At 53.1% G+C, this 138,976-nt stretch overlaps 6 protein-coding genes and 4 long non-coding RNA genes across 12 annotated transcripts in view; 5 read left to right on the plus strand and 5 right to left on the minus strand.

Moving 5' to 3' along the window:
- The window catches only part of LOC139829488 (uncharacterized), a 1,880-nt gene extending 1,366 nt beyond the window's left edge, over positions 1-514 (minus strand). Inside the window, exon 1 of the long non-coding RNA XR_011741977.1 lies at positions 248-514. This is a non-coding gene — a long non-coding RNA (uncharacterized lncRNA). The remainder of the gene's footprint in view (positions 1-247) is intronic.
- Positions 515-1,521: 1,007 nt separating this feature from the next.
- Positions 1,522-7,672, minus strand: LOC139829478 (uncharacterized). Its single transcript, XR_011741954.1, has 3 exons — positions 7,621-7,672; positions 6,063-6,202; positions 1,522-1,670 (listed from the first exon to the last, which is right to left on the minus strand). It is a non-coding gene; the product is annotated as an uncharacterized lncRNA (long non-coding RNA).
- A 10,444-nt stretch (positions 7,673-18,116) lies between these two features.
- LOC139829418 (coiled-coil domain-containing protein 81-like) lies at positions 18,117-22,874 on the plus strand. The gene is made up of 5 exons (XM_071816907.1): positions 18,117-18,231; positions 20,727-20,951; positions 21,509-21,765; positions 22,170-22,255; positions 22,720-22,874. The coding sequence occupies exons 1-5, from the start codon at positions 18,117-18,119 to the stop codon at positions 22,871-22,873; spliced, it is 837 nt and encodes a 278-aa protein (XP_071673008.1). The 3' UTR covers position 22,874.
- A 12-nt stretch (positions 22,875-22,886) lies between these two features.
- On the plus strand, positions 22,887-27,227 carry LOC139829395 (uncharacterized). Of its 2 annotated transcripts, XR_011741872.1 has the most exons (6): positions 22,887-23,346; positions 24,083-24,203; positions 24,666-24,875; positions 25,198-25,361; positions 25,660-26,519; positions 26,820-27,227. XR_011741872.1 is itself a non-coding variant. In XM_071816813.1 (5 exons), exons 1-5 carry the CDS (start codon positions 23,063-23,065, stop codon positions 25,784-25,786), a joined length of 906 nt encoding a protein of 301 aa, XP_071672914.1. In that variant the 5' UTR covers positions 22,887-23,062; the 3' UTR covers positions 25,787-27,227. The 2 variants fall into 2 exon arrangements, 1 of the variants encoding a protein (XP_071672914.1); XM_071816813.1 differs by having other exon boundaries at positions 25,660-27,227.
- Positions 27,228-38,084: 10,857 nt separating this feature from the next.
- LOC139829456 (F-box/WD repeat-containing protein 10-like) lies at positions 38,085-49,668 on the minus strand. The gene is made up of 12 exons (XM_071817009.1): positions 49,470-49,668; positions 49,251-49,378; positions 48,164-48,280; positions 47,528-47,655; positions 46,422-46,622; positions 45,351-45,472; positions 44,856-45,004; positions 43,787-43,929; positions 42,931-43,089; positions 41,762-41,955; positions 40,141-40,332; positions 38,085-39,168 (listed from the first exon to the last, which is right to left on the minus strand). Exons 1-12 carry the CDS (start codon positions 49,612-49,614, stop codon positions 38,309-38,311), a joined length of 2,538 nt encoding a protein of 845 aa, XP_071673110.1. The 5' UTR covers positions 49,615-49,668; the 3' UTR covers positions 38,085-38,308.
- Positions 49,669-66,978: 17,310 nt separating this feature from the next.
- Positions 66,979-68,344, plus strand: LOC139829463 (uncharacterized). The gene is made up of 3 exons (XR_011741934.1): positions 66,979-67,102; positions 67,329-67,425; positions 68,074-68,344. It is a non-coding gene; the product is annotated as an uncharacterized lncRNA (long non-coding RNA).
- A 7,948-nt stretch (positions 68,345-76,292) lies between these two features.
- On the minus strand, positions 76,293-90,349 carry LOC139829462 (S-adenosyl-L-methionine-dependent tRNA 4-demethylwyosine synthase TYW1-like). Its single transcript, XM_071817027.1, has 5 exons — positions 90,110-90,349; positions 88,931-89,052; positions 88,294-88,378; positions 87,312-87,506; positions 76,293-77,463 (listed from the first exon to the last, which is right to left on the minus strand). Exons 2-5 carry the CDS (start codon positions 88,954-88,956, stop codon positions 77,308-77,310), a joined length of 462 nt encoding a protein of 153 aa, XP_071673128.1. The 5' UTR covers positions 88,957-89,052; positions 90,110-90,349; the 3' UTR covers positions 76,293-77,307.
- Positions 78,545-80,906, minus strand: LOC139829455 (uncharacterized). The gene is made up of 2 exons (XR_011741922.1): positions 79,235-80,906; positions 78,545-79,091 (listed from the first exon to the last, which is right to left on the minus strand). It is a non-coding gene; the product is annotated as an uncharacterized lncRNA (long non-coding RNA).
- Positions 90,350-106,966: 16,617 nt separating the features above from the next.
- LOC139829419 (coiled-coil domain-containing protein 81-like) lies at positions 106,967-111,749 on the plus strand. Its single transcript, XM_071816908.1, has 5 exons — positions 106,967-107,081; positions 109,603-109,827; positions 110,385-110,641; positions 111,046-111,131; positions 111,596-111,749. Exons 1-5 carry the CDS (start codon positions 106,967-106,969, stop codon positions 111,747-111,749), a joined length of 837 nt encoding a protein of 278 aa, XP_071673009.1.
- Positions 111,750-111,936: 187 nt separating this feature from the next.
- LOC139829410 (uncharacterized) lies at positions 111,937-116,103 on the plus strand. Of its 2 annotated transcripts, XR_011741895.1 has the most exons (7): positions 111,937-112,222; positions 112,959-113,079; positions 113,542-113,751; positions 114,074-114,237; positions 114,536-114,658; positions 114,862-115,395; positions 115,696-116,103. XR_011741895.1 is itself a non-coding variant. In XM_071816897.1 (6 exons), exons 1-6 carry the CDS (start codon positions 111,939-111,941, stop codon positions 115,016-115,018), a joined length of 1,059 nt encoding a protein of 352 aa, XP_071672998.1. In that variant the 5' UTR covers positions 111,937-111,938; the 3' UTR covers positions 115,019-116,103. The 2 variants fall into 2 exon arrangements, 1 of the variants encoding a protein (XP_071672998.1); XM_071816897.1 differs by having other exon boundaries at positions 114,862-116,103.
- Positions 116,104-138,976: the final 22,873 nt, after the last annotated feature.

Raw genomic sequence — 138,976 nt, forward strand, 5'->3', positions numbered from 1 at the left:
TACGGCAAGAGTAAACTTTAAACTTCATCATCAATGTCTCTACTGCATGCGCCATTTAAAGCAAGTAGAAAAAAATGTTATTTTTACATAATTTTACGTTATCTTTCATGTTGGGCAATGACTTCTCATGAGCTAATGAACTTTCTGATGTTTACACTGTGCAATACTTCTAAGGCAAGCAACAGACTTGAGTCTCAATATTTCAAATTACTTCATGTAGGTGGGGAAAAAAAAAAGTAACTGATACCTTTGCTGTGCCAGTCTGAGACCCATAGAAAATCTTTACTTTGCCTCCAGGGTGGCTGATCCATTTACGAGTTTGTCTTCTATTCCTTCAGAAGAAGCTGGATTCCCATTGGATTTTTCACCCTAAGAAACAAGCACCACTTCTCATTCAATCCCTTTTCAAAGTGATGTTAACCCCATTCTCCCAAAACCACTTAAAACACCTATCCTGTGAACAGACTCTCAGCACTAATTAAATGAGGCTATCAAAGCATTTTAGCTTCTCACACCCAGAGAAAGACACAACCACGTCTCTGAACTAGGCCACGCTCCAATAAACTCAGGTCACACGCAGCCGGATCCAGCTGAACGCAGGAACCTCCCAACTCGCGCAGCAGAACTTTGCTCACCTGCGCAAGGAGCTTTTACCATCCTGAACAGCCTAATCCCACTCCCGTCCTAAAACCAGCCCAACCTCATCAGTAACATCAATGGAAAGAGGAACCCGAGAACTCCAGCACAAGTAGAGTGATTGATTTGCAGTGACAGAGCAACCCAGGCTGACACGATCTCTCAGTAACGACGGGAGAAGCGTTCAGCAGAGAGCTGCTCCAACATCAGAGCAACGAGGGCACCGAGTCACCCACAAACATGAGACCGTCCAGGCTGCGGATTATAACCCTCAGGTGCACTGAACTGTAAGGAACGTTCAAGGAAGAAACGTTGTTTTCACAAAACTGGGGAGCTGGCACCTGACCCCCGCGAGGGAAGGGACCGAGACACATCAGACTGTGAATCCTGAATGTAAAACAAAATCTCTTCAAACTAATCCCAGAATGCAAACTGACACCTGTATTTACAAGTTAATCTAGAGGGAAGGACGGCCAAAGAGCCAGGAACCCATTTTTAAATAGATCAATAAGGGAAAGGGTGTTGTTCGGATTAGATGAATGAAATACGTAAACTGAGGCAGGTGTCGGGTGCTCTGTAAACCCTGAAGAACCGACCAGTGGGCAACAGGGGAGGGAAATTGCACCCAGGGTTTGGGGGGATATAAACGGGGGCTTTTTGCCCTATTATGCGTGCCTGCCTTTAGGGAGAACACCCGGTCTTGCAAAATCATTAACAAAATGTGCTTTGCTGAGAGATCCTGCCTGGGCCTGTTCTATTGGCAAGGTGATCGTTTCCTACACGACCACACCTGGGCTCCGCAGTGACCCACGGGGGGGCCCACAGTGGGGCAGCACGTGTCACTGCACCAGTGGGGACCGTCACCCGGCAGCCACTCGCCTCCACACGCAGATTTCGGGGCCTTCTTGGACAAAAGCACTTCCATCTTCCCTTGCCTTCTTTCTGGTTTTGGTGGTGAGGAACTGAACGATGATCCAAATGCTGATCCCAACGATACAGGGAATTGACCTTCTCCCCTGGAGAAGTTGTAGAAACTGAGGGCAACAGAAAGTAGAAATTTGGAAAGGTTGTTAGATGAAGCTTGGAGAGTATTCAGTAACAGGGACAAGGAAGATTCTTGAAAGGATAAGTAAGTATGGAACTGAAGAGGTTGGAAGGCTTTGAAAGCCTTTAGAGAGAGGTCAGTATATATGTTGGGAAAATGAACGTTGGGGAAGGTACAGAGGAAGTAGGCAGAGAGAGAAACAGACAGTAGCAAGTTTTGAAAAAGACTGATGGGAACCTGGAATGAACAGAAACAAGTGGAATTTTTGGTGGATTGACAACAAGTAACAATTACATAGTAGGTAAAGGGAGTCACTGGCCAAAGTGAACGGGCATATTTTTGTGAACCTTTGAAATACAAATTGGGTAAACAAGTAGGTATTGATAAATTTCTATATATGTCCAATTCCTTCCAACCTTTTTGGGAGAAGGAATTTGGCCAGTAATAGAGAAATTAATACAAGTCAGGTTATAAACAGAATAATAAAGGACCTCTACCCAGTGGTAGCAAACACCTTTCTGACTGTATTAACTCTAATTTGATTTGGCTTACTGTTTTAGATTTGAAAGATGCCTTTTTGCCTCTCTCTCCGTGAAGCCAGCCAGACAATATTTATGTAAAACCCAGCTCACCTGGATGGTGTTGCCACAAGGATTTAAAAACAGCCCAACAGTACTAGGAAATCAGCTCGCTAAAGATCTTGAATCTTGGGAAGCCCCATCTGATGAAGGACAGATGCAACAATATGTGGATGATCGCTACCAGGACACAGAAGACATGCATAACCTGAACTGTAAGCTTATTGAACTTTGGGGGCTCCAAGGATACCAGGTATCACAGAAGACAGCCCAGATGATACAGCAACTCATGAGTAACTCATTTGGGCTATGAAATCAGCGTAGGGCAGAGGACCCTGGGCCAGGCTCGAAAGGAGGCCGTATGCCAAACATCAAAGCCTCAAACTGTAAAAGAATTACGGACCCTTCTTGGGCATGACAGAGTGGTGCCGGTTGTGGATTTATAATTATGGATTGTTTGTCAAGCCACTGTATGTGCCAGCAGCCACAGATCAGGAACACCTGCAATGGAATAAAGGAGCTACACGAGCCTTTGAAGAACTTGGTAAGGCTTTGACAGCGCCTGCTCTAGGACTCCCAGGTGTGAGTAAACCATTTTTTCTATTCTCTCACGAGAAGCAGGGAATAGCCTTGGGTACACTGGCACAGGATCTTGGCCCGTACCGACGAGCAGCGGCCTATTTCTCCAGACAATCAGATGCAACTGCAAAAGGGTGGCCGGGATGCCCGCGGGCAGTTGCTGCAGCGGTACTGAACATACAGGAGGCCCGGAAATTTACCACGGGTCAGAAAATGGCTGTGCTGGTATCCCACACGGTGCCTACAGTTCTAAAAGAAAAAGGGGGACGTTGGCTTTCCCCACAAAGATTTCTCAAATATCAAGCTAAATCATCCTCACTAACACTGTCAAGCCAGCTTCTTTCCTCAGTGACAACACTGGAAAAACAGTTCATCATAATTGCCTGGAAACCATTGAAACAACATAATCCAGCCAAGCAGATCTAAAGGACATAGGATTATGGAGAACACTGAGAACTGCCTTACGGACGAAAGCAGCAATATCCTGAACGGTGAAAGGCACGCTGGTTATGCTATAGCTACTAGCCATGAAGTGATGGAATCTGGACCTCTGTCTGAAAGTACTTCAGCACAAAAGGCAGAAATAATCGCCCTTACCTGTGCTCTGGAACTAGCCGAAGGTAAAACTGTGAACGTTTATATGGACTCTAAGTATGCTTTCAGGGTTGTGCACGGAACAATTTGGAAAGAAGAAGGACTCTTGAACTCTCAAGGCACACATATCAAACGTGCAGGAGAAATATCGGCAGCTCAACTTCCTAAGAAGGTGGCAATCATGCATATCCAGGCGCACCAGAAAGCGAGCTCGGAATTGGAAAAAAGGAAATGAGCTGGTGGACAGGGAGGCAAAACTGGTGCCTAAGCAAAAGGTAAAAGTGGAAAGTGCCCTAGTCCCCGACGGGCAGGTTATTTCAGAAGGTAAGCCAGAATATACTAAGGAAGACCAGAAACTTAGTATAGATTTAGAGGAATCATATCATGAGGAAGGGTGGGCTCACGCCCCACAAGAGAAAACTTATTGTTACCTCCTATTTAGTTTGCCCTTTAGTAGCAGAAACATTATACGAACATTTGATCAAAAATAGTAACTACAAATTGGTACACTACTGTAAGACAGGTGACACAGCAACGCGCTCTTTGCCTCCAGACTAATCCTAAGAATATACCTAAGCTAGAAATGGGTCAAATTGGGAAAGGAAACGGACCTGGGCAATAATGGTAAATTGATTTTTCGGAACTCCCAAGAAAAGGGGGGTGCTGATATTGGTTGGTACTAACTGATACCTTTTCAGGTTGGCCAGAAGCACTCCCTACCAGAACAGCAAAAGCTCGGGAGGTAACTAAAACATGAGCACAGGAAACAATACCAAGGCTTGGTGTTCCAGCTGATATATCCTCTGATAAAGGGCCACATTTTAAATCAAAAATTGTACAGCAAATCAGTCAGCACTTGAGAATAGACTGGCAACTACATACACCTTATCATTCTTCCTCCAGTGGCCAGGTAGAAAGAAAAAAAAAAAGATGAAGTGAGTCATCTAATTGAACAACAAATTGTAAATCTGGGGCAGGAGGCAAATTTGGCTTGGTCTCAATCTTCACCTTTGTCCCTCTTGCATATGAACAAGGCCAAGGGCAAAGAAGGGTTAAATCCTTTTGAAATCCTGGATGGGAGACCCTATAGTGTACAGAAGGGGATGTCTGCACAAGAAGGGGATGAAATTATGACTTTTTATATGGTTATATTGCGTAAACAACTTAACAAAATTGGGAAGAGTGTTTGGAACTTGGAGTAGGGGTCTGGATGGGCCAGTACATAACATCCAATTGGGCAATTATGTGTCTGTGAAGTCTCTTGCAGAAAAGGACTTTGGAATCACAACAGGAAGCCCATTTCAAGTCCTCCTGGCATCCTTCACTGCTACCAAGATTAAAGAACGGAATGCCCGAATCCATCATTCTAGAGTGAAGAAAGTCTGCAAAGCACCACGAAGGGTAACCCAGGCGCAACCTGGAAAATGCCGTTTCTTACGGTCATAACCCTAGCACACGGATGGGACGAAAATTGCCATGAGCAAGATCTGAATAAAACCATGGGGGAACGCTTTAAATTGGTGCTTTGGAATCAAAACCATCAGAGTGTATATATTACATTGCCCACTTCCGCAGAAGAAAGCTTTACATTTGTAGTAATTAACCAAAACCTTTCTGAAATTCTATCAAAGAAATTAGGTTATGTCCACCCTGACATGTTTTGGTCCTTCTGGACCTTCTGGGTAACCTTTTGGTCCCTTTGGTCCTTCTGGGTGACCAACCCAAACGGCACTTCCTACCTCAGCAAGAAGAAACCCAAAAGAGAAGACAAATGCTACAGCTGCAGTGAGCGGGGTCACCACGCCAAAGAACGCAAGCTCCCGTCGCAGCCCAGAAGATGCCATTCCTGCCGGAGCACCAGCCACATGGCTGTCAGCTGCCCCCAAAGAGCTCAGCAGCGCAGAAGACAAACACCAGGAGCCTGACTTTTGCATTAACATTAAAAATCTGTTGAAGGATAGAGATGGGTTTTCTCAGGTAGAAGTAGCCTTCTTACCTGCGGCCAGAGAAAACATAGACAATCATCACATTAGTAAAAGAATTTACTAACCTCTTAGCAAAGGGGGGAATGATACAGGGAACTGACAATTAACTAATTAACACTTGACACTTAAGGAACTAACCCTACCCCACATCACTAAAGACACTTAGAGAGCTAACCCTTTAACCCACATCACTATTGCCTAGCCTTGCTTAACTCTGTGTAACTTATTGTACGAAAAACAGGACTTCACTGACGCCTTGCAAAGATCACAATCCTCGGGTGCATCCTTGGGTGAACTAGATTACAGAAACTTGGACACAGTTTTAACCAACTCAGCAGTCTGAGACCCAACCAACTCATCACACTGGACCAAAGGTGATCGGGTACAGAGAAGAGGACCCGGGGTCACGATCACTGCGCAGCTGCAACCAGGAGGAGCCGGAGACTCTGGAAATGGTCTCCTGAACTCATTGCAATAAGAACCGCCTTCTCGGGGACAGGTTATGAATATGTACAGGTGTTCCTAAAACTTCCGTGAATATGTAACGCTTTACTGCATTTAACCAAGCTCACAGCTACTGTAATTTTACACACGTATTAGGTGAAATGATTCCCCGTGTGTCCGGCATCGTACCTAAATACATACCTTCCTTATAACCTCAAGGGTTGTAAGGTCATTCCACGCCTCACCAACAGCAACAACAGAATCAACGTAAAGTCTGTGCAGCCATAAGGACACCAGGGAAGTATAGAAGAAGTTCCACGTATCCATTGAGACATCTAGATCTGGAATAAATAACAGATTTAGCGAAAGCAGATTCCTACAGGATGAATTCAGTGTAAGCACACAAGAAAAATAATCATACAGGTTCTGTTCTAAGGAAAGGCAGAAAATACTTTTGTGCTGTGCAAGTGCCTGAAAGTAAAGAGTCCTTGCAAAACGTTCGCTGGCCTTAGTTTTGCGCGGACCTGACACAGGCAGATCTCTGGAGCTAAAAAGCTCCATGTCAGGGGAGAAATCACTGCCACAGAGGCTGCTGCCAAACACAGCCCTTGCTTGTGTACATGAGACACCACACTGGTTACAACAACAGCTTCGACCCAGAGTTTCAAGGCCAGACTAAAACCTGGAAACCTTCAAAGTACTTTTTCAGAATTCTATCATGTGGGTGACGGTTGGTTCAGAACAACCCACACTGTTCTGAACCAACTTAAAAATTCAGGGTACATAACGCTGCAGCCAGGAGTGCACCTGTGCAGTCACCGACACTACCTAGCTCAGAAAAAAAAAAAGCATTTAAGAGTTTAAATAAGGTTTGTTTGCAACACTGATGGACTGAGGAACGCAGATGACACCCTCCTGCTCTTATCCACAGTCCTCTTGGATCTTGTTTCTGCAGACGTGAGACGAGCTCAGAAACCGAGCATTTCCAAGAGGCTGGAAGCTTTGCTAACTTATTTTTCCCCTGGGCTGTTACTAATGCTAAAAAAGCTTCTTTCCCCCTCACCCCTCCACAATTAATACTGAACCCCAAAAAAGAAAAGAGCCGAGGGGCTCCCAGGCCCGTTCAGCAGCTCATCCTGTGCCTCCAGCACGACTGGTTTATGTGGGCAGCCCACAGGGGTGGGTTTTACCCCTCCAGGGGGCTCCAGAAACCTGCAGCAGCCCAAGTACCCCACACCCTGTGCCCACCCCAGCACGCGCCATCCTGCACCCCCAGCCCATCCCTCCCGTGTTCACCCACCCCTCTAACCCCCCATACAAACCCCTCACACTGACCCCCACATCCCACACCCCAGTAACTGCCTCAGAACCACCCCCCCCAGTTATTACCCCTTCACATACCCCCAGATATCACCCCCCCACACACACACACACACATTTTCCCGCCCCGTGGTTATTACCCTTCCCCCCTCACACACACACACTCCCAGTTATTACCCCCACACACACACACTCTCCCCACCTCAACATCATTACACCCCCAGTTATCACCCCCCACCCTACAGCTATCACCCACCCCCCCATGGCTATTATTCACACACACAGTTATTGCCCCCTCCATAGTTATTACCCACACCCACCCCTCACAGCCCCCCCAGTTATTACCCCCACACACTTCTCCCCTCCCCACAATTATTGCCCCCAAGGGTTATTACTCTTCCCTCCCTCACACCCCCCGCCCCCCCAGCCCAGTTATTACCTTCACACACAGTTATTACCCCACACACACCCCTCCGGGGTTATCACTCACCCCGCCGCTATCAACCCCCCACACCCACCCTCCTCTCATGGTCATTACTCCGCCCCTCACACACACCCCTTCCCCCGCCCCGTTATTACCACTGGCCCTCAGAGTTATTTAGCCCAAACCCTACGGTCACCCCCCCCACAGTCCTCACAGGTTCACGCCCCTCACGGTTATTCCTCCCCCCATACACCGCAAGCTCCCCAGACCCCCGCCCCTTCCGGCCACCGTTTCCCGCCGGACGGTTCTTGCTGGCGCTCCTGGGGGCGGCGGCCACCAATGGGAAGGCAGCGTGAGGCGGCCCCTCGGCCGTGGCGCAGCGGCGGCCGCCGCCGTGTCCGTCTTCACCCCCACTAACCAGGGGGAAAGCGCCGGGAAGCGCTTCGGGATCGCCTGTTACCGCAACAAGGCCATGGGATGGCGCAGCGGAGCGTGAGTGCCGGCCCGGGGCCTGCCCGAGGGCGGGAGGGAGGCCGGCCGGCCGGCCCGTGTGGGGCGCAGGCCCGTGTGGGGCGCAGGCCCGTGTGGGGCGCAGGCCCGTGTGGGGCGCAGGCCCGTGTGGGGCGCAGGCCCGTGTGGGGCCCGGCTGGGGGGGGCTTGTGTGGACCTCCCTTGGACACTCTGAAGAGCAGAGGGGCCCTGCAGAGGGACCGGGACAAATTGCAGAGCTGGGCAATCACCAAGCACATGAAGTTCAACAAGAGCAAGTGCCGGATCCTGCACCTGAGCCAACCCCGGCTGTACAGACAGACTGGGGGACAAGGTGCTGGAGAGCAGCTCCATGGAGAGGGATCGGGGGTTCTGGTGGACGGCAAGTTGAACGTGAGCCACCGGTGTCCCTGGAGCCAAGAGGGCCCCGTGTCCTGGTGCACCCAGCACAGCACGGCCAGGCGGGCAGGGGGTGATTGTCCCGCTCTACTCTGCGCTGGGGCGGCCTCACCTGGAGCATCCACTGTGTGCAAGGCTGGGGACACAGGAGAAAAGGAGACAAAGCTACTGCAGCGTGTCCAGAGGAGGCTGCGAAGCTGGTGAAGGTTTGGAGGGGAAGCCGGATGAGCAGCGGCTGAAGTCCCTGGGTTTGTTCAGCTGGAGCAGAGCAGACTGAGGGCAGAGCTCATGGGCTGCAGGTTCCTCAGCAGGAGCAGGAGGGGCAGGGCTGAGCTCTTCTCTGTGACAGTGACAGAGCCCGGGGAATGGCAGAAGATGTGCCAGGGAGGGTCAGTGGGACATGAGGAAAAGGTTCTTCACCCAGAGGTGCTGGACACTGAACAGGCTCCCAGGGATGTGTCACGGCCCCAAGCCTGGCAGTGTTCAAGGAGAGACTGGACAATGTCCTCAGGCACACGAGGTGACCTGTGGGGTTTCCTGTGCAGGGACGGGAGTTGGACTCCGTGATCCTGGTGGCATTGGGGGAGCTGGAAAGGCCCCTTTCAAGCCAAACTATTCTGTGATCCGTGTAGGTGCCTTCCAAGTCAGCACATTCTGTGATTCTATGACCCAGTTTTGTGGGGCAGCCCCGTGTGGGCACCCAGCTGTGGCAGGGGAGAGGCCCAGGTGGGGCCTGGCTGTGGAGCCGGGGAGCTTTTGTGGTACGCGGCTCTCCAGCCCAGGAAGGTGGTGGGATCTGTGTGAATCCGGGTACGCGGAGCGCCCTTGGGCACAGGGCAGTGCCCTGCGCTTTCCTGGGGAGTTACATCTCAGGAGTAGAAGTTTCCAGGCTCGTTGGCAGCACAGGTTGTTCCTCCTTGCTAAAAACTCATGTTCTTTTTTATATTGTTGACTTCACAAATTTTCTAACCGTGCCCTAATCTCTTAGAGAAAGATTTTGATGAGGTCCTGCAGACACACAGAGTGTTTGTCAACATTTTCAAAGGCCAGGTGGCAAAGAAAGATGATCTTGTTAAAGCATTTGTGACGGATGACCAAACAGAAATCTGTAAGATGGTAGGTTTCAACCACTTCGCGGTTAGCAGCTTTATAAAAGCTTGGAGAAGACGTTCCCCTCCAGGGCTGGTGACTCCAGCACTGCCCTGGGCAGCCTGCTCCAATGCCCCACAGCCCTTTGGGGAAGAAATTGTTCCAAGATCCAACCTCAGCCTCCCCTGGGGCAACTTGAGGCCGTTTCCTCTGCTCCTGGCGCTTGTTCCTGGGGAGCAGAGCCCGACCCCCCCTGGCTCCAAGCTCCTTTCAGGCAGTTCAGAGATCAGAAGGTCTCCCCTCAGCTCCTGTTCTCCAGCTGAACCCCCCAGGTCCCTCAGCTGCTCCCATCGCACTTGTGCTCCAAGTCTTGAATATTTTATATGTATTTAGCTGAAAAGAGTTCTGAATACTCTGTAGAATATACAGCTTTTATACACTGATGTCTGTGGACACAGAAAAAAAAAGAATTACCAGTGCTGAAGAGTTTCTCACCTAAGGTATATTTTTAAGGATGCAGGGGATGCAAAGGGGACAGTTGCTCACTTGGGGAAGTCCAATGAAATGTTAAGAACAGATCTAATTTCTTAGTCCTTCTTGGTAGGATATGAACTGTGGGCTTGTTGTGAATTCAAGGAAATCTGTGCATCTTTTTTTGTAGTTTTTCTGTGGTGAGTTTTTTCTTTGAAATCTCTCCGTGCTGTCTGTCATAATGACATACATTATTAATACTGTTATTTTTTTTATCCACTTCACATCTGACCAAACCATTCAAGCAATTGTTAAATTTAACAGAGTTACTAGATTTTTCACTCTGTAGTCAAACCCATGACATTTATTAACTGGGTTTTTTTAGTTATTTACTGTCCAGATTTTAACAGAAGGAGAGCTGCAGGTATCGGACAAAGAACGGCACACGCAGCTGGAGTAGATGTTTAGAGACATCGCGACCATTGTCGCTGACAAATGCGTGAATCCCAAAACAAAGAGGCCGTACACAGTGATCGTCATAGAAAGAGCCGTGAAGGACATTCACTACTCCGTCAAACCAAACAAGAGCACGAAGCAGCAGGTCTGTTTTCTTGCAAAATCGGTTTCAGGTCAGAGGTGGTGGCTTCAAGTGTAATTTCTCTGTTTGCAGCCACAGAGGGATCAGCAAAGCCCTGGGGGCTGAATTCTGCAGAGTGATTCTTCATCCAGCCGGTGGTTGAATGCTGGATGCAAACAGCTGCTGAAACTCGTGCAGTTTGTTTTCTAACAATTCAGGGAAGGGAGAAAGAAAGAAAGAAACTAATTAAAGCAGCAACAGTGATACGCCTGGAACAGAAAGAAAAGTTTTGTCCTTTAGTTTGATTGAGGTAATAGATCGGGCCTTGCATCTGAGCCACATGTTGGTTTGCAGTATAAGTGCTATTTAAGATTTCAGAGGGGTTTTTTAAGCGTTGGAGGGATCACGAATAACAAGAACTCTGCCTTTCCTTGTTAATCTACCAAAGCATTGTTCGAGCAAACTCCCTGCAGCGCTGACAAAAGTGTCAGAAGCTGATGCGAAGGATTTGAGGTTTTGGTCTGTGTGATGGTTTTCAAGCAGGTGTGTAAATGCTCTTTGTTTTTAACACCTTTGTAGGCACTGGAAGTGATCAGACAGTTAAAGGAGACCATGCAAATCAAACGTGCTCACATGAGGCTGCGATTTATTCTTCCAGCAAGGGAGGGGAAGAAACTGAAAGAGAAGCTCAAGGTGCTGATTAAAGTGATTGAGAATGAAGATTTCCACCAACAGTTAGAAATTGTAAGCGATAAATCCTGGCAACTGTGTGGGAGTGTTATTTTTCTCTGCTAAAGTGGCTGAAGCATTTCAAAGGGTTTCCCCAGCTGTGCTTGGCAGAGAGCTAAAGCCAGATGCCTTTCTCTGATGTCTGCATCACCCAAGACACTTCACTTTTGGTTTTCCACCAAGCTGAGTGGTGCAGTCGATGCACTGGAGGGAAGGGGTGACATCCAGAGGGACCTGGACAGGCTGGGGGGTCCATGTGAATCTTGTGAAATTCATCCAGGCCAAGTGCGAGGTCCTGCACCTGGGTCAGGGCAATACCCAGTACCAGCACAGACTGGGGGAGGGAGGGAGGGTCAGACGGATGGGCAGCAACCCTGTGGAGAAGGGCTGGTGGGTAACAAAAGGGCCATAAGCTGGCAGTGTGCTCTTGCAGCCCAGAAAGCCAAGTGTGTCCTGGGCCACATCACCAGCAGGTGGAGGGAGGGGATGCTTCCCCCTCTGCTCTGCTCTCCTGGGGCCCCCCAGAGAACTGAGTCCAGCTCTGGGGTCCCCAGCGCAAGACAGACATGGACCCCAGGGGGTCTGTCCCTCTGTCACCAGTGCTGCCTCAGGCCCTCCAGCATTTTAGAACGATGCTAAAACCCAACCTGTGGCTGGCAATGCCAACGCAGGCGATGTGATGGTGAGTTTTGACCCACACATATATTAACCCTCCTAAAACCAACCTGGAAATGGCAGATGTTTGTGCCTCCTTGTGTGGAAGCAGCTCTGGCTGCCTCGTCCCACATCCCACCCTTGCAGCTCCAGGACAGACCCCACACTGGTGGCCCTGCCTGCATCTCCCGTCCCAGAACAGCCAAAGGAGCTGCTTGTTTTGGCCTCCAGCTGGCTGATTTAGCCTGGTTCCCTTTCTCCATGAGCGATAAAACCTGATGCTGAGGCTCCAGTGTCAGTCCCAGCCTGTGCCTATCCTTCGTTGTGTGTCATTTCATGTGATTTTGATCACATCCTTGAAAACAAAAACAAACCTCCAACGCACTCAACCTCAGCCCTCCCAGGGCAGAGATATTTCCGCGTGGTGAACGCTCCCGTGCAAATTCTCCCATGTCCTATTTTAGGTTTCTCACCGGCAGCGGCTGCAGACAACTGCGCTGGAGCTCCTGTCAAGCCTTTGGCAGTGGTTGTTGTGGAAGGAATAAGGGTCTCTCAGGGCAGAAGAGGAAATCTCTCCTTTCCTTCCCTGGGCTGTGTCACCCCCCCACCTGCCACCTAATGAAACCCCAATGGCATCAGCCCTTTCCCTCCCCTGCATTTCTTAATTTATTCCTTACATTATTAATTTTCCTATATTGGAGGGCACCGTGCAACCTTTCTTTTTCCAGTGTTTGGGAATGTGTGTGCTCCCCTGCGCACTGGTGGCGTCACCATCATTGGAGGGGTTGGACAGATGCAGAGATGAGGTTCTCAGGGACATGGGTTAGTGCTAGGGGTGGGTTATGGTTGGATTCCATGATCTTGAGGGTCTCTTCCAGCCAAAATAATTCAATGATTTTATGACCTCCATCTTGGGGACGCCCCGACATGGGCTCTACTGCCCCATGGCCCCCATGGGGTGGGGACAGTGCCCTACTGTGCCCCATGCAGCTCCCCTGCCCAGTGCAGGCAGGCTGTCCCAGGCAGGGCTGTCCTGTGTGGCCCAGGGGTCACTTTGGCAGAGGGATGCTCCTGACCCTGCCACTGCCTTCCTGGTTGGTTGTATTTTGGTGTTTTCTTACTCTAGAAACCCAGGCATTGCCTCTGGTGTCTTCCCACTCGCTCCTGTACCTTTTTGCCACTTGTCACATCCATTTCCACGGCCGCCTCTCCTGGGCCAGGCTAAGACAGCGGCAGTCAGTCCGATTGCACCCAGTGTTGTCTCCTGGGCAGGAGCTCGCTGGTGGGGTGACGTCTTCTCCTCGCCTCACAGACATGGTGAGGAGTTGGGATGCGGTGTCTGAACACATTCAGGGAATGCTCATGATAAAGCAGTGGGCCTTTATCTTCTGCTCACAACTTAACAGTTTCAGGAGACCTGAAATTCCTGTGTTGCTGCGTGTCGTTGCTCTTCCCCTCCTTTCAAGGCAGCTAAAGCATCTCAGTGTTCCCTTGCATCTGGCAAACAGGCCACAGACCGGATTCTCCAAAAACTGAGATGGAAAAATGGAGTCCAGCTTTGTCAGAGAGAAGTCTTCAACACGTTTTGTGGCTTCTCTGTTGGCCAGAGTGCAAAGACCAGACCAAGACCCTGAAACAACTGGCACCAGGGGAGGTTTTAGGTGGGATATAGGGGACAATTTCTTCCTGAAAAGGGCTGTCGGGCATTGGAACAGGCTGCCCATGGCAGTGGTGGAGTCACCATCCCTGTATGTCCCTTGGGACAGCCGTGTCATAGAATCACAGACTCATTTTGGTTGGGAAAGACCCTCAAGATCATTGAGTCCAACCGTTAACCCAGCCCTGGCACTAACCCACGTCCCTGAGAACCTCATCTCCGTCTGTCCAACCCTCCAGGGATGGTGACCCCACCACTGCCCTGGGCAGCCTGTTCCAATGCCTGACAGCCCTTTGGGGAAGAAATTGTTCCCCAGATCCAACCTCAACTTCCCCCGGCGCAACTTGAGGCCATTTCTGTTTGTCTTATCGCTTGTTACGCTTAGGGTGGTGAGAGCCTGGCCCAGGTTGGCCAGAGAGGTGGTGGATGCCCCGTCCCTGGAGACATCCCAGGCCAGGCTGGACGGGGCTCTGAGCAACCTGAGCTGGTGACAATGTCCCTACTCAGGGCAGGGGGTGTGGTGGGTTGCAACTTGGGCAGCTTTTGCAACGGATTTGTGGTGTCTCTGCACCCCTGTGCAGTTGTATGGATGTGACTGTGCTTGGCTGCAGGATGCTGGAGGAGGAGCTGAGGGCAAAACTGCAGTCCGAAGAGGCCCGGCGAGACCGGTCGCGAGCCCAGCTGCTGAAGAACGAGGAGCTTCTCCTTGAATTTGAAAACAGAATCGACCACCTCCTATTCCATCTGCACGGCATCACCGTGCCTGGCCAGGTATTCACCCAGCGCTGGGTGGCGCAGTGACACAGCGCGGTGACACTTGGCGCAGCCACCGTCACCCCAAGTGGCTCATTTTGCCCACCAAGGTGGTTCTCTCCGTCTCCAGGATGACTCTCTCCTGTCCCGGGGGGTGGAGGAGAAGCTCCAGTACCTGGGCCAGAAGCTGCAGTACCTGGCACAGCGGGCGGCCCACCTGCCCCCTGAGTGCAAGATCCTGGATAAGAGCAACGAGATACGTGGGATGTCCATCCCTGCTGGGGTCTTCGGGGACCCGCAGCAGGCTCCTCCTGATGGCCCGTCCCAAGTGTCCCCCAGGGGGACATCAAGGGCACCTCTTGGGTTGTAACACCCACCTCCCCTTCAACAATTAACCCAGGGTGTCTTTCACAGATTTTTGTGAAGGCCAGGGATTTTCTGGAGAAAAAAATGTCGAGTGATCCTCAGAACGTGGTGGTTTCCTTTGAGGAGAGAGACAGCAGCGATGATGGTAGGAGAGCTTAGCGGGGACGTGTCCCACGGCGACTGTCCCTGCCCCTGCCTGTTGGGATTTGTGACCATCCTCGCCTGTCTCTCCTGTCCCAGCAGAGCCCAGCCCATGAGTTCTCTCCAGACCTTGGGGCTGTCTCCAAGGCTTTGAGCATGGGTGGTGCTTTTAGGTGGGGATGTGGGAGCATGAAGGCAGCTGGCGGGGTGGTGAGCATCGAACCACAGAAGGAACAAGAAAAGATGCTGTGGGGCAAGGAGGGAGAGCCTTGTCTTCAAAATCACCTGGTTGTGAAGAACAACCAGTGCTGGGGTCTGTCTGTGGCCTCTTCCTATTGGATGCTCTTGGAGGAGCCACTGAGTTTCTGAGCTTGCCACCTGTTTTGAATGAAGCTGGAGCTGCGTCCAGCACCGCGTGGCTCCAGACCTTTCTGGGAAGCCCCAGCAGCTGGGGATGGGCCACAGCAGCGGCACTGCCAGGCCCTGCAGGTCAGCCTGGGATGCTGGGCAGGAAGAGCCAGGGCTTGGCAGGAAAGCTCCCTGTGATGTCACCAGCCCTCCAAAACGTGCTGGCTCTCCCTGGTGACATGGGCACAGCAGAAGTGGCCCTGCAGACCCTCCCCAGCCCGTTTCTCTCTGTTCCCTCCTCCAGAATCCTCTAAATCTGATGACGAAGATGACGAGCACGTCCCCACCTGGGAAGACATCAAGAGGGAGGGGCAGCTGCTGATCCAAAGCAAGAAGAAAGCCAGCGTGTCACGGAATGCACCCCGAGATTAGTTTAAGGGACAAGAGGGTCCAAAACAACTTTTATTAAACCGGTGAGAAACAGGGTTTTAGCCCTCCAAAAGTGACTTAAATATAGGTTCGGGTATCAGTTGAGGAAAATTATGAAGGGGCAGCAACTAGTACAACAGGAGGTCCACAGTGTGCATGCACGTGGCTTCACCCAAAACAATGCCGGAACCGCCCCTGAGGCCCAGAGGAGTACACGCTTGCCTGAACACGGTGCGGGATTATTCTTAAAGGGATATAGGTACTCGTAGTGAGTACGGAAAGTGTACGCTCGCGATTCCGTGAGGGTAAATTTATAATACACTCGCAATCCTGCGAGAGTTAATTTACTTACACGTGCAAATGTGCACGGAATACTACACGTGCTTATATGGAAGCACGGGAGGAAAATACACTCGCGATTATGCGAGGAAATAATTTTATACGTGTGCAAATGTGCACAGAAGGTTACTCGTGCATATGTGCACGGAAAGTATAAATACACTCGCGATTATGCGAGCAAATAATTTTATACATGCTTATATTAAGCACGGGAAGTTACAGGTGCAAATGTGCACGGAAAGTGTAAATATACTCGCAATCCTGCGAGCCGTTTTACTCACACCCGTGGCGGCAAGGCAAGCGGAGTCTCCATCCCGGGGAGGAGGGCTCTCGGCGGCAGCATCTCGCTCGTGCTCCGAGAGACCCGCGACAATGGGCGGAGTCTCGACGAGAGTCCCGTTTTTTATAGGCTGATCAGACCTGACTCTAGGCATTCTAGAAGCTTCTCTGCACCCCCACACCGGTTGTGGGGTGCCCCTGAAGCCTCCAAACATCCCCCACACTGGCCGCGGGCACCCAGCGGCTCACTGGCGCCTCGGCACTCCCGTCTCCTAATGACCCTGAGCCCTTCTCTCTGTCAGCCTCTTCCCGAATGTTCTGCAGGGTACGCTAAATTAGGCTTTTAGACATATCTGTGGAACAGGTTTTTTTCTACAAAGACTACATACAGGTTGCATTGTTTAATGGCAGCATGTACTAATATTATATGCTCAGGTTTCACAGCCACTGATAACATATCCATTTAGACCAGTTTGATTAACAAATATATCGTTAAGTCTATTACAGTCTCTAACCCCAGGAAAAATACACCCACGTGTTTAGTGAGAAATTATATTACGGATATACGCTTGCCTGAATCTGGCAAGGAATTATTCAAGAAAATCCACGGGTTTATAATGAGGAAAACACCCGCCCAAGCGGCGAGGAATTATTTAATACACTCGCTGATCTGGTGAGGAAATAGCTCAGTTCTACCTAGTAAGTTATCGCTCACCCCAGCGAGGCGACGAGGCTGACCCAATCCCGGGAGGCTACTTTAGGTGGCGATCCTGCCTAAGGGGAGGCTTCAGGCAGACAGACCCGCAGCTCCGAGAAGACCACAAACGGCCATTCAACGGGACCCCGTTTATATCCGTGTCAGATCTGACTGTAGGCGGTCTAGAAGCTTCACGGCTTCTCTGCACACCCCTACTGTGGCTACGTGCGCCCCCTCCTCCCTACTAATGACCCTGGCCTGGGTCTCACAATAAGAACCATTAGCTTGCCCCATTGCAGGAGAGGGGGGTGGTGCTGGAGAAGGGGATGTGGGGGGTGCACACATGCAGCTGCCACATCAGTTCTCAGCGGAGGCGGGGCAGGGGGTAGGGGGAGAGTGTACTGCCACACTCCCCATGTACACCTGGATCCTCTCTGGACCCGTCTCCAAGACCCTCCCTGGGTTTCCATGCCCCCTGCTCTGCTCCAAGTTCCTCCGGGGCCACCCAGACCCCTCTGCCCCTTCCTCTGCTGCCCGTGCAGCAGAGCTGCCTGCGAGCTCGGGCAGAATGTGCCCCTCATATCTCTCATGGATGGGACCCTGCCCCACAGTCTCACAGCGTAGAGAGCCTGGAAAGAGGCTTTGCTTTCAGCCGCTCTGGGTCGCCCATGGCATGGCTGGGCTGGGACAAGCACCAGCCGCCTCCTTCCCCAGGGGAGCTGGAGTTGGTCACATCGTTGTGCAGGTTTTGGCAGTTGTTCTCCTGCTGGTGTTCTTCAGATGACCTGAATCCCAGAGCACAAAATCTTTCCCATTGATATTTGTCCCAAACAGGCACGGGTGTCAGAGCCAGCGAGCTCCAGAGTGAGAGCTGTGCTGTCCCCGTGCTGTCCTTTGTCCCTGCGTGAGCAGTGAAAGGCTGGCAACTGTGTGGGGGTGTTATTTTTCTCCGCTAAAGTGGCCGAAGCATTTCAAGGGGTTTCCTCAGAATTCTTTCCCAGGGCAGTCAGGGTGACTGAGAGCTTCTGTAAACAGTGAGACTGCTGCCAGCAGATCGAGGGAGGTCATCGTTCCCCCATCCTCAGCACTGGTGAATGAAGCCACTCCTGAAGCACTGCGGCCAGTTCTGGGCTACCCCGTACAAGAGAGACATTGACACACTAGAGAGAGTTCACCAAACGGTCACAACGAAGATGAAGGGCCTGGAGCGTCTGTCCAACGGGGACGGGCTGGGAGAGATGGGGCTGCTCAGCCTGGAGAAGAGAAGGCTCCCGGGGGATCTCATCAATGTGCATCAATATCTGAAGGGAAGGTGCCAAGAGGATGGAGCCAGGCTCTTTCCAGAGGCGCCCAGTGACAGGACCAGAGGCAATGAGCACAAACTGCAACACAGGAGGTTCCCTCAGAGCATCAGGACACAGTTTGTTATTACTGCCTGGGTGACTGAGCCCTGGCAGAGGTTGCCCAGGGAGGTTGGGGAGTCGTCAGCTCTGGAGATACTCAAGAGCCGTCTGGACATGGTCCTGGGCAACCAGCTCCGGGAGTCCCTGACTGAGCAGGGGGCTGGACCAGACAACCTCCAGAGGCCCCTCCCAACCTCAACCATTCTGCGACTCTGTTATCTGTGAGTGCAGACATCATCAAGTAGTGTTTGTCCCCTCTGCTGCTCAGCTTAGAAATCTCTGGAAACCTCTAAAGGGAGCTGCAGCGGGACCCGTGTGGGAGCAGGTCCGGTGCTGCCGGAGCCAGTGGGAGACGGTTGCAGCCAGCTCCAAAGCCGGTGTGAGCAGCCATCGCCTGCCAAAGCTGCGCCAGGCAGGGCAGCCGCGCTCCCCGCTGCAGACACGTTGGGTGAGAGAGGCAGGAAGAAGCGGGGAAGGGTGGAAGGAAGCCCATCGGCGCTTGCAGCCCTGTGTCCCCATGTGGGGACATGGCAGGGGCGGCCTGGGGAAACCCCTCCCGCTCAGGAGACAGTGGGGTGGGGGCAGCTCCCAGAAACCCCTGCCCACTGCAGAGCCCCTGGCAGGGCCTGGGGGGCAGGTGTGTGCAGCCCCTCTGTGACACGGTCCGAGGTCACAGTGGGACAGCCAGACGTCACAGTGGTGACAGCCCCCCTTTCCCTGTCGTGACCAGCATCTGCCCCACTCACCCCGGTGAGGCCGAGTCGACTCCAAGTGCTGAGAGCTGCTCTCGCCACCGCTCTGCTCTGGAGTAGCTGCTCTGCAGTGAGGAGGAGAAGGCGGAGAGAGGGAGCACGACAGCACCAAGGAGTGTGAAAGGTGGAGAAGGAGAAGGAGGAGGAGGAGGAGGAGAAGGAGAAGGAGAAGGAGAAGGAGAAGGAGGAGGAGGAGGAGAAGAGAAAAAGAAGGAGGAGGAGGAGGAGAAGAGAAAAAGAAGGAGGAGGACAAGGAGAAGCAGTAAAGCCATTGTCCAGCCACTTGCTGCAGTTGTTGACTTGAAGCAGCAGTGGAACTAAGATGGCAAGACAGCTCTTCTTGCAGCCTCACCTGAGCCCAACTATTGAGAAGCTCGAGCGTTATGGTAAGGCCTTCAGGCCCAATTTCACATGTGTGTCTGGGTCAAGGACATCTCTGAAATCAGGATGGAAACCCGAGGACTGTGGGGGGTGGTTGCTGAGGAGTGGTGACTGCAAGGAGGGACCTGCTTGACCATCCCAAAGGGCTGAGGGGCTGATGTGGCAGCCAGGGCTCCTGGTTCCCTTCCTGACGTGGCCCCTGCCTTCCTGGGGCAGCCCAGGCAGAAACCCCTGACCCCAAAGGGCTGCCCTTGCCTGGCGCTGGGCATTGCCCACGCTGAGCTCATGTCTGAATGGAAGAGCTGAAGGTGCTCGTGGGCCACGTGGGCTCTGTGTGTTCAGAGATGTGACCCGGCAAAACTGGCCCCTGCTGGGGAGACACCAGGGCCTGCCCTGAGCCTCCGAGAGCCGCGTGGAGCACAGCCCCGTGCCCCCGCGGGCATGGCAAAGCACTGCCGGCTTCCCGTGGGAGTGGGTCACACCCTGGAGAGCTGCACCTGCAAGGAAAGGAGCCCCTTGGAGGCAGCATGAGGTGTCCTTTGGTTCTTGCCGGGCTGGAGAGAGACCACCTGAAATGCCTGAGTGAAAGATGCATCGCTCCTTGGACAGGAGTGGGCCGAATGGTCTTGAGCTTGCTGCCTCAGAGCATGACAGGTCTTTCCCTTGTTTTTCCAGAGTTCGCTAAGATTTGGGCCAGCATATCGTATCACCTCAGCCTGCAGCTGGCTCTCCACCAGGTGGGCCTTACCTCCTTCTCCCCTCACACCCTGATGAACGCTGATCAAGTCCTGACAGCCCTTTGCCATGGGGTGCAGCTGTTCTTCCCCTGCGTTGAAAGCAGGAGCAACGCCCCAGCACGACACTGCAATGCACACAGTGACATGGACACCTTCTCTGTCCATTCAGATGTACAAGAAGGTCCCCCCGTCAGAGTTGCATGTGAAAACCTGGAAGCCTGGGACACATCTGGATTTATTCCAAGCGTGGGAACCCCCTGCCTTCTATCTGATTGAGCCAGAGGGTGTTTGTCAGCTTTCCCTCACCTATTTGGTTCTTCGTAGCTGAAGGGGGGTGAGAGGGAAAAGCGCAGCCCCTGTTTGTGTTCTCCCAAGGAGCCCATCTTGCTCCTTTGTGCCTCAGGCCAGGGCAGGGCACTAAACGCCATCAGCCTCCTCTGACAAGTCACCCGTCTGCCCCTCCAAGACTTCTTCCCATCCGCCATCTCCTCTGTTCCAGGCTGTCCGCATTCCCGGAATCGGGACTTTTGCGGTTGTCAGAAAGCGAGTAGCCCTCAGCGAGCAGGATCTGGTGATCGTGGAGAGACCCGTGTTTCGACCTGAAAAGGCTGTTGTGCAGGACCATGAGCTCCGCTATGGTTGCAAAGACTTCCCTGGTAAGCAGCGTGAAAGCGGCGCTGGCCCTTGAGCAGGGTGGGGAGGGGTGCTCTGCTCTCCAGAGGTGACTGAGGGGAGTACCAACCACCCACCGCGGTCCTGCCAAGAGCTTCACTCGACAAAACCAGCCGGCTGTGAAAGGACCCTGCCTAGCTGTTTGTTTTAAAGAATCACCAGAGGACAATACAGCTAAGAGCGCACTCTCTTTGTCCTGCTTCAACAACAGGTTCCCTCACAGCTTCCTTGGTGTGGTGTCTTCTGGTTCCGTGATGCTTCAACTCTTGCTCCCCCTTTCCGCTGCACTAGACCTCCTCCAGGCAAATGCCTAAGACTCTTTGTTTCCCTTTCTGTATCAGAGAAGCCACAGCTGTCTGCTCCGCACCTCACTGTCCACTTTAAGAGGAAGGGACAAGCCGAGCGTCTCCTCAGAGGCGCTGGCCCAGCCAGACAGCCCAGTACCAAAGTGTTGCCCGAGGGCCTGGAGGCTGCAGACCTTTGATTGTAGCCTGCCCAGCAGGTCTGCAAGCTCATGTGTTCCTCTTCTCTTGTCTTTCAGGCCATCAAGATTTCGAACAACTGCCGTATGCTGAGATAGCCTCAGAGAACGCTGTCTCTGAGGGCACCGTGCAGCTCTACATGGAAAGGACCACGCACCTTTTCCATGCCTGCGTAGAGAACGGGCAGAACGTTGCCATCATCTGGAGGGACGTGGGCATGCTGATTGTCCAGGGAAAAGACATGAAAATGAGATTTTACTTACACTTTTTGGAAAGGCTGAATGGCACTGGCAAGATGCTGCAAGCTCTTCTCGAGGTAGGATTTTCACTTTCCCAGCCCCACTCCTGCTGCTTCTGAAATGCTTTCTGGGGGCTGCTTTCCCCTGGCCGACCATGCCTTGTTCAGTCACCTGGGCTCCTGGAGCTCTAGAGCACAGCAGGCTCTCTGCAGAGCACCTCCCTGGCGTGCAATGGCCTGGCTTTGCAAGAGCCACCCCCAGAGGAGCTGCACTTTGCGAGAAAAGGCCGGCGTTGATGGCGGGGAGCGCTGCGTGCCCCACTCTGGGGGCCGGGAGCAGAGGCACAGGCAGAGCAAGGCTTGCTGAGCCCAGAGCCCTTGGGCGGCTCTGGCTCTTTGCTGGCGCTGGGCTGAGGCGGAGCGAGCAGCCGGCCCTTCCCAGTGTCCGCTCCTCCCGTCATCCGTCTCTGTCCTCGTTGCAGATGCCGGAGATGAGGGAATCAGTCATCTCACGCCATGACACCGCTGCTTCCCAGACCTCTTCTGGACGTGTTATCGTCCTGCCATGGTATGTTTGACTTCACTTGGAGGAACGTGGGACAGTGGCACGGCTTATGCATCTGTCCTACTGTGGAGCTAGAGATGCATTTAGGCAACATTTCCCACTACGTTTCTCCTGCTCCTTTTCTTTCCTCTGTGGGAGAGACTGCTCTTAGGTCCGGAAACGTTAATCTGCAAGGCTCTACAAGGAACTTGGAGGGCAAGATCAGAATTCGAAAGGGTGTTAGAAAATCAGAGCACTAGATAACATTCTGCTCTCCATGTGCACTATCAGCAGAATCATTTCCCCAGAAGCAGCAAGGGGGTTTTGTGGGAGGACGGCCATTCTCACGGGAAGGATGGAAAAACACGGGCACAGGCTGACGGGGCCTCTCCAGGCACTGGAGCTTCTACTGCGTCCCTCTGGGTTGGGCTGCCTTGGTAAACAACGTGGTGTCCTTTCTTCAGCCTGCTGCCTTCTTCCTCTTCCAGGTACCAACTTGAGACCGTGCCGAAAATGCCAGCGCTGATAGACCTGAAAGGATGTGTGAAGGGAAAAGGTGATGGCCTGTGGTGTGAACCTGCCCCAGCAGCAAATCTGTGTGCACGGGACCAATGCAGAAACCCCAGAGCCGGATTCCCTTGAGATAAATGATTCCCCTCCCCAGAATGACTCCTGGACAGCACGAGTATCTCCCATGGAACCCCCCGTTTCAGCACACGGATGAGAGAAAGCCATGCAAACAGTCTTCCCCAGGGAATAACGGTGCACTGTAGGCATGGGGCGTTGGATGTTAAAACAGTGTCAGAAAAGGCCTAAGACCTCCCAGGAAACATGGCTTTCCCCCAAAGGGATGAAAAGGACCACCTTCCCCAGTGTTACCACAGCCCTGAGCAGACCCGCACGTCACTCTCCTTGGAACTGGCACACAAGTGGCACCCGGTTCCCAGAACAACACCGAGATGCTGTTCTGAAGAACCGTCTCCTTTCCCGTTTCTAGAGGATGCTGCCGAGAAGCGCCTCCTCCGTCGAGCAAGGCTTCCTCCAAATCGGTTACCTGCCCTGACTGTGAAGCCGGAGCAGGGTCAGAAAGCTGAGGGGAGTGAGCCTCGCGCCAGGTGAGACACTCGCATAAATGGGTGAGCGTGACCCCCTGCTCCGGGCTCTGTGGGAGCGAGACGTTTCTCCTGGAAACACCCCAAGTGCGCTTTTCCCACGTCCCACTAACTCATGGTTTCTTGCTCATGGCAGTGTCTTGTAGCTTCTTGGCAGACTCTGCTGGCACCACTATTTCTTTCTTCCCTTCCGATGTGCAGATCTCTTGAGTAGCCAAGTGCAAAGGCTCGCTCCAGGAGCAGAAGGTCATTTTGGCTTTCCCTTCAGGTTGAAATGAGCCTGGCCTTTCTGTTTGCTGAGAACAGAGTTCTGCAGTTAGTTACTGCAGAGGATTGCCCTGAGCAACCAGGAGCCTCTTCTACGCTGACGCCTGTCTTACGGAGAGCCCAGTGGCAGGATGGCCCTTCTCGTGGGGTCGTGTCCTCCCCCCTTTGACACTGTGTCCCCAGCGCCCAACCTGCCCATACAGGGCATAGCGCTATCTCCGGGCACAGGACCCTGTTCCTCTGGTTGCTCCAGCAAGAGAGGGCCGAGACCTGGGCATCCTGGGTTGCAGGGGGGGCTGTTGGGCCCATCCGAGGCTGACAGCTTGGGGTCTTCTCTGTGTCTGGGGACTTGATCACAAGGATGCGAGCAGAGCACGTTCTGCTGCAGAAGCAGGTGCGCCACCTGGAAGCACAGGATGCAGAACCAGCTCCTCCTGCGCTCCTGCCAACACGCCCTGTTGTGTCTTTGCAGGCAGCTACCGGTCATCCAGAGGAGCTGCTTGAAGGAAAAGGAGGAGAAAGGAAAGCTACCGCCTCTGGTTGCACCCAGAGAAGTGGACTTCATAGCCAGAGCCATTGAGAGGAGAGAAAAGGTACCCGACACCGGATGCTGCCGGAGCACATCCTACTGGACTGTAGAGCAGCGTTGCTCCACACGTGCCAGTGCTCACAAGATTCTTCACTGGGTGTTCACGGGACCACTGACCAGTTGCTTTGGTGTTTGCTTGAAGGGAGGCGGGTCACTGTCAGTTGAGAATATACTTGTCACTTCCAGTAGCCTGGAAACACCCCCAGAGCCCTCACTTGAGGCCGTTTCTGTCGGCCAGGTGACTGCAGGGCTTGTCTGGGCTCGCCAGCTGCCGGCTGGTTTGTAGCCCAGTGGTGGCTTATCTCCCTGGTCATTCCAGACGGGCTCCTCGGTGGAGCCTGCAGGAACCTGGGAGCAAACCAGCGTGGACAGCAAGGCAGAAGAGAAGGGAGGGAGGGAGGAAAACAGCTCAGCCGTGGCAGGACAGACTAATGCTGCCTGCTATTGCATTTCATTCGGCCTCCAGAATAAACGGGAGAAGAAGAAAGAGGAGCAGCTTCCAAAGCATATCCGGAAATTCCTGGAAGGAGAGGAAAAGAAGGAAAAAGAGGCGGCGGTACGGGAAAAAAGTAAACGGCAGTCAGCCAGAGCAATGAAAGCAAAGTCCAAGGCAGAAAAGGAGACACCCGGTGTGAAAGGAAAGGGAGAAAATCCAAAGGAGATGCAGAGGAGCCAGGTACTTGGGATTCCTGCAGAAAAAGAGCACTTTCTCCCGTGGGGCGGCTGAGACTGCAAAGTACCCTGGCACCCAAGCCGTCATAGCAGCCTTGCTGCAGCAGAACCGGGCGGGTGATGCTGCCCTTCCTGAGCAAGAAGGGGGACGCAAAGTTGCAGTGAAACCCTGGTGACACTCAGAGGTCACCCCAGGGCCTGCTGAGCTCCTTCTCCCAGCTCTCCCCGTCCCGTGTGGTCCAGCCAGAAGTGTTCTGGGGTCTGCGTGCTGGGAAGCAGCACCCTCCGGGTGCAGGGCTGTTGTATGAGAGTCTCCTCCTGTGCAGGAATCCAGCTCCCCCGAGTGCTCCTCAGACAGTTCCTCGAGCAGCGTGGAGTCAGACGAGTCCAGCTGTGACCTGCTGGAGATTAGGACGATTATGGAGGACTGGGAAGAGGCCGGAGAAGAGCCCCCCACAGTCCCTGAGGACAACAGCGTCCCCCCGAAGCGGTACGAGTGTGCCCGCTCCAGCCGAGCCCTGGGGCGGTGGGGCGTGAGCCGGTGGTGGTGGGTACAGGGAGCCAACCCCCGAGCCACGGGGCTGCACAGGGCGCCCAGGGATTTCTGCAGCCGTGGGAGCGGGCTGGGTTAGACCCCACGGCAGGGGCCAGAGCAGGGGCTTGAAACCCCTCCTGCCTCCGGGGCGTTGTGGGGCAGAATGGGGCCACATAGCTGTGGGGCTGAGTGTGGGAAGAGGCAGGACGGTCCCAGCTGCAGAGTCAGGGAGACTTTGTCCTTGCTGTTGCAGGAGCCTTTCCCCACGGACAGACCGGGCCCTGCGGGAGGTGGTGACCTGCATCCTGGGGCAGGTGGCCCGCAAGAGAAGAGGGGAGAGGGATGAGCAGCTGGATCTGCAGGACAAGCTCCAGTGGTAAATCTCTCCGGACACGGGCAGTGCTTCCTCTCCCGCAGTCCCTTCCTCCTGCTCCCCGCAGCCCCGCGGGAGAGAGCCGCTTCTCCTGGCACCGGCCTCTCGGCAGAGCCGCTCCTGCGGCCGCGGCTGGCGCCCAGCTGGGAGCCCGGCTGGAGCGCTCTCCTGTGCTCACACCACCTCTTCCCGCTGTGTGTCTGCAGCGAGCTGGCAGTGCTGCGGTGGGAACGGTCGGGGAAAGAGGCAGGCAGCAGCCAACACCTGCGGGAAGCTGCACCCCAGGCTGCACCCCCTGCCAAGGCGGGGGAGAGGAGGGCAGGACCGGTACGTCCCCAAGGCTTGATGTGGTGGCGTTTGTAATGGCGACGGCGCAACGGTGTGGCCAGGCTGGTCTGGGACAGCAAGCAGCCGGGTTGCTTTCAGCCCCGCGATCCCTTGGCTCAGGGGTTGTTGCAGAAAGGCTCTGCAGTCAGGACCGTGAGCAAAGCAGGGCTGATGGAGAGGCTGAAAAGAAGGGGCAGGAGGGAGGGGGGGCGCTGAAATCCCCCCAGCCTTTGCCAGGGACACTAACACTGCCTGCTGCTGCATTGCCGTGGTCCTGCAGGCGCAGCCCCGCGTGTGCACGGAGGAGGAAACACGCAAGCTCTGGGAGTCCTTGTGCAGCAAGATAGAGCAGAAGCGCAGCAGTGGCACCGCCAAAGGCCTGGAAAAAAGAGCCAGAGCAATGGGAGGCCCAGGTACTGCAGGCAGTGAAAAACAACTGGGGAAAGAGCATTCCCAGTTGAGTGTTTGCCTTTTGGAGTGCTCGCCTCTGAAAAAGGGGGTGTGGGCCAGCTTCAGGCCAGAGCTGGGCAAAGAGGGTGTTTTCCTGACAGCCCTGGGGGCACGGAGAGCAGCAGGGTGGGACTGCATCCCAGGGACCTGGACCTGCTCTCTCCAGACAGCAGCAGATCCCACCACATGTGTCCTGACCAGACTTGTTGCTCTGCACCTCTCTGTGCATACAAGACTACAGAGCTTTGTATTCAACTCCTCAGTTCTGGAGAACAGATCTACTCCACGTCGGCCAGTGCCAGGAGACCGTCTCAGGCACTGAGGCTCGCGGGAGAGACATCCAGCAAGAGCCTCCTCCGGCGTGACGAGCGCCAGTGCCGGCCAGCCAGGCTGCTGACACCAGCTCTCCCTTCTGTTCAGTAAAGACCCACCTGCAAACCGCTGGGTCTGACAGCTGCTGATCCAAAGCCAGAAAAAAGCCATCAAAAAGTAGCAGTTGCTCCACAAGAGCTTTGGACGCCCCAGACCACCCCTTGTTCTTTGGGTGCCCCCGCTACCCCATGTGTTTTGGATGGCCCAGACCATCCATTTGACTGTGTATTCCCCTGCCACCCCTTGTACTCTTTCTCCAGTGGGTTTAATAAAGCAGATCTTTTTTGGTTCCTCCCAAACCTGTGGTCAAGCTGCAATGGGGGCCTGGTGAGGTGTGTCCTGGCCCTGAGCAGGCACCACTGCTCAAAACTTGGCAACGCTGGCTTCCTGCTGGATGGGGCTTCGTTTCCCTCTTAGCCCTCAACGGTTCTGCACGTGAGTAGCTGGGGGTTGTGACCGAAATACGTCTTTAACGGTAAAATTGGCTTTGCTTATGGGCCTTCTTGAATACCAGAACTGGACAAGGAAACCATCATGGGTCATCTAATGCCATCTCCTGTGAACGTGCAGTTATCCTCAGTGTCTTTTTTGAGTCCTTTGGATCAGACTGGCTTTGAACATCATGAGCCATTTGGTTCATTTTAATGGAAAACAGCACCTCCTGGTGTGCAGGAGCTGCCAGTTTTCCTCCCCGCACCTCCAAGTCCACTGTCAAATTCCAAAACCCTGGGGCCCCGTCACCTCCTGGGGCTCCCGGCTCAGGAGCGGTGGTGCTGGCCCAGCCGCCGGTGCCCGCGGGGGGCTGGTGGCCATGACAGGCTGGTGGGGTAGGCCTTAGCCCCAGGCCCAGCCGAGCCCAAGCCCACTGTTCAGGCCCAGGGGCCCCGGGTCAGGGTCTTTGTGTGTGGATGACAGCGGGGGGTGTCTCCCCACAGGCCCTGGGGCCTTGTCACCCTTGTCACAGTGCAGGGCTTTACACAGACACGCTGCAGGGCTGGACACAGACACGCTGCAGGGCTGCACACAGACACGCTGCAGGGCTGAACACAGGGTTCAGGGCTGGACGCAGAAACACTGCAGGGCTGCATGCAGACACGCTGCAGGGCTGGAGACAGACAGTCTGCAGGGCTGGACTAAGAGTACAGGGCTTTACACAGACAGGCTGCAAGGCTGGACATTCATGCTGCAGGGCTGCACGCAGACTGGGTGCAGGGCTTGACACAGACACACCACACGGCACAGGCAGACACGCCGCAGGGATGCAGAAAGACAGGTTGCAGGGCTGGAGGCAGACACACCACAGGGCTGGAGACAGACACGCTGCAGGACACCACGCGGACAGGTTGCAGGGCTGGACACGGACACGCCACAGGGCTGCACGCAGACACGCTGCAGGGATGCACACAGACACGCCGCAGGGATGCACACAGACACGCCGCAGGGCTGCAGGCAGACACGCTGCAGGGCTCAATGCAGACAGGCCACAGGGCTGGATACAGATGCTGCAGGGCGATACGCAGACATGCTGCACAGCTGCACGCAGTCACTCTGCAGGGCTGGACGCAGACAGTGTGCGGGGCTGCAGGCAGACACGCTGCAAGGCTGCAGGCAGACACGCCGCAGGGTGGCACACAGACACCCCGCAGGGCTGGAGGCAGACACGCCACAGGGCTGGAGGCAGATGCTGCAGGGCTGCACGCAGACACGCCTCAAAGCTGCACGCAGACACTCTGCAGGGCTGGACACAGACAGGGTACATGGCTGGATGCAGATGCACTGCAGGGCTGTACGCAGAAACGCCGCAGGGCTGGAGAGAGACACACTGCAGGGCTGCACGCAGACACTCTGCAGGGCTGTAGGCAGACACGCTGCAGGGCTGTGTGCAGACGCGGTGCAGCGCTGGACGCAGACACAGTACAGGGCTGGACGCAGAAACCCCACAGAGCTGGAGACAGACACGCTGCAGGGCTGTACGCAGAGACGCTGCAGAGCTGGAGAAAGAAACGCCGCAGGGCTGCAGGCAGACACGCCGCAGGGATTGATAGAGACACGCTGCAGGGCTGCACGCAGATACACTGCGTTGCCCCATGCAGATAAGCTGCAGGGCTGCACGCAGACACGCTGCAGGGCTGGACGTAGACACGCCGCAGGGCTAGACTCAAACACAGTGCAGGGCTTTACACAGACAGGGTGCAGGGCTGGACACAGACACGCTGCAGGTCTGGAGACAGACACGTTGCAAGGCTCCAGACGGACTGGTTGCAGGGCTGGACACAGAGACACCACAGGACTGCACGCAGACAGGCTGCAGGCCTGGATGCAGACACGCTGCAGGGCTCTAAACAGACACGTTGCAGGGCTGCAGGCAGACATGCTGCAGGACACCACGCAGACACACAGCATGGCTGCTGCCAGACACGCAGCAGGGCTGCAGGCAGACACGCTGCACGGTTGCAGACAGACACGTTGCAGGGCTGCAGGCAGACACGCTGCATGGTTGCAAACAGACATGTTGCAGGGCTGCAGGCAGACACGCTGCATGGTTGCAAACAGACATGTTGCAGGGCTGCAGGCAGACACGCTGCACGGTTGCAAACAGACATGTTGCAGGGCTACAGGCAGACACGCTGCACGGTTGCAAACAGACATGTTGCAGGGCTCCACGCAGACACGCTGCATGGCTATACGCAGACACGCTGCAGGGCTGGACGCAGACACGCCGCAGGGTTGCAGGCAGACACGCCGCTGGGCTCCACACAGACATGCTGCAAGGCTCCACGCAGATACATTCGAGCACTCCACGCAGGCACGCTGCAGGGCTGCAGGCAGACACGCTGCAGGGCTGCAAACACATATGCTGCAGGGCTTCAGGCAGACACAATCCATGGCTGCAGGCAGACACGGTGCAAGGCTGGACACAGACACGCCGCAGGGCTGCAGGCACACATGCTGCAGGGCTGCACGCAGACACGCTGCAGGATGACATGCCGCAGGTCTGCACAGAGACACACTGCAGGGCTCCATGCAGACACGCTGCAGGGCTCCACACAGACATGTTGCAGGGCTGCAGGCAGACACACCACGGGGCTGCACGCAGACACGCCGCAGGGCTGGACCCAGACGCGCTGCAGGGCTGGACTAGATGCACTACAGGAGTGTACGCAGAAAAGCCACAGGGCTGGAGGCAGAAACGCTACAGGGCTGCACGCAGACGCACTGCAGGGCTGGACTCAGACACGCTGCAGGGCTGCAGGCACACACGCCACAGGGCTCAATGCAGACACGCCACAGGGCTGGATACAGATGCTGCAGGGCTATATGCAGACACGCTGCAGGGCTGCACACAGACACACTGCAGGGCTATATGCTGGCACGCTGCAGGGCTGCACGCAGACACTCTGCAGGGCTGGAGAGAGACATGCTGCAGGGCTTCACGCAGATATTCTGCAGGGCTGTTCACAAACACGCTGCAGGGCTGCATGCAGACACACTGCAGGGCTCCACACAGATGCGCTGCAGGGCTACAGGCAGATACACTGCAGGGCTGGAGACAGACACACTGCAGGGCTGGAGACAGACACACTGCAGGGCTGCAAGCAGACACGCTGCAGGGCTGGAGACAGACACACTGCAGGGCTGCAAGCAGACACGCTGCAGGGCTGCACGCAGACACGCTGCAGGGCTGGACTGAGACACAGCGCAGGGCTTGACACACACAGGCTGCAGAGCTGGACACAGACACGCTGCAGGGATGGAGACAGACGCGCTGCAGGACTGCACGCAGAAACGCCGCAGGGCTGAAGACAGACACGCTGCAGGACTGCACACAGACACTCTGCAGGGCTGGAGACAGACACGCTGTAGGGCTGAACACAGACACGCTGCAGGGCTGGAGACAGACACTCCACAGGGCTCCATGCAGACACGCTGCAGGGCTTCATGCAGACATGGAGCAGGGCTGCACGCAGACACGCTGCAGGGCTCCAAGCGGACACACTGCAGGGCTGGACGCAGACACGCCAGAGGGCTGGACGCAGACACGCTGCAGGGTTGCGGGCAGACATGCTGCAGGGCTCAACACAGACACGCTGCAAAGCTCCACGCAGATACACTGGAAAGCTCCACGCAGACACGCCTCAGGGCTTCACGCGGACAAACTGCAAGGCTCCACGCAGATACACTGGAGGGCTCCACGCAGACACGCTGCAGGGCTGCACGCAGACACGCCATGCCCGACTACTCTCCCTAGCCCCCTCGCAAATCCTGCTGTGAACCAGCAGGTCCCAGTACAGCCCAGCACCGCTGTGCCTGCCCAGGGGGTGGCAGCCAGTGGGGGGTGCCCAAGAGTGGGTGCTGGCAGTTTGGGGGAGCACCCACCCGGCCCCAGCGCAGGGCAGCGTGTTGGGGTGATCCTGGGTCCCCACACCATGACACCCAGCAACAGCCACTACGTGTGTGTCACAGGGCTGTGCTTGTCCCCCTGTCCCCTGCAGGGCTGGACACACACACACACACACACACACACACACAGACACACAGACACACAGACACACAGACACACAGACACACAGACACACACACAGGCACAGGCACAGGCACAGACACAGACACACACACAGACACACACACAGACACACAGACACACACACAGACACACACACACACACACAGACACACACACAGACACACACACACACGCACACACACACGCACACACACACATCGCCAGGCACCTCAAAGTCCCCACCACCCTCTCCCACGGGCATCCCCACCCTGATGCTTTCATCACCCTCAGCATCCTCACCTGTATCCCCCTGCTCCTGGACACCAATTTAAGCCCAGCAGCCCCAGTGCTGGGATGTGTTGTGCTCAGTCCTGTTCTCTGTGCCCACTGTGGGGGTTTCTTGCTTTACCTGCCCCCACTCAGGTGTTTTATTTCCCCCAATGGGTGCTGGATGTGTGGTGAGACCTGCTGCTGCCATGGTTCCCCCTTTGCTGTCTGGGGTGGGGGTGATGGGACCACCTGCAGCCCCAGCTTGTTTGCTGTGCTGAGCACCCCCCAGATAGGAAGCCTGTGTGTTGGGGGGGTGATGACTGGCAAACCAGCCTTCCCCCCACCCACCACGGGGACACCCATTCTGCCCCCCTCTCTGTGCACTGTAGGTTCTCCCCATCCCTCTTCCCCTCTGCATCCTCTCTCCAGTTCCTCTGATCCCAAATATCACAGCTCCTGTGCTTCCCCCTGCTGGTACTCACACCCCCCACCCCCCAGATTCTTTCCCGGTTCTCCCCCATTCCTCTTTACCCCTCCAAATCCCCTCCAGCTCCGTTGCCCTCTGCAGGACTTTGCTCCTGTCCCCTGCTCAATCACCGCTATCCCCACCGAGCACCTTCAGCTCGGCTCTGGTCCCCTGCATGCTCACTCCCACCCTGTGTGACACTCCCTGCACCCTCCCATCCCTTTCCCCCTCCCCATGTACACCTGGATCCTCTCTGGACCCATCTCCAAGACCCTCCCTGGGTTTCTGTGCCCCCTGCTCTGCTCCAGGCTCCTCTGGGGCCACCCAGAACCCTCTGTCCCTTCCTCTACTGCCCGTGAGCTTGAGCAGGATGTTCCCCCCATGTACCCCCTGGATGGGACCCTGCCCCACAGTCTCACAGCGTAGAGAGCCTGGAAAGAGGCTTTGCTCTCAGCCGCTCTGGGTCGCCCATGGCATGGCTGGGCTGGGACAAGCACCAGCCGCCTCCTTCCCCAGGGGAGCTGGAGTTGGTCACATCGTTGTGCAGGTTTTGGCAGTCGTTCTCCTTGCTGGTGTTCTCCAGATGACCTGAATCCCAGAGCACAAAATCTTTCCCATTGATATTTGTCCCAAACAGGCACGGGTGTCAGAGCCAGCGAGCTCCGGAGTGAGAGCTGTGCTGTCCCCGTGCTGTCCTTTGTCCTGCGTGAGCAGTGAAAGCCTGGCAACTGTGTGGGGGTGTTATTTTTCTCTGCTAAAGTGGCTGAAGCATTTCAAAGGGTTTCCCCAGATGTGCTTGGCAGAGAGCTAAAGCCAGGTGTGTTTCCCTGGTCTCTGCATCTCCCAAGACACTCCCAAGGCAGTTTTGGTTTTCCACCAAGCTGAATGGTGCAGCTGATGCGCTGGAGGGAAGGGGTGACATCCAGAGGGACCTGGACAGGATGGGGGGTCCATGTGAACCTCATGAAATTCAACCAGGCCAAGTGCGAGGTCCTGCACCTGGGTCAGGGCAATACCCAGTACCAGCACAGACTAGGGGAGGGAGGAAGAAGTGGATGGATGGATGGATGGATGGATGGATGGATGGATGGATGGATGGATGGATAGCAACCCTGTGGAGAAGGTTCTCAGCGGGTTCTCAGCTCTCCTGTGGGCCTGGAGCCCCCCAGAGCCCCTCTTGTGTGGGCAAGGATGGAGCTGTGTTTCTCCACGCCTTGAGCCTGCGGTGGTCCCTGGTGCAGAAACCCCCCTGAGGCCACGGGCCAGCTCCTGCACCCTGCATGAGCACTGTGGGCTGAGTTCTCGTGCTGTCCCCTGGTTAGGACATCCCCAGCAAGATCCTGGCACAGGAGTCATCCTTGGAGGCCCTGGAGAACTACATCAAGGAGCAGGAAGAGCTGCAGGAGGAGCTGGAGAAAAAACTGAGGGATCTGGAGCTGAAGAAGGCTTTGCTCCTGTTTCACCAGGCCCCCAACAAAACCAGGTGCTGCTGGCCTCGGGACAGCCGTGTCATAGAATCACAGACTCGCTTTGGTTGGAAAAGACTCTCAAGATCATTGAGTCCAACCATCAACCCACCCCTGACACTGCCCCATGTCCCTGACAACCTCATCTCTGTCTGTCCAACCCTCCAGGGATGGTGACTCCAGCACTGCCCTGGGCAGCCTGTTCCAATGCCCCACAGCCCTTTGGGGAAGAAACTGTGCCCCAGATCCAACCTCAACGTCCCTTGGCGCAACTTGAGGCCATTTCTGTTCGTCCTATCACTTGTTACGATTCGGGTGGTGAGAGCCTGTCCCATGTTGGCCAGAGAGGTGGTGGATGAACCATCCCTGGAGACATCCCAGGCCAGGCTGGATGGGGCTCTGAGCAACCTGAGCTGGTGAAGATGTCCCTACTCATGGCAGGGGGGGGTGGGTTGCAACCTGAGCAGCTTTTGCAACGGATTTGTGGTGTCTCTGCACCCCTGTGCAGTTGTATGCATGTGGCTGTGGTTGGCTGCAGGATGCTGGAGAAGGAGCTGAGGGCGAAACTGCAGGAGCAAGAGGCCCGGCGGGACCGGTCGCGAGCCCAGATGCTGAAGAACGAGGAGCTCCTCTTTGAGATTGAGAACAGAATCGACCACCTCCTCTTCCGTGTGCGCGGCATCACCGTGCCCGGCCAGGTAGCCCCCCAGCGCTGGGTGGCGCAGTGACACAGCGCGGTGACACTTGGTGCAGCCACCGTCACCCCAGGTGGCTCATTTTGCCCACCAAGGTGGTTCTCTCTGTCTCCAGGATGATTCTCTCCTGTCCCGGGGGCTGGAGGGGAAGCTCCAGTACCTGGCCCAGAAGTGGCAGTACCTGGAGCAGCGGGCGGCCCACCTGCCCCCTGAGTGCAAGATCCTGGACGAGAGCAGCGAGGTACGTGGGGTGTCCATCCCTGCTGGGGTCTTCGGGGACCCGCGCCAGGAGGCTCCTCCTGATGGCCCGTCCCAAGTGAGGAGAATGGCGGTGGCCCCATGGAGCAGCTCAGCTCCAGGTGGCAGTGGGCACTGCAGGGTGCTGTTCCCAGGGGATCATCAAGGGCATCCCTTGGTTTGTAACACCCTCCTCCCCTTCAACAATTAACCCAGGGTGTCTTTCACAGATTTTCGTGAAGGCCAGGGATTTTCTGGAGAAGAAAATGTCAAGCGATCCTCGGAACGTGATGGTTTCCTTTGAGGAGAGAGACAGCAGCGATGACGGTAGGAGAGCTTAGCGGGGACGTGTCCCACGGCGACTGGAGTCAGCTGATCGGACCCAGCGCAGCGAGAGCCAGAGCCGGCGAGGTTCAGTCGACTACGAGGTTTAGCCGAGATTAGAAAGCCCAGAGGGAAACGTACAGGGACAGCGCGACTCCGGGCGGTCCCGATCCCCCCGAAGCCCCGGTAGCCATTGCGAGAGAGCGGCTGTCGTGGCGGGGGGCGTTCCCACGGTGACGGCGACCACACCTCCTCCCCTTGCCTTGAAAAAACCTTTGGGAGGGCAGCGACTAGCCGCTGACCACCAGGTGCAGAGAGGAGCAACCAGCTGGCGCAGCGGGTGTGGCAGCTGGCGCAGCGGGTGTGGCAGCTGGCGCAGCGGGGTGCAGAGAGCACTTGTTGTTTGTCATTCCCACCGACTTATTGCCAGCGTCCCAGACCGCTGATGACCATGGTCGCCTCCAGAAGGAGAGCATGTCTCAAAAAGACTGTGGCAACGCAGACTGAAGTTCTGTCCCAAACGGTGGCTGTTCAGGTCTCCGGCTGCAAGGAGTGCCAGAGCCTGCTGCTGCCGGAGGAGGGAGGCCAGCACTCTGCTTGTGTGAGGTGTGAGCAGGTGCAAGATCTGCTCGACATGGTTGTGAAGCTTAAGGAGGAGGTTGAGACGCTGAGGTCCATCAGCGAGTGCGAAAGGGACATCGACTGGTGGAGTAACACCCTTACGTGCCGGTCGGAAAGGCCCCAGGGAGGTACCCCCGAAAAGGAGATGGACCTCCTGCCCTCCCGGACAGAGGCGGAGGTCCTGAGACAGCCCCACCCTTGTCGCTGTCGGGCAGAGGTAAATGACCTAAAAGAAGATGAGGGTTGGAAGCTTATTCCAGTTCGGCATCACAGGCAGCCCCCCTCCCTGCCTGATTTGCCTCCCCAGGTGCCCCTCCGTAATAGGTTTGAGGCCCTGGATCTTGAAGAAGAGGTAGGTGAGGAGGTGGTGCCAAACCTGCCTACAAGATCACATAGGAAGAGGCGGTTGACTACACAACTGAAGACTACCTCTGATAAGAAAGATAGAAGGGTGATTGTAATAGGAAATTCCGTTCTGAAAGGAACAGAGGGCCCAATATGCAGGGTTGACCCTCATCTTAGGGAAGTCTGTAGTCTACCTGGAGCCCGGATCAAGGACGTTGCTAGAGAGCTCCCCAGACTGGTGCACCCGACAGACTACTACCCGCTGCTGGTCTTCCAGACAGATGGGGAGGAAGTTGCTTCCCGTAGTCTGAGGGGAATGAAGAATGACTTCAAGGTCTTGGGAAGGATGGTGAAAGATTCAGGGGCTCAAGTGATCTTCTCTTCACTCCTTCCCTCTTCAAGTGACGATGTGGGGTGGAATGGGAAAATTCAATCTCTAAATGGTTGGCTCCAAGACTGGTGCTACAGGCAGGGCTTTGGTTTTTTTGATAATGGCTGGTTTTATAAGACTCCAGTCCGGACAGTGTTATGCAGGAAAGGCTTATCTCGCAGAGGCAAAAGGATGCTGGGGCAGGAATTAGCTGGGCTCATTTGGAGAGCTTTAAACTAGGCTCGAAGGGGGATGGGGTTGTAGTTGGGCTTGCCCCAGTGGGGCAGCATTCTAAAACAGATGAGGACCGGGTGGCCTCCTGTGCCCCTAGGGAGAAATTGGTGTGCTCTGCTCGCTCCCTGAAATGCCTGTACACCAATGCGCGCAGCATGGGGAATAAGCAGGAGGAGTTAGAATCCTATGTTCGGTCGGGAGATTATGATCTGGTGGCAATTACAGAAACGTGGTGGGACAGTTCACATGACTGGAATGTGGTCATGGATGGCTACGCCCTTTTCAGGGGTTTGAATGATGCAGAGATGAGGTTCTCAGGACATGTGGCAGTGCCAGGGGTGGGTTATGGTTGGACTCAATCTTGAAATGATTCTATCATTATTGAATCAGGGTTATATTACCTGCACTTTATGGATGACACAAGTACAACACAAGTGGCACCTGTTTACAGCAGAACTCCACCAAAACTCTCTTGCCAGCTCTCCGGTTTCATCTCCGTGTGTGTGGTCGCATCATGCCCTGCACACACCAGTGTCCCTCTGTCACCTCTGCTCACCCACGGACTGGGTGCACGGAAAGGTCAATTGAATTCAGAAATTAATTGCAAAGATAGTAAAACAAGCTCCTTATAGTTACCTTCATAAGTGATTTCACATACCATGTATGACATCTTCCCATATGTTAACTCCCTTCCAAGGCATCTCAGATGCCCAGGTCCCAGCTTTGTATTGTGTGCTGAGCTACAGCCGAGGGCAGGACTGGCTCCAGCGCTGCCTTGTCGCTCATTTCTTGCTGTTTCTGTTGGCTGCAGCATCTTAGAAGCGCCCGAGCATCCACACCCGCGGGGAGATGCTGATTTGTTGGCTCCAAATACGAAGACAACACTAATCCTTCTCACTTCAGCACAACTGAAAAGTCATCAGTCTTTCTGTGATGTTTTTCCACCAGTCTCCCTTGATTAGATTTTTCCCCAGGGGCTGTGCCAAAGGCTGTGCTGGGATTGAGCCCGATTGCTTTTCAGAAAGTGCCATCCTGTGGCCAAGTGTAAAATCCTTGCTGCTTCCTGTTCTAAAACTAAAGTCAGCAAAGCCACCTCAGACACCATAATCCCTGTAGCACACCACGGATGTGCTGCAGTGAGGCAAATACCCAACCTCTCAGCCTTGCTCATCCCCAGATCTACAACAGTCCTGCTCCCACACCTTCACGGTTCTACATGGACCCTTAGTTTTAATTACCTGTTCATTTTTTTCTTTGAGGGACAACTATCATTATTTTTCACTGTGAGGCCTGACTTAATCACAGGGTTTGGAAGTTGAAGATGACACTAAAATAAATGAAGCAAAAATCACCACCACTCTACTGTAAGGAGAGTTTCCCAGAGTGAAACTGCTGCTTACAGCACCCCCTCATCCACATCGTTATAACAAACATGTCAGACAAAATCAGAGCCAGGACTGCCCTGTGTGCTACACCACTAGTTACCGGCCTCCACGTAGACTTTGCGACACTGATCACCACCCCCTAGGCTCAGTCCACACTTCTTCAGCTTATAAACTCTAATCAATCCACACAATCTCCAATAAGATTTATTATTATCATTGAGACACCTTGGAGACACATGTCGAGCTTTATTAGTGTCTGTATTACCAGCAGGTCTAGCAGGATAAATCCAGGACAGGACTCAGTCCACTCACTGCCTTGAGAAACAGCTGAATATACCAAGAATATCTCTTCAGAAAAAAACATACAGGGGAGACGTCTTTTATACTTAGAAACTACAGGGGTCGTGGCAGCTGGACGCCAGAACCCTCAGATAACGGTTGGTTGTTGGACTGAGGGATCAGCTCAGATAAATGTATTAAAGCCCAGCTCAGGAGCGGGTATCTTCCCCTCCCCAGTGAAAGAGTCCACCGGCAGGCCTTTCGCTTTCCGTAGCCAGGCTCTCCTGCGCGCTCGCTCCTGTTCTTCCGTGAGCTGCTGCTCTGCCTTACACTGAGCTGCAATAGCTGCCTCGTACCGCTCCTTCCATTTTTCCGTCAGAAGCCTGAACCCACCGTTGGGCTGGGAAGGGTCTGCAGCACTCGTGCAAAAAGAGATTTTTCTCCTGGAAACCACTTTGTTTTCCGTTTGTGCAATGGGCACATGCGTTGGTTTGGTCCTCTCAGCAGCAGCTGTAACGGGATCAACAACCTGAACCCCATCTCCAGGGGGAGGAATGACTTCACCAGGAGCTTTCTTTTCCTTCAGCAACCCAGAGCAAGTCTTGAGCCGCACAACAGAGGGAGCAGGGATGGAGGACTTCACAGTGGGGCCATGCAAAGAGTTTTTCAGCTTGAGCTGCAGCATTTTGGTTTCAAAGGGCACAGAGATTATCCTTGGGGTCAGAGAATCACTGTGCAATTTCGCACGTTGGAGCTGGGCTGCCTGATCGTTTTTGCGTTGCAGGGAGGGTTTGTGTATTTGTACCTTTTCAGGGTGGTGTTGCTCACTTTCCCAGGCTTCCTTGACTTCTGCGTGGCGATGAACGGGGTACCGATGAACGGCGGCTGCCTTGCGGGCATTCTGCAGCGTGCTGAGTGTTAAGAGGAACTTGTCAAAGGACATGGGACTACTTTCACCTCTTCTCTTTCCAAATTGCCAAGTGGATTCTGCCTTGTCAAGATGTGCAGGCACATTGATAGAAGTGCCATGTTCGAGTCTGCTACCTGTTCCCAAAAATACAACACAGCAGGAGTCAAAAATAATTTTTCTGATCACCATTGGCAGGTTGTGCGATTATGGCCTTGACTAAGAACTGGACGGGGATTGTGTAAAATGCTCAGCCCCACGGACTTTGCCATAGTGATACGTTTGTCACTTTGTTCTGCCATGTCATTCCCATGTCAGTGCTTTGCAACAACAATTCTCCTTTTCCAGTCTGGCCAGCTGGAACTTCTGCCCCCTGGGAATATATTTCAGAGAACATTAAGTTCAGTGCAGAAAGGCAGAGCACAGCAAAGCAAACTAACGAAAGTTACTGCTTGTTCCTCATTTACGGAATTTAGAACTGATTAATCTGCACATACACATGACCCCGCTTCTTAGTTACAAACATGGGAATGTGGGGTTAGAGATTTTTTGATGGGCACAGCTCTCTGAAGTTCTCTTTCAGAGCCTGCCTTCAACTTCAAGGGCCCAAAACATTCTGAATGTAAGACTTTAGAAAAATTAACTTGGGACAAATGCCGTATGGTCACAGGCCACATTTGCGGTCTCAGTGGTCTCTCATTCTCATGTCTCAGGCTGCCGTGTCACTGTTGGCTGAGACAATTCACATGTAATTTTTTTAAACAATTTTCTGAGTTGCTGCTATTGATTAAATACCAGCTCCTCAAATTTTGTGCATGGTTCTGCTACACCTGTTAAAGAAATAAAACACAGAACAAGGATATAACGAAGCCCCCTAGACAGCAGAGAAGTAGAGCCGTACAGCTAGAGCTGAGCACTTGTCCTGTGTCTTCAACGCACAGCAGGTTCTGCAGCCATCACAGGCTCTGCCAGTGATGCGTGTGAGCACTGCAAACCTTCCATCCAGAGCAGGCCTGGCTTCCGGAGATCCTCGTGTTTCACTCTTTAGTTTATCTGAGGTGCACTCGTTTGAGGAATCGCTGTCCTGCCTACCCGCCAAGGGTCCTCACCAGGAATATCTGCCGGGAATCCTCTAGAACGTGCTCTCGCCAGTTTTCCCGAGGTGAGGGCGCAGGGTTGTGTGGTGTCAGGACCACACAGTTTATTGCGCTGCTCTGCCTGAACGTGAGAACTCTGCTTCATCTTGAGCAAATGCGGGTGCTGCTGGCGAGCTGCTGATGTCAGCAGTTTCTTGCCGAGAGCTAGAAAACAACACAAAAGTAATCTCAACTTCACTGGTGTCCAACCTTTAAAATTTAAATAAAACGTTCATAACCGTCGGGCTTTAAGTCTTTGGTTACTGTTTCGCCTCTTATCACAGCTTCTGAAGGTCTAGGGATTAGAAACAATCCAAACACGTTTGTTTAGCAGAAAACTTCACAGCATTCAAAGATGACAGCAAATGTAGATCTTTTAAAATATGAAGTATGTACACACAGCCCGTACTTTTTTGCCACTAGAATTACAATACACTGCACTCCTATTTGTTTCCTGTTTCTACAAACTGTGCGTCCCTTACCAAGTAGAGCCACATCAGTGAGGTCAACACCTGGTGGCCTTAAAAGCATGAAAACTTTCTCAGTTTCCCTGCAATACACAGTTTGACTGTGGAGCTGGAAGATCTGTGATACGTCCTGCATTAAATAACTGCTGATTAAAAAAAAATCACTGTGTTACGATTTAAAAGGTGCCTGCTCATGTCCAATTGCATTTCCCACGGATGGCAGATCTCAAACGCAGGTGTCCTGTGGCTTTCTGGAGTATTTTCTAATAAATAAGAACTGAACCAGCAGCCTGTTTCCCTGCACACCAGCTGTAATAATGTGAATAATACTGATTTCTCTGTTACTGAGCTGGAAAAACGACAGCGCCTGTCTGTACGGGGATATAGCGGAAGATTTGGCGAGGAGGTTAGTTAAATGTAAATACGCTCAAGTGACTTGCACCTGTCTGTAAAAAAGCACACACATCACACTCATTGTTTTACTGACCTTGTGTGCTTGACGAGCAGAACCTCTGTGTTAGATACCATAGGCCTGTGAGGAACTCCAGGCACCTCATCACTATGGCTGAGATTCCTGCTCTGTTGTGAGAAAGAGCAGGAGGCTGCGCCTGCCTGAAGCCTTGAAACACAGGTGAGCTCAGCAGCTCAGAGCTCCCAGCAGGGCTGAACTGACCAGCGCCTGCGTCCCTGCCGGTGTCACCTCTGCTGGGAGCTCCCGTGAGGCTCCGGAGATCCCCCGGTAGAGAGGGAACTAAAATGAAGCTCGCTCTTTGCAGCACACCCGTGCCCTCTGGCTCTTCTTGCGACGTGCCTGCGGATGTGCACACACTGTCTGGACAAATGTCTCGAATTTATACCAAACCTTTCTAAAAAGGCACAAAAGTTTTACAAAAGCCTACAAGTGACGGAACCATTGAAACCAACAGCACACCTCCCAGACTGCGCTTTTGAAAAGCAGAGAGTCTGTATATTGATTAAGACGAAGGCAGCCATATACTTGCAATTATTTCAAATTCATTTTAGGAAACGCCAGCGTGTTGCAGAGGCCGTTTGTAATATTTTGAGGTGTTCCCCAGCCTTTCAGTGGCCGGCAGCGGACCCAGGTTGAGAACGTGAGCTGTCAGCACCTTCTGGTTCCAGAGCCAGGCGGCGCATCCGGTCGTGGTACAGCCTTCGCCAGCAGGGAACCGCGGTTCTGCTCCAAGTCGCCTGCTGCTGGTTGGTCTTCCCCGCCACCTCTCGGGCAGCATCCAAGGTGTAGTCCCAGCTGACGTCCCCAAACTGGAACACCAGCACTAGGGCTGGAGAATTTATCACCATCCTGAAGGAGGGAAGGAAAAGCTGTGAAAGCACCAATACCATTAACCCAGGGCTTAGTGCCTGCAGGCACTTCAACAGCTCTGAGATGACCTGCACTTGTTTAAGGGAGCAGGAACAATTAACCCCATCGGTGGTGCTGCACATTGTAACCCAACCTCTGTGTGAGCTCTGTGGGGCTCTTTTCATTCAGCTCTATAATAAATTTAGTTGTAAGATGATTAGGATGAAAACTTGCAGCAGTAGAGTGAGCTAGATCAGTGCAATGCCAAAAGAAACTGGAGACACCACATTATTAGGGACGTTCAATGTAAATTGGAGGGGTGGAGCGGGCCTGGCTGGGATGGAGTTTACTTCATAGCAGCCCATATTTTGCTGTGGTTCAGAGCTGTGACCAAAACACCAGCATTTTAGCCATTGCTTATGCAGAAGCTGGGAACCACCTTCACTTCAGAGGTGCAGATGTGAGGACACCTGGGAGAACTTTCCACTGTTGGCTTTTACAAAGAGGCAGTAAGGCAGGGAACAGGTAGAGGCTTTGTCAGGCCTTGGCTCGAGTCCCCAACCTGCTAAGAAATTTGGGTGCTCAATTCAACTTGGTCCATAGAATCTTTCAAGCTGGAAAAAACCATTAAGATCATGAAATCGACCATAAACTCGGCACTGCCGACTCCACCGCTGAGCCACAACCTGAGGTGCCACATCTTTAAAATACCTTCGGGGATGGGGACTCCACCGCTTGCCCGGGCAGCCAGTTCCTCTGTGTGTCTTAAGTTGGATAGAAACGGGAAATTGTCAATTGCTGGATGGAGTAAGCAAATCTATTTTTAGCCACTGCTAACAAAACCAAGTTATTAAAGCAGTCAACAAGCAGTAGAGCCTTTTAAAGCTTATTTGTGAGAAGGAAAAATGCTTAATTCCTTAAATTACCAAGTTATCTACCTAGTTTAGTTCAGAGACGACAGCTGCCCTCACCAACCTGTTTTCTGACACGTGGACAGAAGAGATGGGGCCCCCGCTGGTTTCGGCCGTCAGCACTTTCAGGCAGGTCCCAGTCAGGTAGTTAAATATACGGATGTTCCCGTCAGCGCAGCCACTGATGACTCGGAGATAGAGGAGCTGCAGAGACACGACTTCCCTGGAAACACAACACGGCAGCGCTGGGACATCCATCGTGCTTTCCCGAGGAGACGCGATCAGCTCCCTCTTTTGTCCTGGAGGAGATGCAGAGCTCTGCCTCCATCAACAGCCTGAATAAAGAAGCTCATGGAGATATTTCGAAGGCCTGGTAGCGAAGTCCTTCATAATCCCTCCCTGCCCAAACCAACCAACCCAGCGCATCCTCAGAGCAGCCACTGTGGCTGTGGCCATCTGCCGTGTTTTAAATTGCATTTTTATGTCTAGGAAAGTAATAGAAAATAGTATGATGGTACAGTTCTAATGAGTATTAGAAAATAACATAGTACACAGTTGGCAGGGTTCAGCATATAACTTGGCCACCTCTGACATAGACCATGTCTTCTCTTGACCAGGTAGCATGACACCCTCTTACATACAGGTTATGATCCTTGAATTATTAGACTATGCCCTGCCATCCCTGTTCATGAACGAGTGGTTGCAATATGTGCATTTGAGGTTGTTATAGGTCTTAACTGACAAACACTGGTTATGATCACATAGTGCCTGACACTTTTAAAGATGAAGATCGTTGAATGTGGGGATATTTCAGATACTAAGCTTGATAATTAAGGCATTCTGTGTTTCTATAAGGAAGATGTGTTCTTTACAGACTTAGTAGATTGCTGAATACAACTCGAAACGCATCCGATTCCTACTTTGGGTGGTGGAAAGCTACGAGGCATCTGCTCAGCTTTCCCAACATGCTCCATCCCAGGGCGCTCCCATCGGTGCTGCCTGTGACAAGGTGCCACTGGTCAAAGGACAAGCACTTCACTGGGCCTTGGTGCTCCTCTAATGTCTGCAAAATAAAAGAAATAGGTGTAACCCTCAGTAATCTAGATGTAAATACGCCAAGGTATCTCATGGCATTCACAATACCAGCCTCACGTACTATGTTGTAGTTTTATCAGGTGTTATTCTAATGTACCAATATACTCTGTGGATAACTGTTAGTTTTACAGTCACCAGAAATATTTCAGGCTTGCTGCTGATAATGAGCTGCTGGTGTGGAATTAACATTAATTTTCCATCTTTATTTATGTGCTCAATAGATGCCACCACACCAAGGCCTTTATCATCCATTGAATACTCACCCAGGAGAGAAGAGACCCAATGGCCCTGACTGTAATGAAAGGGACAATCGCAAATGTAGCTCAGCTGGAGCTGGGAAATCCTGCATCTGAGATTGCTCTCAATTTGCAGCTAGATTGCTCTCAATTTGCAGATAGCAAGAGCTTCACTCCTCTCAGATGTGGACTAACACTGATTCTGGACACCTGCTAAGGTAATTAGCAGTCTCCAGCCTCAACCTTTAAAATGGAGAGCAGCCATCCAGCTACTTCAGCTGCATCAGCTGTTACCAGTTGTGAAGGTTTCATATTTTAGGCTGACAGGTGAGACCCAACCCCAAGAGCTGTTGGTCAGACCCCAACCTCTTCCCAGGGTCTGAATGTTCCTGCAGGAGCGGGGGTGAACGTTTCTACAGGAATGATGGGGTCAGGCACAGCAAATCAAACCCTGCATTAAAATTGACAGTTGTTTGCAAACAAGTTTTGTATCATTTGCTTACAAATAAATCTGTGGTTTCTTTTACCAGTTTAGGCTGCCTTTGGTTTGGGGCTTTTTTTTTTTTAGGACATCTTTGGCAAGAACCAAAGGCTGTGATAAACTAGCACAGATTTTTAAACATTTAGCACAAAACGATCCACCTAAGAAGAAACTCACTTTGATCAGAGCGCCCGTATCCGCAGCCCAGACTCTGACCAGCCCTCGCTCGCACCCGCTGACAACGCGGGCACCGTCGGTTCTGACCACCCAGACAGCGCTGCTGTGCTGCAGGGTCTGGAGACATCGCCCACTCCTCAGATTCCACACTGTTGGGAGCAAGGGGGAGAAATGTCACAAATTAATAGTAAAGAAACCTCTGGCAAAGCTGCAAGCTGATACCATTTTCCCCGAGAGCTGGTGTGGCCTTATAGCCACAAAACCTTTAAAAGTGAATAAAAGCAGAAGTAACAAGAATTTATGCAGTGACACAGAGACCTTGCATGTGCACGTGGCCACAGCTTCGGCTGCTCTGGAATCGAAATGAGACGCTAAACTCCACCCTCCAGTTGATGCCCTTGCTCTATTCAGACGCTGCCCGTGTCACCCGTCACACCTCCAGCACTCTGCCCATCTCGCTGCTCCCGGCCTTTGGCTGGAAGCTCCTGGTCTCACCTTTTACCATCCCATCCCTGGCTCCCGACACGAGCTGCTCTTCGTGTAAATCCAAGCAGGTGACTGTCCCATAGTGACCATTGAAGACTTTCACACAAGCACCACTGTAGATATTCCAGCACCTACAAAGGACCAACCAAAACAGGAATACAACGATTAACTTGATTGATGGCTTATTCATTTAATTATTTCCGACTTAACAGGCCCAGCGTTTGTCCTCTACAGATTAGGCTAAAGCCAGGAGTCATTCCACTAAGGTGTCAGAGTATTTGGAATGATCAAGTCAGGATTAGTATTAATTTTTTACCAATATAATTTGTTCTACCTGCAGACTAGCTGGAAACACATGTCTAGATTCCACCTTAGGCACAGCTACCTCCAATTAACCTTAAAATGTAGAGCTTTGCAGATAAAATTGTTTCTTTAGTGGCTGCTGTCAATGTGATTCCTGTTGGCCTCGGAGAACACCAGCACCTGTTCAAACAAACATTTTGGAGCAGGGAAGAGCAGGGGGGTCAGAGCCTGAGTCACTGTAAACTCTTTCCCTTTTTAAGTGCTGCCTTTCATGAATTTCTGGTATTGCTGTGCCAGAGCCAGACAACCTGCTGTTCAGCTTTTACCCCTCCTTGTGATACTCTTGAGATGTAGAGATAAATAAGACGGAAGAGCTGAGCATCTCCTTGTCTGAGGGGGCAGTGTCTGCAAAGGAGCAGCTGTGCAGCGGGTACCAGGCTGTTAAACCTGCTCAGCCAAACTGTCACAGATAGACCCAGCCTTGCTGAACTCAGTGCTGACCTTAGCAAGGCCAGAATCTCACAGCAAGTGCCTATGGGAAACATCTGGTGTTTTGAGGCACTTTAGGAAGACCTGTGCGTCACCAGGCGAAACTGGAAAAGAGAAGCTGTCCTGTGTGAGTGGGGGTTGTTTCCTTATCTACTGTCCTTTCCTCGTTACTATAGCGAAAGTGAGGGAAGGAAGATTCCGAAGATGGGCTGGAAGGACTAAAGATGAATGTTTTCCTGGATATTCCAAGAGGCTGGTATCCCGTGGCACGGTCCCTGTGCTGCTCACCTGATGCTGAGATCAAAGCCTGTGCTGAAGACGAAGCCTTTGTTCTCATCGAGGAGCAGAGCTTTGCTCCCAGCACTACCAGAGAGCAGAGGCGGCACTTCTTTCGTCCCCGGCATGCCAAGGAACCGCACTTTTCGGTTCGCAGAGCCAACGGCTACCAGGTCACCACCACTGTAGTGGATTATTCTGCTCTGGTCTGATCTGGATAAGAAACAGCGACTGAGATGAGCTTTAGCCGGGTGACAAGGTACAACATGTCTAAGGTTGTGACAGGGATTTCTCTGATGCTTAATGGTCTTCACTGAGCAACCTGACACACAACACACTTAAATGGGTGAATCCTTTGCAGGGCACCACAGCCAAGGTCCCTAATTCTGCATATTCAAGATTGTATCTGGAGAATAAGCTCAATAGGTGCTGGAGCGAGTTGGGAGAAGGGAACAGAGCTGGTGAGGGGCTGGAGCACAAGGGTGATGGGAGCAGCTGAGGGACCTGGGGGGTTCAGCTGGAGAACAGGAGCTGAGGGGAGACCTTCTGATCTCTGAACTGCCTGAAAGGAGCTTGGAGCCAGGGGGGTCGGGCTCTGCTCCCCAGGAACAAGCGCCAGGAGCAGAGGAAACGGCCTCAAGTTGCACCAGGGGAGGTTGAGGTTGGATGTGGGGAACAATTCCTTCCCCAAAGGGCTGTGGGGCATTGGAACAGGCTGCCCAGGGCAGTGCTGGAGTCACCAGCCCTGGAGGGCTGGACAGAGGGAGATGAGGTTGTCAGGGACATGGGGCAGTGCTAGGGGTGGGTTAATGTTTGGACTCCGTGATCCTGAGGGTCTTTTCCAATCAAAACAATTCTGTAATTCTAAAACAGGGAGAGTGCTCTGCATCCTTTGTGATACACTGGGGATCACCAACCCTTAAGTCTTTAAAAATTCCCCTGCTATCTTTATTAAAAACTGGATTTGACACTGAGGATTTTTCAACACTGATGCTGAGGGACTCTCCCCTCCAGCCACACATTCCCACAGAAGGACCGCAGGGAACAGAACGGGTTTGCAGAAGCTGCTGTTGGGCCCTACAGGGTTAGTGCAGAGAGCAGCCAGGCAATCTACTCACTGGTCCATGAGGACACGAACACTGTAGGAGCCACAGAAGACATTTCTCTCTTCTAGTTGGATTGTGTCGGTTTTCAGATCACGATAGGCTTCCTGCAGATTGTCTTTCTCCTCCCGTCTTTTTCCTCTCTGTCCAAAGAGAAATAGGGAAAAGTAGCTCATGGAGGGAGGAATGTAGCATTATTCCACAGTATTACACATAAAGGCTTGGTCCCTACTATAGTGATGAGACCAGAGACAGAATGTGTTGGTAAGGAACACCCAGAGTGCAGGAGCTTCCTGCTTGGTGCAGAAACAAGGGTTGTTCCTTGGCAAAAATGCAAGGCCTGACACCTGCACCCTTGATTTCTGGGGAAAGTGCTGTGCCCTTGGGATGCTGCCCGGCCCTGCTCGCAGCCCTGGCCCCAAGGCTACGCCTGCGAGATGCATTAGGACAAGGCAGGATTTAGGGATGCAGGCTCCTGCTCGTGACAGAAGGTGCTGAGCAAGCTCTGGTCCTTAGGAGTTGCTCACGATGGTACAAACCAGAAGAACAAAGCAACTCCAAATTCACTGTCACATCTTCCAAGATGTGTCCTCCTTCTTCCTCAAATGCTGAAATGCGGGATCCATGGAAGGCAAACACCTTCCAACATACCTGCGGTTTACTTTCACAGTCATGGCCTTCAATGACATCCCCCTCTTCGTTTAACACTGGAACTGCCACATCGACTCTTTTGGCATAGGTTGGAACTGCTCTTCTGGGGCACAACCCCTGGAATGAACCGGCAGAGGCACCACAGTCACCGCAGAGCCCGAGCACACAGAGGACGCTGCTCACGGGTGGTGCTCCAGCATCTCCATGGGACGCTGAAGCCACACGCAAATCTGAACTGCACACACTGGTTTACTGTTCCTTAAGAGACCTGACTTGCATTTACCACCTTGTTGGTATATGACTTAACTTCTTGTGAAAAATCATTGCTCTTTCTTTTTTCCTCCAAAATCCAGTCTTGAGCTTCTAAGAACCTCCAAGACTTTTCCATTTCAACAGAAAAAAGTTTGAAAGTGCATCTCATCTCTGGTGAGCGCTCAGTTGGTTCAGAATCCAAACCCACTGAGATGAGAGGCTCTCGAAACATCTTCAGCAATACTTAAGTCTCATTTGTAATGCGCAAAACCTTACACGAAGCAGCCTTTAAATGCTGGCCCAGAGCTGAGATTTCAATGCTCTCTTCACAAATCAAAGCACACAAAGATCTCCTACTTTCTCTCTTTGGGGATTTACCTTTACACTTAGCTTGGTCTATGGCAAGTCTGTCCTAAGCATGACAGGCATTTCCTAGCAGTTCTGCTTTACTGTGTCCCAACCGCCAGCTGTGACTTCTCACAAAGTAATCTCATCTTTCCATCTTCCTTGGTGGAGCAAATAAAGCTCAGGGAGCTGTCACCAGCTCCTGGAAATACAGGATTTGCATTCCTGACCAAACCCTGTTTTCTTTGTTACAAGAGTGTTTCGATCCATTTTTAGAGTCGCAGGCTCTCTGAAGGTCAGTAAAGGCTCTTGCGTTGTGCTTACTGGTGACAGTATGAACATCTAACCTGGCTTAACTCTGCAGATGGAAGAACAGGACAAAGGTGGGAGGTGGCCTCTAGTAAAAGCATTTCCATCTAAGGGTTTGGGCAGTAGCAGAAAAACCCTCTTTTTAAAGCACATCATAATGGCAGAAGCCCAGGCATCATACCTGCAAATATAGGATCCCCTCCTGGACTATTTTATGACATGCACGTTCCTTCTTGACTTCTTTGGCCAGATAAGCCCAGAATTTATTCACAGATGCACATGCTTTGAGGGATTTTCGATCCAAAAGTCCTGAGGAATTAAAAGGACAGAATGGTCCACACTCGAGGCCATCCATGGCCCTTGGGGGAAACCACCCTTGGAAAAATGAGGGCAGCTTTACCAAAGATGTACAGGGACAGGTGAGGTGGCAGGCAGCTAATTAAGTTCTTGGACCCAAAGACATTAGAGGGTGACTGGTGGGCGGCAGGACCCACAGCCTCATCTCGACCAGTTAAGGGGCACAGCAGGCGAGTTCTCCTCTGCATCAGGACCCTCCCGGGGGAGGCACTCGGTGCTGTGGGGCCAGCAGCTCACTGCTGGTGGGTGACCACCTAGGAAACAGAGGAAATGACAGTTTTGTAAGCACTTGAGCTTCAGTGGCTATTAATGGTGCTGTTGTTAGCAGCGCACCGCAAGAGCTGGCTGATTTTCCTTAAACCCTTCACTATTGTACTGTTGAAAGGCAAACACTGGACACTCAGTGTCTTGCAGGACAATTCAAGCCAGCAAGGCTGGGGGGCAGAGGTGTGTGGGATGACAACTCTTCCCACTCCCCTTTGTCCCGAGGAGCAGGCAGGGGCTCCCGAACAGCCCGGAATCCCAGTTCTAGTCTGCAAACAAAAGCTCCCTCCCCAGAGGAGGGAGGGCTGTGTGCTGCTCCTCCCCACCGCCGGCCCTGCAGGGAAGGGCTCTGCTGACAGCCACCCAGGCTGCTGACAGGCGACATCTTCCTGCCTGGGCACAGTTGCTTGCAGTTTGTGTTAAATTCAGCCACTTTAAGTCTCAGCTGGGAGAAATCAAGAGGATTTTCGCAGCTCAGGGGAATCCAGCACAAGCCCCAGCAAAGCAGCATTTGTTTTTCCTACACCCTTAACCCTCAAAAACACTACAGGGAAAACCAGCACGGCATCCGCACCCAGAACACCGAACCGCGCCGGCCTGGTTGCCCTCGGTGCGAGGTTTCGGTCCCCTCCAAGCAGCACATGAAGCACCAAGCGGTGCCCCCAGGCCCAGGTTCAGACAAACCCCTTTGTCCCCGGGTCCCACCGGCGCCCACCGGCCCCGGGCCCGCTCACCCGCCCCGATGCCCTCGCCGCGTCCCGTTGCCAGGAGGCAACCGCTGAACGGAAACCTCCGAGCGCCGCCCGTGTTCTGCCGACAGCCGCGCCCGCCCGCCAGCGCCCGGCGTTCCGTGCCGAGCACGGGAACCCGCGGCGGGGCAGGGGGCACAGAGGCCCCGGAGCACAAGGCAGCTGGAAAGTGAAGCAGAGGGGCTGTAAAAAGACCTCAGAGAAGCGGGAGAGAAGAGAGGGGTAAAACAGCCAAACACCACACACACTCCAAAACAACCACCAACAAACCACACTTCCTTAGCCATCTAATGATGCAAAAATGCATGTAGATTAAGATTAAAGACCTGTTCATCTATCATTTGGGAGAAGGTAGGGGGATTAATTAGATTACTAGAAAAAACCTTTTGAAAAGAAGATCAAGTTCTGCAGAACAGCCTGCAAAGGCCAGGATGAACTCGTACCTCCCCAGGGACTCCCCTCAGCCTTGCAGGGACAGGCCCAGATGCATCAGGACAGCAGTGGCACGTATCTGGGCCATGCTCTGTTCACAGCAAGTTCGGAGTTATCGCTGTGCCTGTTAGGCAGGAGTGGAAACGATGGTGCTGGATGGGAGCACAACAGTCTCTGCCCTGCGGAGATCTCAGCGCTGTGCAAAGCACTCGAGGCACCATCCCATGCACATCCCCATGGTCACATTCGCCGTGCAGGATTTTAACACGGCCCTCGGGCTAAGCAAGCAGAGAAATGCAATGCTCCAGCCTCAGCTATTTCTCCAGCGCTGGGTTGTTTTCCTGCCCCAAAGAGCTACTTACAACAAATCCACCCCTTTTCACCAGTACCAAGCACTGCTACGGGGTCTCTCTGGGTGCTTGCTCAACTAGATCAAAGCTTGGAGCTCTGCCCAGATCACGAACCCCTCCAGAAATGCGTTTTACTCCCTATGCACAAAAACGCTTCTCTTACCTACCTTCCTGCATATCTAATGGTATCTCATAAATAATATTTTCTAGCAAAACAGTCCATTTGGGATTACAGCACCCAGACACTGCTGTCCCAGGTGAGAGAAGCTCTCAGACCCCAGACCTCCAGGAGGGCTCTGGAGGGAGCAGCCACCTCTCCCTGGGCCAGATTCCATTCTGTCCCCTTCTTCATGTTCACAAGAAGGTGCAAGCACCCTGATAGGGCAGCTCCTACTAAAACCAGCCCTGAGACCCTCATACAACCGCCCATGGCCTCCTGGCTTTCACAGAGACCCCCAGCCCCAGCGCTGAGATGTCACTCTCCACACCAAACCCGAGCCCTGCCAGGGGGACCAGGAGCACATCCCACCCTGCCAGCTCTGTTCAGAAAACCCAGAGTTACCTTCCCAGCTGCACATGGCTTCCTACCTGAGGGGGGCTCAGCAGAGCAAACGAACTAGGGCTGCGGGTGGTCCCAGCACCCCCACCCCAGGCAGCAAAGGAGAACCATGGCAGCAGCAGATCCCACAACACATCCAGCACCCATGGGGGGGGGGGGGGGGGGGGCAAGTAAAGCAAGAAACCCCCACAGTGGGCACAGAGAACAGGACTGAGCACAACACATGCCAGCACTGGGGCTGCTGGGCTTAAATTGGTGTCCAGGAGCAGGGGGGTGCAGGTGAGGATGCTCAGGGTGATGAAGGCATCAGGGTGGGGATGCCCGTGGGAGAGGGTGTTGGGGCTCTGAGGTGCCTGGGGATGTGTGTGTGTGTCCAGCACTGCAGGGGACAGGGGGACAAGCACAGCCCTGTGACACACACATAGTGGCTGCTGTTGGGTGTCGTGGTGTGGGACCCAGGATCACCCCAAGATGCTGCCCTGCGCTGGGGCCAGGTGGGTGCTCCCCCAAACTGCCAGCACCCACCCCCGGGCACCCCCCTCACTGGCTGCCACCCCTGGGCAGGCACAGCGGTGCTGGGCTGTACTGGGACCTGCTGGTTCACAGCAGGATTTGGGGGGGGGGCTCAGGAAGAGTAGTCGGGCACCCCACCCTGTGCTGAGCTGGATCCATCCACCAGCAGCATGTGGAGGACATTGGGGTGCAGGGGGGCTGGGAAGAGACTTGCAAGGTGAAGGGGCAGGATATAGGGGCATGGGACAGGGTAGTGGGGTGCAGGGAGAAATAACAGGGTGCAGATGGATGACGCCCACTGGAGGGCAGGTAGAAACACAGTCCATGGATCCCAGCACCACCCCACCAGCTCCTGGTGAAGCCAAACTGGGGTAACTGGGCATTGATGCTCATGGCGAGCGCCCACGGTGTATCCCAGCAGGGCTCACCCCATCATGGAGGGGCACAAGGATGTTGGGGGGCAACTCATGAAGAGCAATTGCATCCCCAGCCCAGGATCCCTGCTCTGCTCCCCCAGTTCCCAACACGATCCCCACACCAGCGGGACCCCAGGGCAGTGCATGGGGGGACCCTCACCCTTGGCTGCTGCCCCAGCCCCCAGGCGGGGTCCCACAGGGCTCTCCCACCCCCCTCCAAGCTGGGTGCCCCCGTGGGTGCAGCAGAAACGCCTCCAATATCCATTTTAAGCCTTTTTTTCCAGGAAATAGGAGCCAGGAGCCGCTGAGCGGTCACTGTCAGCCCCTGCCCGCACGGAAGCCACTCGGGGTTGCAGACAAGCCAGGTCAGCCGTGTTCATTGAGAATGGTTGTGGAGGGATTAAAAATATTTCCACTAGCTCTGTAAGAATGTATAAACCTATACTCTGCTTCTCCCTGAATAAATGCCTCTCTGACCGTCATGCAAAGGGAGGTACTTCTGTAAGAAAATAGCAACGTTAAAAAAAGGAAAGCGCTAATACATCCTGCAGGGCCCTGCCATGCCAGGGGGGTCCCTGCCCGTGGGGGCCAAGGGACCCTCTGGCTGGCACGGGGACATGGGTGACGCACATGGACGCTGGCCCAGCACCCTGCAGCACCCACCCCCAGTACAGCCCCCGTCAGCAGAGCCCTTGGTGTGCAAACCCCTCGCCCAGGGGTGAACCCCCCGGGGACCATGGCTCAGGTGGCCCTGCTAGGGAGGGGACACGTCCCCACGCTAGGGAGCTCCTAGTGATCCCATTGCTCCCAGTTCTGCCTCCACCCTGCAGCTTTGCTGTCCCATCATCTCTCCCCGTACCCAGGGACACCCCTGCGGGGGACACGGCACCAGTGTTCTGCAGGGCAGCAACACTGATGGGGACATCCTGGGGGGACACAGGGACACAAAATAGTACATTGTGGGAATGCCATACAGATGAGGACATCCCTGGGGGACATGGGGACACACAGTGCTGCTGTGTCAGGGCGCAGTGGGGACATCCTGGGGACACACAGGGACAGCACAGGCAAGCGAGTGACAGCAGAGGCTGACACACCAGCGAGGGACGATGCTGTCACCGCAGGCCGGGCAGCGCCGCGGGCACGTGATGGTTGTTATTGCTTTGCAGGGCCAGCGTTCCGGGGGCCAGGCTGGGGAGCCAACCTCTGATTTGGGCTTCAAGGGGCTTTCTCCAGGGACTGTCCCCCTGTGCCAGCCAAGGCCTGGGGGGGAGCAACTCTGTCCCCAACAGCAGGGCAGATGGAGGGGCTGGGATCGCTCGCCCACTTAAGCCAGGGCCAAGCTGAGCGTAACAGCGGAAAGCAGGCAGCCCGAGGTGACACGGGGACAAGGGACACGACTGGCGAGCAGATTGGCCAGTGGCCCTGCCCCGAGCGGCAGGGGGCACAGGAAAGCCAAAGCTTGGGGGGCAGAGCTGTCCCCAGCCCGCCGGGGGTGGCTGGGGCAGCATCTGGCCGAGACAAGGGACCCCCGGGCTGGGTGGCCTGTCCCCTCGCTGTCCCCGCGGGCTGGGCGCTGGCCGGTTGGCTAAGGCGATACCGCAGCAGCGTAGGGTGGCGGGTGCGGTGTTGGTACCGGGGCAGGATGGAGCGCGATGTAAACATTTCTGATCTGGGGCGGTGGCAAGGAGCAGGAGGAGGAGGAGGGGGCTAGTGCGAGTCCTTCATCTGCTTCTGGATCTTCTGCAGCATCTCCTGCATCCGCCGCAGCTGGAGGGGAGCAGAGCAGGGAGCGTGGCGGGGGCTGGCACCCCCCAGCCCCCTTGCAAACCATAGTGGGGTTGAGCATCCCAAGCAAATTGGGATCCTCGAGTGCTGTGGGTTGGGGAGGGAACCTCTGACACCCCTCCAGCACCCCCCACCATGGCTGGCAGCTGCTGGGGTCTGCGGGAAGGGTGATCCCTTGCTGTGGTCGCCGTTTGCTCTGCCCGCTCCGTGATCTTACTCACGATCTTTTGTATTATCACAAAACGCACATTTTGAGTCAACGGATTCTCATGATTTAACAGTCTGTGAACTTACTGTGCCATATAACAGACAAAGACCTATTAAACGGTAATATGCTTAAACAGATACCTACAAAGGAAACAGGTTAATAAGGAAAGCATCTTGCGGAGTTCAGCAAGTTTACTGTGACCTGTGTGTTATCAGTTAACTCTCTCAGCTTGTTGAAGTTCAGACCGTTCCGCCTGTAAAACTGTCTGAAATGATTTAATGATCTCTTGTAGAGATGATTTTTGTCCTGCTCTTCTCGCCTTAAAAACAACATTAATTGCAACAAAGTGTTATACTTCAAGATTCTATTCTCCGGCCACTTTTCCCAATCATTTAACTTACACAGCAGCCACCATTAATTACAATATTTCACAAGATCTTCCTTCCTCCTATTTCCAAGTGCTTTCCTATGTTTAAAAACACCTCCGAATACCGATTTCTTAGGAACACGAACGAAAACAGTCGTTCCCGACCCCATCTCGTAAGTAAAGACCATGAGAAGAGGGAGGGGGGGGAAGCACAGGGCTGCTGGCAGCGCGAGTGGGAAAAGTGGGGAGAAAGTCTTACGGTGCACTTATAGCACAAAGGAACAATTCTAACAACAACCAGTAAAACAATGAACTCGCATTCCTGACAAGCTGCTTGATTTTCAGCAGGGCAATACACAGAAGCATGTAATATGTACTGTAAAACCCGCAGATAACACGTTGATAGCAAACATTAGCATTCTCTGCTGCTAATTTCAACACCAGCGCTTAGTTAACTTCTAAGTTTTCAACTTGCTTATTGAAGATGGTCGATAAATTGCATGTAATTCTCATTGGGACCCTGATAATAGTTATAAACGATTTGGCTCCTTTGTTGGTTTCAGACACCTCTACTACAGCTTGATATGCAAAGTCTGTTGACTGCCTCAGGATTTCAGAACTAATCGCTCCTGTAATTGTGGTGTGCCAATCAGTGTCTGTCCCAGGAGTTGTGGGATACCCACCCCTTTCAACGAGTCCCCATCGTTCCGTCCTAAATGATCCATAGCTGTTATACTGCATAGGTCTAATTTTGCTTGAGTCTTTCATGGTTTTTATCTGATCTCGGGGCAACACATACAAGAACTCTTCTTCCTGTTAACTTTTGAAGAAAATGCTGCAAACCCCCGTCCTCATCCGAGTCATCAGATAACGCGGACTCGGACGGTGCTGCAGAATCGTTAGGAACAGGGGCGTTCGGAACAGTGCACGTTCTCGCCAATACTTTCTAGCATCATAACTATTCGTATAACCTGAGTCCCCAGGCGCACCCCCTTTCCCGTCACGATCAGCGTGACCGCATTGCCGACTGCTGGATTCACTCGCTCTCAGCTGATCTGATCTGTCACGCAGTTCTGTTGCTCAGTTCTTATGCAGCGACTCCTTCTGCTCTCTCGTGGAAGTTGGAGGGTTAAAAGGCGGTAAAAGCAGATACGAATTGGCAAAATTGTTTGCGACTTTAGCATTCTCAGCTTTCTCATGTTCTTTGGGCAAGTTGTCTGACTCCAGTCCTCTGGACTTGCTGTTCTCACCAGGGTTGGGCAATGGTACAGGAGCCCACCCGCTCGGCATTTTTCCTCCCCCCGCCCCGGACTGCTGAGCTGTCGGGGGTGCCGAAAGCACAGCAGGGGATGGAGTAGGGAGAGTATCAAAGACACGAACCGGGCGAACTTCACAGCGACTTTCAGGATACTTATCAGGCTGCAACGCTGCAAAAATTCCCGCAGCAGCAGACCGTTTAGCCTTAAGATCTTTTAAGGTGCTAATTATAAGCTTCCATGTAGTTGCTAATGATTTAGCTTCTTTACCTCCATTGCTGACTTTATCCCATAACTTCTGCCCTGTGTCGTCCCAAAGCTCAAGTTTGAGTCACTAATGCTCATAACAGTCTTTTCAGGTTTTAGTTGCTTCACTGTAGTAATTATCAGTTTCCAGGCGGTTACAACGCCGAGAATATGTTTTTCACTGCGACTAATTGCCTTCCACAACACCGTTCCCACTTTTTCTCAAGTCTCTATTTGAAAAGCTCCTAAGAGATCAGCAGGAAACCCATTGCCTCTGCACCAAATTAACAGTCTTTTGAGGTTACTCTCCTCATACTTCACCCCTCTCTTAGAGAGAATATGCGAGAGGAGCCGCAGTATTTCTTCTTCTTCTTTAAAAATATTCTGCCCCGTCTCCTCCCGCCCCCAGCTGCCCACCTCTTTGGGTGTCCGTTGCAAGGATATCGGATCCTTTATCCCTCCTCTGTCGCTTCTGTAGCGATCAATCAGGAGTCACGCAGCCCGCAGACCGCGCCCCGGCCACGGTCCAGCCGAGCCGTTCCAGCTGGGGCTCGCTCCCCGCAGCGACCGTCCCCCTGCCGTAAATTCTCCTTATGGATCACGTCGGGGTCACCACTTGCGAGGGCGAAAACTCATGGACTCCACACAATTCAATACGAATTCAAGCGAAGCCATTTATTAGAGAAACAAGCCTCTTTATATATGCAGTTATTTCCTGATCACGCGTCCACGCTCCAGGCGTTCACGGGCCGATTGGATATTGTCCGTGTTCACGAGCTGTCCACGGGCCCGAGTCTCACTGCTGATAGGCCTGTTGATTTACATCCCCCACCACGGCTGGCAGCTGCTGGGATGCTGCGGGAAGGGTGCTCCCTTGCTGTGGTCGCCGTTTGCTCTGCCCGCTCCGTGACGATTAAACAGAGCTCTGGTTTGTGCTCCTGACACGACCTTTGCCTTTGTGCCATTAACGCGGTGTGAATTGTGTAGAATCGAAGCAGGGAGAGCTGATGTCAACGGGAGGAGCTTTGACGTGTCGGGTGCGGAGAGTCTGCGGGACTGGATGCTCTTGGAAGCTGATTTCTGCAGCGGCCGATTTACGGGAGCTCGTGCAAGGCTGGGTTAAGTTTCTTTAGGAATATTTTCAAAGTATTTGCCACTATAGACTCTGAGTTTTGCTGAGGGCCACTGCAACGGAGATTCTTGAACACTTTCTCGTGCCCCCAGGCTAATCTTCCGCGGTGTTTAAATGCTGCCTAGGAAAGTTCAGTGGCATAATGATTCTATTTGCTGTGTGGCCACAGCCTCAGTGTGGAAATCTCTCCGTGGACAGATCGGTAAGGTTCCTCGCGTGTACAATCCATGCTTTTCAGACGCCCATCTCTTCATGCGTGCTTTGTGAAGCGCTGAGGATGGTAACGTTGATATTTAGCTTGTCCCTGGCAATTAGCGCTAACATTCGATTCATGAATGTGCGAGTGAGACGCTGAGGAAGAGCCTCCGATGATGGTGTGTCAGCAATACTCGATTTCCTAATCCCGCCATTTGTTTTCTACATCCCAACACGCAGAGCACAAGAGGACGGCTGCAGGTCAAAGAGCTTCTGTTACAAAAACTTCATCTAACTCAATTCATGCGCTTGGTGCTAGGAAGGCAATTTCCTTATCAAGTCTGTTTTTTCTGCAAATGAAATGTTAAGTGTTTTCTCTGGTAGGGGGAGCTTCATTTGATCTATCAACACATTAATGTACATGCTTGCAGTTGTTGTCATAGTTGTCCTTCAGCAGGAATGTATGGTAAGCATCCAAATAAAGATCAGTATTGGCGGCTGGTTTGCGTGTGCGGGTTTGAAGAACTCCCTGCGCAAGCGTGTCCTGACTAATGAAGTGGAATTTGGGAAGGAGGATGTCCAGGGAGTGACAGACTCCTCCTGGCACTTGGAGCAAGCTGGTAGCTCGCGGGCGAGCGCTGCTGTGTTGTGTGTCCGTGTGCGCGTGTTTTGGCTGCAGTGGTCCCGTTTCTGGTGGGGTTCGGAGGGCTCTCCCGCCTGGGCTGGTTGCGGCTGCCGCAGCCGCGGTGCCGGGCAGCAGAGCTGGGCTGTGCTCGCTGTCCTGCCTGTGGCTGCCGCAGGGCGCTCAGGAATTGCTCCTGAATGAGTCCGCCGCGTGCAGCTGTGGAGAGGAAGGGGCTGTGAGCGGCCGTGTGGCCGTTGGAGCTGCCGCGGCAACGGTTCCGCAGGCAACGGGCACCCGGTTCCACAGGCGGTGCCGGCGGCGGCTCCGGCAGGCGGTGGAGCGGCCATGGCTGCGGCGGGGCCGGGGGACCGGGGCGCGACTGCCACCGTGCGGGGCCAGAAGACGCGGCTGAGCCGGCGCGCCCGGGAGCTGCGCGCCGCCACCGCCGTGCAAGGTGCTGCCCCTTGGGCTTGGCGGGGACGGGCTGGGGCTCTCGCTCCCCGCGTTGTCCCGCACCAACGGCGCCTTCGTGTCCCCCAGAGCAAGGGAGGCAGTTTTTCACGCAGTCCTGCGAGAAAAAGCTCCATGGGAACAGGGAGCGGCTCCCCCGCCTGTGTGAGGCCGTGCAGGAGGATGCCCAGGCTCTGGCCATGGCCCGGAAGGTAGCGGGAGCTCCCATCTGCCACGTCCCCCTGCCCGGTGCTGGCCCTGCAGAGCCACCTGCTCCGCCAGCCCTCTCCGGGAGCAGACAGCAGTAGGACGTGACCGTCCCCATGCTGACGGGGACGTTCTCTCTGCCCGCAGCACAAGCCCGTCCTGGCCCCCGAGGTCCTCAGGGCGCACAACTTGCCCCCCGATCTGGCCGGGCTGACGGTGGAGGTAACGGGCTCTGGTGGGCACGGGCTGGTGCGGGGGCTGGGGCTCAAAGGACACTGGGAACAGGGTGCACCGTGGAGGGAGCCGGTGCCGGCACAAGGACAAGCCCACAGGGCTGGTGTGGTGAGACACGGGGTGTTCACCTGTGTCCCACGGGTCCCTTTCCACCGCAGGACGCATCCGTGCAGGTCCTCCTTTAGCTCCCGGAGCAGATCCCTTGCCCCAGCAGAGCTCCTGGCCCTTCCAGCTTGCCTCTCCTGGGCTGTCTGACGCAGAGTCCCCCAGCCCTGAGGTGTTGATGTCACCTCTGCCTTAGCCCACCCACCCCCCAGAGCAAAGCTCTCCCAGTCCCCATCCTTCCAAGGGAGTGACAGTGTCCTGGAGCAACGGCCCAGCGTCCCCGGCTCTACGGTGGGGGGAGTTTCCCAGGCAGGACCCCCTTCTCCCGCGGGTGCCCAGCAAGCGCTGCCTCCGGCTTGGTGACCTCTGGCTTGCCCATCCAGGAGGCCCGGGAGAAGCTCCGGGCCACAATCTACAAACAGGCGAACACGCTCAACATGCTGGACTACCAGCTGAGGCAGCGCTGCCAGACCCGGGACAAGCTGCAGCAGCAGCTGCTGCGGCTGCAGGAGGAGGAGTCGGATGAGACCAAGAAGCAAAAGCGGGTACCCAGGACCCCTCTTCCTGGGGTGGCTGCACCCATGGGAGGCTTGAACCCAAGCCCTGCAGCCCCTGCGTAGGTGCTGGGTTCAGCAGGTGGTGTCAGCCCATGTGTCCCCGCCATCTCTGCCCCAGATGATTCGCCAGCTGGAGAAGGACCTTGACAAGAGGCGCGCCAAACTCCGCGCTGCAGAGAAAGTGGGCACCGTGTACGAGCGGGTGTATGATGCCCTGCAGAAGGTGAGCTCCTCCTCAGCGGGCCATCGTCCCACCCGCTCCCCCTGCAAAGGCAGCGAGGTGCCCCAGGGACTGTGCTGGAGGGACATCCTCCTGGCTCAGCGAGGTTCTTCTGCTCCCCTCCATGAAGCGGTGAGAGCCTGGCCCGGGTTGCCCAGAGAGGTGGTGGAGGAACCATCCCTGGAGACATCCCAGGCCAGGCTGGACGGGGCTCTGAGCAACCTGAGCTGGTGAAGACGTCCCCGCTCATGGCAGGGGTGGCACTGGGGGAGCTGGGAAGGTCCCTTCAACCCCAGCTATTCTAGGATTCTGTGATTCCATCCATTGTCACAGTGTGGGGACCCCCAGGGCTCAGTGGGGTGACACGCTGTGGTTCCCTGTGTCCCAGGAGGTGAGCCAGCTGACTAGGGAGGCGGTGCGCATGTGGAGGCAGTCCGAGCTGGACGACATGGAGCTGAAGGACATGGAGGCCAGGGCCGAGGAGGCCCGCAAAGCTGCTGAGATAGCCCAGGTGAGATCAGCCAGGGCACTCTGGGGCCCACTGCCACCCTCCAGAGCCCACAGACAGCACCGTGCACCCAGGCTGGTGGATCTTCCTGCAATGAAGAACAAAAGAGACTAAGCTGGGCTGGCCCACGGCACCTAGATCCTCTGGAGCTACTCTCACGTCTCATTCTTGGGCCAGGATGCCCTGGGGCTGGGGACAACGTGCCCAAAGCAACAGCCATGGTGAAAGCAGCACTCTCCACCCTCCAGCCCTCCCTGCCCTCCATCCTGCCCACTTTCCTACCCAGCCCATTTACACGGGGGGGTCATTTATGACACTGGCCATCTCAGAAGCTCAGCTGGCTCACAGAGGTCCATCCTCAGAACAAAAAAGCCCTTGAGGTCCTGGAGCAAGTTGAGAGAAGGGAACAGAGCTGGGGAAAAGGCTGTAGCACAAGTGTGATGGGAGCGGCTGAGGGACCTGGGGGGTTCAGCTGGAGAACAGGAGCTGAGGGGAGACCTTCTGATCTCTGAACTGCCTGAAAGGAGCTTGGAGCCAGGGGGGTCGGGCTCTGCTCCCCAGGAACAAGCGCCAGGAGCAGAGGAAACGGCCTCAAATTGCACCAGGGGAGGTTGAGGTTGGATGTGGGGAACAATTTCTTCCCCAAAGGGCTGTGGGGCATTGGAACAGGCTCCCCGGGGCAGTGCTGGAGTCACCATCCCTGGAGGGCTGGACAGAGGGAGATGAGGTTCTCAGGGACATGAGGCAGTGCCAGGGATGGGTTGACGGTCGGACTCGATGATCTTGAGGGGCTCTTCCAACCCAAATGATTCCATGATTCTGTGGTCCCAGCTTCTGCAGCCACTTCTCTCTTCTCTGATACCCTCCAGGAGGAGCTGGCCAAGAGGGAAGCCGAGTTCCTTGCGGAGCGCTCCCTGGACACCCAGAAGGTTCCCATGGAGAGGCTGTGGCTGAGGGAACTGAGCGAAAAGAAAGTGCCAGCGGTGAGCTGAGGGGAAAGCAGCAGCACCGAGCCCCATGGGTGGGGGTGGCAGGGCCAGCTCCCCAGGGTGCCAGCAGCTCGGGGGGTGACCATGAACGTCCTTACAGGCAGCCAAGTCCGAGTCCAGTGTGGACGTCTCGACCCAGCAGGACCCACTGGTGGGTGAGTGCTTGGCGGGGTGCAGTGGGGTGGGACGCGGGGGCAGCTCCGGGCATCCCTCTCTGCCGCTTTTCTCCCGCCTCAGCCCCCGAACTGGAGGCCGACGAGTCCCAGAGAGACCGCGAGGCCGGGATAAGCGAGACGATGGAGGCGGCCAAGGCTGCATTACAGTGCTCCCGCCTCTGGGTAACGGAAGAAGCCATCTCCCCAAAAACCTGAGGCTGCTCATAGCCACAGGGAGCCGAGACCTCTCAGCTCGCTTTGTTTTCTTGAGGGGTTCTCAGCTCTCCTGTGGGCCTGGAGCCCCCAGAGCCCCTCTTGTGTGGGCAAGGATGGAGCTGTGTTTCTCCATGCCTTGAGCCTGCGGTGGTCCCTGGTGCAGAAACCCCCCTGAGGCCACGGGCCAGCTCCTGCACCCTGCATGAGCACTGTGGGCTGAGTTCTCGTGCTGTCCCCTGGTTAGGACATCCCCAGCAAGATCCTGGCACAGGAGTCATCCTTGGAGGCCCTGGAGAAGTACATCAAGGAGCAGGAAGAGCTGCAGGAGGAGCTGGAGAAAAAACTGAGGGATCTGGAGCTGAAGAAGGCTTTGCTCATGTTTCACCAGGCCCCCAACAAAACCAGGTGCTGCTGGCGTCAGGACAGTCGTGTCATAGAATCACAGACTCGCTTTGGGAATCCTGGGATATGTTTTCTCCAGTACCCTAATGTACCCAACAGGCATTGTAGGTCCGCTTTGCTGTTTGGGGTGTGTCCCTTGTCTATAGTAGCCAGAACATCATCAGGCACTGCTATGGCTCCTCCTATCCACCAAGCCCCTAGGAATTTAACTTCCTGGCTGGGACCCTGGCACTTGGACGGTGGAATATCTAATCCGTTCTGTGTTAATAAATTCCAAAGAGTTTCTGCTACTTGCCCCACCTGTTCCTTATTGTTTCCACCCACTAAGATGTCATCTATATATTGATATATGCAAATGCCTGAGAGTACCTGTACAGTGTCCATGGGTGCAGCAAGGGCATTGTGGGCAATAGTAGGAGAGTGTTTGTACCCCTGAGGAAGCCGATTAAAAGTGTATTGCTTCCCTTCCCAGGTAAAAGCAAATTGTGGCTTGTCTTCTTCCCTTAGGGGAATCATGAAGAACATATCTTTAACATCTAAAGCAGCCATCCATGGGTGGGCTGCTGCTTGTATTACAGTCACCACTGAGGCTATGTTTGGGACGGCAGCTGTTAGTGGTGCAGTGTTACTATTCAGTTTTCGATAATCAATAGTTAGGCGCCATCGCCCATCAGGCTTGCGAACGGGCCAAACTGGAGAATTATAGGGAGAATGGGTGCGGCTAATTATTTGTCTTTTTTCAAGATCATTAATAACCTCCGTAATGCCCCGTTTTGCTGCATTTGGCAGGGGGTACTGTGGAGTACAGGTTATTGTAGATGTGGGTAGAGCAGGAGCAAGTTGCAAAATCCTAACGTCAGTAGTTCTTTCGAACTGCAAGGGTGCAGAGGTAAGTGGCAATATTCTAATACGGGCTACCTCCGCTCTGTGGCTTCCAAAGCTCCAAATCTCCCCATTAGGTAAGCACCACCGTCTACCTGCCAAAATATCAAATCCCAATATGTTTGCCTTATAAGGACTCAGGGCAACTTCCACAGCTGTTGTCCGTTTTTCCCCAGGTAGCAAAAGGTGGGTTCGAGCTAAAGGACATCTCTCTGCTACACCTGTTACCCCTACTATATTGATGGCTTTCCTTGATGGTTTAATCCCAAGTTTGTCAGCTTGCCGCCTGTTCAAAACACTGATTTGTGCGCCTGTGTCAATTAGAAATTTCACACTTATTCGCCTTGGACCAACGGGGATATGTATGTATGGTTCTTTATCACTGGACCATTGGCAAGAAAATACAAAGCGGGTGGGGCGGTCCTGCTTCCCATCCGCTTCTACTAGTTTTTTGGCTCCCTTTGTGAGGATACGAAAGGGTTAACGTTTCGCTTGTCCTCAGGGAGGGGGACGGTTACCGGTGCCTCCTCTTTGTTCTCCGATCTTCCCTCTAAGTATTCCACCAGCTCCTGCAGGTGCTCGGTGGAAAGCTTATATAGCAGTGTTCGGGGCACACCCAGAGCAGCCGCGCGGCGCCAGAGGCTGCTCTGCTGCAAGCTGCTGCTCTGATCTGACCGGCAGCCAAAACGCTCCGGTTTCTGGACGGGGGGGGCGGCCTCTGAAGAGGCTCGGCTCGGCTCGTCTTCCGGACCGTCCGGCTTCTGCACGGGCCGCCGCTCGGGTCTACCCACCCCATCTCGCGCCCATGTGTAACCACATTGTGTAAGATTTCCGCCCAGGTTAATACATGTTCAGGAGGACTTCGGGGATTTTGCTTATTACGATCAACAGCCCCCTGAATTTTCTCCTTAAGGGACTGGACATATATTTTTAAGGCATCCGGTAATCCTTTAATAAGCAGCCGAAGGTGGACCGGATCCACCGGCGCCGCCACAGGGGGGGACTGCCGGCCCTTTTCATACATTGCTTGTATACAAGCCGCCTTTTGAACTCCCTCAGCAAGATCTGATAAGCCTTTTACAACAACTGCAGCTGGCTCCCCACGTTCCCTGGGATCTATACCGCCAGCCCAGTAAGCTACACGAGATGTGATGGCGTGATTACCATCCGGACCATCACTTAAAAATACCCCTGGGCCCCAGAAGCCTGTGGCCTCGTCCTTACTCAATAATATCCTATCACCGCCGGTAAGTGAAACGCGCCAAAGATATTCAGTCTCTGTCTCGCCCGGCTTGCGTGAGAATCTAGTTTGTACATCTCCTAGCTCCAGTCCTGAATATGGCGTGCTATGGGTAGCCGTGCGTGGATTTTTGCCTCGTCCATCCGTATGTGTTTCAGTTCTAATAAGAGGACGCACGTCCTTTGTTTCTACCCCCCCTTCATCAACACTGTTTTCAGAATCAGTATCTTTGTCGAGAAACGGGGGGGCCGAGGGGCACACCTGAACTGGGGAGACGCTAGAGGAAGTTCTCATATTAATTAACAAAAACTCAAGTTTTTGTTCCAAAAAAACAAGTTTCTGTTCTAACAAGCCAAATCTCTGTTCTAACAAATCCGACCGTATGCTTTGCCGAGAAAAGTCCTGTATCAGAGAGTCAAACTTTTCACTTTGTCGCGAAAGGTCCTGCCTAAAAAAGTCAGACTGCTCACTTTGCCGCGAAAGGTCCTGCTTTAAAGAGTCAAACTTTTCGCTTTGCCGCGAAAGGTTTTGCTTTAAAGAATCAAGCTGTTCACTTTGCCGCGAAAGGTTTTCCTCCATTCGCTGCTTAATTTTACACAAATCCTGTGCTACCTTTAAGCAAACACCCAAACTGAAACACACCGCGATCCACATTACGGCAAGACCCCAGGTTACTGCAGAGACATTAAACAACCCTCTAAATAATTCCTCCATATCTGATACCCCGCTCGCTGCGCCAAAATTGTCACGGAGGCACCCCGAGGCTGATTTAAGGGACAACAGGGTCCAAAACAACTTTTATTAAACCAGTGAGAAACAGGGTTTTAACACTGCAAAAGTGACTTAAATATAGGTTGGGGTATCAGTTGAGGAAAATTATTAAGGGGTAACAACTAGTACAACAGGCGGTCCACAGAGTACATACACGTGGCTTCACCCAAAACTATGCTGGAACCACCCTCGAGTCCCAGAGGAGTACACACTTGCCTGAATCCGGTTTCTGGATTATTCTTAAAGAGACAAAGGCAAAGCGTACACTCGCGATTCCGCGAGTGTAAATTTATAATACACTCGCAATTGTGCGAGTGTTTTACTTACGCACGTGGCGGCAAGGCAAGCGGGGTCTCCATCCCGGGGAGGCGGGGTCTCAGCAGCAGGATCTTGCTCGTAGCTCCGAGAGACCGGCAACAATTGGCTCAGTCTCGACGAGAGTCCCGTTTTTATTGGCTGATCAGACCTGACTGTAGGCATTCTAGAAGCTTCTCTGCACCCCCACACCGTGTGTGGGGCGCCCCTGAAGCCTCCAAACACCCCCCACACTGGTCACAGGCGCCCAGCGGCTCACTGGCGCCTCGGCACTCCCTTCTCCTAATGGCCCTGGCCAGGGTGCTCTGGGCCAAACAAAAGAAGCTGTCAGCCTCAAGTAGCAGAGAGAGGGAGATGTGCCTACTCCCTCCATATTGAAGGAGGTGGGGGGAGAGAGGGGGGGTTTGCATTCTGCCACATCGGGACAGCCGTGTTGTAGAATCACAGACTCGCTTTGGTTGGAAAAGACTCTCAAGATCATTGAGTCCAACCATCAACCCACCCCTGACACTGCCCCATGTCCCTGACAACCTCATGTCCGTCTGTCCAACCCTCCAGGGATGGTGACCCCACCACTGCCCTGGGCAGCCTGTTCCAATGCCCCACAGCCCTTTGGGGAAGAAATTGTTCCCCAGATCCAACCTCAACTTCCCCAGGCGCAACTTGAGGCCATTTGTGTTTGTCCTATCACTTGTTACGATTCGGGTGGTGAGAGCCTGGCCCAGGTTGGCCAGAGAGGCGGTGGATGAACCATCCCTGGAGACATCCCAGGCCAGGCTGGATGGGGCTCTGAGCAACCTGAGCTGGTGAAGATGTCCCTGCTCATGGCAGGGGGGGTGGGTTGCAACCTGAGCAGCTTTTGCAACGGATTTGTGGTGTCTCTGCACCCCTGTGCAGTTGTATGCATGTGGCTGTGGTTGGCTGCAGGATGCTGGAGGAGGAGCTGAGGGCAAAACTGCAGGAGCAAGAGGCCCGGCGGGACCGGTCGCGAGCCCAGATGCTGAAGAACGAGGAGCTCCTCTTTGAGATTGAGAACAGAATCGACCACCTCCTCTTCCGTGTGCGCGGCATCACTGTGCCCGGCCAGGTAGCCCCCCAGCGCTGGGTGGCGCAGTGACACAGCGCGGTGACACTTGGTGCAGCCACCGTCACCCCAGGTGGCTCATTTTGCCCACCAAGGTTGTTCTCTCTGTCTCCAGGATGACTCTCTCCTGTCCCGGGGGGTGGAGGGGAAGCTCCAGTACCTGGCCCAGAAGTGGCAGTACCTGGAGCAGCGGGCGGCCCACCTGCCCCCTGAGTGCAAGATCCTGGACGAGAGCAGCGAGGTACGTGGGGTGTCCATCCCTGCTGGGGTCTTCGGGGACCCGCGCCAGGAGGCTCCTCCTGATGGCCCGTCCCAAGTGAGGAGAATGGCGGTGGCCCCATGGAGCAGCTCAGCTCCAGGTGGCACTGGGCACTGCAGGGTGCTGTTCCCAGGGGATCATCAAGGGCATCCCTTGGGTTGTAACACCCACCTCCCCTTCAACAATTAACCCAGGGTGTCTTTCACAGACTTTTGTGAAGGCCAGGGATTTTCTGGAGAAGAAAATGTCAAGCGATCCTCGGAACGTGATGGTTTCCTTTGAGGAGAGAGACAGCAGCGATGACGGTAGGAGAGCTTAGCGGGGACGTGTCCCACGGCGACTGTCCCTGCCCCTGCCTGTTGGGATTTGTGACCATCCTCGCCTGTCTCTCCTGTCCCAGCAGAGCCCAGCCCATGAGTTCTCTCCAGACCTTGGGGCTGTCTCCAAGGCTTTGAGCATGGGTGGTGCTTTTAGGTGGGGATGTGGGAGCATGAAGGCAGCTGGCGGGGTGGCGAGCATCGAACCACAGAAGGAACAAGAAAAGATGCTGTGGGGCAAGGAGGGAGAGCCTTGTCTTCGAAATCACCTGGTTGTGAAGAACAACCAGTGCTGGGGTCTGTCTGTGGCCTTTTCCCATTGGATGCTCTTGGAGGAGCCACTGAGTTTCTGAGCTTGCCACCTGTTTTGAATGAAGCTGGAGCTGCGTCCAGCACCGCGTGGCTCCAGACCTTTCTGGGAAGCCCCAGCAGCTGGGGATGGGCCACAGCAGCAGCACTGCCAGGCCCTGCAGGTCAGCCTGGGATGCTGGGCAGGAAGAGCCAGGGCTTGGCAGGAAAGCTCACTGTGATGTCACCAGCCCTCCAAAGCGTGCTGGCTCTCCCTGGTGACACCGGCACAGCGGAGATGGCCCTGCAGACCCTCCCCAGCCCGTTTCTCTCTGTTCGCTCCTCCAGAATCCTCTGAATCCTCTGAAGAGAAGGAGGACGAAGATGGCGAGCACGTCCCTACCCGGGAAGACATCAAGAGGGAGGGGCAGCTGCTGATCCAAAGCCAGAAAAAAGCCGTCAAAAAGTAGCAGCTGCTCCACGAGAGCTTTGGATGCCCCAGACCACCCCTTGTTCTTTGGATACCCCCACTACCCCTGTGTTTTGGATGGCCCAGACCATCCACTTGACCCTGTATTCCCCCGCCACCCCTTGTACCCTTTCTCCAACAGGTTTAATAAAGCAGATCTTTTTCGTTCCTCCCAAACCTGTGGTCAAGCTGCAATGGGGGGTCCTAGGTCACTTCTGTCACCCAGGACGCATGGGTGTCAAACCCTGAGGAGCACTCACCTGGGTTTGGAGGCAGCCCCATCGCCCTGGCCCTCACCCAGCTGTTCTCCTCGCAGAGCTGGGGATGGGCTGGGACGGGGGCGGCGTTCCTGGCCAGAGGAAAGCCGGGGGCAGCCTGGCTTTTCCCCCACTTGATCCTGTGGAGCCAGCAACTTCCTGGGACCTCTGTCCCCCAGACGGCTCTGGCTGCACCAATGGGCCGCTGGGTGTCCACAAACATCTGCCAAAGCCTCAGGTAACCGAGAAACCCACTTCTCAGCAGTGACATCACCGAATCCAAGATCCAGAGTCTGTTGGTCAACAGCTGGGAATGTCCCAGTTCCAGGTATTCTGACAGCCTGAAGGTCATAGAGAAGAAAATCATAGAATCCCAGAAACAGACTCACAGAACAGTTTGGGTTGGAAGGGACCTTCAGAGCTCATCCAGTCCAACCTCTGCCATGAGCAGGGACATCTTCACCCAGATCAGGTTGCAGCTGGTAGAAATGATGACCTTTCAGAGCGTGCTGGTGGTACTTTGTCCCTTGTGCCCTGCCCGGATGTGCAGAGGAGACAGAAGGGACCCTGGGAAGCTTTGGGGAAGACCCTCCATATGCTGAGGTGGTGTGTCTCCTTCCTCTTCAGCCTCTAAAAGGCATTTGGTAAAGAGCAGAGTTGGAACTGGGGGTTCCCATCTTTTGAGATAAACTGTAAAACCTCATTAATCATTTTGGTTGGAAAAGACCCTCCAGATCATGGAGCCCAACCATAACCCACCCCTGGCACTGCCCCATATCTCTGAGAACCTCATCTCCGTCTGTCCAACCCTCCAGGGATGGTGACTCCAGCGCTGCCCTGGGCAGCCTGTTCCAATGCCCCACAGCCCTTTGGGGAAGGAATTGTTCCCTAATCCCATCTAAAGCCTCCCCTGGTGCCGGTTGTTTCAGGCTCTTGGTCTGGTCTTTGCACTCGGGACAACAAAGAAGCCACAAAACGTGTTGAAGACTTCTCTCTGGTAAAGCTGGACTCCATTTTTCCATCTCAGTTTTTGGAGAATCTGCTCTGTGGCCTGTTTGTCAGATGCAAGGGAACACTGAGATGCTTTAGCTGTCTTGAAAGGAGGGAAGAGCAACGACACGCAGCAACACAGGAATTTCAGGTCTACTGAAACCATTAAGTTGTGAGCAGAAGATACAAAGGCCAATTGCTTTATCATGAGCATTCACTGAATGTGCTCAGACACAGCATCCCAACTCCTCACCACGTCTGCGAGGAGAAGACGTCACCGCACCAGCGAGCTCCTGCCCGGAGTGCGGCGATTAGGAACCACGCACACCAGGACGCAGACAGAAATTCACGCAGAGGCAGAGGTCTTGTTCAGGACGGAGCGCAGCGCCTGGCCAAGCCGAGAGCTGCCCCAGGCCTAGGCTGCCTTCTTTATTCACCATTGACAATTTACAGGATTTACAGGTACAGGCCTGGACTAAGATGTTTACAAAAAGCTGCTTTTCCACTAATGGTTGTTAAGAACACACTAAACTCGTGCGATGTTTATCTCACTTGTTTAACCACTCATTCACAGACCAAGGCCAAGGACATTCGCACATCCCATGCACTTGGGGGCGGTTATCCGGCCCAAGATACCATTCTCACAAGTCTGGGCTATAACTTTTTACAATTACAAGAAACGTACACAAAGTAATCTGTCCAAGGCCCTTTATATGTTATTATGTTAGTATTATGTCTTTGACCGTCCAAATGGTCACGTTAGTATTGATCTTCCTTTATCATCCAGATGGCTGGAACCGCACATCTTGCTCTCCCATATTTTACTTTCCAACATTTTCCCCTTTTTTGTTTTAAAATCAGGTTCTCAATGAGCGCAGTAAGGACCCTGGCTTTGTTCTTCTTTGCATTCTGTATCATTGTCCAGGTGATTTGAAGGACTACAAGAAAAACATCACACAAGCATATCCAAATCCCTCAAAAACCCATATACGCAGACTGAGAGCTGAAAATGAAGTTTTAGGGTCTAATCACTTTATGCTATGAGATAATGTTAGCCATTTTGTCTTACAGTCCTAACTCTTACAAACTGTGTAATTATTTGCAGAGTACTGGCTAAATCCTAAATCAGGCCTTGCACATTAGCAAAGACTGTTATTTTACTTGATATCACTCATAAACACTAGAATTCAAGTTCAACAGTATTACACATATTTAGCGCTCTGATAAGAGAAAATACAGGTTCAAATAGCAGCTAAGGAGATTATTTAAATACGATATCATAAGAACAATGAGGATCCACAACGTGCATGCAGTCACTCACAAGAAACAAAACTGGAGGCCTTTTGCTTCAGGGTACTCACAAGAAACAGTCGCTCACTCCAATAAAGAAGTGGGGTGTCATTAATCCCAGGAAGTTTCCTTAGACGCTGTTCCTGTCCAAGGAAAGGACTCCAGTTCACAGACCCGCAGCTCCGAGAAGACCACTCAAAAAGGGTCTTTGGCAGGAACCCCATTTCACTGTTTGGCCAGATGTGGCTGTGGGCATTACAACATAGTCCAGAAGCTTCTCAGCGAGTCTGGGCACCTCCTTTGTAAAGGACCCTGTCAACTGACCGAGGATCCCACCCCTCCTGACCCATCAGTTGGTAGAGGTGAAGTTTATTGACAACACCTTGATACCATTCTAGGTGTATGTATGTGGGGACAGGCACAGTGGGGCACAGAAGGTGCTAAAGAGCCGTCAACCTCCTCACTGAAAGCTCCAGATTTCAGGGGAATGTGTAACTGCCTCACAATCCAGCCTGCGACCACAGTCATCTGGCAAACTACTTTGGAGTGGTGGTGCAGTCAGCTCTTGCCTCCAAAGTCAAAAGGGGGCATTCTGTTGGTGAGTTTGCATGCCCGCTGTGGATCATCATACCTTATGTGTCATTTTCTTGTTGCAAATCAACCTACAACAAAATAATACAAATTACAACAATTACAGTTATTAACAAATATTGGAGAAAGCTGCTTAGCCATACTAATAAGGAAAATAAATGCGTTGAAAGTGTTTTCGCCAGTTAGTCCCCAGTCCAAATCATGTAAATCTGAATCATTCTGATATGCCAGTGCCTCTTCCTTTGATCTCTTCTATTTCTTTGTTGCCCTCTGCCGCAGGGACAGATGCTGGATCTCTGGCATTAGGTCCTGCATCGTGTTTGTCCAGCTCGTAGAAAGGTTTAACGTATTTCACAGGAAGCCACTTTGGTCCTGTTGGAAGAAGAACACAAGCAGAGCCCTTTCCCAGGCGATTAACTACAGGCCCTTGCCACTGACTGTTGTGCAGGGGATCCGGTTATAAAACCTTTGGTCTCTGAGACAGTGAATCTGGAACACGGCAGTGTTTTTCCACTGCTGCGATAGAGGAGGGAGGCACAGTACGATTCAAAAAATGTAAAGCATATATTGCATTGTCTGATTGTTCTTGAGGCATCATATTTGCCCTTTTTTGTTTTAATAACATCTGTTTCAGTGTGGAATGTGCTCGTTCAGTGATAGCCTGTCCAGCGGGAGAATGTGGAATACCTGTGACATGCGAAACACCCCACTGCTATAAAAATTATTGCATGGATCTAGCAGTGTATCCAGGACTGTTGTCAGTTTTAATCTGTTGTGGCACTCCCAGCACAGCAAACAGCGGGTCCAGTGGGGCTGAACATCTCGGCTTTTCTCACTTGTATGTGCAGATGCACAAAACGTACCTGGAAAAGTATCTATAGAAACATGTACATATTTCAAACGGCCAAAAGATGAAACACGTGTAACCTCAGAGTGCCAAACGCCATTAGCTGAGAGTCCGCGAGGGTTAACTCCAAGGGAGGGCGAGCTTGTAATCAGACCTTGACATTCCGGGCAAGAGCGCACTATGTTGAGACCAAACACCTTTTTGAAGGCAGCAGCATTCTGATGGAAGAAAGCGTGTGAAGCCCTGGCAGACTGGAGGCGACTGTAGCTACAGTATAAGAATCTGGAACTGCACTGCCTTCAGTTGTGGGACCGGGTAAAGTCGTATGAGAGCGTATGTGAGCAACAAACAGTGGGTGTGTGCGAAGCTGTAATGCAGTTTGCAATGATACAAACATATCAAAAAGCTGCTGTTGCGAGATTTAAGAAAAGCGGAGGGGATGCGCTGTAGGACCTTGACTACGTACTCAGAACCACAAACCAAATTTAGAGGTTCCTCCCTAAAAAGCTCTAAGGCATGCAAAACTGCACCAAGTTCCACTAATTGGGTTGAGCCTTCAACAGTTTTAACAGAATGATGCCAATCGTTATCTTCACGCCAGACCACTACAGCTCTATGAGACTGCCATGAAACATCAACAAAAACTGTGCGAGCATTTGGGATAGGACCGAATACAAGTACGGCCTGTGGTCTGGTATCGAAGACACGCAGATTTTGAAGCAATTTACGTTTACATGCCAAAAGCTGTGCTGTTAAGAAAATCAGCTAGCGCCATTTGCAAAGACAGAGATTGTGAATAAAAAAATCAAAATCTGCTTTCACAAAAGGTACGTGTATGACAGATGGATCACGGCCTGCTAAAGCCTGAATCGGTTCTCTGCCTTTTTCGATCAGAGTAACAATCAATTCTAGGGGCTCAGGAATAGTTTCACGAAAAGAATTAGGCAAAATATCCGTTCCAAGTATATCAGTCTGTTTGCGTTCTCACCATACGGTCCCGCAACAGCCACAGGTTGTTTCTATGTTGTAGCTCTGAACAGACAAATCCGCAAGTCCAATCGAATGCAGTCAGCCTGTTAGGTTGTCATAAATTTATTCATCAAAGTTTCTAACTCCATTTTGGCTGTCATATTTATTGGATATTGTTTTCCCTTACCGGATCGAAGTCCTGTTTCAGATCTATCAGTGTAGTGTTTGCTTTACCGATACTTTGGTTGCCCATACCAGCGGAAATACAGCATCCAAAATTCCCTTGGAGGTTTCTCACTTGCACCAGCAGATCTGCACCATCCAAGCAGCTTCTTGTGGGACATGCAACGGAACAGAATTCTCAGAAAACGTTATTTGAGCTCACAATTTACTTAACAAATCTTGACCCAAGAGAGGGCTGTCCTGGTCCCTCTGGATGCCACCCCTTCCCTCCAGCGCATCGACGGCACCACTCGGCTTGGTGGAAAAGCAAAACTGAAGTGTCTTGGGTGATGCAGAGACCAGAGAAAAGTGTTTGGCTTTAGCTCTCTGCCAAGAACATCTGGGGAAACCCTTTGAAATGCTTCAGCCACTTTAGCAGAGAAAAATAACACCCCCACACAGTTGCCAGGCTTTCACTGCTCACGCAGGGACAAAAGACAGCGCGGGGACAGCACAGCTCTCACTCTGGAGCTCGCTGGCTCTGACACCCGTGCCTGTTTGGGACAAATATCAATGGGAAAGATTTTGTGCTCTGGGATTCAGGTCATCTGGAGAACACCAGCAAGGAGAACGACTGCCAAAACCTGCACAACGATGTGACCAGCTCCAGCTCCCCTGCGGAAGGAGGCGGCTGGTGCTTGTCCCAGCCCAGCCATGCCATGGGCGACCCAGAGCGGCTGAGAGCAAAGCCTCTTTCCAGGCTCTCTACGCTGTGAGACCGTGGGGCAGGGTCCCATCCAGGGGGGACATGAGGGCACATCCTGCCCGAGGTCTAGCAGGCCACTCTGCTGCACGGGGAGCAGAGGAAGGGACAGAGGCACCGAGGTGGGCAGGTACCCACCCAGCGCTGGGTGGCGCAGTGACACAGCGCGGTGACACTTGGTGCAGCCACCATCACACCAAGTGGCTCATTTTGCCCACCAAGGTGGTTCTGCCTCCAGGATGATTCTCCCCTGTCCCGGGGGGTGGAGGAGGAGCTCCAGTGCTTGGGCCAGAAGCTGCAATACCTGGAGCAGTACCAGGGGGCAGCCCACCTGCCCCTTGAGTGCAAGATCCTCGATGAGAGCAGCGAGGTACGTGGGGTGTCCATCCCCGCTGGGGTCTTCGGGGACCCGCACCAGGAGGCTCCTCCTGATGGCCCGTCCCAAGTGAGGAGAATGGTGGTGGCCCCATGTCGAGCGATCCTCGGAACGTGATGGTTTCCTTTGAGGAGAGAGACAGCAGCGATGACGGTAGGAGAGCTTAGCGGGGACGTGTCCCACGGCGACTGTCCCTGCCCCTGCCTGTTGGGATTTGTGACCATCCTCGCCTGTCTCTCCTGTCCCAGCAGAGCCCAGCCCATGAGTTCTCTCCAGACCTTGGGGCTGTCTCCAAGGCTTTGAGCATGGGTGGTGCTTTTAGGTGGGGATGTGGGAGCATGAAGGCAGCTGGCGGGGTGGTGAGCATCGGACCACAGAAGGAACAAGAAAAGATGCTGTGGGGCAAGGAGGGAGAGCCTTGTCTTCAAAATCACCTGGTTGTGAAGAACAACCAGTGCTGGGGTCTGTCTGTGGCCTCTTCCCATTGGATGCTCTTGGAGGAGCCACTGAGTTTCTGAGCTTGCCACCTGTTTTGAATGAAGCTGGAGCTGCGTCCAGCACCGCGTGGCTCCAGACCTTTCTGGGAAGCCCCAGCAGCTGGGGATGGGCCACAGCAGCGGCACTGCCAGGCCCTGCAGGTCAGCCTGGGATGCTGGGCAGGAAGAGCCAGGGCTTGGCAGGAAAGCTCCCTGTGATGCCACCAGCCCTCCAAAACGTGCTGGCTCCCCCTGGTGACACCGGCACAGCGGAGGTGTTAACTCTTTGTTTCTCCTTCTCTCTTTGAGTTTTTCTAGTTTCTTTCTTATATCTCCCCAGGACTTTGTTACAAACTGGGGGGGTCCACTCCTTGAGTCCATTTATCCTTCGCTTTTTCCTTGGATGAACTTCTCTTCATCCCAGAATTCTAGCATGATCCCCCCCAAGAGACTGTTGGGGAGTCCAAAATTCTAACATGACCCCCTCTACCCCCGCAAAGGGACTGTCAGGGGGGCACCTGCAGCAGGTCGCTCCCCTTCGACCTCTTGTGGGGATCAAACCCATGAAACCTGGCTCACAACGTGGGGCTCAAACCCATGACACAGAGAGTTCTTCACTCGCTTTGTCCCTTCAGTGGCCAAGCCCCTCGCAGGGTGTTGGAACCCCACTTAGAAGGACTCCGCGCTCGCTTTGCAACCAGGTTGCGTCTCAGCCAACAGCAGTCACAGTCACACTGCCCGACCCGGCGGTACTTACAGTCCATTCTTCCCATCAGGACCTACCCGACCCAGCAGTACTTACAGTCCACTTTTCCCGTCGGGACCTTTGTGCACTCTGGATTACGGGTAAACTGCAGTATTCAGGGGGAGCGAGCTCCATTCTTTCCCTTCCGCTTTAATTTTGAATAATGTTGGTAGCTCTCCGCACAGCCGAGTCCAAGGGCCACTATTGAAGTGGGGCGCCTCCCTTGAACCTGAGGTAACACAGAGCTATCCAAGGTTATCATGTTGAGGTCGCCAATTGAAACAAATAACTTAGGCTTTTTCTATGGATAAACAACGTTTTATCCAATTCCTTAATTGTATTCCTTAAACACGTGTTCATTAGAGCAGAAGCAAAACAGCGCTGGGTGAGTGGGGGATTCGCTCCGGCCAACACGCGCACCTTTTAACAATAAGAAGTGTGCTTAAATACAGTAAGGTGTTACATATTCGTAATGACCCCAGGAACGCCTCTACAGATTGATAAGCTTTCACGCTTCTTATTAAAATAAGTCTCAGATAACCATTTCCACAGTCTCCTCCTTGACCCCTCCCTGTTACGCCTGCGCAGTGCCATGAAGATTGGGGAGCCCCGGAGTCAAAGATGGGTCCTCATGGAGCGATGATCAATGCTCGTTTTATTGCAATTCTGATTCTGTTCTACAGGGTTAGTCCAGGGTAGACGCGGCATATGACACATCATAACTAGCTACAAAGTAATGTTCACGCGGTACAGCAATAGCACATCTTTGTTCTACAAGACAGCATACCTTTGTTCTATAACCTCTTTTCGTGTTTTACTTCTTAATAAGTTTCTTTCTATTGATTACCCAAGGACAAATCCTTGCCGTCCGACACGTACGCTGGGTTGTGCAAGTGGGACTGGAAAAGTACTGAGTGCCCTGTTTCTTCAAGCATATTCTCTACAGTGTCACTTGGTGATTTTGAGGAGGGGTCTTTGGATGAAGGCTCCTTCAGCTTCGTCACAGTGAACCTTTTACCTTTGGCTCATTATGCTGAATTGGCTGGAACCCAAGCTGCCAAGTCGACCGAAATCAGAATGGCGCCCCCTTTTTGCTGTAAATCTTGGCTATCTCTTCTCCTCAAGGTTACAGCTGGTGCTGTGAAACTTCTTCTCTCGGCATTCAATGAGGTTCTGTTTATTTCCTTAACTGGTTACATACAGCTCTAAACTAGATATTCATTATGTGGCTTAAAGTGCTAGTTCGTTAGTAGGCCCTTGGAATGTGGTTGGGTAACCCTTAAAATGTTAGTTCCCTCTATCAATATAACTTCATAAACAAGTTTCATAACTTTTTGCATAGAACTTAACCACCTTTTCCTTTTTCCAGGTTCAGAGCCTGTGCCTCATTTGGTTATATCTGTAAACACTGAACATCTCCTCAGCAGGAATCACAGCTGCATTTCTCACAATCATGGGCAGCTCTGGTGCCCTTCACGCCAGAACCTGGGCCACATGTGGCAGCGATGGGGGGGCTGTAAGACCCTAAAGCCCATGGCAAGCACAGCTGAAGCTGCACGGCTGCCCTGGGCAGCTCTTGCTGCTCCCTGGGTGCTCCCCCACGGGATGCCCCCTCCCTCTGGGCTCCACGCTGCTATCGTGCTGCCCTCAGACCTGTGAGAAGATGAGCAAGTTTAAGGAGGCGCATTCCAGCCTGGCAGAGGACATGCGTGCAATGCAGGAGGCGCATTCCAGCCTGGTGGAGGACATCCGGGAGATCCAGGAGATGCTTGGCCTGGTGAGGACAGGGCTTCCCTCCAGGATCTGTGGGAGGAGATGAGCAAGTTTAAGGAGGTGCAGTCCGGCCTGGCAGAGGACATGCGGGCCATGCAGAAGGCGCGTTCTGGCATGGCAGAGGACATCCAGGAGATGAAGGAGACGGCTTGGCCTGGTGAATGTCCTCTGGTGCCCCGGGAGGGAGCTGGGCCCTCGTCCCCTCCCCACTTCTCTCCCTGTCAGCCTGTGCCCCTGCCCCACGGCCATCGGTGTCACCAGCATGAAGGGCAGCAGAAGGGAAGAGTGGGAAGGGTGTCCCAAGAGTTGCTAAGGTACTTTTGAACTAGAGAGCCATGCAAACAGAACCATGGGCAGGGAAGGAGGGGAGATAAAGCTCTGCCCGTGCAATTCAGCCGCAGCACAGCCCTGGCCAGCATCCCCCTGCCTCGTGCCCTGCTTCATTTGGGGTCCCAGGCCAGGGCGTTGGGAGCGGGGGCTCCCCTGAGAATCGCACTGGAAGAATTTTCTAGGTATTATTTCTAGGGTGGGGGGGAGCACACACTGCTGGGGAGGGCACTGGCCCTTGAGAGCCTCTAGATGGTCTTTTCTCCCCTCATTTTTTTAAAAATATATATCTAAAGCATAAAAATCCAGAGAGAAGGAGCAGCAGCACAGAGGTGGGCGCTGGGTGGGGGGGTTTCTTAATGCTCCCTCCCACCTGCATCGCTGCAGTGGGGCGGGAGAGCGAAGGGGAGACAAATAACAAAGCAATCAATGGCTGGAGGCAGCTGTCGGCACCCGGATCATGGCTATGGGGGCACCCTGGATTGGGGGCACACAGCCACTGGGGCCCCTGCCTCTGCATGTCCCAGACCCCTGATGAAGCCCCCAAAGTGCTCCCCTCCTCCGGCTCCTGAAACCAGCACGGCTTCTTGCACAGACCCCCGGGGCCCCCTCACCCGTCCTCCCTCCCTTGACACCCCCAGGGCCCAGGGGGATTTTACAAGGTGATGTCCCTCCTGTCACTGCCACTGCCGCTCATGGCCCTTCCCAGGGGAGGGGGGAGCTGGGGGGGTTTTAGTCTTCAAATCAATCTTGCTTATAAAAAGAAAACAAAAAAACAACCAAGACAGGTTGAAGGTTCATTATTAATGCAAAAATAAGAAAAATAATTTAAAGAAACCCCCACTTTTTAAACCCCAGGTCCCCCACGCTCCGTACACAGCACAGGGACTGATCCACTCCCCAGCTCATGCGGTTCTGACTGGGCAGGCCGGGCTCCATTGATGGATCCTCTGGTGTTCACCAACCAGGTACAACTGCTCAAGGGAAACCCCATTGTTCAAGGTTCCACCACCCACTGTCCTTCATGTGTATTTTACAGCTCCATTTCCCAGAGGCTGGTGCCCGGCAGGGGCTGTGATCCACCCACGCAGTGCCACGCTCTGCCCCACGTGTCTGAGCTTGTTTCAGAAATGAGTCCCACTGTGAGACTCAGTTCTCTCTGGGTGCTGTGTCAGCACAGCCTTGCTGTCCACGGCCCAGGACAGTGCTCTGGGCAGTGGCATCGGGCACTGGGCATCTTTCAGCCATCCAGTGGTTACTTCCACCATTGTCAGCACGTGGTGTTTACCTTGGCAGGTTTGTGGGAGTGTGATCCAGTCAATCTGCCAGGCCTGCTCAGATGTGTATCGAAGCCACCACCCTCCATCCCACAGCAGCTTTAACCGTTTGTCTTGTTTAATTGCAGCACAACAGTGTCCGTAGTGAAGCCCACCCCTCGATCACGAGCCCGTGTACGTGTTGCAGCTCTGATGACCTGAGCCATCAGGGCTCACCGGGCTACCAACAGTTGCTACTTCGCATCCACCTCAGCCACTTCCATTTTAGCAGCGGCATCGCCCTGCTGGTTGTTTTCATGTTCCTCAGTGGCCACATTTTCTGGCCCATGAGCACCTGCGTGATGGACTTTTCCAAGCAGGCTCTCTAGCCTGGCAGCCAGAGAGGCTGTTTGAAAAAGATGGACTCACTTTGAAGCTATTGTACCTCTGCAAGCAGAAACCACCCATTAACGCACCTCTTAGCACTTCAAAAGGGCACGACATAATTTAAAGTGATGAGGGTTAGACACCTCTCCCAGCGCACAAACAGCCCCCGGCCTCGGTCATTCGCAAGACAGCGACCCTGCAACACAAGGCGTTTTGCAGTCTGCGCTTCAGCAAGACGGAACCCGTAACTGCGGTGCAGTGCATATTTCAAGGGTGTTTTGGCGTTGATCTGTCAATGCCAAAGAGCACTCATGGTTGGTACCGACAATTTGAGGCAACAGGCTGTATCTGAGGGGAAGAGCACAGTGCAGCCACGCACTTGAGAAGAAAATGTGAGACGAGCTCAAGAGTTTTCCGCGGAACATGCACCAGTCCCCTCGTCCTGCCAGCCGAGAACTCGGTGATCCCTCATTTGACTGTCCAGTGTGTATTAAGGTGACGTTCAATCGTGAGGCCACACGGGTTGAACTCAGACAGGCCGTTCGTGCAGGTGACAAAGCGTGCAGAATTTAGGGATGCGAAGTTACAGAACGTGGAGGACGCAGCTTCTGCCGCGTTTGATTTTTAGTGGTGAAGTGACGTTTCGTCCAAGTGGTCGTGCTGCCTGTCACAACGTGCACATACGATGATCGGAGAATCCACATGGAACAGTAGAGCACAGGCATAATTCTTCAGAAGTGAACGTCTCAAAAACCCCACACCACAAAGATTTTTATTAGAAAAGTCTCACGATCGTAAGCCCTTATTTTATTAGAGACTTGTCCCAGCTGCCCGCAGAATATTTCATTTTTAGTAGAGATGCAGTGCATCCCCCTCCCCACTCCCCTGGGTATTATTTTTATCAGCTTTTGCTTTATCCCCTCCTATAATGGTTGCTCTGTTCCTTGAGCAATGCTTAGTGCTGTGGAGTCTTGGAAGAAACTTTGAGGGAAAATGCAGCACAGGTATAAAGTATCATTGACTCCAGTGATGTAGTGATTGACGTGGATACCTGCTGGGGACCAAGAAGGTGGGGAGATGCTGGTGGTGGTGACCACGAAAGGAGAAGAAGAACAATGAACATGAAAACTCAAGAAATGAGACCTCCCTGAACCACAGGTGAGATCCCAGAGGAGGAGAGTTGAAGGGCAAAGGAGTTCAGGACAACTGGCAGTTTTTCAAACCCTATTCAGTGCAAACGGTGCCAATAATAAAGCGAAGATCGCAAGCGTAACAAGAAACCAATCTGGCAGAATCACAGGCTCTTCTGCACCCTTGTGATCCTCCAGCTGAAAATAAAAGGAAAAGCACAAGAAGACAGGGTCATAATCAGAAAGGTCAAGGCAGAAAATCAGATAAAACTAACAAAGGACATCCAAAAGGGCTAACAAGGAAGAGCCCAGACAGGAGTAGGGAGAGGACAGGTCAGAGATATTTAATCTAAATGCAATGTTTTCACTTGGATGGTTAAACCCACACACATACACACCCGGCTGAGCCGCTCACCAGGGTCCGCACCCATCTCACCCCACCGACCACCTTCACATTTCCTCCTAGAAAAGCCTCAGGTTGTTACAGTGCTGGCAGAGCAGCACAGAAAGGCACCAAGACTTCACTTTTACCATTCACAGGGGCATGAATTAGGTGTATTCTCTCATGTCCTGTCCCTCACCCCATCTAGAGGGTTATTTCAAGAGCTCCTGGAAGACAGGCAGGCCCAAAGGTCAAGAAACCAGCAAATAATCTAATCGGAAGGAAACAAGGAAGCTTGGGTCACAATGTATTAATTCTGGAAACAAAAAATAAGCAGATTGAAACACTGGGAGAAGAGATTATTAACTCAGCAGAACAAGGACTGGTGGCTGGAGATGGACAGAGACTCTGAACTTTCAGGCTCAGGTCCTGAGTTTCACAAACCTGCAGTGTCCACTCCTTTAATATCATAAAATTTATATTTCCCTGAAGAATTTAGGCCCTTGAGTCAAGTTACTTAATGAGAAGAAACTTTTGTTTTAATCTATGTTTTCAGTTTCTTCTTAATTTTTTTTTAAAAGACCTCTTTAATTAGCCCTCCTGTTACTCATCTCTTCATTTTGCAGGGCTTACTGTGATTGCTGGCTTTTGGCCACACACTTATTCAGCTCATCCGAACAGAACTTCAGCTGTTGCCTGTAAGTTAGAGCTGAACATCCAAGTACAGGTATAAACACCAGAAAGTTACAGAAGAAGAAATATGAACCAATTTCTTTACAGGATATCTCACTCTGTCTCGTTTGCCACCTCCTCAGACGCAAAAATAATAAACCCTATTAATTTAAGTCTTATTTAGCTGTTCCATCTCTCTGCAATAATTGATTGGGCTTTAGACACTCAGCCAGAAAACACAATCAAATCAGGTTTGCCTGGTGACTGCGCCATAGCAGTGCCAGAAACCCCCAGTCCCCACACTTGCTCTAATTGATTAAAACATTTGGTCACTCGCACATTTCTATACAGACAATTAAGCTAAAGAGACACTACAAACGCAGCAAGACCAGCTGAGAGCAATAATGGATCTTTTCAGTCTATTTTTCTAGGGAGAATTAGGACTTAGCGATGTTGCAGTAACTAAAGCGGGTTTTGTCTCCCCTTTGCTCTGGATGCAGCAGCCTCAGGAGCTCAACGCTGCACAATCGCTGCCTTGCAGGGAACCACACCAACGAATTATCTGCTTTTCCTGCCCTCCAAAAAAGCTGCCACGTGCTAAATCTGCATCTGTTTGGCATCTATCAGGGCTGTAGCACTTCCAGGAATGAGGGGGAAGGGCTCCAGTGCAGAGTCAAGCCACATTTTTTACAAATACCCCCAATTTTCTGAGTCTGTTTGGATGCTGGCTCCGCACGTGCCGGCTGGCACGGGGCCAAAATGTGTCAGTCACAACCAGGCAAACACAACGATACCCAGTTCCCAGGAAAGTGGCTGAACTGCAGCATTTCTTGCCAAAGTGATGCACAGAGAACAAACAGGCTCCTCGGACTCTTCCTCAGAGATCTTGGGGGAGCTGCAGCGGTCGGAAACATTGGCAGAATCTACAAGTGTCAAAAGCCTAAAAGAAGAGATCCAGAAAAAGAAAAAGAATTGCAGCCGCCTTATCTGCAACTTTGTGCACATGAGACAAGAACGGTGAGGCATGACATTTGTATTAAAAACATTTTGCCAACAGTAGATCCAGACTATCACTTCATACGTCTCCAATGGCACAGGTGGTACCTGCTAATAGAAGGTAACGTTTATCCTACCCAGTCACTGGTCCCTGCAGCTCTACATTCAGTCTTGCGTGACTAAGAATCTGCAAACGTGGTTTAAAGCAGAAAGCGTACAGCTAGTCCTGGCTGGAGGATTAGTAAGCTGTGCTGACATGCAACCAGTAGAGAGGAGCGTGGGTATGGAATTCCTGTCTCCCTGCACCAAATCAAATGACCAGCACAGCTCACAGCCACACAGAGGCTGTAACACCCCAGCCACAGGGTCTAAAAAAGAAAAAACAAGCAGAGAAAGCTTCAGTTCTGCTTTACATCAAGCTTAAGGTGTGCATGATGTGAGACTTGAGATGAGTGTCAAAATTAACCTTTAAGTCTTCCTCCTCAGTAGAGATCTGAGAAGACAGGCAGCTGCAGTGCATATGGAAAATCCAGCAGCTCAAAACCCATTTCACCTGCAGCAGGTCAATAGTCATAGAATCATTTTGGTTGGAAAAGCCCCTCAAGATCAGGGAGTCCAACCATAACCCACGCCTGGCACTGCCCCATGTCCCTGAGAACCTCATTTAAACACCTTTTAAACCCCTCCAGGGATGGTGACTCCAGCACTGCCCTGGGCAGCCTGCTCCAATGCCCCACAGCCCTTTGGGGAAGAAATTGTTCCCCACATCCAACCTCAGCCTCCCCGGTGCAACTTGAGGCCGTTTCCTCTGCTCCTGGCGCTTGTTCCTGGGGAGCAGAGCCCGACCCCCCTGGCTCCAAGCTCCTTTCAGGCAGTTCAGAGATCAGAAGGTCTCCCCTCAGCTCCTGTTCTCCAGCTGAACCCCCCCAGGTCCCTCGTGAAGTGGTTTGGGATGGAAGGGACCTTAAAAATCATCTAGTGTCCACCCCCCAGCCATGGGCAGGGACACCTTCCACTGGACCAGGTTGCTGAGCATCCCAACATGGCAAAAAGTCCAGAAGAAAACCCAAAGACACCTTCCGGCACAGATCTCTACACCACCAAAAACTCATTGCAAGAAAAGGCTTGGAAAGCATACACAAAAAGGCATAATTACAAAGGAATGAAGTAGAGCAGTGGTTGAAAAATGCCCAGAAGTCACAAGAAAGACTCAGCCATCCTCCTCCAAAAATGCAGCCACCATGAGCTCGGTTATAGCCCATCTGATGTCACATTGTGCTTCACAAACTCCTCAACGACCTCCAGAGGGCTTTTCTTCTGAGGAGGGAAATACACAGCTGGCAAATCAGTGTGGGTCTACCAAGCAACCTCCACAAAAGCCCTGGGGTTGGAAGCAATGATTGTCTGTTAAAGCTGAAACATTTCGGTGCAGAAAAGGGAGCTTCACAGCAGGAGATCTTTACAGGGGGAAAAAACGTCCCAGTTTCCCGCTGTTTTACAGGAGTGTGCCGGAGCCGAAGGTCAGACACAGCGGCAAATCCATCACCACCGACTTCAGGAGCATTGGCTGGAACACAATTGCTGCACTTGAGCCACCACCCAAAAGAATGTTCTGACTAAAGCGAGAAAATGTCACTGTTGGTGAAAGGAACCTGTTCAAATTATTTCAGCGTTTTATACCAGAATAGAAGTGGAATCCGGGCAGCGGAATTTTTCAGTTTGCCCAAGTGCGACAGGAGAAAACTCCAGTTTCATTCCTAGGGCCGCTCAGTCTTTGAGAAACCCTTGAAAGGCCACCAAGAGCTATTCTTTAGGCTTCCTCTTTCCCTTAAAAGAAAAGAAAGCGCTGTTGAAAAGTATAAAAGGCTTGAGATTTGTGGAAGGGTTTGCTTCCGTGAACTGAAAGCAGGAGTGAGAACATGAGAGGGGATATTACAGGGCTCTACTTGACACGCAAAAATACTGCAGTCGCAAAATGGATGGAAAGCTTGGTCTTTCCGTGATGCTGCTTCAGATCCTTCTCGTCATACAGGAAACTAAGAACACCTTGGACATTTTTAACACGTAGTAAAAGCCTGCTAAGGTCAGTGAAAAATGCAGCTGCTTCAGCAGGCAAGCCAAGCCGAACCTGGTGTCAAGAAAACGGGACTGGCAGAGTTCAGGGCTGGGAATGCCAGGAGCTGTAAGAAATACCAACCTCAACAGCTGAGCAGAAAAGAGCTAACAAATTGTTAGGATCTGGCTTTTTGCCTAAACCCAGATGCCCATTTTAATCCAAGAGCCCCTTCTGCTTTGCAGCAGGGGACAACAGGAATAACAAAAATTTCCAATACATAAGCGCATAATTTCTTGTCAAACTAAGCCTATGATGGGGTGTCGAACATTTTCACCGGAGGCCACAGCAGCCCCGCAGTTGCATTCAAAGGGCCGAATGTAATTTGAGGATTTGGCCCACAGGGCTTGTGTTTGTTATGTGCATCGTGCTCCTTTATCGCCGACTCTGTCTCGTAACACAAAAGACATACTGGCTTTTCCTCCCTGAAACACAAACACGTATTTGCTTTCCCATCTATCAATAAATCGCCTTCCTTCCACATCAATCTTCCTCTTACTTGACATTCTGGGATTCAAATTGCTCCACCAAAGACGGTAAGATGTGTCTCCTAAGTAAAAGATCTAGATGATACTTTCACCTCCATCAACTAGTACTGAAGAAAAACCAAAATCCTGGACCTTTCACAATAAGCCCCGTGGTAAGTCAGAACGCTTGCTGAGCCTGTCGCAAAACATCTGCCATGAAGATCTCACATTGGTGACCTCCACTAGTGGCAACCACGGCAAACCGTGTCTTACGGAAGTGAGGCCATGGGTATCGACCACACGGCAGCTCATCCCATTTCAATCCCTCCCCCAAATCTACCTGCAAGTTCTTGAGAGCTCCTCTCACCCAGGTGAGATGGAGAAGAGACATCCGTCCCTCAGCCCAAGTAGATTCACTAATTCCTACATTGGCTTCGCCATCCCAGGCTGCTCCCTTGAATTCTTGAATTAGATTCTGGAGGAACTGTTACTCTTTTAGCAACTAATTTGAATGAAAAAAACCTATTGCTATAATAAAAGCATTCTGAAACTAATAGACACTGGCAGATCATCTTCTCAGGCCATTTTGTCCATTAACAGCAGCTGTGTCACGCACCTGTGCTGTTAGATTGCCCACAGAAGAATTCGGAAGACCTATGAAGATGTCACATATTTCCTTATTTGCAGAACAGAATCTACAATGATTATTGAAGTGTATCACCACTATCCATATAAAATAAATGAGAGATACTCCATAGATAGTGTGAGGACATCACTATCATCTGTATCACACTTGACTGATGAGTTCTCTGCCCTTACCTGAAGGTACAGAACAATCCTAAGAAAACAGAACTAACCAGCCACCTCCAAAAACCATCTTCCAACTGCTCTTGGACACTGCACCCAAGAAAAAGACCAGCAAGACAAAATCCCCTCAAAGGGTCCCCACGGGGAGGTTGGGAAGACACAAGAGCGCACGCAGTTCACGTTTGGGCTGCAAAGCAAGCAGAAAAGAAAAATCCAAATAAAACCACAGGATGGGACTCGAGAACAGGTTGTGTCACAGAAGAACCAGTTTCCCGGTCCCAGCTCCCCTGCCAGGGCCAGAGCAACGGGACCCTGGGCTTTCCCCTCACACCCATCTACTCTCCCCACGAAAGGACATCTGGGTTCCTCCAGCGCCCACCACAGCCCAGCCTCATATCCAGCTATCGCTCCCAATAAATCATTTGGCAAATCAAGGAGCGGTTAAAACTAACGATGGTGAACAACCCACCAGAGCACAGGTCTGTGCTGACTTTACAGCAGCAGGGAAGTCTAAAAGACAATCAATATTTTTGTACCCATAAAATAAGAGGACACTGAAGGAATATCTGTGGAGTCACACTGGGGGTTTGTTCGGGGTTTTTGCTGCTCTTGTTTTTAGTTTGGGTTTTTTTTTCGGTTGTTTTGTTTGTTTGGGCCCATTTTGGTTTTGGTTGAGTGCCTTTTTTTCCCCCAGTCATCTTTCCTATGAGAACAGCAGCTTGAGCCTCCCTCTAAGGCTGAAGAAAGATTTAAATGTACTTCCTGGGAAAAAGAAAACCACACAAAAAACCCACCACCCAAACTTTGAGCCCAGCAGGAACTGTTTCAAGCAGCTACAAGCAACTGCAGAAACAAATAAGAACGTGTTAGGCTGTACCTACTAATCACCACAGGAGACACTAATATGAAAAGTGCTTCTATCTGCATTTTAGTTCCTGACACCTACCTGAACAGATTAAATTACTAAAGCGTTCACACAGCAAAATGGAAGCACTGCAAATAGAACCCAGCCAAATACCTGAACCATCAGCCTCTCTCCAGCTCTGTGTTGCTTGCAGGCACTTAGTTTGTGCTGTATTTGTATTTTTATGCAAGACTGAACACTGATGGAAAGGGAATCAGCATTTTCTCAGGCTGCAAGATTGGCTAACAACCTCCTTTCCCATTTCAAGGGGCAGCACACTTGCTTCAAAACTGCACTGCCTGTGCCCTAAACCCAGTCCACACAAAGGCTGCAAATCTCACACAAGCTACCAGTTATCATTCAGTTTTGGAGCATTTTGGGAAGCTCAGCCTTTCAGCGGAGCAGAAACTTCAGAAAGGTGCAGAGCAGATACTTACAGTGTTGTAATGATCGACATAAACCGCATTTCCCAAGCCAAACACAGCGTATCTCAGGCCTTTCAGATACGTTTTCCCAAAGCGAAAGTCACGCGCTGCCTCTTCTAACCCCTTGCAGAACCACGCTGCACTCTCGGTTGGCTGCCCGTCAGTGTACGTAGCTACCAAGAACACACAAACGTTCCTGCCGGTTGTCTAATAATATCAAGAGAATAGAAGAGATCGGTGCATTTCTCAGAACGCTTCCCATTAGTAAGACAACTGGAACACATGGGGAGTTGGAAGAAGTTAAAAGATGAGGTTTTTTCTAAGTGGGATTTTGGTGTGGGATGCTGCAGGTGATAACCCCAACAGTGGCGAACGGCCATCCCCCCTGCAGAGACGCCTTAAATTAGCCAGGAGAGATCAAACTGTCTGTCTGCTGCTTCACAGAGGTGGTACAAGAGAACAGAACATCTCCCTTCCCCACCCCAATCAACAGCTTCTTGAGCAGACTCTTGCAGCAATCAAGTTTCTCACTGATTCAAAAAAACAACTATCAATATTCACAGAAGAAAAATGCCTCAAGGATTACTCCATCTAAATATGACCAGCAAGGAGTTTTTAGCTTATGAGCCTGTGAAGGCTGCAAATTGTCACCATCTGCTTGTTCTGGCTTTGAACCCTTCCCTGGGGATACAGAGACAGAACAGAGGGACCTGGTGCAACCGCTCTCACTGAACTCACACCTGAGTTACAGAACCAGCTCATACCAAGTCACTGTCACCATCAAAATACTCTAGGCAATCCTCTCCTAGGAATATTCAAAATTTAGGTGTTTTCTGCTGAGGGTTGATGGGCTACACTTATACAGAAGGGAAGCGATTTTTAACACACAGCATTGGGAATTTCCAGAATAATAGGAGAGAAATACAAGGGGAAAAGAGCCTTCGCAACACAAGGAAAAGCTTTTCTTTATTAGTCATATTTATAAGGTACTTACCTCCTCTGGATCATAATCTCCCATGCTGATGACTTCCACAGGCAAACAAAGTGAAATAACGGCTTCAGCCAGACCTCTGGCAAACCTCCAAAAAAAAAAAAAAATAGGAATTTATCAATTGCTTCAACCCAAGCATGGTAGCGACCAAACAACCCCCCACACGCCCAGTCACAAGACACCTCCCACAACAGAAAGAACAAAGACATCCGAGAACTGGACACTGGACCTAGAATTCCTCATGTTAAGAAAAAAAAAAATCAAGTATATTGGCTGCAAGAAGAGAGTGACATGAATTTTAATGACTAATGATTTCACATTTACACACACCATTTTTTTCAAAAGCACCTAAACCAGTACTTGTCTCTGAGAAGACCCGCTCGCAACTACGGGTACGGCAAGAGTAAACTTTAAACTTCATCATCAATGTCTCTACTGCATGCGCCATTTAAAGCAAGTAGAAAAAAATGTTATTTTTACATAATTTTAAGTTATCTTTCATGTTGGGCAATGACTTCTCATGAGCTAATGAACTTTCTGATGTTTACACTGTGCAATACTTCCAAGGCAAGCAACAGACTTGAGTCTCAATATTTCAAATTACTTCATGTAGGTGGGGAAAAAAAAAAGTAACTGATACCTTTGCTGTGCCAGTCTGAGACCCATAGAAAATCTTTACTTTGCCTCCAGGGTGGCTGATCCATTTATGAGTTTGTCTTCTATTCCTTCAGAAGAAGCTGGATTCCCATTGGATTTTTCACCCTAAGAAACAAGCACCACTTCTCATTCAATCCCTTTTCAAAGTGATGTTAACCCCATTCTCCCAAAACCACTTAAAACACCTATCCTGTGAACAGACTCTCAGCACTAATTAAATGAGGCTATCAAAGCATTTTAGCTTCTCACACCCAGAGAAAGACACAACCACGTCTCTGAACTAGGCCACGCTCCAAAAAACTCAGGTCACACGCAGCCGGATCCAGCTGAACGCAGGAACCTCCCAACTCGCGCAGCAGAACTTTGCTCACCTGCGCAAGGAGCTTTTACCATCCTGAACAGCCTAATCCCACTCCCGTCCTAAAACCAGCCCAACCTCATCAGTAACATCAATGGAAAGAGGAACCCGAGAACTCCAGCACAAGTAGAGTGATTGATTTGCAGTGACAGAGCAACCCAGGCTGACACGATCTCTCAGTAACGACGGGAGAAGCGTTCAGCAGAGAGCTGCTCCAACATCAGAGCAACGAGGGCACCGAGTCACCCACAAACATGAGACCGTCCAGGCTGCGGATTATAACCCTCAGGTGCACTGAACTGTAAGGAACGTTCAAGGAAGAAACGTTGTTTTCACAAAACTGGGGAGCTGGCACCTGACCCCCGCGAGGGAAGGGACCGAGACACATCAGACTGTGAATCCTGAATGTAAAACAAAATCTCTTCAAACTAATCCCAGAATGCAAACTGACACCTGTATTTACAAGTTAATCTAGAGGGAAGGACGGCCAAAGAGCCAGGAACCCATTTTTAAATAGATCAATAAGGGAAAGGGTGTTGTTCGGATTAGATGAATGAAATACGTAAACTGAGGCAGGTGTCGGGTGCTCTGTAAACCCTGAAGAACCGACCAGTGGGCAACAGGGGAGGGAAATTGCACCCAGGGTTTGGGGGGATATAAACGGGGGCTTTTTGCCCTATTATGCGTGCCTGCCTTTAGGGAGAACACCCGGTCTTGCAAAATCATTAACAAAATGTGCTTTGCTGAGAGATCCTGCCTGGGCCTGTTCTATTGGCAAGGTGATCGTTTCCTACACGACCACACCTGGGCTCCGCAGTGACCCACGGCGGGGCCCACAGTGGGGCAGCACGTGTCACTGCACCAGTGGGGACCGTCACCCGGCAGCCACTCGCCTCCACACGCAGATTTCGGGGCCTTCTTGGACAAAAGCACTTCCATCTTCCCTTGCCTTCTTTCTGGTTTTGGTGGTGAGGAACTGAACGATGATCCAAATGCTGATCCCAATGATACAGGGAATTGACCTTCTCCCCTGGAGAAGTTGTAGAAACTGAGGGCAACAGAAAGTAGAAATTTGGAAAGGTTGTTAGATGAAGCTTGGAGAGTATTCAGTAACAGGGACAAGGAAGATTCTTGAAAGGATAAGTAAGTATGGAACTGAAGAGGTTGGAAGGCTTTGAAAGCCTTTAGAGAGAGGTCAGTATATATGTTGGGAAAATGAACGTTGGGGAAGGTACAGAGGAAGTAGGCAGAGAGAGAAACAGACAGTAGCAAGTTTTGAAAAAGACTGATGGGAACCTGGAATGAACAGAAACAAGTGGAATTTTTGGTGGATTGACAACAAGTAACAATTACATAGTAGGTAAAGGGAGTCACTGGCCAAAGTGAACGGGCGTATTTTTGTGAACCTTTGAAATACAAATTGGGTAAACAAGTAGGTATTGATAAATTTCTATATATGTCCAATTCCTTCCAACCTTTCTGGGAGAAGGAATTTGGCCAGTAATAGAGAAATTAATACAAGTCAGGTTATAAACAGAATAATAAAGGACCTCTACCCAGTGGCAGCAAACACCTTTCTGACTGTATTAACTCTAATTTGATTTGGCTTACTGTTTTAGATTTGAAAGATGCCTTTTTGCCTCTCTCTCCGTGAAGCCAGCCAGACAATATTTATGTAAAACCCAGCTCACCTGGATGGTGTTGCCACAAGGATTTAAAAACAGCCCAACAGTACTAGGAAATCAGCTCGCTAAAGATCTTGAATCTTGGGAAGCCCCATCTGATGAAGGACAGATGCAACAATATGTGGATGATCGCTACCAGGACACAGAAGACATGCATAACCTGAACTGTAAGCTTATTGAACTTTGGGGGCTCCAAGGATACCAGGTATCACAGAAGACAGCCCAGATGATACAGCAACTCATGAGTAACTCATTTGGGCTATGAAATCAGCGTAGGGCAGAGGACCCTGGGCCAGGCTCGAAAGGAGGCCGTATGCCAAACATCAAAGCCTCAAACTGTAAAAGAATTACGGACCCTTCTTGGGCATGACAGAGTGGTGCCGGTTGTGGATTTATAATTATGGATTGTTTGTCAAGCCACTGTATGTGCCAGCAGCCACAGATCAGGAACACCTGCAATGGAATAAAGGAGCTACACGAGCCTTTGAAGAACTTGGTAAGGCTTTGACAGCGCCTGCTCTAGGACTCCCAGGTGTGAGTAAACCATTTTTTCTATTCTCTCACGAGAAGCAGGGAATAGCCTTGGGTACACTGGCACAGGATCTTGGCCCGTACCGACGAGCAGCGGCCTATTTCTCCAGACAATCAGATGCAACTGCAAAAGGGTGGCCGGGATGCCCGCGGGCAGTTGCTGCAGCGGTACTGAACATACAGGAGGCCCGGAAATTTACCACGGGTCAGAAAATGGCTGTGCTGGTATCCCACACGGTGCCTACAGTTCTAAAAGAAAAAGGGGGACGTTGGCTTTCCCCACAAAGATTTCTCAAATATCAAGCTAAATCATCCTCACTAACACTGTCAAGCCAGCTTCTTTCCTCAGTGACAACACTGGAAAACCAGTTCATCATAATTGCCTGGAAACCATTGAAACAACATAATCCAGCCAAGCAGATCTAAAGGACATAGGATTATGGAGAACACTGAGAACTGCCTTACGGACGAAAGCAGCAATATCCTGAACGGTGAAAGGCACGCTGGTTATGCTATAACTACTAGCCATGAAGTGATGGAATCTGGGCCTCTGTCTGAAAGTACTTCAGCACAAAAGGCTGAAGTATATACTATATATACTATATATATATATATATAATGTAGTATATACTACATAATCGCCCTTACCTGTGCTCTGGAACTAGCCGAAGGTAAAACTGTGAACGTTTATATGGACTCTAAGTATGCTTTCAGGGTCGTGCACGGAACAATTTGGAAAGAAGAAGGACTCTTGAACTCTCAAGGCACACATATCAAACGTGCAGGAGAAATATCGGCAGCTCAACTTCCTAAGAAGGTGGCAATCATGCATATCCAGGCCCACCAGAAAGCGAGCTCGGAATTGGAAAAAAGGAAATGAGCTGGTGGACAGGGAGGCAAAACTGGTGCCTAAGCAAAAGGTAAAAGTGTAAAGTGCCCTAGTCCCCGATGGGCAGGTTATTTTAGAAGGTAAGCCAGAATATACTAAGGAAGACCAGAAACTTAGTATAGATTTAGAGGAATCATATCATGAGGAAGGGTGGGCTCACGCCCCACAAGAGAAAACTTATTGTTACCTCCTATTTAGTTTGCCCTTTAGTAGCAGAAACATTATACGAACATTTGATCAAAAATAGTAACTACAAATTGGTACACTACTGTAAGACAGGTGACACAGCAACGCGCTCTTTGCCTCCAGACTAATCCTAAGAATATACCTAAGCTAGAAATGGGTCAAATTGGGAAAGGAAACGGACCTGGGCAATAATGGTAAATTGATTTTTCGGAACTCCCAAGAAAAGGGGGGTGCTGATATTGGTTGGTACTAACTGATACCTTTTCAGGTTGGCCAGAAGCACTCCCTACCAGAACAGCAAAAGCTCGGGAGGTAACTAAAACATGAGCACAAGAAACAATACCAAGGCTTGGTGTTCCAGCTGATATATCCTCTGATAAAGGGCCACATTTTAAATCAAAAATTGTACAGCAAATCAGTCAGCACTTGAGAATAGACTGGCAACTACATACACCTTATCATTCTTCCTCCAGTGGCCAGGTAGAAAGAAAAAAAAAAAGATGAAGTGAGTCATCTAATTGAACAACAAATTGTAAATCTGGGGCAGGAGGCAAATTTGGCTTGGTCTCAATCTTCACCTTTGTCCCTCTTGCATATGAACAAGGACAAGGGCAAAGAAGGGTTAAATCCTTTTGAAATCCTGGATGGGAGACCCTATAGTGTACAGAAGGGGATGTCTGCACAAGAAGGGGATGAAATTATGACTTTTTATATGGTTATATTGCGTAAACAACTTAACAAAATTGGGAAGAGTGTTTGCAACTTGGAGTAGGGGTCTGGATGGGCCAGTACATAACATCCAATTGGGCGATTATGTGTCTGTGAAGTCTCTTGCAGAAAAGGACTTTGGAATCACAACAGGAAGCCCATTTCAAGTCCTCCTGGCATCCTTCACTGCTACCAAGATTAAAGAACGGAATGCCCGAATCCATCATTCTAGAGTGAAGAAAGTCTGCAAAGCACCACGAAGGGTAACCCAGGCGCAACCTGGAAAATGCCGTTTCTTACGGTCACAACCCTAGCACACGGATGGGACGAAAATTGCCATGAGCAAGATCTGAATAAAACCATGGGGGAACGCTTTAAATTGGTGCTTTGGAATCAAAACCATCAGAGTGTATATATTACATTGCCCACTTCCGCAGAAGAAAGCTTTACATTTGTAGTAATTAACCAAAACCTTTCTGAAATTCTATCAAAGAAATTAGGTTATGTCCACCCTGACATGTTTTGGTCCTTCTGGACCTTCTGGGTAACCTTTTGGTCCCTTTGGTCCTTCTGGGTGACCAACCCAAACGGCACTTCCTACCTCAGCAAGAAGAAACCCGAAAGAGAAGACAAATGCTACAGCTGCAGTGAGCGGGGTCACCACGCCAAAGAACGCAAGCTCCCGTCGCAGCCCAGAAGATGCCATTCCTGCCGGAGCACCAGCCACATGGCTGTCAGCTGCCCCCAAAGAGCTCAGCAGCGCAGAAGACAAACACCAGGAGCCTGACTTTTGCATTAACATTAAAAATCTGTTGAAGGATAGAGATGGGTTTTCTCAGGTAGAAGTAGCCTTCTTACCTGCGGCCAGAGAAAACATAGACAATCATCACATTAGTAAAAGAATTTACTAACCTCTTAGCAAAGGGGGGAATGATACAGGGAACTGACAATTAACTAATTAACACTTGACACTTAAGGAACTAACCCTACCCCACATCACTAAAGACACTTAGAGAGCTAACCCTTTAACCCACATCACTATTGCCTAGCCTTGCTTAACTCTGTGTAACTTATTGTACAAAAAACAGGACTTCACTGACGCCTTGCAAAGATCACAATCCTCGGGTGCATCCTTGGGTGAACTAGATTACAGAAACTTGGACACAGTTTTAACCAACTCAGCAGTCTGAGACCCAACCAACTCATCACACTGGACCAAAGGTGATCGGGTACAGAGAAGAGGACCCGGGGTCACGATCACTGCGCAGCTGCAACCAGGAGGAGCCGGAGACTCTGGAAATGGTCTCCTGAACTCACTGCAATAAGAACCGCCTTTTCGGGGACAGGTTATGAATATGTACAGGTGTTCCTAAAACTTCCGTGAATATGTAACGCTTTACTGCATTTAACCAAGCTCACAGCTACTGTAATTTTACACACGTATTAGGTGAAATGATTCCCCGTGTGTCCGGCATCGTACCTAAATACATACCTTCCTTATAACCTCAAGGGTTGTAAGGTCATTCCACGCCTCACCAACAGCAACAACAGAATCAACGTAAAGTCTGTGCAGCCATAAGGACACCAGGGAAGTATAGAAGAAGTTCCACGTATCCATTGAGACATCTAGATCTGGAATAAATAACAGATTTAGCGAAAGCAGATTCCTACAGGATGAATTCAGTGTAAGCACACAAGAAAAATAATCATACAGGTTCTGTTCTAAGGAAAGGCAGAAAATACTTTTGTGCTGTGCAAGTGCCTGAAAGTAAAGAGTCCTTGCAAAACGTTCGCTGGCCTTAGTTTTGCGCGGACCTGACACAGGCAGATCTCTGGAGCTAAAAAGCTCCATGTCAGGGGAGAAATCACTGCCACAGAGGCTGCTGCCGAACACAGCCCTTGCTTGTGTACATGAGACACCACACTGGTTACAACAACAGCTTCGACCCAGAGTTTCAAGGCCAGACTAAAACCTGGAAACCTTCAAAATACTTTTTCAGAATTCTATCATGTGGGTGACGGTTGGTTCAGAACAACCCACACTGTTCTGAACCAACTTAAAAATTCAGGGTACATAACGCTGCAGCCAGGAGTGCACCTGTGCAGTCACCGACACTACCTAGCTCAAAAAAAAAAAAAAAAGCATTTAAGAGTTTAAATAAGGTTTGTTTGCAACACTGATGGACTGAGGAACGCAGATGACAGCCTCCTGCTGTTATCCACAGTCCTCTTGGATCTTGTTTCTGCAGACGTGAGACGAGCTCAGAAACCGAGCATTTCCAAGAGGCTGGAAGCTTTGCTAACTTATTTTTCCCCTGGGCTGTTACTAATGCTAAAAAAGCTTCTTTCCCCCTCACCCCTCCACAATTAATACTGAACCCCAAAAAAGAAAAGAGCCGAGGGGCTCCCAGGCCCGTTCAGCAGCTCATCCTGTGCCTCCAGCACGACTGGTTTATGTGGGCAGCCCACAGGGGTGGGTTTTACCCCTCCAGGGGGCTCCAGAAACCTGCAGCAGCCCAAGTACCCCACACCCTGTGCCCACCCCAGCACGCGCCATCCTGCACCCCCAGCCCATCCCTCCCGTGTTCACCCACCCCTCTAACCCCCCATACAAACCCCTCACACTGACCCCCACATCCCACACCCCAGTAACTGCCTCAGAACCACCCCCCCCAGTTATTACCCCTTCACATACCCCCAGATATCACCCCCCCCACACACACACACACATTTTCCCGCCCCGTGGTTATTACCCTTCCCCCCTCACACACACACACTCCCAGTTATTACCCACACACACACACACTCTCCCCACCTCAACATCATTACACCCCCAGTTATCACCCCCCACCCTACAGCTATCACCCACCCCCCCATGGCTATTATTCACACACACAGTTATTGCCCCCTCCATAGTTATTACCCACACCCACCCCTCACAGCCCCCCCAGTTATTACCCCCACACACTTCTCCCCTCCCCACAATTATTGCCCCCAAGGGTTATTACTCTTCCCTCCCTCACACCCCCCGCCCCCCAGCCCAGTTATTACCTTCACGCACAGTTATTACCCCACACACACCCCCCCGGGGTTATCACTCACACACACACAGTCATCACCAACACCGTTATTGTCCCTCTCACAGTTACTACCCCTCGCATCCCCCCAGTTATTACCCCCACATGCACAGCTATTACCCCCACACACACACATGCACTCCCCCCTCAGGGTTATTGCTTCGCCCCGTTATTACCCCCACACACCCTACGGTTCCCACTCACACCTCCCCAAGTCATTACCCCCGACCCCGCCGCTATCAACCCCCCACACCCACCCTCCTCTCATGGTCATTACTCCGCCCCGTTATTACCACTGGCCCTCAGAGTTATTTAGCCCAAACCCTACGGTCACCCCCCACAGTCCTCACAGGTTCACGCCCCTCACGGTTATTCCTCCCCCCATACACCGCAAGCTCCCCAGACCCCCGCCCCTTCCGGCCACCGTTTCCCGCCGGACGGTTCTTGCTGGCGCTCCTGGGGGCGGTGGCCACCAATGGGAAGGCAGCGTGAGGCGGCCCCTCGGCCGTGGCGCAGCGGCGGCCGCCGCCGTGTCCGTCTTCACCCCCACCAACCAGGGGGAAAGCGCCGGGAAGCGCTTCGGGATCGCCTGTTACCGCAACAAGGCCATGGGATGGCGCAGCGGAGCGTGAGTGCCGGCCCGGGGCCTGCCCGAGGGCGGGAGGGAGGCGTGTGGGGCGCAGGCCCGTGTGGGGCGCAGGCCCGTGTGGGGCCCGGCTGGGGGGGGCTTGTGTGGACCTCCCTTGGACACTCTGAAGAGCAGAGGGGCCCTGCAGAGGGACCGGGACAAATTGCAGAGCTGGGCAATCACCAAGCACATGAAGTTCAACAAAAGCAAGTGCCGGATCCTGCACCTGAGCCAACCCCGGCTGTACAGGCAGACTGGGGGACGAGCTGCTGGAGAGCAGCTCCATGGAGAGGGATCGGGGGTTCTGGTGGACGGCAAGTTGAACGTGAGCCACCGGTGTCCCTGGAGCCAAGAGGGCCCCGTGTCCTGGTGCACCCAGCACAGCACGGCCAGGCGGGCAGGGGGTGATTGTCCCGCTCTACTCTGCGCTGGGGCGGCCTCACCTGGAGCATCCACTGTGTGCAAGGCTGGGGACACAGGAGAAAAGGAGACAAAGCTACTGCAGCGTGTCCAGAGGAGGCTGCTAAGCTGGTGAAGGTTTGGAGGGGAAGCCGGATGAGCAGCAGCTGAAGTCCCTGGGTTTGTTCAGCTGGAGCAGAGCAGACTGAGGGCAGAGCTCATGGGCTGCAGGTTCCTCAGCAGGAGCAGGAGGGGCAGGGCTGAGCTCTTCTCTGTGACAGTGACAGAGCCCGGGGAATGGCAGAAGATGTGCCAGGGAGGGTCAGTGGGACATGAGGAAAAGGTTCTTCACCCAGAGGTGCTGGACACTGAACAGGCTCCCAGGGAGGTGTCACGGCCCCAAGCCTGGCAGTGTTCAAGGAGAGACTGGACAATGTCCTCAGGCACACGAGGTGACCTGTGGGGTGTCCTGTGCAGGGACGGGAGTTGGACTCCGTGATCCTGGTGGCACTGGGGGAGCTGGGAAGGCCCCTTTCAAGCCAAACTATTCTGTGATCCATGTAGGTGCCTTCCAAGTCAGCACATTCTGTGATTCTATGACCCAGTTTTGTGGGGCAGCCCCGTGTGGGCACCCAGCTGTGGCAGGGGAGAGGCCCAGGTGGGGCCTGGCTGTGGAGCCGGGGAGCTTTTGTGGTACGCGGCTCTCCAGCCCAGGAAGGTGGTGGGATCTGTGTGAATCCGGGTACGCGGAGCGCCCTTGGGCACAGGGCAGTGCCCTGCGCTTTCCTGGGGAGTTACATCTCAGGAGTAGAAGTTTCCAGGCTCGTTGGCAGCACAGGTTGTTCCTCCTTGCTAAAAACTCATGTTCTTTTTTATATTGTTGACTTCACAAATTTTCTAACCGTGCCCTAATCTCTAGGGAGAAAGATTTTGATGAGGTCCTGCAGACACACAGAGTGTTTGTCAACATTTTCAAAGGCCAGGTGGCAAAGAAAGATGATCTTGTTAAAGCATTTGTGACGGATGACCAAACAGAAATCTGTAAGATGGTAGGTTTCAACCACTTCGCGGTTAGCAGCTTTATAAAAGCTTGGAGAAGACTTTCCCCTCCAGGGCTGGTGACTCCAGCACTGCCCTGGGCAGCCTGTTCCAATGCCCCACAGCCCTTTGGGGAAGAAATTGTTCCAAGATCCAACCTCAGCCTCCCCTGGGGCAACTTGAGGCCGTTTCCTCTGCTCCTGGCGCTTGTTCCTGGGGAGCAGAGCCCGACCCCCCCTGGCTCCAAGCTCCTTTCAGGCAGTTCAGAGATCAGAAGGTCTCCCCTCAGCTCCTGTTCTCCAGCTGAACCCCCCAGGTCCCTCAGCTGCTCCCATCACACTTGTGCTCCAAGTCTTGAATATTTTATATGTATTTAGCTGAAAAGAGTTCTGAATACTCTGTAGAATATACAGCTTTTATACACTGATGTCTGTGGACACAGAAAAAAAAAAGAATTACCAGTGCTGAAGAGTTTCTCACCTAAGGTATATTTTTAAGGATGCAGGGGATGCAAAGGGGACAGTTGCTCACTTTGGGGAAGTCCAATGAAATGTTAAGAACAGATCTAATTTCTTAGTCCTTCTTGGTAGGATATGAACTGTGGGCTTGTTGTGAATTCAAGGAAATCTGCGCATCTTTTTTTGTAGTTTTTCTGTGGTGAGTTTTTTCTTTGAAATCTCTCCGTGCTGTCTGTCATAATGACATACATTATTAATACTGTTATTTTTTTATCCACTTCACATCTGACCAAACCATTCAAGCAATTGTTAAATTTAACAGAGTTACTAGATTTTTCACTCTGTAGTCAAACCCATGACATTTATTAACTGGGTTTTTTTAGTTATTTACTGTCCAGATTTTAACAGAAGGAGAGCTGCAGGTATCGGACAAAGAACGGCACACGCAGCTGGAGTAGATGTTTAGAGACATCGCGACCATTGTCGCTGACAAATGCGTGAATCCCAAAACAAAGAGGCCGTACACAGTGATCGTCATAGAAAGAGCCGTGAAGGACATTCACTACTCCGTCAAACCAAACTAGAGCACGAAGCAGCAGGTCTGTTTTCTTGCAAAATCGGTTTCAGGTCAGAGGTGGTGGCTTCAAGTGTAATTTCTCTGTTTGCAGCCACAGAGGGATCAGCAAAGCCCTGGGGGCTGAATTCTGCAGAGTGATTCTTCATCCAGCCGGTGGTTGAATGCTGGATGCAAACAGCTGCTGAAACTCGTGCAGTTTGTTTTCTAACAATTCAGGGAAGGGAGAAAGAAAGAAAGAAACTAATTAAAGCAGCAACAGTGATACGCCTGGAACAGAAAGAAAAGTTTTGTCCTTTAGTTTGATTGAGGTAATAGATCGGGCCTTGCATCTGAGCCACATGTTGGTTTGCAGTATAAGTGCTATTTAAGATTTCAGAGGGGTTTTTTAAGCGTTGGAGGGATCACGAATAACAAGAACTCTGCCTTTCCTTGTTAATCTACCAAAGCATTGTTCGAGCAAACTCCCTGCAGCGCTGACAAAAGTGTCAGAAGCTGATGCGAAGGATTTGAGGTTTTGGTCTGTGTGATGGTTTTCAAGCAGGTGTGTAAATGCTCTTTGTTTTTAACACCTTTGTAGGCACTGGAAGTGATCAGACAGTTAAAGGAGACCATGCAGATCAAACGTGCTCACATGAGGCTGCGATTTATTCTTCCAGCAAGGGAGGGGAAGAAACTGAAAGAGAAGCTCAAGGTGCTGATTAAAGTGATTGAGAATGAAGATTTCCACCAACAGTTAGAAATTGTAAGCGATAAATCCTGGCAACTGTGTGGGAGTGTTATTTTTCTCTGCTAAAGTGGCTGAAGCATTTCAAAGGGTTTCCCCAGCTGTGCTTGGCAGAGAGCTAAAGCCAGATGCCTTTCTCTGATGTCTGCATCACCCAAGACACTTCACATTTGGTTTTCCACCAAGCTGAGTGGTGCAGTCGAGGCACTGGAGGGAAGGGGTGACATCCAGAGGGACCTGGACAGGCTGGGGGGTCCATGTGAATCTTGTGAAATTCATCCAGGCCAAGTGCGAGGTCCTGCACCTGGGTCAGGGCAATACCCAGTACCAGCACAGACTGGGCGAGGGAGGGAGGGTCAGACGGATGGGCAGCAACCCTGTGGAGAAGGGCTGGTGGGTAACAAAAGGGCCATAAGCTGGCAGTGTGCTCTTGCAGCCCAGAAAGCCAAGTGTGTCCTGGGCCACATCACCAGCAGGTGGAGGGAGGGGATGCTTCCCCCTCTGCTCTGCTCTCCTGGGGCCCCCCAGAGAACTGAGTCCAGCTCTGGGGTCCCCAGCGCAAGACAGACATGGACCCCAGGGGGTCTGTCCCTCTGTCACCAGTGCTGCCTCAGGCCCTCCAGCATTTTAGAACGATGCTAAAACCCAACCTGTGGCTGGCAATGCCAACCCAGGCGATGTGATGGTGAGTTTTGACCCACACATATATTAACCCTCCTAAAACCAACATGGAAATGGCAGATGTTTGTGCCTCCTTGTGTGGAAGCAGCTCTGTCTGCCTCGTCCCACATCCCACCCTTGCAGCTCCAGGACAGACCCCACACTGGTGGCCCTGCCTGCATCTCCCGTCCCAGAACAGCCAAAGGAGCTGCTTGTTTTGGCCTCCAGCTGGCTGATTTAGCCTGGTTCCCTTTCTCCATGAGCGATAAAACCTGATGCTGAGGCTCCAGTGTCAGTCCCAGCCTGTGCCTATCCTTCGTTGTGTGTCATTTCATGTGATTTTGATCACATCCTTGAAAACAAAAACAAACCTCCAACGCACTCAACCTCAGCCCTCCCAGGGCAGAGATATTTCCGCGTGGTGAACGCTCCCGTGCAAATTCTCCCATGTCCTATTTTAGGTTTCTCACCGGCAGCGGCTGCAGACAACTGCGCTGGAGCTCCTGTCAAGCCTTTGGCAGTGGTTGTTGTGGAAGGAATAAGGGTCTCTCAGGGCAGAAGAGGAAATCTCTCCTTTCCTTCCCTGGGCTGTGTCACCCCCCCACCTGCCACCTAATGAAACCCCAATGGCATCAGCCCTTTCCCTCCCCTGCATTTCTTAATTTATTCCTTACATTATTAATTTTCCTATATTGGAGGGCACCGTGCAACCTTTCTTTTTCCAGTGTTTGGGAATGTGTGTGCTCCCCTGCGCACTGGTGGCGTCACCATCATTGGAGGGGTTGGACAGATGCAGAGATGAGGTTCTCAGGGACATGGGTTAGTGCTAGGGGTGGGTTATGGTTGGATTCCATGATCCTGAGGGTCTCTTCCAGCCAAAATAATTCAATGATTTTATGACCTCCATCTTGGGGACGCCCCGACATGGGCTCTACTGCCCCATGGCCCCCATGGGGTGGGGACAGTGCCCTACTGTGCCCCATGCAGCTCCCCTGCCCAGTGCAGGCAGGCTGTCCCAGGCAGGGCTGTCCTGTGTGGCCCAGGGGTCACTTTGGCAGAGGGATGCTCCTGACCCTGCCACTGCCTTCCTGGTTGGTTGTATTTTGGTGTTTTCTTACTCTAGAAACCCAGGCATTGCCTCTGGTGTCTTCCCACTCGCTCCTGTACCTTTTTGCCACTTGTCACATCCATTTCCACGGGCGCCTCTCCCGGGCCAGGCTAAGACAGCGGCAGTCAGTCCGATTGCACCCAGTGTTGTCTCCCGGGCAGGAGCTCGCTGGTGGGGTGACGTCTTCTCCTCGCCTCACAGACATGGTGAGGAGTTGGGATGCGGTGTCTGAACACATTCAGGGAATGCTCATGATAAAGCAGTTGGCCTTTATCTTCTGCTCACAACTTAACAGTTTCAGGAGACCTGAAATTCCTGTGTTGCTGCATGTCGTTGCTCTTCCCCTCCTTTCAAGGCAGCTAAAGCATCTCAGTGTTCCCTTGCATCTGGCAAACAGGCCACAGACCGGATTCTCCAAAAACTGAGATGGAAAAATGGAGTCCAGCTTTGTCAGAGAGAAGTCTTCAACACGTTTTGTGGCTTCTCTGTTGGCCAGAGTGCAAAGACCAGACCAAGACCCTGAAACAACTGGCACCAGGGGAGGTTTTAGGTGGGATATAGGGGACAATTTCTTCCTGAAAAGGGCTGTCGGGCATTGGAACAGGCTGCCCATGGCAGTGGTGGAGTCACCATCCCTGTGTGTCCCTTGCGACAGCCATGTCATAGAATCACAGACTCATTTTGGTTGGGAAAGACCCTCAAGATCATTGAGTCCAACCGTTAACCCAGCCCTGGCACTAACCCACGTCCCTGAGAACCTCATCTCCGTCTGTCCAACCCTCCAGGGATGGTGACCCCACCACTGCCCTGGGCAGCCTGTTCCAATGCCTGACAGCCGTTTGGGGAAGAAATTGTTCCCCAGATCCAACCTCAACTTCCCCCGGTGCAACTTGAGGCCATTTCTGTTTGTCTTATCGCTTGTTACGCTTAGGGTGGTGAGAGCCTGGCCCAGGTTGGCCAGAGAGGTGGTGGATGCCCCGTCCCTGGAGACATCCCAGGCCAGGCTGGACGGGGCTCTGAGCAACCTCAGCTGGTGACGATGTCCCTACTCATGGCAGGGGGTGTGGTGGGTTGCAACTTGGGCAGCTTTTGCAACGGATTTGTGGTGTCTCTGCACCCCTGTGCAGTTGTATGGATGTGACTGTGCTTGGCTGCAGGATGCTGGAGGAGGAGCTGAGGGCAAAACTGCAGTCCGAAGAGGCCCGGCGAGACCGGTCGCGAGCCCAGCTGCTGAAGAACGAGGAGCTTCTCCTTGAATTTGAAAACAGAATCGACCGCCTCCTATTCCATCTGCACGGCATCACCGTGCCTGGCCAGGTATTCACCCAGCGCTGGGTGGCGCAGTGACACAGCGCGGTGACACTTGACGCAGCCACCATCACCCCAGGTGGCTCATTTTGCCCACCAAGGTGGTTCTCTCCGTCTCCAGAATGACTCTCTCCTGTCCCGGGGGGTGGAGGAGAAGCTCCAGTACCTGGGCCAGAAGCTGCAGTACCTGGCACAGCGGGCGGCCCACCTGCCCCCTGAGTGCAAGATCCTGGATAAGAGCAACGAGATACGTGGGATGTCCATCCCTGCTGGGGTCTTCGGGGACCCGCAGCAGGCTCCTCCTGATGGCCCATCCCAAGTGTCCCCCAGGGGGACATCAAGGGCATCCCTTGGGTTGTAACACCCACCTCCCCTTCAACAATTAACCCAGGGTGTCTTTCACAGATTTTTGTGAAGGCCAGGGATTTTCTGGAGAAAAAAATGTCGAGTGATCCTCAGAACGTGGTGGTTTCCTTTGAGGAGAGAGACAGCAGCGATGACGGTAGGAGAGCTTAGCGGGGACGTGTCCCACGGCGACTGTCCCTGCCCCTGCCTGTTGGGATTTGTGACCATCCTCGCCTGTCTCTCCCTGTCCCAGCAGAGCCCAGCCCATGAGTTCTCTCCAGACCTTGGGGCTGTCTCCAAGGCTTTGAGCATGGGTGGTGCTTTTAGGTGGGGATGTGGGAGCATGAAGGCAGCTGGCGGGGTGGTGAGCATCGAACCACAGAAGGAACAAGAAAAGATGCTGTGGGGCAAGGAGGGAGAGCCTTGTCTTCGAAATCACCTGGTTGTGAAGAACAACCAGTGCTGGGGTCTGTCTGTGGCCTCTTCCCATTGGATACTCTTGGAGGAGCCACTGAGTTTCTGAGCTTGCCACCTGTTTTGAATGAAGCTGGAGCTGCGTCCAGCACCACGTGGCTCCAGACCTTTCTGGGAAGCCCCAGCAGCTGGGGATGGGCCACAGCAGCGGCACTGCCAGGCCCTGCAGGTCAGCCTGGGATGCTGGGCAGGAAGAGCCAGGGCTTGGCAGGAAAGCTCCCTGTGATGTCACCAGCCCTCCAAAACGTGCTGGCTCTCCCTGGTGACATGGGCACAGCAGAAGTGGCCCTGCAGACCCTCCCCAGCCCGTTTCTCTCTGTTCCCTCCTCCAGAATCCTCTAAATCTGATGACGAAGATGACGAGCACGTCCCCACCTGGGAAGACATCAAGAGGGAGGGGCAGCTGCTGATCCAAAGCAAGAAGAAAGCCAGCGTGTCACGGAATGCACCCCGAGATTAGTTTAAGGGACAAGAGGGTCCAAAACAACTTTTATTAAACCGGTGAGAAACAGGGTTTTAGCACTCCAAAAGTGACTTAAATATAGGTTCGGGTATCAGTTGAGGAAAATTATGAAGGGGCAGCAACTAGTACAACAGGAGGTCCACAGTGTGCATGCACGTGGCTTCACCCAAAACAATGCCGGAACCGCCCCTGAGGCCCAGAGGAGTACACGCTTGCCTGAACACGGTGCGGGATTATTCTTAAAGGGATATAGGTACTCGTAGTGAGTACGGAAAGTGTACGCTCGCGATTCCGCGAGGGTAAATTTATAATACACTCGCAATCCTGCGAGGGTTAATTTACTTACACGTGCAAATGTGCACGGAATACTACACGTGCTTATATGGAAGCACGGGAGGAAAATACACTCGCGATTATGCGAGGAAATAATTTTATACGTGTGCAAATGTGCACAGAAGGTTACTCATGCATATGTGCACGGAAAGTATAAATACACTCGCGATTATGCGAGCAAATAATTTTATACGTGCTTATATTAAGCACGGGAAGTTACAGGTGCAAATGTGCACGGAAAGTATAAATATACTCGCAATCCTGCGAGCCGTTTTACTCACACCCGTGGCGGCAAGGCAAGCGGAGTCTCCATCCCGGGGAGGAGGGCTCTCGGCGGCAGCATCTCGCTCGTGCTCCGAGAGACCCGCGACAATGGGCGGAGTCTCGACGAGAGTCCCGTTTTTTATAGGCTGATCAGACCTGACTCTAGGCATTCTAGAAGCTTCTCTGCACCCCCACACCGGTTGTGGGGTGCCCCTGAAGCCTCCAAACATCCCCCACACTGGCCGCGGGCACCCAGCGGCTCACTGGCGCCTCGGCACTCCCGTCTCCTAATGACCCTGAGCCCTTCTCTCTGTCAGCCTCTTCCGAATGTTCTGCAGGGTACGCTAAATTAGGCTTTTACACATATCTGTGGAACAGTTTTTTTTCTACAAAGACTACATACAGGTTGCATTGTTTAATGGCAGCATGTACTAATATTATATGCTCAGGTTTCACAGCCACTGATAACATATCCATTTAGACCAGTTTGATTAACAAATATATCGTTAAGTCTATTACAGTCTCTAACCCCAGGAAAAATACACCCACATGTTTAGTGAGAAATTATATTACAGATATACGCTTGCCTGAATCTGGCAAGGAATTATTCAAGAAAATCCACGGGTTTATAATGAGGAAAACACCCGCCCAAGCGGCGAGGAATTATTTAATACACTCGCTGATCTGGTGAGGAAATAGCTCAGTTCTACCTAGTAAGTTATCGCTCACCCCAGCGAGGCGACGAGGCTGACCCAATCCCGGGAGGCTACTTTAGGTGGAGATCCTGCCTAAGGGGAGGCTTCAGGCAGACAGACCCGCAGCTCCGAGAAGACCACAAACGGCCATTCAACGGGACCCCGTTTATATCCGTGTCAGATCTGACTGTGGGCGGTCTAGAAGCTTCACGGCTTCTCTGCACACCCCTACTGTGGCTATGTGCGCCCCCTCCTCCCTACTAATGACCCTGGCCTGGGTCTCACAATAAGAACCATTAGCTTGCCCCATTGCAGGAGAGGGGGGTGGTGCTGGAGAAGGGGATGTGGGGGGTGCACACATGCAGCTGCCACATCAGTTCTCAGCGGAGGCGGGGCAGGGGGTAGGGGGAGAGTGTACTGCCACACTCCTCATGTACACCTGGATCCTCTCTGGACCCGTCTCCAAGACCCTCCCTGGGTTTCCGTGCCCCCTGCTCTGCTCCAAGTTCCTCCGCCGCCACCCAGACCCCTCTGCCCCTTCCTCTGCTGCCCGTGCAGCAGAGCTGCCTGCGAGCTCGGGCAGAATGTGCCCCTCATATCTCTCATGGATGGGACCCTGCCCCACAGTCTCAGAGCGTAGAGAGCCTGGAAAGAGGCTTTGCTTTCAGCCGCTCTGGGTCGCCCATGGCATGGCTGGGCTGGGACAAGCACCAGCCGCCTCCTTCCGCAGGGGAGCTGGAGTTGGTCACATCGTTGTGCAGGTTTTGGCAGTTGTTCTCCTTGCTGATGTTCTTCAGATGACCTGAATCCCAGAGCACAAAATCTTTCCCATTGATATTTCTCCCAAACAGGCACGGGTGTCAGAGCCAGCGAGCTCCAGAGTGAGAGCTGTGCTGTCCCCGTGCTGTCCTTTGTCCCTGTGTGAGCAGTGAAAGCCTGGCAACTGTGTGGGGGTGTTATTTTTCTCCGCTAAAGTGGCCGAAGCATTTCAAGGGGTTTCCTCAGAATTCTTTCCCAGGGCAGTCAGGGTGACTGAGAGCTTCTGTAAACAGTGAGACTGCTGCCAGCAGATCGAGGGAGGTCATCGTTCCCCCATCCTCAGCACTGGTGAATGAAGCCACTCCTGAAGCACTGCGGCCAGTTCTGGGCTACCCTGTACAAGAGAGACATTGACACACTAGAGAGAGTTCACCAGACGGTCACAACGAAGATGAAGGGCCTGGAGCGTCTGTCCAACGGGGACGGGCTGGGAGAGCTGGGGCTGCTCAGCCTGGAGAAGAGAAGGCTCCCGGGGGATCTCATCAATGTGCATCAATACCTGAAGGGAAGGTGCCAAGAGGATGGAGCCAGGCTCTTTCCAGAGGCGCCCAGTGACAGGACCAGAGGCAATGAGCACAAACTGCAACACAGGAGGTTCCCTCAGAGCATCAGGACACAGTTTGTTATTACTGCCTGGGTGACTGAGCCCTGGCAGAGGTTGCCCAGGGAGGTTGGGGAGTCGTCAGCTCTGGAGATACTCAAGAGCCGTCTGGACATGGTCCTGGGCAACCAGCTCCGGGAGTCCCTGACTGAGCAGGGGGCTGGACCAGACAACCTCCAGAGGCCCCTGCCAACCTCAACCATTCTGCGACTCTGTTATCTGTGAGTGCAGACATCATCAAGTAGTGTTTGTCCCCTCTGCTGCTCAGCTTAGAAATCTCTGGAAACCTCTAAAGGGAGCTGCAGCGGGACCCGTGTGGGAGCAGGTCCGGTGCTGCCGGAGCCAGTGGGAGACGGTTGCAGCCAGCTCCAAAGCCGGTGTGAGCAGCCATCGCCTGCCAAAGCTGCGCCAGGCAGGGCAGCCGCGCTCCCCGCTGCAGACACGTTGGGTGAGAGAGGCAGGAAGAAGCGGGGAAGGGTGGAAGGAAGCCCATTGGCGCTTGCAGCCCTGTGTCCCCATGTGGGGACATGGCAGGGGCGGCCTGGGGAAACCCCTCCCGCTCAGGAGACAGTGGGGTGGGGGCAGCTCCCAGAAACCCCTGCCCACTGCAGAGCCCCTGGCAGGGCCTGGGGGGCAGGTGTGTGCAGCCCCTCTGTGACACGGTCCGAGGTCACAGTGGGACAGCCAGACGTCACAGTGGTGACAGCCCCCCTTTCCCTGTCGTGACCAGCATCTGCCCCACTCACCCCGGTGAGGCCGAGTCGACTCCAAGTGCTGAGAGCTGCTCTCGCACCGCTCTGCTCTGGAGTAGCTGCTCTGCAGTGAGGAGGAGAAGGCGGAGAGAGGGAGCACGACAGCACCAAGGAGTGTGAAAGGTGGAGAAGGAGAAGGAGAAGGAGGAGGAGAAGGAGAAGGAGGAGGAGAAGGAGAAGGAGGAGGAGGAGGAGAAGAGAAAAAGAAGGAGGAGGAGGAGGAGAAGAGAAAAAGAAGGAGGAGAAGAAGGAGAAGGAGGAGGAGAAGGGGGAGGACAAGGAGAAGCAGTAAAGCCATTGTCCAGCCACTTGCTGCAGTTGTTGACTTGAAGCAGCAGTGGAACTAAGATGGCAAGACAGCTCTTCTTGCAGCCTCACCTGAGCCCAACTATTGAGAAGCTGGAGCGTTATGGTAAGGCCTTCAGGCCCAATTTCACATGTGTGTCTGGGTCAAGGACATCTCTGAAATCAGGATGGAAACCCGAGGACTGTGGGGGGTGGTTGCTGAGGAGTGGTGACTGCAAGGAGGGACCTGCTTGACCATCCCAAAGGGCTGAGGGGCTGATGTGGCAGCCAGGGCTCCTGGTTCCCTTCCTGACGTGGCCCCTGCCTTCCTGGGGCAGCCCAGGCAGAAACCCCTGACCCCAAAGGGCTGCCCTTGCCTGGCGCTGGGCATTGCCCACGCTGAGCTCATGTCTGAATGGAAGAGCTGAAGGTGCTCGTGGGCCACGTGGGCTCTGTGTGTTCAGAGATGTGACCCGGCAAAACTGGCCCCTGCTGGGGAGACACCAGGGCCTGCCCTGAGCCTCCGAGAGCCGCGTGGAGCACAGCCCCGTGCCCCCGCAGGCATGGCAAAGCACTGCCGGCTTCCCGTGGGAGTGGGTCACACCCTGGAGAGCTGCACCTGCAAGGAAAGGAGCCCCTTGGAGGCAGCATGAGGTGTCCTTTGGTTCTTGCCGGGCTGGAGAGAGACCACCTGAAATGCCTGAGTGAAAGATGCATCGCTCCTTGGACAGGAGTGGGCCGAATGGTCTTGAGCTTGCTGCCTCAGAGCATGACAGGTCTTTCCCTTGTTTTTCCAGAGTTCGCTAAGATTTGGGCCAGCATATCGTATCACCTCAGCCTGCAGCTGGCTCTCCACCAGGTGGGCCTTACCTCCTTCTCCCCTCACACCCTGATGAACGCTGATCAAGTCCTGACAGCCCTTTGCCATGGGGTGCAGCTGTTCTTCCCCTGCGTTGAAAGCGGGAGCAACGCCCCAGCACGACACTGCAATGCACACAGTGACATGGACACCTTCTCTGTCCATTCAGATGTACAAGAAGTTCCCCCCGTCAGAGTTGCATGTGAAAACCTGGAAGCCTGGGACACATCTGGATTTATTCCAAGCGTGGGAACCCCCTGCCTTCTATCTGATTGAGCCAGAGGGTGTTTGTCAGCTTTCCCTCACCTATTTGGTTCTTCGTAGCTGAAGGGGGGTGAGAGGGAAAAGCGCAGCCCCTGTTTGTGTTCTCCCAAGGAGCCCATCTTGCTCCTTTGTGCCTCAGGCCAGGGCAGGGCACTAAACGCCATCAGCCTCCTCTGACAAGTCACCCGTCTGCCCCTCCAAGACTTCTTCCCATCCGCCATCTCCTCTGTTCCAGGCTGTCCGCATTCCCGGAATCGGGACTTTTGCGGTTGTCAGAAAGCGAGTAGCCCTCAGCGAGCAGGATCTGGTGATTGTGGAGAGACCCGTGTTTCGACCTGAAAAGGCTGTTGTGCAGGACCATGAGCTCCGCTATGGTTGCAAAGACTTCCCTGGTAAGCAGCGTGAAAGCGGCGCTGGCCCTTGAGCAGGGTGGGGAGGGGTGCTCTGCTCCCCAGAGGTGACTGAGGGGAGTACCAACCACCCACCGCGGTCCTGCCAAGAGCTTCACTCGACAAAACCAGCCGGCTGTGAAAGGACCCTGCCTAGCTGTTTGTTTTAAAGAATCACCAGAGGACAATACAGCTAAGAGCGCACTCTCTTTGTCCTGCTTCAACAACAGGTTCCCTCACAGCTTCCTTGGTGTGGTGTCTTCTGGTTCCGTGATGCTTCAACTCTTGCTCCCCCTTTCCGCTGCACTAGACCTCCTCCAGGCAAATGCCTAAGACTCTTTGTTTCCCTTTCTGTATCAGAGAAGCCACAGCTGTCTGTTCTGTACCTCACTGTCCACTTTAAGAGGAAGGGACAAGCCGAGCGTCTCCTCAGAGGCGCTGGCCCAGCCAGACAGCCCAGTACCAAAGTGTTGCCCGAGGGCCTGGAGGCTGCAGACCTTTGATTGTAGCCTGCCCAGCAGGTCTGCAAGCTCATGTGTTCCTCTTCTCTTGTCTTTCAGGCCATCAAGATTTCGAACAACTGCCGTATGCTGAGATAGCCTCAGAGAACGCTGTCTCTGAGGGCACCGTGCAGCTCTACATGGAAAGGACCACGCACCTTTTCCATGCCTGCGTAGAGAACGGGCAGAACGTTGCCATCATCTGGAGGGACGTGGGCATGCTGATTGTCCAGGGAAAAGACATGAAAATGAGATTTTACTTACACTTTTTGGAAAGGCTGAATGGCACTGGCAAGATGCTGCAAGCTCTTCTCGAGGTAGGATTTTCACTTTCCCAGCCCCACTCCTGCTGCTTCTGAAATGCTTTCTGGGGGCTGCTTTCCCCTGGCCGACCATGCCTTGTTCAGTCACCTGGGCTCCTGGAGCTCTAGAGCACAGCAGGCTCTCTGCAGAGCACCTCCCTGGCATGCAATGGCCTGGCTTTGCAAGAGCCACCCCCAGAGGAGCTGCACTTTGCGAGAAAAGGCCGGCGGTGATGGCGGGGAGCGCTGCGTGCCCCACTCTGGGGGCCGGGAGCAGAGGCACAGGCAGAGCAAGGCTTGCTGATCCCAGAGCCCTTGGGCGGCTCTGGCTCTTTGCTGGCGCTGGGCTGAGGCGGAGCGAGCAGCCGGCCCTTCCCAGTGTCCGCTCCTCCCGTCATCCGTCTCTGTTCTCGTTGCAGATGCCGGAGATGAGGGACTCAGTCATCTCACGCCATGACACCGCTGCTTCCCAGACCTCTTCTGGACGTGTTATCGTCCTGCCATGGTATGTTTGACTTCACTTGGAGGAACGTGGGACAGTGGCACGGCTTATGCATCTGTCCTACTGTGGAGCTAGAGATGCATTTAGGCAACATTTCCCACTACGTTTCTCCTGCTCCTTTTCTTTCCTCTGTGGGAGAGACTGCTCTTAGGTCCGGAAACGTTAATCTGCAAGGCTCTACAAGGAACTTGGAGGGCAAGATCAGAATTCGAAAGGGTGTTAGAAAATCAGAGCACTAGATAACATTCTGCTCTCCATGTGCACTATGAGCAGAATCATTTCCCCAGAAGCAGCAAGGGGGTTTTGTGGGAGGACGGCCATTCTCACGGGAAGGATGGAAAAACACGGGCACAGGCTGACGGGGCCTCTCCAGGCACTGGAGCTTCTACTGCGTCCCTCCGGGTTGGGCTGCCTTGGTCAACAACGTGGTGTCCTTTCTTCAGCCTGCTGCCTTCTTCCTCTTCCAGGTACCAACTTGAGACCGTGCCGAAAATGCCAGCGCTGATAGACCTGAAAGGATGTGTGAAGGGAAAAGGTGATGGCCTGTGGTGTGAACCTGCCCCAGCAGCAAATCTGTGTGCACGGGACCAATGCAGAAACCCCAGAGCCGGATTCCCTTGAGATAAATGATTCCCCTCCCCAGAATGACTCCTGGACAGCACGAGTATCTCCCATGGAACCCCCCGTTTCAGCACACGGATGAGAGAAAGCCATGCAAACAGTCTTCCCCAGGGAATAACGGTGCACTGTAGGCATGGGGCGTTGGATGTTAAAACAGTGTCAGAAAAGGCCTAAGACCTCCCAGGAAACATGGCTTTCCCCCAAAGGGATGAAAAGGACCACCTTCCCCAGTGTTACCACAGCCCTGAGCAGACCCGCACGTCACTCTCCTTGGAACTGGCACACAAGTGGCACCCGGTTCCCAGAACAACACCGGGATGCTGTTCTGAAGAACCGTCTCCTTTCCCCTTTCTAGAGGATGCTGCCGAGAAGCGCCTCCTCCGTCGAGCAAGGCTTCCTCCAAATCGGTTACCTGCCCTGACTGTGAAGCCGGAGCAGGGTCAGAAAGCTGAGGGGAGTGAGCCTCGCGCCAGGTGAGACACTCGCATAAATGGGTGAGCGTGACCCCCTGCTCCGGCCTCTGTGGGAGCGAGACGTTTCTCCTGGAAACACCCCAAGTGCGCTTTTCCCACGTCCCACTAACTCATGGTTTCTTGCTCATGGCAGTGTCTTGTAGCTTCTTGGCAGACTCTGCTGGCACCACTATTTCTTTCTTCCCTTCCGATGTGCAGATCTCTTGAGTAGCCAAGTGCAAAGGCTCGTTCCAGGAGCAGAAGGTCATTTTGGCTTTCCCTTCAGGTTGAAATGAGCCTGGCCTTTCTGTTTGCTGAGAACAGAGTTCTGCAGTTAGTTACTGCAGAGGATTGCCCTGAGCAACCAGGAGCCTCTTCTACGCTGACGCCTGTCTTACGGAGAGCCCAGTGGCAGGATGGCCCTTCTCGTGGGGTCATGTCCTCCCCCCTTTGACACTGTGTCCCCAGTGCCCAACCTGCCCGTACAGGGCATAGCGCTGTCTCCGGGCACAGGACCCTGTTCCTCTGGTTGCTCCAGCAAGAGAGGGCCGAGACCTGGGCATCCTGGGTTGCAGGGGGGGCTGTTGGGCCCATCCGAGGCTGACAGCTTGGGGTCTTCTCTGTGTCTGGGGACTTGATCACAAGGATGTGAACAGAGCACGTTCTGCTGCAGAAGCAGGTGCGCCACCTGGAAGCACAGGATGCAGAACCAGCTCCTCCTGCGCTCCTGCCAACACGCCCTGTTGTGTCTTTGCAGGCAGCTACCGGTCATCCAGAGGAGCTGCTTGAAGGAAAAGGAGGAGAAAGGAAAGCTACCGCCTCTGGTTGCACCCAGAGAAGTGGACTTCATAGCCAGAGCCATTGAGAGGAGAGAAAAGGTACCCGACACCGGATGCTGCCGGAGCACATCCTACTGGACTGTAGAGCAGCGTTGCTCCACACGTGCCAGTGCTCACAAGATTCTTCACTGGGTGTTCACGGGACCACTGACCAGTTGCTTTGGTGTTTGCTTGAAGGGAGGCGGGTCACTGTCAGTTGAGAATATACTTGTCACTTCCAGTAGCCTGGAAACACCCCCAGAGCCCTCACTTGAGGCCGTTTCTGTCAGCCAGGTGACTGCAGGGCTTGTCTGGGCTCGCCAGCTGCCGGCTGGTTTGTAGCCCGGTGGTGGCTTATCTCCCTGGTCATTCCAGACGGGCTCCTCGGTGGAGCCTGCGGGAACCTGGGAGCAAACCAGCGTGGACAGCAAGGCAGAAGAGAAGGGAGGGAGGGAGGAAAACAGCTCAGCCGTGGCAGGACAGACTAATGCTGCCTGCTATTGCATTTCATTCGGCCTCCAGAATAAACGGGAGAAGAAGAAAGAGGAGCAGCTTCCAAAGCATATCCGGAAATTCCTGGAAGGAGAGGAAAAGAAGGAAAAAGAGGCGGCGGTACGGGAAGAAAGTAAACGGCAGTCAGCCAGAGCAATGAAAGCAAAGTCCAAGGCAGAAAAGGAGAGACCCGGTGTGAAAGGAAAGGGAGAAAATCCAAAGGAGATGCAGAGGAGCCAGGTACTTGGGATTCCTGCAGAAAAAGAGCACTTTCTCCCGTGGGGCGGCTGAGACTGCAAAGTACCCTGGCACCCAAGCCGTCATAGCAGCCTTGCTGCAGCAGAACCGGGCGGGTGATGCTGCCCTTCCTGAGCAAGAAGGGGGACGCAAAGTTGCAGTGAAACCCTGGTGACACTCAGAGGTCACCCCAGGGCCTGCTGAGCTCCTTCTCCCAGCTCTCCCCGTCCCGTGTGGTCCAGCCAGAAGTGTTCTGGGGTCTGCGTGCTGGGAAGCAGCACCCTCCGGGTGCAGGGCTGTTGTATGAGAGTCTCCTCCTGTGCAGGAATCCAGCTCCCCCGAGTGCTCCTCAGACAGCTCCTCGAGCAGCGTGGAGTCAGACGAGTCCAGCTGTGACCTGCTGGAGATTAGGACGATTATGGAGGACTGGGAAGAGGCCGGAGAAGAGCCCCCCACAGTCCCTGAGGACAACAGCATCCCCCCGAAGCGGTACGAGTGTGCCCGCTCCAGCCGAGCCCTGGGGCGGTGGGGCGTGAGCCGGTGGTGGTGGGTACAGGGAGCCAACCCCCGAGCCACGGGGCTGCACAGGGCGCCCGGGGATTTCTGCAGCCGTGGGAGCGGGCTGGGTTAGACCCCACGGCAGGGGCCAGAGCAGGGGCTTGAAACCCCTCCTGCCTCCGGGGGGTTGTGGGGCAGAATGGGGCCACATAGCTGTGGGGCTGAGTGTGGGAAGAGGCAGGACGGTCCCAGCTGCAGAGTCAGGGAGACTTTGTCCTTGCTGTTGCAGGAGCCTTTCCCCACGGACAGACCGGGCCCTGCGGGAGGTGGTGACCTGCATCCTGGGGCAGGTGGCCCGCAAGAGAAGAGGGGAGAGGGATGAGCAGCTGGATCTGCAGGACAAGCTCCAGTGGTAAATCTCTCCGGACACGGGCAGCGCTTCCTCTCCCGCAGTCCCTTCCTCCTGCTCCCCGCAGCCCCGCGGGAGAGAGCCGCTTCTCCTGGCACCGGCCTCTCGGCAGAGCCGCTCCTGCGGCCGCGGCTGGCGCCCAGCTGGGAGCCCGGCTGGAGCGCTCTCCTGTGCTCACACCACCTCTTCCCGCTGTGTGTCTGCAGCGAGCTGGCAGTGCTGCGGTGGGAACGGTCGGGGAAAGAGGCAGGCAGCAGCCAACACCTGCAGGAAGCTGCACCCCAAGCTGCACCCCCTGCCAAGGCGGGGAAGAGGAGGGCAGGACCGGTACGTCCCCAAGGCTTGATGTGGTGGCGTTTGTAATGGCGACGGCGCAACGGTGCGGCCAGGCTGGTCTGGGACAGCAAGCAGCCGGGTTGCTTTCAGCCCCGCGCTCCCTTGGCTCAGGGGTTGTTGCAGAAAGGCTCTGCAGTCAGGACCGTGAGCAAAGCAGGGCTGATGGAGAGGCTGAAAAGAAGGGGCAGGAGGGAGGGGGGGCGCTGAAATCCCCCCAGCCCTTGCCAGGGACACTAACACTGCCTGCTGCTGCATTGCCGTGGTCCTGCAGGCGCAGCCCCGTGTGTGCACGGAGGAGGAAACACGCAAGCTCTGGGAGTCCTTGTGCAGCAAGATAGAGCAGAAGCGCAGCAGTGGCACCGCCAAAGGCCTGGAAAAAAGAGCCAGAGCAATGGGAGGCCCAGGTACCGCAGGCAGTGAAAAACAATTGGGGAAAGAGCATTCCCAGTTGAGTGTTTGCCTTTTGGAGTGCTCGCCTCTGAAAAAGGGGGTGTGGGCCAGCTTCAGGCCAGAGCTGGGCAAAGAGGGTGTTTTCCTGACAGCCCTGGGGGCACGGAGAGCAGCAGGGTGGGACTGCATCCCAGGGACCTGGACCTGCTCTCTCCAGACAGAAGCAGGTCCCACCACATGTGTCCTGACCAGACTTGTTGCTCTGCACCTCTCTGTGCATACAAGACTACAGAGCTTTGTATTCAACTCCTCAGTTCTGGAGAACAGATCTACTCCACGTCGGCCAGTGCCAGGAGACCGTCTCAGGCACTGAGGCTCGCGGGAGAGACATCCAGCAAGAGCCTCCTCCGGCGTGACGAGCGCCAGTGCCGGCCAGCCAGGCTGCTGACACCAGCTCTCCCTTCTGTTCAGTAAAGCCCCACCTGCAAACCGCTGGGTCTGACAGCTGCTGATCCAAAGCCAGAAAAAAGCCATCAAAAAGTAGCAGTTGCTCCACAAGAGCTTTGGACGCCCCAGACCACCCCTTGTTCTTTGGGTGCCCCCGCTACCCCATGTGTTTTGGATGGCCCAGACCATCCATTTGACTGTGTATTCCCCTGCCACCCCTTGTACTCTTTCTCCAGCGGGTTTAATAAAGCAGATCTTTTTTGGTTCCTCCCAAACCTGTGGTCAAGCTGCAATGGGGGCCTGGTGAGGTGTGTCCTGGCCCTGAGCAGGCACCACTGCTCAAAACTTGGCAACGCTGGCTTCCTGCTGGATGGGGCTTCGTTTCCCTCTTAGCCCTCAACGGTTCTGCACGTGAGTAGCTGGGGGTTGTGACCGAAATACGTCTTTAACGGTAAAATTGGCTTTGCTTATGGGCCTTCTTGAATACCAGAACTGGACAAGGAAACCATCATGGGTCATCTAATGCCATCTCCTGTGAACGTGCGGTTATCCTCAGTGTCTTTTTTGAGTCCTTTGGATCAGACTGGCTTTGAACATCATGAGCCATTTGGTTCATTTTAATGGAAAACAGCACCTCCTGGTGTGCAGGAGCTGCCAGTTTTCCTCCCCGCACCTCCAAGTCCACTGTCAAATTCCAAAACCCTGGGGCCCCGTCACCTGCTGGGGCTCCCGGCTCAGGAGCGGTGGTGCTGGCCCAGCCGCCGGTGCCCGCGGGGGGCTGGTGGCCATGACAGGCTGGTGGGGTAGGCCTTAGCCCCAGGCCCAGCCGAGCCCAAGCCCACTGTTCAGGCCCAGGGGCCCCGGGTCAGGGTCTTTGTGTGTGGATGACAGCGGGGGGTGTCTCCCCACAGGCCCTGGGGCCTTGTCACCCTTGTCACAGTGCAGGGCTTTACACAGACAGGCTGCAGGGCTGGACACAGACGCTGCAGGGCTGGGCAGACACGATGCAGGGCGGTATGCAGACACGCTGCAGGGCTGGACACAGACGCGCTGCAGGGCTGAACACAGACACGCTGCAGGGCTGCACGCAGACACTCTGCAGGGCTGTAGGCAGACACGCTGCAGGGCTGTGTGCAGACGCGGTGCAGCGCTGGACGCAGACACAGTACAGGGCTGGACGCAGAAACCCCACAGAGCTGGAGACAGACACGCTGCAGGGCTGTACGCAGAGACGCTGCAGAGCTGGAGAAAGAAACGCCGCAGGGCTGCAGGCAGACACGCCGCAGGGATTGATAGAGACACGCTGCAGGGCTGCACGCAGATACACTGCGTTGCCCCATGCAGATAAGCTGCAGGGCTGCACGCAGACACGCTGCAGGGCTGGACGTAGACACGCCGCAGGGCTAGACTCAAACACAGTGCAGGGCTTTACACAGACAGGGTGCAGGGCTGGACACAGACACGCTGCAGGTCTGGAGACAGACACGTTGCAAGGCTCCAGACGGACTGGTTGCAGGGCTGGACACAGAGACACCACAGGACTGCACGCAGACAGGCTGCAGGCCTGGATGCAGACACGCTGCAGGGCTCTAAACAGACACGTTGCAGGGCTGCAGGCAGACATGCTGCAGGACACCACGCAGACACACAGCATGGCTGCTGCCAGACACGCAGCAGGGCTGCAGGCAGACACGCTGCACGGTTGCAAACAGACACGTTGCAGGGCTGCAGGCAGACACGCTGCACGGTTGCAAACAGACACGTTGCAGGGCTGCAGGCAGACACGCTGCACGGTTGCAAACAGACACGTTGCAGGGCTGCAGGCAGACACGCTGCACGGTTGCAAACAGACATGTTGCAGGGCTGCAGGCAGACACGCTGCACGGTTGCAAACAGACATGTTGCAGGGCTCCACGCAGACACGCTGCACGGTTGCAAACAGACATGTTGCAGGGCTGCAGGCAGACACGCTGCACGGTTGCAAACAGACATGTTGCAGGGCTCCACGCAGACACGCTGCATGGCTATACGCAGACACGCTGCAGGGCTGGACGCAGACACGCCGCAGGGTTGCAGGCAGACACGCCGCAGGGCTCCACACAGACACACTGCAAGGCTCCACGCAGATACATTCGAGCGCTCCACGCAGGCACGCTGCAGGGCTGCAGGCAGACACGCTGCAGGGCTGCAAACACATATGCTGCAGGGCTTCAGGCAGACACAATCCATGGCTGCAGGCAGACACGGTGCAAGGCTGGACACAGACACGCCGCAGGGCTGCAGGCACACATGCTGCAGGGCTGCACGCAGACACGCTGCAGGATGACATGCCGCAGGTCTGCACAGAGACACACTGCAGGGCTCCATGCAGACACGCTGCAGGGCTCCACACAGACATGTTGCAGGGCTGCAGGCAGACACACCACGGGGCTGCACGCAGACACGCCGCAGGGCTGGACCCAGACGCGCTGCAGGGCTGGACTAGATGCACTACAGGAGTGTACGCAGAAAAGCCACAGGGCTGGAGGCAGAAACGCTACAGGGCTGCACGCAGACGCACTGCACGGCTGGACTCAGACACGCTGCAGGGCTGCAGGCACACACGCCACAGGGCTGGATACAGATGCTGCAGGGCTATATGCAGACACGCTGCAGGGCTGCACACAGACACACTGCAGGGCTATATGCTGGCACGCTGCAGGGCTGCACGCAGACACTCTGCAGGGCTGGAGAGAGACATGCTGCAGGGCTTCACGCAGATATTCTGCAGGGCTGTTCACAGACACGCTGCAGGGCTGCATGCAGACACACTGCAGGGCTCCACACAGATGCGCTGCAGGGCTACAGGCAGATACACTGCAGGGCTGGAGACAGACACACTGCAGGGCTGGAGACAGACACACTGCAGGGCTGCACGCAGACACGCTGCAGGGCTGGACTGAGACACAGTGCAGGGCTTGACACACACAGGCTGCAGAGCTGGACACAGACACGCTGCAGGGCTGGAGACAGACGCGCTGCAGGACTGCACGCAGAAACGCCGCAGGGCTGAAGACAGACACGCTGTAGGGCTGCAGGCAGACAGGCTGCAGGGCTGAAGACAGACACTCCACAGGGCTCCATGCAGACACGCTGCAGGGCTTCATGCAGACATGGAGCAGGGCTGCACGCAGACACGCTGCAGGGCTCCAAGCGGACACACTGCAGGGCTGGACGCAGACACGCTGCAGGGCTGCACGCAGAGACGCCACGGGGTTGCAGGCAGACATGCTGCAGGGCTGGAGACAGACACGCTGCAGGGCTCCAAGCGGACACACTGCAGGGCTGGACGCAGACACGCCAGAGGGCTGGACGCAGACACGCTGCAGGGTTGCGGGCAGACATGCTGCAGGGCTCAACACAGACACGCTGCAAAGCTCCACGCAGATACACTGGAAAGCTCCACGCAGACACGCCTCAGGGCTTCACGCGGACAAACTGCAAGGCTCCACGCAGATACACTGGAGGGCTCCACGCAGACACGCTGCAGGGCTGCACGCAGACACGCCATGCCCGACTACTCTCCCTAGCCCCCTCGCAAATCCTGCTGTGAACCAGCAGGTCCCAGTACAGCCCAGCACTGCTGTGCCTGCCCAGGGGGTGGCAGCCAGTGGGGGGTGCCCAAGAGTGGGTGCTGGCAGTTTGGGGGAGCACCCACCCGGCCCCAGCGCAGGGCAGTGTGTTGGGGTGATCCTGGGTCCCCACACCATGACACCCAGCAACAGCCACTACGTGTGTGTCACAGGGCTGTGCTTGTCCCCCTGTCCCCTGCAGGGCTGGACACACACACAGACACACACACAGACACAGACACACACAGACACACACACACACACACACACGCACACACACACACACACACACGCACACGCACACACACACACACACACATCCCCAGGCACCTCAAAGTCCCCACCACCCCCTCCCACGGGCATCCCCACCCTGATGCTTTCATCACCCTCAGCATCCTCACCTGTATCCCCCTGCTCCTGGACACCAATTTAAGCCCAGCAGCCCCAGTGCTGGGATGTGTTGTGCTCAGTCCTGTTCTCTGTGCCCACTGTGGGGGTTTCTTGCTTTACCTGCCCCCACTCAGGTGTTTTATTTCCCCCAATGGGTGCTGGATGTGTGGTGAGACCTGCTGCTGCCATGGTTCCCCCTTTGCTGTCTGGGGTGGGGGTGATGGGACCACCTGCAGCCCCAGCTTGTTTGCTGTGCTGAGCACCCCCCAGATAGGAAGCCTGTGTGTTGGGGGGGTGATGACTGGCAAACCAGCCTTCCCCCCACCCACCACGGGGACACCCATTCTGCCCCCCTCTCTGTGCACTGTAGGTTCTCCCCATCCCTCTTCCCCTCTGCATCCTCTCTCCAGTTCCTCTGATCCCAAATATCACAGCTCCTGTGCTTCCCCCTGCTGGTACTCACACCCCCCACCCCCCAGATTCTTTCCCGGTTCTCCCCCATTCCTCTTTACCCCTCCAAATCCCCTCCAGCTCCGTTGCCCTCTGCAGGACTTTGCTCCTGTCCCCTGCTCAATCACCGCTATCCCCACCGAGCACCTTCAGCTCGGCTCTGGTCCCTGCATGCTCACTCCCACCCTGTGTGACACCCCCAGCACCCTCCCATCCCTTTCCCCCTCCCCATGTACACCTGGATCCTCTCTGGACCCATCTCCAAGACCCTCCCTGGGTTTCTGTGCCCCCTGCTCTGCTCCAGGCTCCTCTGGGGCCACCCAGAACCCTCTGTCCCTTCCTCTACTGCCCGTGAGCTTGAGCAGGATGTTCCCCCCATGTCCCCCCTGGATGGGACCCTGCCCCACAGTCTCACAGCGAAGAGAGCCTGGAAAGAGGCTTTGCTCTCAGCCGCTCTGGGTCGCCCATGGCATGGCTGGGCTGGGACAAGCACCAGCCGCCTCCTTCCCCAGGGGAGCTGGAGTTGGTCACATCGTTGTGCAGGTTTTGGCAGTCGTTCTCCTTGCTGGTGTTCTTCAGATGACCTGAATCCCAGAGCACAAAATCTTTCCCATTGATATTTGTCCCAAACAGGCACGGGTGTCAGAGCCAGCGAGCTCCAGAGTGAGAGCTGTGCTGTCCCCGCGCTGTCCTTTGTCCTGCGTGAGCAGTGAAAGCCTGGCAACTGTGTGGGGGTGTTATTTTTCTCCGCTGAAGTGGCTGAAGCATTTCAAGGGGTTTCCCCAGATGTGCTTGGCAGAGAGCTAAAGCCAGGTGTGTTTCCCTGGTCTCTGCATCTCCCAAGACACTCCCAAGACAGTTTTGGTTTTCCACCAAGCCGAATGGTGCAGCTGATGCGCTGGAGGGAAGGGGTGACATCCAGAGGGACCAGGACGGGCTGGGGGGTCCATGTGAACCTCATGAAATTCAACCAGGCCAAGTGCGAGGTCCTGCACCTGGGTCAGGGCAATACCCAGTACCAGCACAGACTAGGGGAGGGAGGAAGAGGTGGATGGATGGATGGATGGATGGATGGATGGATGGATGGATGGATGGATGGATAGCAACCCTGTGGAGAAGGTTCTCAGCTGGTTCTCAGCTCTCCTGTGGGCCTGGAGCCCCCAGAGCCCCTCTTGTGTGGGCAAGGATGGAGCTGTGTTTCTCCACGCCTTGAGCCTGCGGTGGTCCCTGGTGCAGAAACCCCCCTGAGGCCACGGGCCAGCTCCTGCACCCTGCATGAGCACTGTGGGCTGAGTTCTCGTGCTGTCCCCTGGTTAGGACATCCCCAGCAAGATCCTGGCACAGGAGTCATCCTTGGAGGCCCTGGAGAAGTACATCAAGGAGCAGGAAGAGCTGCAGGAGGAGCTGGAGAAAAAACTGAGGGATCTGGAGCTGAAGAAGGCTTTGCTCCTGTTTCACCAGGCCCCCAACAAAACCAGGTGCTGCTGGCCTCGGGACAGCCGTGTCATAGAATCACAGACTCGCTTTGGTTGGAAAAGACTCTCAAGATCATTGAGTCCAACCATCAACCCACCCCTGACACTGCCCCATGTCCCTGACAACCTCATGTCCGTCTGTCCAACCCTCCAGGGATGGTGACTCCAGCACTGCCCTGGGCAGCCTGTTCCAATGCCCCACAGCCCTTTGGGGAAGAAACTGTGCCCCAGATCCAACCTCAACGTCCCTTGGCGCAACTTGAGGCCATTTCTGTTTGTCCTATCACTTGTTACGATTCGGGTGGTGAGAGCCTGTCCCATGTTGGCCAGAGAGGCGGTGGATGAACCATCCCTGGAGACATCCCAGGCCAGGCTGGATGGGGCTCTGAGCAACCTGAGCTGGTGAAGATGTCCCTGCTCATGGCAGGGGAGGGTGGGTTGCAACCTGAGCAGCTTTTGCAACGGATTTGTGGTGTCTCTGCACCCCTGTGCAGTTGTATGGATGTGGCTGTGGTTGGCTGCAGGATGCTGGAGGAGGAGCTGAGGGCGAAAATGCAGGAGCAAGAGGCCGGGCGGGACCGGTCGCGAGCCCAGATGCTGAAGAACGAGGAGCTCCTCTTTGAGATTGAGAACAGAATCGACCACCTCCTCTTCCGTGTGCGCGGCATCACCGTGCCCGGCCAGGTATTCACCCAGCGCTGGGTGGCGCAGTGACACAGCGCGGTGACACTTGGTGCAGCCACCGTCACCCCAGGTGGCGCATTTTGCCCACCAAGGTTGTTCTCTCCGTCTCCAGGATGACTCTCTCCTGTCCCGGGGGGTGGAGGGGAAGCTCCAGTACCTGGCCCAGAAGTGGCAGTACCTGCCCCCTGAGTGCAAGATCCTGGACGAGAGCAGCGAGGTACGTGGGGTGTCCATCCCTGCTGGGGTCTTCGGGGACCCGCGCCAGGAGGCTCCTCCTGATGGCCCGTCCCAAGTGAGGAGAATGGCGGTGGCCCCATGGAGCAGCTCAGCTCCAGGTGGCAGTGGGCACTGCAGGGTGCTGTTCCCAGGGGATCATCAAGGGCATCCCTTGGGTTGTAACACCCACCTCCCCTTCAACAATTAACCCAGGGTGTCTTTCACAGATTTTCGTGAAGGCCAGGGATTTTCTGGAGAAGAAAATGTCAAGCGATCCTCGGAACGTGATGGTTTCCTTTGAGGAGAGAGACAGCAGCGATGACGGTAGGAGAGCTTAGCGGGGACGTGTCCCACGGCGACTGGAGTCAGCTGATCGGAGCCAGCGCAGCGAGAGCCAGAGCCGGCGAGGTTCAGTCGACTACGAGGTTTAGCCGAGATTAGAAAGCCCAGAGGGAAACGTACAGGGACAGCGCGACTCCCGGCGGTCCCGATCCCCCCGAAGCCCCGGTAGCCATTGCGAGAGAGCGGCTGACGTGGCGGGGGGCGTTCCCACGGTGACGGCGACCACACCTCCTCCCCTTGCCTTGAAAAAACCTTTGGGAGGGCAGCGACTAGCCGCTGACCACCAGGTGCAGAGAGGAGCAACCAGCTGGCGCAGCGGGTGTGGCAGCTGGCGCAGCGGGTGTGGCAGCTGGCGCAGCGGGGTGCAGAGAGCACTTGTTGTTTGTCATTCCCACCGACTTATTGCCAGCGTCCCAGACCGCTGATGACCATGGTCGCCTCCAGAAGGAGAGCATGTCTCAAAAAGACTGTGGCAACGCAGACTGAAGTTCTGTCCCAAACGGTGGCTGTTCAGGTCTCCGGCTGCAAGGAGTGCCAGAGCCTGCTGCTGCCGGAGGAGGGAGGCCAGCACTCTACTTGTGTGAGGTGTGAGCAGGTGCAAGATCTGCTCGACATGGTTGTGAAGCTTAAGGAGGAGGTTGAGACGCTGAGGTCCATCAGGGAGTGCGAAAGGGACATCGACTGGTGGAGTAACACCCTTACGTGCCGGTCGGAAAGGCCCCAGGGAGGTACCCCCGAAAAGGAGATGGACCTCCTGCCCTCCCGGACAGAGGCGGAGGTCCTGAGACAGCCCCACCCTTGTCGCTGTCGGGCAGAGGTAAATGACCTAAAAGAAGATGAGGGTTGGAAGCTTATTCCAGTTCGGCATCACAGGCAGCCCCCCTCCCTGCCTGATTTGCCTCCCCAGGTGCCCCTCCGTAATAGGTTTGAGGCCCTGGATCTTGAAGAAGAGGTAGGTGAGGAGGTGGTGCCAAACCTGCCTACAAGATCACATAGGAAGAGGCGGTTGACTACACAACTGAAGACTACCTCTGATAAGAAAGATAGAAGGGTGATTGTAATAGGAAATTCCGTTCTGAAAGGAACAGAGGGCCCAATATGCAGGGTTGACCCTCATCTTAGGGAAGTCTGTAGTCTACCTGGAGCCCGGATCAAGGACGTTGCTAGAGAGCTCCCCAGACTGGTGCACCCAACAGACTACTACCCGCTGCTGGTCTTCCAGACAGATGGGGAGGAAGTTGCTTCCCGTAGTCTGAGGGGAATGAAGAATGACTTCAAGGTCTTGGGAAGGATGGTGAAAGATTCAGGGGCTCAAGTGATCTTCTCTTCACTCCTTCCCTCTTCAAGTGACGATGTGGGGTGGAATGAGAAAATTCAATCTCTAAATGGTTGGCTCCAAGACTGGTGCTACAGGCAGGGCTTTGGTTTTTTTGATAATGGCTGGTTTTATAAGACTCCAGTCCGGACAGTGTTATGCAGGAAAGGCTTATCTCGCAGAGGCAAAAGGATGCTGGGGCAGGAATTAGCTGGGCTCATTTGGAGAGCTTTAAACTAGGCTCAAAGGGGGATGGGGTTGTAGTTGGGCTTGCCCCAGTGGGGCAGCATTCTAAAACAGATGAGGACCGGGTGGCCTCCTGTGCCCCTAGGGAGAAATTGGTGTGCTCTGCTCGCTCCCTGAAATGCCTGTACACCAATGCGCGCAGCATGGGGAATAAGCAGGAGGAGTTAGAATCCTATGTTCGGTCGGGAGATTATGATCTGGTGGCAATTACAGAAACGTGGTGGGACAGTTCACATGACTGGAATGTGGTCATGGATGGCTACGCCCTTTTCAGGAAAGACAGGCCAGCCAGGCGTGGTGGTGGAGCTGCTCTCTATGTGAGAGAGCAACTGCAATGTACTAAATTCTGCCCAGGAGCAGATGAGGAACGAGTTGAGAGTGTATGGGTCAGGATCAAGGGACAGGCTGGCAGGGGTGATACTGTTGTAGGTGTCTATTACAGGCCACCAGATCAGGCTGAGGAAGTTGATGAGGCCTTCTATGCGCAGCTGAGAGTGGCCTCACAGTCACAGGCCCTGGTTGTTGTGGGTGATTTTAACTTCCCTGATGTTTGCTGGAAGGACCATTCAGCCAGCCAGCCACAGTCCAGGAGGTTCCTCCAGCGCATTGATGATAACTTCCTCATGCAGATGGTGGAGGAGCCGACCAGGAGAGGTGCACTGCTGGATCTCATCCTCACTAACAAAGAGGGTCTGGTCGAAGCAGTAAAGGTTGAGGGCTGCCTGGGTTGCAGTGACCACGAGATGGTGGAGTTCAGCATCTCGTGTGGCAGGAACAGAATAGCAAGTAGAATTGCAACCCTGGACTTTGGCAGGGCTAATTTCGGCCTTTTCAAGCAATTGCTGGGGGAAATCCCATGGGCAAAACTGCTTGAAGGAAAAGGGGCTCAAGAGAGCTGGATTGCATTCAGAGATTGCTTCTTCCATGCTCAGGATCAGAGCATCCCCACACGTAGGAAGTCGAGGAAGGGAGCCAGAAGGCCTGCGTGGTTGAATAGGGATCTGTTGGGTATGCTCAAGCAGAAGAGGCGAGTTTACAGGTCATGGAAGCAGGGACTGGCCACTTGGGAGGAATATAAGGCTGCTGTTAGAGGATGCAGGAAGGCAGCTAGGGTAGCCAAGGCCTCCTTAGAATTACAGCTGGCGAGAGGGGTCAAGGACAGCAAGAAGAACTTTTTCAAATACATAGCAGATAAAACTAATACCAGAGGCAATGTAGGCCCACTGATGAATGAGGTGGGTGCCCTGGTGGCAGAAGACACAGAGAAGGCAGAATTGCTGAATGCCTTCTTTGCCTCTGTCTACTCCGCTGGAGGCTGTCCTGGGGAACCCTGTACCCCTGAGACCCCGGATGAAGCCAGGTTAATGGAGGAGTTTGCTTTAGTCGATGAGGCCTGGGTTAGGGAACAATTAAGTAGTCTGGACGTCCATAAATCCATGGGTCCAGATGGGATGCACCCGCGGGTGCTGAGGGAGCTGGCTGAGGTCATTGCTAGACCGCTATCCATCATTTTTGCCAAGTCTTGGGAAACGGGAGAGGTGCCCGAGGATTGGAGGAAAGCAAATGTCACTCCAGTCTTTAAAAAGGGCAAGAAGGAGGACCCGGGTAATTATAGACCGGTCAGCCTCACCTCTGTCCCTGGGAAAGTAATGGAACAGCTTATCCTTGGTGTCATCTCAAGGCACATCAGGGATAAGAGGGTCATTAGGGGCAGTCAGCATGGCTTTACCAAGGGTAAGTCACGCTTGACCAACCTCATAGCCTTCTATGAGAATGTAACAAGGTGGATGGATGATGGCAGAGCGGTGGATGTGGTCTACCTTGACTTCAGTAAAGCCTTTGACACAGTCCCTCACAGCATCCTCACAGCTAAATTGAGGAGGTGTGGTCTAGACAGTAGAGTAGTGAGGTGGGTTGCAAACTGGCTTAAAGAGAGAAGCCAGAGAGTGGTGGTCAATGGTGCGGAGTCCAGTTGGAGGCCAGTATCTAGTGGAGTGCCTCGGGTCAGTACTGGGGCCAATATTATTCAATATATTCATTAATGATTTAGACGAGGGAATTGAGTGTGCTATCGGCAAGTTTGCTGATGACACTAAGCTGGGAGTAGTGGCTGACACGCCAGAAGGCTGTGCTGCCATCCAGCGGGACCTGGACAGGCTGGAGAGTTGGGCGGGGGATAACCTGATGGAATTTAACAAGGGAAAGTGTAGAGTCCTGCATCTGGGCAGGAACAATCCCAAGTTCCAGTATTTCCAGTATAGGTTGGGGCATGACCTATTAGAGAGCAGTGTAGGGGAAAGGGACCTGGGTGTCCTGGTGGACAACAGGATGACCATGAGCCAGCACTGTGCCCTTGTGGCCAGGAAGGCCAATGGCATCCTTGGGTGTATTACAAGTGGGGTGGTCAGTAGATCGAGAGAGGTCCTCCTTCCCTTCTACTCTGCCCTGGTGAGACCCCATCTGGAATATTGTGTCCAGTTCTGGGCCCCTCAGTTCAAGAAGGACAGGGAACTGCTGGAGAGGGTCCAGCGTAGGGCAACAAAGATGATTAAGGGAGTGGAGCATCTCCCTTATGAAGAAAGGCTGAGGGAGCTGGGGCTCTTTAGTTTGGAGAAGAGGAGACTGAGGGGTGACCTTATTAATGTTTATAAATATATAAAGGGTGAGTGCCACGAGGATGGAGTCAGGCTCTTCTCGGTGGCAAACAATGATAGGACAAGGGGCAATGGGATCAAGCTGGAACACAAGAGGTTCCACTTAAATTTGAGAAAGAACTTCTTCTCAGTGAGGGTAACAAAGCACTGGAACAGGCTACCCAGGGAGGTTGTGGAGTCTCCTTCCCTGGAGACATTCAAAGCCCGCCTGGACACCTTCCTGTGCGACCTCACCTAGGCGTTCCTGCTCCAGCAGGGGGATTGGACTAGATGATCTTTTGAGGTCCTTCCAATCCCAAACATACTGTGATACTGTGACTGTCCCTGCCCCTGCCTGTTGGGATTTGTGACCATCCTGGCCTGTCTCTCCCTGTCCCAGCAGAGCCCAGCCCATGAGTTCTCTCCAGACCTTGGGGCTGTCTCCAAGGCTTTGAGCATGGGTGGTGCTTTTAGGTGGGGATGTGGGAGCATGACGGCAGCCGGTGGGGTGGCGAGCATCGGACCACAGAAGGAACAAGAAAAGATGCTGTGGGGCAAGGAGGGAGAACCTTGTCTTCAAAATCACCTGGTTGCTAAGAATAACCAGTGCTGGGGTCTGTCTGTGGCCTCTTCCCATTGGATACTCTTGGAGGAGCCACTGAGTTTCTGAGCTTGCCACCTGTTTTGAATGAAGCTGGAGCTGCGTCCAGCACCACGTGGCTCCAGACCTTTCTGGGAAGCCCCAGCAGCTGGGGATGGGCCACAGCAGCGGCACTGCCAGGCCCTGCAGGTCAGCCTGGGATGCTGGGCAGGAAGAGCCAGGGCTTGGCAGGAAAGCTCCCTGTGATGCCACCAGCCCTCCAAAACGTGCTGGCTCTCCCTGGTGACACCGGCACAGCGGAGGTGTTAACTCTTTGTTTCTCCTTTGTATTCTCCCAAGATCCCCAACGTCACACCCCGGGACTTGTTCTTGGAGGGGTACGTCAAAGACAGTCTTTTCGTGCCACCATCAGCGACTCATCCAGATGACCTCAAGAACAGAACCACGACAGCGGGGACCTCAGCAGAAGACAACACTTGGAGAGGGGTTAGGGAGTTCAACTTGAGAATTCAACTATCGCCTCCATGTTGTCCGTATGGCAGGTGAAGGGAACATAGAGCATTTATGAAGATGTTCCTAAAACTTGCTAATTCCTTAAACCCTGACAATTTTTGTGTAGCTGTAGTGTATTGCCATTGTGAAACCTACTACATTGAAACTGGGTCCATCTTTTTGAAACACCCGCTAAATACACCATCAGTTCAAGTCTGACTACGCAGACCAGTCCTACACAACCCAACAAAGCGATGACTTCAGAGCATCTTCCGTAGGTGATGAACCGCACATCAACACTAACAAAAGCATCCATCCCGAAGAAGGCATCACGGAACACAATTCCCAGAGTAAATAACACAAGGTTTGCATCAGCATCTTTCAAGCCAATGTAACAAGTGCCATTTGCTTTCACGCTGCTAGATGGCCCCCAAAACACAGAAATCTGTCATGATCTAAACCCTTTGGAGCTGCTCCGTCCTGCAGCATCGTGGGAGGTGCTGTTCATCTCGGCACCTTGTGATCTTGGGGAGTTTTTGATGCCTTGAGGTGCTGGAGCATGTCCAGAGAAGAGCAAGAGAGCTGGTGAGGGGCTGGAGCACAAGGGTGATGGGAGCGGCTGAGGGACCTGGGGGGTTCAGCTGGAGAACAGGAGCTGAGGGGAGACCTTCTGATCTCTGAACTGCCTGAAAGGAGCTTGGAGCCAGGGGGGTCGGGCTCTGCTCCCCAGGAACAAGTTACGATTTAAAAGGTGCCTGCTCATGTCCAATTGCATTTCCCACGGATGGCAGATCTCAAACGCAGGTGTCCTGTGGCTTTCTGGAGTATTTTCTAATAAATAAGAACTGAACCAGCAGCCTGTTTCCCTGCACACCAGCTGTAATAATGTGAATAATACTGATTTCTCTGTTACTGAGCTGGAAAAACGACAGCGCCTGTCTGTACGGGGATATAGCGGAAGATTTGGCGAGGAGGTTAGTTAAATGTAAATACGCTCAAGTGACTTGCACCTGTCTGTAAAAAAGCACACACATCACACTCATTGTTTTACTGACCTTGTGTGCTTGACGAGCAGAACCTCTGTGTTAGATACCATAGGCCTGTGAGGAACTCCAGGCACCTCATCACTATGGCTGAGATTCCTGCTCTGGTGTGAGAAAGAGCAGGAGGCTGCGCCTGCCTGAAGCCTTGAAACACAGGTGAGCTCAGCAGCTCAGAGCTCCCAGCAGGGCTGAACTGACCAGCGCCTGCGTCCCTGCCGGTGTCACCTCTGCTGGGAGCTCCCGTGAGGCTTCGGAGATCCCCCGGTAGAGAGGGAACTAAAATGAAGCTCGCTCTTTGCAGCACACCCGTGCCCTCTGGCTCTTCTTGCGACGTGCCTGCGGATGTGCACACACTGTCTGGACAAATGTCTCGAATTTATACCAAACCTTTCTAAAAAGGCACAAAAGTTTTACAAAAGCCTACAAGTGACGGAACCATTGAAACCAACAGCACACCTGCCAGACTGCGCTTTTGAAAAGCAGAGAGTCTGTATATTGATTAAGACGAAGGCAGCCATATACTTGCAATTATTTCAAATTCATTTTAGGAAACGCCAGCGTGTTGCAGAGGCCGTTTGTAATATTTTGAGGTGTTCCCCAGCCTTTCAGTGGCCGGCAGCGGACCCAGGTTGAGAACGTGAGCTGTCAGCACCTTCTGGTTCCAGAGCCAGGCGGCGCATCCGGTCGTGGTACAGCCTTCGCCAGCAGGGAACCGCGGTTCTGCTCCAAGTCGCCTGCTGCTGGTTGGTCTTCCCCGCCACCTCTCGGGCAGCATCCAAGGTGTAGTCCCAGCTGACGTCCCCAAACTGGAACACCAGCACTAGGGCTGGAGAATTTATCACCATCCTGAAGGAGGGAAGGAAAAGCTGTGAAAGCACCAATACCATTAACCCAGGGCTTAGTGCCTGCAGGCACTTCAACAGCTCTGAGATGACCTGCACTTGTTTAAGGGAGCAGGAACAATTAACCCCATCGGTGGTGCTGCACATTGTAACCCAACCTCTGTGTGAGCTCTGTGGGGCTCTTTTCATTCAGCTCTATAATAAATTTAGTTGTAAGATGATTAGGATGAAAACTTGCAGCAGTAGAGTGAGCTAGATCAGTGCAATGCCAAAAGAAACTGGAGACACCACATTATTAGGGACGTTCAATGTAAATTGGAGGGGTGGAGCGGGCCTGGCTGGGATGGAGTTTACTTCATAGCAGCCCATATTTTGCTGTGGTTCAGAGCTGTGACCAAAACACCAGCATTTTAGCCATTGCTTATGCAGAAGCTGGGAACCACCTTCACTTCAGAGGTGCAGATGTGAGGACACCTGGGAGAACTTTCCACTGTTGGCTTTTACAAAGAGGCAGTAAGGCAGGGAACAGGTAGAGGCTTTGTCAGGCCTTGGCTCGAGTCCCCAACCTGCTAAGAAATTTGGGTGCTCAATTCAACTTTACAGTTGGTCCATAGAATCTTTTAAGCTGGAAAAAACCATTAAGATCATGAAGTCGACCATAAACTCGGCACTGCCGACTCCACCGCTGAGCCACAACCTGAGGTGCCACATCTTTAAAATACCTTCGGGGATGGGGACTCCACCGCTTGCCCGGGCAGCCAGTTCCTCTGTGTGTCTTAAGTTGGATAGAAATGGGAAATTGTCAATTGCTGGATGGAGTAAGCAAATCTATTTTTAGCCACTGCTAACAAAACCAAGTTATTAAAGCAGTCAACAAGCAGTAGAGCCTTTTAAAGCTTATTTGTGAGAAGGAAAAATGCTTAATTCCTTAAATTACCAAGTTATCTACCTAGTTTAGTTCAGAGACGACAGCTGCCCTCACCAACCTGTTTTCTGACACGTGGACAGAAGAGATGGGGCCCCCGCTGGTTTCGGCCGTCAGCACTTTCAGGCAGGTCCCAGTCAGGTAGTTAAATATACGGATGTTCCCGTCAGCGCAGCCGCTGATGACTCGGAGATAGAGGAGCTGCAGAGACACGACTTCCCTGGAAACACAACACGGCAGCGCTGGGACATCCATCGTGCTTTCCCGAGGAGACGCGATCAGCTCCCTCTTTTGTCCTGGAGGAGATGCAGAGCTCTGCCTCCATCAACAGCCTGAATAAAGAAGCTCATGGAGATATTTCAAAGGCCTGGTAGCGAAGTCCTTCATAATCCCTCCCTGCCCAAACCAACCAACCCAGCGCATCCTCAGAGCAGCCACTGTGGCTGTGGCCATCTGCCGTGTTTTAAATTGCATTTTTATGTCTAGGAAAGTAAAAGAAAATAGTATGATGGTACAGTTCTAATGAGTATTAGAAAATAACATAGTACACAGTTGGCAGGGTTCAGCATATAACTTGGCCACCTCTGACATAGACCATGTCTTCTCTTGACCAGGTAGCATGACACCCTCTTGCATACAGGTTATGATCCTTGAATTATTAGACTATGCCCTGCCATCCCTGTTCATGAACGAGTGGTTGCAATATGTGCATTTGAGGTTGTTATAGGTCTTAACTGACAAACACTGGTTATGATCACATAGTGCCTGACACTTTTAAAGATGAAGATCGTTGAATGTGGGGATATTTCAGATACTAAGCTTGATAATTAAGGCATTCTGTGTTTCTATAAGGAAGATGTGTTCTTTACAGACTTAGTAGATTGCTGAATACAACTCGAAACGCATCCGATTCCTACTTTGGGTGGTGGAAAGCTACGAGGCATCTGCTCAGCTTTCCCAACATGCTCCATCCCAGGGCGCTCCCATCGGTGCTGCCTGTGACAAGGTGCCACTGGTCAAAGGACAAGCACTTCACTGGGCCTTGGTGCTCCTCTAATGTCTGCAAAATAAAAGAAATAGGTGTAACCCTCAGTAATCTAGATGTAAATACGCCAAGGTATCTCATGGCATTCACAATACCAGCCTCACGTACTATGTTGTAGTTTTATCAGGTGTTATTCTAATGTACCAATATACTCTGTGGATAACTGTTAGTTTTACAGTCACCAGAAATATTTCAGGCTTGCTGCTGATAATGAGCTGCTGGTGTGGAATTAACATTAATTTTCCATCTTTATTTATGTGCTCAATAGATGCCACCACACCAAGGCCTTTATCATCCATTGAATACTCACCCAGGAGAGAAGAGACCCAATGGCCCTGACTGTAATGAAAGGGACAATCGCAAATGTAGCTCAGCTGGAGCTGGGAAATCCTGCATCTGAGATTGCTCTCAATTTGCAGCTAGATTGCTCTCAATTTGCAGATAGCAAGAGCTTCACTCCTCTCAGATGTGGACTAACACTGATTCTGGACACCTGCTAAGGTAATTAGCAGTCTCCAGCCTCAACCTTTAAAATGGAGAGCAGCCATCCAGCTACTTCAGCTGCATCAGCTGTTACCAGTTGTGAAGGTTTCATATTTTAGGCTGACAGGTGAGACCCAACCCCAAGAGCTGTTGGTCAGACCCCAACCTCTTCCCAGGGTCTGAATGTTCCTGCAGGAGCGGGGGTGAACGTTTCTACAGGAATGATGGGGTCAGGCACAGCAAATCAAACCCTGCATTAAAATTGACAGTTGTTTGCAAACAAGTTTTGTATCATTTGCTTACAAATAAATCTGTGGTTTCTTTTACCAGTTTAGGCTGCCTTTGGTTTGGGGCTTTTTTTTTTTTAGGACATCTTTGGCAAGAACCAAAGGCTGTGATAAACTAGCACAGATTTTTAAACATTTAGCACAAAACGATCCACCTAAGAAGAAACTCACTTTGATCAGAGCGCCCGTATCCGCAGCCCAGACTCTGACCAGCCCTCGCTCGCACCCGCTGACAACGCGGGCACCGTCGGTTCTGACCACCCAGACAGCGCTGCTGTGCTGCAGGGTCTGGAGACATCGCCCACTCCTCAGATTCCACACTGTTGGGAGCAAGGGGGAGAAAGGTCACAAATTAATAGTAAAGAAACCTCTGGCAAAGCTGCAAGCTGATACCATTTTCCCCGAGAGCTGGTGTGGCCTTATAGCCACAAAACCTTTAAAAGTGAATAAAAGCAGAAGTAACAAGAATTTATGCAGTGACACAGAGACCTTGCATGTGCACGTGGCCACAGCTTCGGCTGCTCTGGAATCAAAATGAGACGCTAAACTCCACCCTCCAGTTGATGCCCTTGCTCTATTCAGACGCTGCCCGTGTCACCCGTCACACCTCCAGCACTCTGCCCATCTCGCTGCTCCCGGCCTTTGTCTGGAAGCTCCTGGTCTCACCTTTTACCATCCCATCCCTGGCTCCCGACACGAGCTGCTCTTCGTGTAAATCCAAGCAGGTGACTGTCCCATAGTGACCATTGAAGACTTTCACACAAGCACCACTGTAGATATTCCAGCACCTACAAAGGACCAACCAAAACAGGAATACAACGATTAACTTGATTGATGGCTTATTCATTTAATTATTTCCTACTTAACAGGCCCAGCGTTTGTCCTCTACAGATTAGGCTAAAGCCAGGAGTCATTCCACTAAGGTGTCAGAGTATTTGGAATGATCAAGTCAGGATTAGTATTAATTTTTTACCAATATAATTTGTTCTACCTGCAGACTAGCTGGAAACACATGTCTAGATTCCACCTTAGGCACAGCTACCTCCAATTAACCTTAAAATGTAGAGCTTTGCAGATAAAATTGTTTCTTTAGTGGCTGGTGTCAATGTGATTCCTGTTGGCCTCGGAGAACACCAGCACCTGTTCAAACAAACATTTTGGAGCAGGGAAGAGCAGGGGGGTCAGAGCCTGAGTCACTGTAAACTCTTTCCCTTTTTAAGTGCTGCCTTTCATGAATTTCTGGTATTGCTGTGCCAGAGCCAGACAGCCTGCTGTTCAGCTTTTACCCCTCCTTGTGATACTCTTGAGATGTAGAGATAAATAAGACGGAAGAGCTGAGCATCTCCTTGTCTGAGGGGGCAGTGTCTGCAAAGGAGCAGCTGTGCAGCGGGTACCAGGCTGTTAAACCTGCTCAGCCAAACTGTCACAGATAGACCCAGCCTTGCTGAACTCAGTGCTGACCTTAGCAAGGCCAGAATCTCACAGCAAGTGCCTATGGGAAACATCTGGTGTTTTGAGGCACTTTAGGAAGACCTGTGCGTCACCAGGCGAAACTGGAAAAGAGAAGCTGTCCTGTGTGAGTGGGGGTTGTTTCCTTATCTACTGTCCTTTCCTCGTTACTATAGCGAAAGTGAGGGAAGGAAGATTCCGAAGATGGGCTGGAAGGACTAAAGATGAATGTTTTCCTGGATATTCCAAGAGGCTGGTATCCCGTGGCACGGTCCCTGTGCTGCTCACCTGATGCTGAGATCAAAGCCTGTGCTGAAGACGAAGCCTTTGTTCTCATCGAGGAGCAGAGCTTTGCTCCCAGCACTACCAGAGAGCAGAGGCGGCACTTCTTTCGTCCCCGGCATGCCAAGGAACCGCACTTTTCGGTTTGCAGAGCCTACGGCTACCAGGTCACCACCACTGTAGTGGATTATTCTGCTCTGGTCTGATCTGGATAAGAAACAGCGACTGAGATGAGCTTTAGCCGGGTGACAAGGTACAACATGTCTAAGGTTGTGACAGGGATTTCTCTGATGCTTAATGGTCTTCACTGAGCAACCTGACACACAACACACTTAAATGGGTGAATCCTTTGCAGGGCACCACAGCCAAGGTCCCTAATTCTGCATATTCAAGATTGTATCTGGAGAATAAGCTCAATAGGTGCTGGAGCGAGTTGGGAGAAGGGAACAGAGCTGGTGAGGGGCTGGAGCACAAGGGTGATGGGAGCGGCTGAGGGACCTGGGGGGTTCAGCTGGAGAACAGGAGCTGAGGGGAGACCTTCTGATCTCTGAACTGCCTGAAAGGAGCTTGGAGCCAGGGGGGTCGGGCTCTGCTCCCCAGGAACAAGCGCCAGGAGCAGAGGAAACGGCCTCAAGTTGCACCAGGGGAGGTTGAGGTTGGATGTGGGGAACAATTCCTTCCCCAAAGGGCTGTGGGGCATTGGAACAGGCTGCCCAGGGCAGTGCTGGAGTCACCATCCCTGGAGGGCTGGACAGAGGGAGATGAGGTTCTCAGGGACATGGGGCAGTGCTAGGGGTGGGTTAATGTTTGGACTCCGTGATCCTGAGGGTCTCTTCCAATCAAAACAATTCTGTAATTCTAAAACAGGGAGAGTGCTCTGCATCCTTTGTGATACACTGGGGATCACCAACCCTTAAGTCTTTAAAAATTCCCCTGCTATCTTTATTAAAAACTGGATTTGACACTGAGGATTTTTCAACACTGATGCTGAGGGACTCTCCCCTCCAGCCACACATTCCCACAGAAGGACCGCAGGGAACAGAACAGGTTTGCAGAAGCTGCTGTTGGGCCCTACAGGGTTAGTGCAGAGAGCAGCCAGGCAATCTACTCACTGGTCCATGAGGACACGAACACTGTAGGAGCCACAGAAGACATTTCTCTCTTCTAGTTGGATTGTGTCGGTTTTCAGATCACGATAGGCTTCCTGCAGATTGTCTTTCTCCTCCCGTCTTTTTCCTCTCTGTCCAAAGAGAAATAGGGAAAAGTAGCTCATGGAGGGAGGAATGTAGCATTATTCCACAGTATTACACATAAAGGCTTGGTCCCTACTATAGTGATGAGACCAGAGACAGAATGTGTTGGTAAGGAACACCCAGAGTGCAGGAGCTTCCTGCTTGGTGCAGAAACAAGGGTTGTTCCTTGGCAAAAACGCAAGGCCTGACACCTGCACCCTTGATTTCTGGGGAAAGTGCTGTGCCCTTGGGATGCTGCCCGGCCCTGCTCGCAGCCCTGGCCCCAAGGCTACGCCTGCGAGATGCATTAGGACAAGGCAGGATTTAGGGATGCAGGTTCCTGCTCGTGACAGAAGGTGCTGAGCAAGCTCTGGTCCTTAGGAGTTGCTCACGATGGTACAAACCAGAAGAACAAAGCAACTCCAAATTCACTGTCACATCTTCCAAGATGTGTCCTCCTTCTTCCTCAAATGCTGAAATGCGGGATCCATGGAAGGCAAACACCTTCCAACATACCTGCGGTTTACTTTCACAGTCATGGCCTTCAATGACATCCCCCTCTTCGTTTAACACTGGAACTGCCACATCGACTCTTTTGGCATAGGTTGGAACTGCTCTTCTGGGGCACAACCCCTGGAATGAACCGGCAGAGGCACCACAGTCACCGCAGAGCCCGAGCACACAGAGGACGCTGCTCACGGGTGGTGCTCCAGCATCTCCATGGGACGCTGAAGCCACACGCAAATCTGAACTGCACACACTGGTTTACTGTTCCTTAAGAGACCTGACTTGCATTTACCACCTTGTTGGTATATGACTTAACTTCTTGTGAAAAATCATTGCTCTTTCTTTTTTCCTCCAAAATCCAGTCTTGAGCTTCTAAGAACCTCCAACACTTCTCCATTTCAACAGAAAAAAGTTTGAAAGTGCATCTCATCTCTGGTGAGCGCTCACTTGGTTCAGAATCCAAACCCACTGAGATGAGAGGCTCTCGAAACATCTTCAGCAATACTTAAGTTTCATTTGTAATGCGCAAAACCTTACACGAAGCAGCCTTTAAATGCTGGCCCAGAGCTGAGATTTCAATGCTCTCTTCACAAATCAAAGCACACAAAGATCTCCTACTTTCTCTCTTTGGGGATTTACCTTTACACTTAGCTTGGTCTATGGCAAGTCTGTCCTAAGCATGACAGGCATTTCCTAGCAGTTCTGCTTTACTGTGTCCCAACCGCCAGCTGTGACTTCTCACAAAGTAATCTCATCTTTCCATCTTCCTTGGTGGAGCAAATAAAGCTCAGGGAGCTGTCACCAGCTCCTGGAAATACAGGATTTGCATTCCTGACCAAACCCTGTTTTCTTTGTTACAAGAGTGTTTCGATCCATTTTTAGAGTCGCAGGCTCTCTGAAGGTCAGTAAAGGCTCTTGCGTTGTGCTTACTGGTGACAGTATGAACATCTAACCTGGCTTAACTCTGCAGATGGAAGAACAGGACAAAGGTGGGAGGTGGCCTCTAGTAAAAGCATTTCCATCTAAGGGTTTGGGCAGTAGCAGAAAAACCCTCTTTTTAAAGCACATCATAATGGCAGAAGCCCAGGCATCATACCTGCAAATATAGGATCCCCTCCTGGACTATTTTATGACATGCACGTTCCTTCTTGACTTCTTTGGCCAGATAAGCCCAGAATTTATTCACAGATGCACATGCTTTGAGGGATTTTCGATCCAAAAGTCCTGAGGAATTAAAAGGACAGAATGGTCCACACTCGAGGCCATCCATGGCCCTTGGGGGAAACCACCCTTGGAAAAATGAGGGCAGCTTTACCAAAGATGTACAGGGACAGGTGAGGTGGCAGGCAGCTAATTAAGTTCTTGGACCCAAAGACATTAGAGGGTGACTGGTGGGCGGCAGGACCCACAGCCTCATCTCGACCAGTTAAGGGGCACAGCAGGCGAGTTCTCCTCTGCATCAGGACCCTCCCGGGGGAGGCACTCGGTGCTGTGGGGCCAGCAGCTCACTGCTGGTGGGTGACCACCTAGGAAACAGAGGAAATGACAGCTTTGTAAGCACTTGAGCTTCAGTGGCTATTAATGGTGCTGTTGTTAACAGCGCACCGCAAGAGCTGGCTGATTTTCCTTAAACCCTTCACTATTGTACTGTTGAAAGGAAAACACTGGACACTCAGTGTCCTGCAGGACAATTCAAGCCAGCAAGGCTGGGAGGCAGAGGTGTGTGGGATGACAACTCTTCCCACTCCCCTTTGTCCCGAGGAGCAGGCGGGGGCTCCCGAACAGCCCGGAATCCCAGTTCTAGTCTGCAAACAAAAGCTCCCTCCCCAGAGGAGGGAGGGCTGTGTGCTGCTCCTCCCCACCGCCGGCCCTGCAGGGAAGGGCTCTGCTGACAGCCACCCAGGCTGCTGACAGGCGACACCTTCCTGCCTGGGCACAGTTGCTTGCAGTTTGTGTTAAATTCAGCCACTTTAAGTCTCAGCTGGGAGAAATCAAGAGGATTTTCGCAGCTCAGGGGAATCCAGCACAAGCCCCAGCAAAGCAGCATTTGCTTTTCCTACACCCTTAACCCTCAAAAACACTACAGGGAAAACCAGCACGGCATCCGCACCCAGAACACCGAACCGCGCCGGCCTGGTTGCCCTCGGTGCGAGGTTTCGGTCCCCTCCAAGCAGCACATGAAGCACCAAGCGGTGCCCCCAGGCCCAGGTTCAGACAAACCCCTTTGTCCCCGGGTCCCACCGGCGCCCACCGGCCCCGGGCCCGCTCACCCGCCCCGATGCCCTCGCCGCGTCCCGTTGCCAGGAGGCAACCGCTTAACGGAAACCTGCGAGCGCCGCCCGTGTTCTGCCGACAGCCGCGCCCGCCCGCCAGCGCCCGGCGTTCCGTGCCGAGCACGGGAACCCGCGGCGGGGCAGGGGGCACAGAGCCCCCGGAGCACAAGGCAGCTGGAAAGTGAAGCAGAGGGGCTGTAAAAAGACCTCAGGGAAGCGGGAGAGAAGAGAGGGGTAAAACAGCCAAACACCACACACACTCCAAAACAACAACCAGCAAACCACACTTCCTTAGCCATCTAATGATGCAAAAATGCATGTAGAT

Source organism: Patagioenas fasciata, chromosome 19 (genome assembly GCF_037038585.1).
Source record: "Patagioenas fasciata isolate bPatFas1 chromosome 19, bPatFas1.hap1, whole genome shotgun sequence".
Taxonomy (NCBI): domain Eukaryota; kingdom Metazoa; phylum Chordata; class Aves; order Columbiformes; family Columbidae; genus Patagioenas; species Patagioenas fasciata.

Coding starts and splice junctions, on each gene's coding strand:
- LOC139829418 (XM_071816907.1), top strand. CDS start 18,117: ATGAAGCCACTCCTGAAGCACTGCGGCCAGTTCTGGGCTACCCCGTAC. Junction 18,232..20,726: donor GAAGATGAAGGGCCTGGAGC/GTCTGTCCAACG, acceptor AAACGCCATCAG/CCTCCTCTGACAAGTCACCC. Junction 22,256..22,719: donor CGTGTTATCGTCCTGCCATG/GTATGTTTGACT, acceptor TTCCTCTTCCAG/GTACCAACTTGAGACCGTGC.
- LOC139829395 (XM_071816813.1), top strand. CDS start 23,063: ATGGCTTTCCCCCAAAGGGATGAAAAGGACCACCTTCCCCAGTGTTAC. Junction 24,204..24,665: donor CCATTGAGAGGAGAGAAAAG/GTACCCGACACC, acceptor TTCGGCCTCCAG/AATAAACGGGAGAAGAAGAA. Junction 25,362..25,659: donor AACAGCGTCCCCCCGAAGCG/GTACGAGTGTGC, acceptor TTGCTGTTGCAG/GAGCCTTTCCCCACGGACAG.
- LOC139829456 (XM_071817009.1), bottom strand. CDS start 49,614: ATGCAGAGGAGAACTCGCCTGCTGTGCCCCTTAACTGGTCGAGATGAG. Junction 49,379..49,469: donor CCTGTCCCTGTACATCTTTG/GTAAAGCTGCCC, acceptor TTAATTCCTCAG/GACTTTTGGATCGAAAATCC. Junction 45,005..45,350: donor CAGGGATGGGATGGTAAAAG/GTGAGACCAGGA, acceptor TGCTCCCAACAG/TGTGGAATCTGAGGAGTGGG.
- LOC139829462 (XM_071817027.1), bottom strand. CDS start 88,956: ATGGGTCTCAGACTGGCACAGCAAAG. Junction 87,507..88,293: donor GAGATTATGATCCAGAGGAG/GTAAGTACCTTA, acceptor TGATATTATTAG/ACAACCGGCAGGAACGTTTG. Junction 77,464..87,311: donor ATGTCGATCATTACAACACT/GTAAGTATCTGC, acceptor CTCCTCCCACAG/ATCCTGGAGGGAAGCCCTGT.
- LOC139829419 (XM_071816908.1), top strand. CDS start 106,967: ATGAAGCCACTCCTGAAGCACTGCGGCCAGTTCTGGGCTACCCTGTAC. Junction 109,828..110,384: donor TGGTTGCAAAGACTTCCCTG/GTAAGCAGCGTG, acceptor CTTGTCTTTCAG/GCCATCAAGATTTCGAACAA. Junction 111,132..111,595: donor CGTGTTATCGTCCTGCCATG/GTATGTTTGACT, acceptor TTCCTCTTCCAG/GTACCAACTTGAGACCGTGC.
- LOC139829410 (XM_071816897.1), top strand. CDS start 111,939: ATGGCTTTCCCCCAAAGGGATGAAAAGGACCACCTTCCCCAGTGTTAC. Junction 112,223..112,958: donor GGGAGTGAGCCTCGCGCCAG/GTGAGACACTCG, acceptor GTGTCTTTGCAG/GCAGCTACCGGTCATCCAGA. Junction 113,080..113,541: donor CCATTGAGAGGAGAGAAAAG/GTACCCGACACC, acceptor TTCGGCCTCCAG/AATAAACGGGAGAAGAAGAA.